Source organism: Cinclus cinclus, chromosome 10 (genome assembly GCF_963662255.1).
Source record: "Cinclus cinclus chromosome 10, bCinCin1.1, whole genome shotgun sequence".
Classification (NCBI taxonomy): Eukaryota; Metazoa; Chordata; class Aves; order Passeriformes; family Cinclidae; genus Cinclus; species Cinclus cinclus.
The window spans coordinates 24665320-24777533 of record NC_085055.1 but is presented as its reverse complement, the minus strand read 5'-3'; the positions used below and the strand labels follow the sequence as shown (position 1 = coordinate 24777533).

The window sequence follows — 112214 nt, the reverse complement described above, 5'->3', positions numbered from 1 at the left end:
TGACGTGAAACACTCTGGGGTAGTGACAACCCCTGTCAATCCAGCACTTTGTGTACTTTGTAAATGTATCAGAAAATTGTGCATAATGACTCTCCAAAGTCTGAGGTTTGAAGCAACTTTTGTTGTATCTCTAGCTCACTGAATGCTTTTTCTTTAGAATTCATTGGTACCAAATTACGGGTAGCATTACTCCAGAAAATTATTAATTTCAAGAAAAGAGCCTTTAAATCGATAATAGTCTGTCAAAAACATAGTGGTTTTTTATCATTTTAGGGTCTCAAATTTAAAACTCACATCTTGAGTAATCCACAGTAATTGTTTGCAACTGTTCCAGACTAAGTAATGCTTGAAGAATCATTTTCATTGGCAAGTAGCCTTGCAGTCATTTCATGAGCATCATTTTTGCTGCATTGTCCAAATTATTAGTAAAAAGACTGATAATACTCATCCTGAATGATACTGAACTGTACCAGAGACATATTTCCTATAGAACAGACACTGATTAGAATCTTACTAATCATATAGAGCTTTCATACTGCTCATGTTTCCTTTGCATACGAGAATTTCTTTAGAGGTAGTGTGTAAAGTCTCTTTCCCCCTCCTACACTCCCATCTCCCTCTGCTGACAGGGTCACAGAGGAAGTCAAATTACTTCTATTTCAGTCATTCTCAGATTAATCTGTGCAGGTTTTTAACTTACCGCTGACTTGAATTCAACATGCTTGCCAACAGATTCTTTGGTGGGTGATTTCAGTATTTCCTTCAAATACTAAAGCCAAGATTACAGATCCAGTTTTCCCAACTCCTCCTTTTCCACCTTCTTAAGAGATGTACCACGTTTGTTCTTTTCCAGTCTTCTGAGGAAAATTTCTCTCTCCTCAACAGGTTTTTTGAAGAAATGTCCTGTGACTTTAGGACTGTTTCAGACAACTCCTAGAAACCAAAATGAAATATAAGAACCTGTAATTAACAGTACTGAAGAAAGTGTGTCTTAGCTGGTCAGTCTCTGTGCCATCGCTGCTCCATTTGATCTGTTTCTCCTGCTGAAGGTTTTCCTCTTTCTCTAAACGCATTAAATGTTACTTAAATTACCCCATAGCATGAGCTTGTGGTTTAGTCAGCAGCAAAGGTGTTCTGACCTAAGAAATGAACATCAAGATTTTACAGTAATAGCTTCACTACGGTTTTTTGCAGTACAGCAGAATTCATGAACAGTCTCCTCTTTGCAGCTTGGTTCTGAGTTCATCTGGTCCTAGCCGGGATTCACACAAATCTGTGTGAGAGCACAGATTAGAGATGCTACACTGAGGGTGTTCTTATCCATGAAATCTTCACTGGCAACATCATCCTTTGTATATATCTATTTCCTAGAACATTATCATGTTAGATATAAGTTATTCTCTTGTGGATGTGCTGGAGAAGAGTAAGATAGTTCAGTGCAATGCTGAGCAGCAGGTCACATTCCTGCCATATATTTCACCTGTAGATGGGCAATTTCTAACAATTTTTTTCTAGAGTATTTTGATTCTAACAGAACAGATTTATATTTATCACTAAAGCAGAAATCTTTCTGCTCTAAACTAACGAACACTGTGTTGGATCTTATTGTTTGAACTTCTTATAAGTAACAATCATCTAACCAGCTTAAAAATAGCATCTACAATCAATGCTGCTATTAAATTGTTGGAAAAATAAAAAAATCAATAACTAAAATAGGAATTACTTTACCTGAACCCCAGCAAGTAGATCAGCAGTATTGCTTCAGTCCAGGCTGCTCTACAGAGCATGAACGCATTTTCTTACAGACAGCGCCTTACAAATTATATGAACGGCATAATCAACCACATCCTTCTCTTCTTCTCTTTTTTTTCTCTCTCTTTTGTTTTTTTACCCTGTCTCCATGTACAATCTATGCCTGCTTATATAGGCAAGTGAAGGTGGAAAAAAGTGTAAAGATTTGAATCCTCAGCTGTTTCCAGTCAGTAGTCAAAATAGGGTGGGGAACAATTCCTCTCTGAAGTCAAGGCTCTTGGCCTGGCCTTTTCCTAGTGTGATACAGGTGGGAGCTTTTGTGAGCTTGAGCATTCCTTGAGCTGGAGAGGAGCTGGGAAGTGGAAGGCTGTAGGGGAGGTTGTAATAAAAATAGGGTTTCTTCCCCCAGTTTCTGCTCCATTTGCATACTGGAGATCAGTAAGTAGTGAAGCACTCAGAGACTTCTGAGAGGTACAGCTTCTTCTACACACAGCTGCTGAACTATTTCAGGGGGATGTGCCAGTTTCAGCCAGTTCAGGTGTGTGATTCAGAACTGCAAGCTGGCAAACAAATGATTGCCTGTGAGAGGGCTGAGGTGCATGGAGCAGCTAATGAGTGAGAAAAATCACTTACTTGTGAGTCACACAGCAGCCAAAGTACACTTTGCTTGAGATGAGCTTCCAAGGAAGCTTCTGGAAGCTCTCTGGCTGAAGAGTGAAACTCACTCACTGGTGAGTGACTAGGGGCTGACAGCCCCTCTCCTAACTTGTGCATATGCTGCAACCCTTTGCAGAAAAATACAGGAAGAAACCCAGCTCTAAGTGACAGTTTTCAAATTGCAACCTTGCTTTGGAGGTAATTTCATCTTTCTGGAGGAAAGGTAACATCAGCATTCATCCCACAGGAATAGGAGGAAAAAAAAAACCTTCAATTTTTTTCCTCTCTCCTTTAAAAATGGGATTTGAAAGAAAGAAGCAGAACCCCCAAAAAAAGTTTAGGTAAACCTCCTCAGAAAATTGTGCGACAGAAGAAATTAAGGCAATATGATTCATATTCATAACATTTGGGAAACTCTTTCTGGAATTGGGAGGTTTCAAGGGCTTTGCAACTTCTGTCTTCTCAGAATTGTGGCCTGCCTCTAGCTCAGCAGCAGACTGAAATAAATGTGGAGTCACAGAACGAAACAAAAGGGTGCAACTAAATATTAGCAGAAAGCAAACATTCTACAATTCTGAGTGATTTTTGAACTAGTTATTCTGTGCCATGTTGCAGCTGAAATGGGGTTTCTTCTTTAATCTTCTTGCCACAGGAATCCTCCAGACTTAGCTTAAAAATGAAATTTAACACTTTGTGCTGCATTCTCTCCCAGCACTAGCTTCATTCCTTGTGGCTCCGTGAGCTTCCCACTTAGTATCACTTGATGCATCAGACCTAGACAAAAAAAAAATCAGCATTTCTGCATACATCAGCTGCATGTTTGCTAAGCTGACAAATTTTTTTGGGCTACATGTAGGTTCATAGGTGAGTAAGTCATTTGTTGGTATGCTCATAAATCATATTTTTGCAGGTTGGCCTTTTTGGCTTAAATGAGGACAACTTCCATCTAGAGCATATTTAATGAGGGCAAGTTCTGAATGACTCAGTCCCAGGCTGGCTGACACATTACTGGCTGAGAAATTAGGGTTTTTCCCCCCCTGTCCTTGGTGATTGCTTTTGAAGTTTCTCAGGTGCTATACATGAATATGCTCAGCAGGAATTATTTCAGTGGGTCCTTTGTGCTCCACTGCCTTTATCACCTGCCACTGCTGCTTGATAAATGCTGTATTTTGGGGATCCAGGTGGCGGCATGGCTCTGAGGTTTTCAAGGGGAAGGAAAAGTCCTTTAGTTCTGTTTTTTTTTTTTTAATTAACCACTGAAATGCTGAGAGTATAGTTTTTGTGCTACCTAGAGACAGGAATCTTAACAACTTTATCTGTTTCCCTGTATTGTGTTCAGTTAGCAAATGAATAGTGGCTGCAGGAACCATAATCCAACTGAAAGGAAGTGTATGACCAGAAATTTCATCATGTTTATGACAAGGATGAGTAGGGTTTTTTGGCTGGTTGTTTTCTTTTAAAGTTTGTTCAACTTTCTCTACTTTTTATCCTTTTGGTGCCCTAAGTGCTGCTCTTGCTAAGTCAGGCACCAGCATTTGCTGTTTTCAAGGAATCAAAATCTCTTTCAGAGGAAACATGTTCATACAGTGCAAAACCACATTTATTTGCATTACACCAGTATGAATTCTTCTGCTCTTTTTAAGTGGAAAAAAATTTGTAACAGCTTTGACCTCCAGCTTTCACAAGTATCTAAATTATGTGTTTGTTTGTACTTAATGTCCAGAATGGAGCAAGTTGGGTCTCAGATCTAGAATTAGGATCCTCAAATGCAAATTAATCAAAATTCAAAGGAAGGGTCCAATGTGTTTCTAGGCCATTCTGAATGAATGTGTGATTTATTCTCCCAGGCAGCTGTAAAATATAATCTCAGATAATTTAATCATCCAGAATAAAATGAGTCAAGAAAAGATGCTGCTCAGCAGAGAGCTAGGAGGTGAGTAACAAATTGTTCAGGTCCTTGTGAAGAGTGCTGCACGCAGTGGGGAATTAGCTGATGAAATTAGATACCTGAGGTTTCTTTTATGTTGTGCTGTGAACGGTTTCTGATACTTTGGTGTGTTTTTAAAGGTTTCAAAGACTGGATAGCCATAGTGAGTTAAACCAACAAGTCTTGTTCTGAACAGGGCAGCACAGCTTGCTAACCCTAAAGGGATTTGCTGCCTTTTTAAGAGGAGAGATCCTGGAGACTTTATCTAACTCCAGCTGAGCAGAAGAAAAACCCTGGAAAGGAAAATGCCAAGAGCTCGCGAGGCTCTCACCTACCTGAAAATGTACTGTGGTGCTCTTTCTGTATAAAGACAAGTAAGAGAATAACCTTGATTTTCATTGGTGGCTTAAAAACGGTTGTTTGCACTTGGGTTTGAGTACAGTGTTTTGTTTATCTGGAAACCTTCCACTTCAGACCTATGCTCTTTGGGTTACTCAGTACCTCTTCCTCATCTTCATAAGCAGTCAAAGCCTAGCAAGCAGTGAACTATCTTAACTGTGCAGCTGGGAGCTTTGAATAGCTCCGAGGTTGTGTTTTTTTCTCATGGAGATAGTTTTTTGGGTTCAGGAGACTGCAAAACTTGAAACTAGACAACCTGGGAACTGCTGTGTTTTATAGGAATGGCCACACCAGCATCTTCAAGATGAGGCAAAGGTTTGAAGACAGTCCAGATGCAGGAAAAAGTATAGGTTTTTTTGGAGCTGGGTAGCTATGAGGGAAGGTTTATTTCTACATTTGAGAAACTTTACAAAGGCTTGTCAGGGTTGTGTGATGAGAGGAAAGGAACTGGGCAGTGTGGTGAGCAGCCATCTCACACTAGTGAGATCAAGATATCACAAGCATGCATGGTGTCATCTCCTCAGTAACTTCAGATACCCACAGTCCACAGATGGTGATCTGATTTTCCACAGTTCACTTTGGTCTTGCAGAGGAAGAAGTGCCAGTTAGGCACGGCCAGTGCCAGTGGGGACATGTGCTTCATGGCCAGTCCACTGCTCCTCTAGGCAGAGACAGAGCAGCCTGTGCGTGGCCAAAGCAATTGTGGCTGGGGGACTTAGCAATAGGCTAGAAATTTTTCTTGGGTATTTGTAGGAAGGAACAGCCAGTCAAGCTGCAAGCTGAGCTTTAGTGAAACTGTGTTAAGACTAGACACAGAGCTTCCTGCACCCATGAGCTTTGCAGTCTGTCCCCAAGGTTCACCAGCTGGCAGGTCAGGGTGCTCTGTGGCTGCTCAGCAGAGCTGGGCTGGGCTGGTGAAGATGGTGAAGATGCCGTGCTCAGTGAGCCGTGGCACTGCCAGGGGCAACGGGAGGTGTGCACAAACCCAAGGCTTTGAATGAAACCACCAGCTAATTTCACAGTCCCCCAGTGGAAGGAATAATGGCCAGCAGTGGTAAGAATACAAATCCAGCAGAAGCCCTCAGGCTCCCAGCAGGCTCCTGAGCACTCAGGCCTCTGTGGGAGCAGTTAAATAGGACATTTATCTGCTCCCTTTACCACTCCAGTGCCAGTGTGTGGTTATTGCTATTACACTACTATTTTTCCTGATGCAGGCAGGTCAGACCAGAGTTGTGTAATGCTCGCCCATCTTCACCATAAAAACTCTGATAAATTATGTTATCTAGATTTTTTTCCCATAGAAAACATTTTCTTCTCAGCCTTTGTGGTGTACTAGGTAACAAAACACAAAGAGAAAATTATTTCCTTTGCATTTTCATTCCACCTGACCATCAGCACAAGTGACCAGCCACCACTGCAGGCTGGCACAGAGGGATGCCAGTGCAGGAAGGGAGCAGCAGCTGCAGAGCACACTTGTGCCTTGCACAGTCATTCCTGTACTTGCCACAGACAGCCTGGCACCAGGGGTGGGAGCTGCTTCCTCTGCAGGCTTTATGCACTCTCGATGCTACAACCTTCTGATAGACTCAGTTCTGTTGAATGACTTGCTTTGAAAAGGAGCTGACTTGTGTGGAAAATACATTTTTTTCCATTTCCTTCAGCTTTTCCTCATCCATTCCCCCTCGTGTAAGGATTGGCTTTTCTGGAAAGAAAGCCCTACTCACTCAATCCTATAATTGCAATGGATAAGTATCAAAAGAAGATCATGGATTGGCTTCAAAGGAACATTTTCCAGACCTGATATGTTCCCTGTTTCATTAATGGGTGTCGTTGTTGCAACTTGGGGCCTTTCCCATTTTAGCTCATGTGCTGCCAAGCACATTTAGTTCTTTTAAGAGCAGTGCACCTCTCAAAGCAGGTCTCAAAGGACTGCAGAGAAGCGGGACCAGCTCTGGTCCCTCACAGCATGGCCAAAATGGTTCCTGTCCCAGGGACGAGGTTGTTTGGCTGTCAGCTGAGGGTTGTTTCTCACACTGGCTTTGTCTCACCTGGGTGATGGCAGTCACCACACCCACAGCTCTCAGTTCACCTGGCTTGGTTCTCCTGGTGGTTTCTGCAGGCAGTGGCATTCCTCCATCACAGCCCAAGAGTAGTGCTGGTGTGTGCTTGTCCATGTCCCCAGCCTGCGTCCCCTGAGCTGGCACTGAGATCTGAGGGTACCAGAGCTGCTGTCAACATCGCTGCTGTCCCAAGTGTCCACACAGGTCCCACCAAAGTCCCAATTTGAACCATTCAGTGACTTACTATGGAGATGCAGTGAGTGTGGCTGAGAAAGAGGCAAAAATATTTCCAGAAAATGCTGAGAGGGATCTCCACATCTACTTGGGTGTCTCAGTTTTGAGTGGTGCTGGTGGGGAACCGCTGCTCGACAGTGCCATCTTTGGGTACCTCATCTCCATGTGGTGCCCTGATGGCTTTTTGCCTTTTCTTTCATACACCTTTTATGTATTCTCAGTGCCCTTAACATGCATATTTGTAACTCCTTAAATCTGATAATTTAGCATAGTCCTGGTGTTCTGTTTGGCCAGAAGACCAAACTTCCTAAAGGTCTCACAGTTGGAGGCTGGAAATGCTGTCTTGAGAAACCACAGCCCCCCCCTTAAAATACATCCTGTAAACCAGAATTAGGCCTATCCAGGGAAGAATATTTTGGGATGGAGGAATATCACTCTATTCATTCAAGCCTCTCATTAAGGTATCTTTGTTATATATGCTAATTTTTAAGGTCTTTGAAATCGCATATGTGATCTATCGAGTGTGTGCATTTCAGCATGCTCCACCTTGGCAAAGTGTTGCACCATAAAGATCCTTATTAAATACTGATATAAAAACCCTTTATCCCTTAACTGTGTCTGGCTGTCAATTTTAAGACCAAATAAAAAGCATCCCATGAGTTGGACAAGAGGCACCAGAGTGGAACTCGACTTTTCCTTGGTGTGGTGCCCTCTCTCCCCATGCTTATTTAGGAAAAAACACAAGTGTATGTACTTGTGTAAGCATTGCTACCATAATGACTTAGTAACAGTTCTTCTTTGTTATTGCATATGCATATTACTTTTTGAGCTTCATTTTTTTCTCATCTTTCCTAATCTGTCCTGGCTGAACACTTTTTATTTCAGTAAGATAGCCAGCCTTTGAGGGCTTTGAGAGAGAGAACTTTGTTTTATGCTTCGGATGAAAATGTCCCTTTTTAAAGACGTGGCTTTGTCTGCCCTGCTTTGGAAAGGGCAACTGAGCAAACTTCCTTATTTATTCCACTGCAGAAGTGGTCTCTGCCGTGAAGGGAATTGGCCATCCTTGAATCTGGCATCTGAAGAGAGCTGTAATGGGGGTAAGTTCAATCAGTTGTTTCCCTTTTGCATATAGGTTATCTGCCCTTGTTATCAGCATATGATTAATATTTTAAATATAACCAATTTATCCTGGTCTCAGGGTCTTGGATGCAGCAGAAGGTGGGGATGCTGCAATGTGCTGCCTGCCCAGCTTGCTCCCCAGTGTGAAAAACACTCTGACTTGTTTCTCTGAGAGTGGAATTCATCCTCTTTTGTGTGCAGAAGTTGTGGTGTTTGAGCCTAATGGTGGTGAGATATTTATTTCCTACTGCTATGTAATGTTAGTCTACCTGAGAAATTATGGTTGTCTTTGTTCTGGCTGTCTGGCATAGCCCAGTGCCTTCACACACAGGTTTGACAAGAGAGGCTTTGGAAATACAAACTGCACTTCATTTGCATATAATCATACCACTTACGTTGGTAATCTAGCTTTGTACTTCAAACCAAGTGCTAGACTTTTATTTGAAATGTTGGAAAGTTCTTTTCCCTTTAGCATAGGTGTATTCCTATAAATAGTCTGTAGAGAAAAGCCACAAAACATAAAAGGGCTCAAAAAAGTAATTTGCAGGAAAGTGAAAAACCTCAAAGAGATGAAAACCTCTCACATGAACTGCAGCTAGAGTGGCAGAAACTATCGCATAATCGGTGCAAACTTTTTTTTTTAACAAAGAAAAGATTTCCAAAAACAATCTTAAATGGCAGAAGTTTTGGTTACTGAAATACCAGCCTGAGATAACAAGTTTTGAATTTCAGTGGACACAGCCTGAATGTGTGCTGGCTAGCCAGATCTCTCCAGGATGGATTGCCTTAGTTCTTGTGCCACAAATCAGGATTGTCCTGAGAGAATGAATGCCTCACCTGTTTGGGGTAGGATGAAGGCATGTCAACAGCCTCTGCTTAAAAACTGTGCTGCTCCAAACAAACCCCATTTCTGCCTGTGTTGGGTGGTTGTTGAAATTAGGGTGGTTGTACAGGGATTGTACTGAGGTGGCCAAGAAATTTGTGAAGGTAGATTATCATGTAGGAATTAAACTGTATCATTGCCTTGAAATCTTGTTCTGTTGGACTCCTGCCTGGCCCCAGGAAGCACCTCACACACATGCACCAAACATGTTTTGCTCCTTGCTAACAGGGGTTTTGGCTGTGATGATGGCCTTGAAATTCCTGGGCCAGAGGAAAATCATTGCACTGAGCCTAAACCTCCACTCCGGATTGTTCTGGAGCACCCAGGCAAACAATGGCAACTGGCCAGGTGTGTGAATATTTCTCCAATTCCACCCTAAATCAGCAGTATTCCTCAATCAGCAAGGCTTCACCACACCAGATCACAGAGGGAGGGAATCTCCCAGGCTAAAAGAGCAAAGGTTCCCTGCAGGTGTGTAGTGTGTTACCCTGGATGGATTCTAGGCACCCACCAAAGCCTCTCTCTCACTCCCCTCTGCAAATGCACAGGGGAGAGAAAAAACAACAAAAGGTTCATGGGCTGAGATAAGGACTGGGAGAGAGATCCCTCACCAGATACCATCACGGGCAAAACGGGCTCTAATTAGAGATGTTAATTGAGTTTATTGCTAACAAAGCACCTTCCTCCCACTCCTCCCTCCTTCTCAGCTCTACCTCCTGTCCCCAGAGGTACAAGGGGACAGGGAATGGGGTTATGGCCAGTTCCTCAACCGTGGCTTCTCCTGCTGCTCAGGGAGAGGAATCCTTCCCCTGCTGAACGAGGGGTCTCTCCCACAGGAGACAGCTCTCCATGAACTTCTCCAACATGAGTCCATGCCATGGACTGCAGTGCTCCCAAAACTGCTCCAACACGAGTCCATGCCATGGACTGCAGTGCTCCCAAAACTGCTCCAACACGAGTCCATGCCATGGACTGCAGTGCTCCCAAAACTGCTCCAACACGAGTCCATGCCATGGACTGCAGTGCTCCCAAAACTGCTCCAACACGAGTCCATGCCATGGACTGCAGTGCTCCCAAAACTGCTCCAACACGAGTCCATGCCATGGACTGCAGTGCTCCCAAAACTGCTCCAACACGAGTCCATGCCATGGACTGCAGTGCTCCCAAAACTGCACCAACACGAGTCCATGCCATGGACTGCAGTGCTCCCAAAACTGCAGTGGTGTGGGTCACTCCTTCCATGGGGTGCAGTCCTCCAAGGACAGGCTGCTCCAGCCTGGGAGCAGGGCCCCTCTCACCACAGGCCTCCCATGGGCTCACAGCTCCTCCAGGATTCCCCTGCTCTGGTGTGGGCACCTCCAGCATGGGCTGGGGGTGGATCTCTGCATCCCCCATGGATCCCCATGGGCTGGGGGTGGATCTCTGCATCCCTGTGGATCCCCATGGGCTGGGGGTGGATCTCTGCATCCCTGTGGATCCCCATGGGCTGGGGGTGGATCTCTGCATCCCTGTGGATCCCCATGGGCTGGGGGTGGATCTCTGCATCCCCCATGGATCCCCATGGGCTGGGGGTGGATCTCTGCATCCCCGTGGATCCCCATGGGCTGGGGGTGGATCTCTGCATCCCTGTGGATCCCCATGGGCTGGGGGTGGATCTCTGCATCCCTGTGGATCTCCAAGGGCTGCAGGGGCACACTTGCCCCACCATGGGCTGCACCTTGGGCTGCAGAGGAATCCCAGCTCTGGTGCCTGGAGCATTCCTGCCCCTCTTCCTCCCTCCCTTGCGGGCTGCAGAGCTGCTCCTCTCACATGTTCTCACCCCACTCTTCTCTGGCCACAGCTGTGCAATAACTTTTTTCTCTCTCCTCAGATCTGCTCTCCCAGAGGTGCTCCCACCTTTTCTGACTGACCAGCCCTGGCCAGCAGCACGTCTGTCTTTGGAGCTGCCAGGACTGGCTCTGCTGGACATGGAGGAAGCTTCCAGCAGCTTCCAGAACTCCCACCCTGCCAAAGCCTGGCCATGCAAACCCAATAATTCAGCTGGTGAGAGACTCATAACCTGCCTGAGTCTCTTTTTCCAGGTGACAGCTGACAGAGTGGTAGGACACAGTCTTAAGCTGCACCAAGGGAAATATTGGTTGGATGTTAGGAAAAAGTTTTTTACAGAAAGAGTGATAAAGTACTGGAATGGTCTGCCTGGGGAGGTGGTAGAATGTGTGGGTGTGTTTAAATCCCTGGGTGTGTTTAAATAACAGAATGGGAGTGGGACTGGAGCGGTCCCAGGAGCAGCCCCGCTGCTCCCAGGGGATGGAGCTGCAGCCTGCACACCATGGCATGGAGCTCCAGAGCCTGCTCAGGGCGTGCTGGACAGGGCTCAGGGCCGCCTCTGGTGCTAAACAGCAGAGGGCAGCTGCAGCCTGGGGAATGTGTTCACCAGGCTCTTGTTCCACACAAAGGCACGGCGCGCTCACCTCAGCCTCCACAGAGCCATCCTGTCCTTCTCAGGTGTCCCTCTCACCACCTGCAGGGCTGGGTGAAAGTGCCAGCTTTGGCCTCAGGCTGCTCTTGTAGATCTCTGACAATTTACAGTCAAAAAATTGGTGAAAAATAATTTTTTTTGTATAGAAAGCAGTAATGCTTCTAGATATTTGTGTAGGCTGTTTACTAACAGGGACTAGTGTAATTCTTAAGGGTAAAAATAAAATGGCTGTAGTTTATGACTACAGGCTCTTTTAGAATTATATTTCCCTATATTATTATAAATATTATGAAAAGGGCTTCTCTGTTTGTGATCACCTACGACTTACCTCTATATGCTTTGTGATTAGTTATTTCATGAATGAGCAAGTCCACAAGACAGTGGAAGCAAAATTAATATTTCAAAGGGTGTTGACAAGTTAGGTAAACAATTTGGAAAAACAGGAATTAAATAAGGCAGAAAGACACATGCAAAGTTTTACACCTATACAGGAATAGTTGTAAGCACAAATGTGAGATATGGATAAGCTCAATATGCTGCAGATGTGAAAAAGGGGATCTGCAGCTTAAAACAGATTGTAAATGGAGCATGACTGGAAATGAAATAGAAGATGATGCTGTTGAAGGAAAAATGTCAATGTGATTATGGGATATCAATTTTTTGAGATTGTAAGAAGAACTATCGCAGTCTTGGGTCCAAAGGGGAGAGATAAAGAGAGAAAGAAAGGAAGAAAGAAAGGGAGAAAGAAAGGAAGGAAGAAAGAAAGAAAGAAAAAGAAAGAAAGAAAAAGAAAGAAAGAAAGAAAGAAAGAAAGAAAGAAAGAAAGAAAGAAAGAAAGAAAGAAAAGAAAGAAAGAAAGAAAGAAACCCAGCTCAGTCCAAGAGAGAGCCTAGGAAACAGAGGCAAACATAGCAAACAACATCTGAAGCACAGAAGTAGCTGAGAGTATTTACAGCACAGATATTGGGATGGGGAGGGCACAAATAGGTTTTCAAATACATAAATGGTAGCTGTGAAGGGAAGGAAATAAATAGTCTGCTATATCCACTGCAAATGGGAAGAGAAATAATGGACTCACACTGCAGTTGGAAATACTCTGCCTGGAAATGCAAATACACCTTTCCAATGCTAAAGATAGATGCAACTAGAAGTACCCCTTTCCTGGGAGGTGTTGTACAAAGCAGGTTGGACAAAATTCTGCTAGCTATATGGGAATGCTTGGGCTGACCTTTACTTAGATGGTCTCTTCAAGCCTTTTCCACAAGTCTGAGCTCTCACATGCAGAGATTGAGGTAATTACAAAGCACCTTGGATAATGTGCCAGCTCTGTGTGTTACTGCTGAGGGGAGCAGAGCAGTGTGCTGCCACACTTGGAGTACAAATCAGCAATCCCACCAACTTGCACCTTGTCATGAGTCCTTCCTTATTTTCTGCACTTGGACAGGAGCCCTTTACCAGGGGTGGAACCCCAGATTGCTTCGCTCCATACCCCCTTCAGCACAGGCTTGTTCCCTAATCTCACCACTGGCCACAGCTGACTGAGGTCAGGAGTTTTCCCACACATCACTGCACTCTATAAAAAGAAATCCAGCAAGAGAGAACAACAAAAAAATGGGGAAAAGAAAAAAGAGATGTGGTGGGCTCTGGCCCCTTTTGTGCCTGGTGTGATGCTGGAGGTGCAGGGACGTGCTGCAGAAGCCAGATGTGGACAGAGTGGTTGATTGTACATACTTCTGTTTGCTCATGGAAAGCAGAAATGTCCCTGGCGAGCCATTTCACATCAAGAAACAGTCTCTGCTTTGGGAGGTTCCTCAGCCACAGGCTGCAGTAGCCTGGGGAATCATCAGGTGGTTTTCCAGCCTGCCGTGGCAAGGAGGCTGCTCCAGCTTGCAGGGGAGCTCCGGGCCCTGCAAACCCAGTGTTCCCTGGCTCAGGTCCTGCAGACAGCCAGACTGCAGCACAGGGACTGGGACAGAGTGGGCACAGCTGGATTTCTGCTTCCTAGCAGCCTGAACTGGAAAAAACCTGGGTGGGGAGGTGAGCTGCAGGGTGAGAGGGTGATTTCTGTGCAATTGATTTCTCTTTCTGATTTCTGATTTCTCTTCCTCATGAGAAGGCAGTGAGTTCAGACACTTTTTCTCTGGCTGCCCACAGAGAGGAGCTCTGTGCTGAGAGTGTGGTCCAGGGGCTCACAGAAGTTGCTAATACAGTGTGGCAGAGTCAAATCTGAGCACTGGCTACCAGTGAGGTAAGATGGTTGAGTTCAAAAGACCCAGAGTGAAAATTCTTTGGGTACTTGAAAAGGCAGCTTAGCACAGACAGTCATCATCCCTGGGTGTGTTTAAATAAAGACTGGATATGGCACTCAGTGCCATGGTTTAGTTGAGGTGTTAGGGCATGGGCTGGACTCAATGGTCTTAAAGGTCTCTTCTAACCTGGTAATTCTCTGATTCTGTAATCACTATATTAGAAAAAAAAACACAAAAACCTACTTTTAGTCTTTCAGTCCCATGTGGAGAACATCATTAAACCTTCAAGTTCATGCAGAACATCTTAGAATTTTGAGTTCAAGAAAAGGCAGTTAATAAAAGAAAAGTATCTGTAGTCAGCTACCCATGCTATCTGCTCAGAAGTGTTAGTCATGGGGAATTCCTTACTTCTCTGGTTTTACAGGCTTCATGCTTCAGGAAGGAAATGTATGTCATTTTTCCTGACTGCATGCTACAGCCACTGCCATATCTGCTGTGTCTCTCCTGGATGTGTACATACTTTCTCTTCCTCTTATGTCACACCACTACTTTTTGTCACCAGCACAAGGGAAAAGGCAGAAAAAGGAGTTTTCTTCTTTTTATTCTGACTGGTCCATTATTTACTTCTCCACTGGAGACTGAGGTTTGTGTTCAAAGTATTTCTCCTCAAACCAGGATTTTAGAAATTGTAGAGGATCACTCACGGAGGCTTGTTCTTTAACCGTTATCTAAAAAGGAAACCTCAGATATTTTTTTTGGTTTTTGTGCCAACTTTCTGGTTGATTGAGCTTCCTTAATTTACTGACGTGTGTGTTTATTTGCTCTTATATATGTCCTTTATTGAGTCAGATATGCTGGAAACAGTCCATTTGGTGGCTTAGGCTTTGTTGATCAGAGGCAGGCTATTCTAGCACAAGGTAGAGGAACAGAAGGTCAGATGAAGATGTGTTGGGAAATATAAGGACTTGACAGGAAGGTTAACAGATATGTATGGATAACAGAAAGATTTTTGAATGTAGAATTTGAAGAAGGAGCAGAAATGATAGCAAATTTTCATAAAGAAGAAAAGAATTGCTGAGCTAGCCTTACTGGATAACTAAGAAGCTAAAAAGTAAAATAAGTTGGAAGACCTTTTTATGACTCAACAAAAAATAAATCCACCTCAAAAGATGGTTTGACTAAGCAAAAAAAATGTTCACAGACAAACAAGAAAGGCAATGTTTCAAGTAAAAAAAGATCCCAAAATCTTTCTGAAAAAAAAATGAAAAACAACTTCTAGTTTAACTGTAACATACTAACTTTTTGTGATTGGAAAATAATAACATGAATATGGTAATGTTAGTAGTTATGATAGGCTATAGGTAAAAGTATTGATCGGTCATCTTGTATTAAAATATTCAACAAAAAAAAATACATCATGCATTGTAACCAAAATTAAAGTAACTTCAAAAGAACCTACAACTGTAACTAAAAAAGCTGTGACCTTGGCTCTTGTTACCCATAACCCATAAATTACTGTATCATCTATATAGAATAAACAGCATTTTAAAAAACTACCTAAAGCCCCACATCCCTCGTTTCATCTCTTACAAAGGTGAAAGGTGGTTCCTCCTGCTTTTTGCAGGTTGGTAACTTGTCTGTGGAGGTTGGCAATGAAATGGGTTAGTGGGGAATGCTGGTGCAGGAGGGACCTGGCACTTGGGGACTCTTGGGGACTCACTCACGCTGCTGGGTGAAGGACGGGTTGTAGGGACAGACTTTGAACAATCACTGCTCCGCGTGGGGAGGGGGAGGATTGCTGCTTGGGCTTTATCAGTCACTCACCTTCCTGTCTCTCTGCTTTCCAGCTGAGAGCTCTTTCAGCACGCTGTGATGGTGGAGGGACTTCGCTGAGCCCCAGGACACTGAATTAATCCCCGGTGCCTGCTTGAGCAGAGGGTGATTAATGTTCTTGTGAAACCCCACTGGTTTAGAGGTTAGAATGGATTTGCTGTCATTGGGAAGGTGGGTGAGGCTGCACCAGAATTAGCTGTAAATGCTTCAGAGAAAACAGTGGATTTTCATCAAGCCCAGGCACCAACCACCCATACCAGCATTGCTTAGAACCATCTTTAATGACCAGAAGGTGAACACAGGCCTGAAGAAGAGCTCTGGCACCTCCTGCCCTTATCTGTGAATTCACCCCGTTGGGAAGAGAAAGCATGTTTTTACCTTGCATGCCACAATGCTGCTGTTTGCCAGGTGTTTGTGCTGTTTGCTGCTGCTCATTCTCCCCTGTGCCCCTGACTCAGAGCAGTTCCACAGTCTGCAGCATCAGGGAGCATCTGGTGCACGGGCAGCAAATCCTGCTGCAGGAAGAAAGGGGCTTGCTCAGCTCAAGCTCACTGGAGAAAAGAAATGTCCTCCTGTTGTGGTTTCAACTTCTGCCTCAGCAGATTCAGCATGTCACTCTTCCAGTGTGACAGCTGGGGCTGTAGGTACACAGAGCAGCCTGGAAAGATCCCTGAACTTTTTGGTCCTGTTTGTAATAAAATAAATACATTCTGACCATTTCATCTTGGCTTTAGGTTAGGAATGCTTATTCTTAAAAAAGAAAAGGGAAAGGAGTGTGAGACAGTGCCAAAGAGACAGATAAAAGTTGTGTGCTTCTCGCAGAAAAGTTTTTTTTTTAGTTTTTGTTTGTTTGCTAGCTAGCCTTGAAGTGTTTTTTTTTTGGCCTTCTACCAGATAAATTTTGCTGTAGTAAATAACACACCAAAAAATGTGGGCTGGGATGACTGATTCATGCTGGGGCAGGATACTTAGCATTGGTCAGGATAACTCAGTAGCAGCAGGCAATTCTGACCACCAAAATCTGCCTCTGAGTGCTGCAAAGGCTGAGCTGCTCCTGGGATCATTGGAGGGGAGGGGGGGAGGAGGAGGAGTAGAAGAAGAAGAAGAAGAAGCAGAAGAAGAAGAAGATAATGATGATGACGATGATGATGATGATAGAAGGGAAAAAGATCCTCCAGACTTGGAAAGGGCAAGTCCAAATGGCTGATGGAAATGGTAATAGTTTTCTAAGGACCCTCTTATTTCCCTGTTTAGTGGTCAGATCTGTGCACACTCAACAATTTGTCCTGAGTGCCCTTTTCTATAGACAGTAGATAGATTCATTTTCTTCTTGTTGAGATTCTTTTGGCTTTGTGTGTTGTTTTGGCTTTCGTTTCTTAGGTGAGGGGTTTTTTTGGATTATTTTTTTGTTTTCTTCCTCTTTCTTTTGCTTGCATTAATGGGAATTCTTGTGGTGCACGTGCTGCCTCACTGGGAGCTGCACTGGGTACCTTTAATCCGGGTTGGGAATATCACAGCACTTAAATACTGAATTAAACTCACCCTATAGGTATGGGAACCCCCTCCCTCCTCCAAGGTCCTCTTTCATTACCTCATCCTGGTCACTCCAGCTTTTCCCAGGGGAGGGGAGCTGCTGTTTCTGCAGCTGGGGGCAGAGGAGGAAGGGTGGTTTTGCTGAACAGCTGGATCCTGTGGGATTGTCAGCTGGCAACGTTGTGGTGACGTTGGGTGACCCTGGCAAGCACCAGATTCTGATGAAACAGAACAACTTGAGGAAGGAAAGGCTTTGAAAGATAAAACTGCTGCTCAGTTCACACTCTAGGAAATGTCATCACTGAAACAGCAACTTCTACAGTTTGTTTTTTCTCTGCACCTTGTACCCCCAATTTCTCTCCTCTGCCACAGCAAGAAGAGGCAAAAGGACAGTTGCCAGTTGCAGCAGGATCCTGGGACTGGCTGGGCATGAAAAGTGGCGCTGGGTTGGGTTCCCATGACACAGTCTGGAGGAGGAAGGGGAGGTAAATGCCCCAGGGGAGCCAAGGGAGGCCATTGATTGCATCAGGGATGAGCCTGGGATGAGCCTGAAAGTCTACCAGAGCTTCCCTGTGCATCCTTCCACAGAGGAGAGGTTTGTGGGTGGCTCCAGTGCAGATCCAGGGATGAACCATGTGGGGGAGAGGCCAGGGCTGTGCTGGAGACAGCCCATGTGGAGCAGGACCATTAGAGCCAAGAGCAAGGGACAAAGTGTGGGCTGCACCAGGGAACTGCCTGTCCCCTGTGGTAACAGCAGTGGGTGTTCTGCACCACTTAATTTGTGGTTTGTCTGGAGTCTCTTCTGCCTTCTCTCAGAGCCAGGAATAAAAAATACACGAAGGAAATGAATTCTCTTGTGTTTGGGCTTGGTTGTCTATTAAATCTTATCAAAAAGTACAGAGAGTTCAACAACACTTGTAGCTACCAGCTAAAAGTGAGCAAAATGGAGAGAGATCAGCTGCTACAAGGTCTCTTAAAGCTTAATAATCCAGTACAGAATTAAAGCCTATATTATTTATACTTTTAACCCAACAACTAAATTCCCATGACCCTCAGTGCAGCACTGTCCGACCAGAAACCACTACCTGAAATAATGAAGAAGAAGGAAGATGAACACTGAAAGAGACACCACCCAAAATCCTCCATCTTGTCCCATACCTATTACTATATTATAAAACCCTCAAATTTAAAACCCTTCACTGTGTGAAATCACACACTTCTATTTAACTACACACTCGTGACTCTAACTCTATCACTTAAATTTGGAAGCCTTCCCCAAGGCCCCAGGTCAAGAGCAGTGTTCTCCAGGGGGTCAGTGTCAGAAAGCACAGAAAGCTCAAAAATCCCAGGTTTGTGGGATCCAACACCCTGTGTCCCTCCTCTGATATCAGCTGAAAAAAAAGTTGAATTTTTTGCACTTGCAGGGCCCTTGCCAGCACTGGTGGGGGGAGTTTGAACGGCACAAAAATCAGCTTTTGTGATTTCTTCCTTCTGTGCCATCTGACGTGCTGTGCCTTTGTGCAGCTGGAACTGAAGAACCTTGGCCAGAAGTGACTCACACTCTTTAACCTCTGGCTAACACAGCCCCAAGTGAAAGCAGAAGGCCAAGCCCTCCTTGCATCATGTTTACCAGGAAAATGAAGATATTAAGATGTTAAACAGGGAAATGTTTCAAGGGAAGGTAAAGGGAGAAGTGAGGTTGTGTGTTTATGAGGCAAAGTGTTGAAATACACCAGTGAAAGTAAGTCAGCCTAGCATTTATTGGCAAATAAAAGCCCAAGTGAATTGTTTAAAAAAAACCCCAAAATAACCAGAGATGGGTTGGATATCATAACTGGTTTCCGTGTTTTCACTTGAAATCTGCTTCACAAAGATCATGCAGATAAATTGTCACCAGCAACACAGTCCAAACCTGGGGTGATTCTTTAAATGCAAACTCTGGGAAACCTTTACCTTTTTGAAATCGAGTGCTTTTACTGCTGTGCCCACATCTTTGTGGGAGGCCTTATTTTATTTTTTTTATTTTATTTTATTTTATTTTATTTTATTTTATTTTATTTTATTTTATTTTAATTTTTAATTTATTTTTTTAATCTTTATTTTTTTAAAACCAATGGGGAATGCTGCCAGGTTTGGATCCCTGTCCCAGGCAGGCATGTGGTGGGACTCACTTCCCTTTCACTGGGGGAAGGCACCAGGTGTCCAGCTGGTTTTGTCTTGGGCAGCCCAGCAGGAGCTGAGCATCTGAAAACAGGGGAGCTCATTGCAGGGCTTCCATGTCCTACACTGTGCTTTGCCTAGCAAGGGAGTTGGTAAAGGCTCTGCGTCTTCTGAAAATTTCCTGCTGTGACTGAGATAGATCTGAAGACAATGATGTGAGAGGTGAGAACAGAAGAATCTTAAAAAGCAAACAAAAATCCCCACCAAAACCCAAATATGTGTATCTGGAGCAGTTTTGCTGTATTTTTTGTTGCATTTGAGCTGCAGAGCATCCATCCCCACAGAAGTCAGGAGGTGAGATCATCCCTTGCTGCTCTCTGCCTACCAGAAATATCATCTGCTCTTCCCAAAAGGGGCAAAACTCACCGTTTGAGTCCAGCCAAATGGCAAAAGAAAGAATTACAGCTATGTTATTAGAGGCACTTATCTCCTATTCACCTTTAACCGGTTTCAAAGTTCTGTTTCTTTCAAAACAAAACCGAAGTCAAACCCACTCCATGTCTAAAATCCCAAAAGCACCGTGCACATAACGACGATGTGAGATGAAGCCCTGGACCTGCAGTGGCAGGGAGCAGAGGGGCAGCAGTGGGTGTGCTCCTCCCAGCCCTGAGCCTGCTCTGGCCCCTGCGCCTGGCACAGGGCACAGGGAGCAGCCCCCAGGGCACTCCAGCCTGCCACGGTCAGTGTCTGGAACGTGACACGAGGCAGTCTCAGAGTGGTAAAAGAAAGGACTTAGTTCTCCATGGTTGCTCAGATGTCAGTGGGGGAGTAGAAAGGTGTTGGGGTGTCAGCTGCGTTCTTCCACTTAGCAGAATAATTATCAAAGAAAGGAAGTGAGCAGCAGTAAAAGACATTACTGTTAAATTTCAGCTTGAACAAGAATCTCTTCCTTCCTGCCCCAAGATCACTCCTGTCTTTCTGCCCGCACTGGCTGGTGAGAAAACGCTGCCTCTGCCATGGAACCAGATCAGATCAAGCAGCTCCTTTCCTTCTGCCACCAAGGGCTCTTCTCAGCAAAAACTGGTAATAAATAAGCTTTGTGACAGGCAGAAGTGTAAATGCAAGGAAATCATGAAATCAATGAAATCAAATCATGAAAACCATGAAATCAATGCAGCAAGGCAGAGGAGCTGTGTGAGCTTTGTGGGGTGTGCAGGATGGTGTGGGCCACTGAGAACAGCTGGTCTTTTGGTCCCCAGGCAGTGCAGTGTAACTTTTGGGGAAAATGTGGTGCTTTTGGAGCCTACTTTTATACAGCAACATAGACTAAGGGTTTAACAGTGGGCTGTGGTATGCACCGAAGACTTACACTCTTGCAATTTTCAAGCTGATGGAAGTCAGGCTTGAAATATCTGTGCCAGATTTTTACTGAACCAAAGCAGGGAGCCTGGCTGGAGAGCCAAGGGTCAGAAAGGTAGAATTTAGAGAGTGCTCACCTTGGTAGAAAAATGTTAGCTGGCAAAAATGGAATTTTGAAGTAAGTAAAGCAAAGCTGCTGCCAGACTGCTGCCAGGGTTTCTGATGGGCAGGGTTTCAGATGCTGCAGCCTTTAGCATGTTGAGGAATGAGGAGTGCATGGTCAAACACTGTTCCTGGCTGGTGCAGGCACTGCCCACACAGGACAGGTCATCCCCTTAGAGAGACCCAGTGATATCTCTGAGCCTTCATTCAGAAACTGAGAGATTGCTTCTACTTCAAGCTAACAATCATGAGTCACCTCAATTTTCACTTCCCCAGCAGTGTCCTCTTTTTCTGTCTTCAATAGAAATGTTTTTGAAGTATGTCACAGCTTTTTGTTAGCAGCTTTCACACTTTCCCCCCACACCTGACATTCAGCTGAACTCTCATTTTTCAGTCAGCCGCCCTGGCTGGCAGCATGGTTCATTGTTAACATGTGACAACGAAAGCAAATGGAAAGCCCCAAGCAAGAAATCTGGTGTGAAACGTTACCAGACCTCTGTGAGCACCAACATGAAAGTCAGAGGCAGGTTTGGATGTGTACCTGCACCGTGTGTGTGTGTGTCCTGCCTGTGCAGAGCCACCTCCAGTGCTGCAGCTGCTCTACTTCCCTCTGGTTTTGTAGCACATCCATTCGGTGCTTTTGACAGGTGTGACATTGGCTGCATCCAGCTTTGTCACCAATTCATAGAACTGTAGAATTACGATCACGTAGGAGCTGCCAGTGCCAGATGTTTGTGCTGCCTGGGTCCTGCAGTGCTTGGGAGGGCAGGATGAAGTTCATGCAGGCTGGGAGTCTGAGAGGTGCAGCTTCCAGCTCTTCTCACACCTGTGCCCTTCTCACCTGGCAAGCACAATGTTGGTGTTGTCCAGACTTGGCTCCAGAGAAATCTGGGAAATCTGGAAGTGCATCCTATGTTATGAAGGTTAACTCAAAAGCTGGCAGATGTGGTGAGAAGTTTCTGCATCAAGACAAAAGCAAGCCAGGCAAGGCCTGCACTACCTGGACAGCCATTTTCTGCCTTCCAGGCAGTGGTGGAAGAATCAGTATCTTGTTGGCAAGTGCTTGGATCCCCCTTGTCACCCAGAGATTGCTGAGCTCACCAGGAATACCTGTGTATCACTGCTGCCTCCTCACTGCTTAATTCTTCTCTTATCTCTTCCCTGTATGGGTGGGAGAGCTTGGCCAGGTAGGTCTTGAATTTAGAGGACACTCCTCCTAGTAAATCAGCCTGAAAGCTCCAGATGGGAAAAGCGAAAGACAGTGAATAAACAGAACAGTAAAACCCAGTTTTCTAGCTGGGGAACTTGAGGGAGTTTCTTGGTCTTTGTGCTGTGTATTTCAGCCTCAGCACTCTTGAATCCCTGGCTGTCCTGCCTGAATGGTGAAGAACAGAAATTTTGGAGGCTCTGTTGTGAGGTTTCTGTGGGGAGGAAGCTTGGCCAGGCATTCATGGTGTCTCTGGGCTAATGCTGCCAGAGGAAGAGGTGTTACTAGAAGTTAGGTGGGTTAGCAGAGCGTGCTCGGAAATGCTTTGTTTACTGGCTGCTTTGTATCTCCCCCACCCTTTTTACTAGCAGTTAGTGGAGTAGAAGTGGGTTTTGTTTTTTTTTTTTCTTGCCCATCTCGAACAGCAGTTTGGTTTGTGCAGAGCTTTTGCCTCTGGTGAGACTGGAGGTGTAGAAAAAACACACTGGTGATCTCTCAAATCACCATGCTCTCAAATCCTATACTGGGAGAGAATGTTAAAGATGTGTTGAGCTTTACTGGGGAGCAATCCATGGGATCACAGAGGTGCATCTGTTACTCAGTGATGCAGGAGAGGCAGCAGCAGGGCTGGGGAAGCAGCAGGGCTGGGGAAGCAGCAGGGCTGGGGAAGCAGCAGGGTGTGACCCTTGGGCCGAGCCAGCAGCAGATAATCCATCTCTGCATGCACAGCACCCTGCCTCACTGCTCTGATCATTTCAAAGGAAATGCAGGTGTAGAAAAGGGGAGATAAACCAACCTCCTGAAAAGGTATTTGCAGCCAGAGCATCTCCTCCTTTCCCTCCCCTTTGTGTAGTGAGCAAAGGAAAGATTCTGCTTTCAGGTTTGGGTGATTACAGAGCAGATATCCCGGTTTCTACCTGAATCTCTGGCAAGCATGCTGAGATACCTGCATCCCCTCGGGATTTCGCTGCTGTCCTGTGCAGCAGAACAGCCACTGCCCAGGTGGATGGACGTGCTCAACCCCGCTCTGCAGCAGGGGGTTCCTCCTTTTGGCATTGCCTGGGATAGGAGGAGACACCACGGCAGGGCTGGGTGTGGGAACTGCCAGGATGTTTTTGTGGCAGCAGGGCTGGGCTCGGCACGGGCAGGTGGATGGCAGCTGTGCTAGGGTGGCTGTATATATGAGAGCAGTATCCCCAGTCTGTTCTGTTCAAGCTGGATATTGAGTTCTGCACCTTTCAAACTGGATCTGAAAGCGAAGGGGAAGAAAAAAGTGTGCAGTTTGTTTTCAGAAACTGCCCTTGCTCCTCCACATTCCTTCTCACGGCACAGAGAGCAAGAAAGAACTTTCTTTTGCTTTTCAGCTAGGTGGCTTTTTGGGTTTTTTTTGTTTTTTTTTTGCTGACTGAAGCAGAGAAGTTCCCCAGGCTGTGACTTTTCTTCTTGAAACTGATCTGCCCTGCTCTGGACATAAAACCCAGAAAAACACTGGGACCCACCAGGGCCCAGGACACAGCATTTTCCAGCTCAGGAGGGACTGATAAAAGACTAAGCAAGCTGAGCTGCACCCCATGAAAAGGAATTTCTGAATTTGCCATATCTTCAAAACAGCTAGAAATTTTGTTGCTTAATATTATTTTCCTTATATATATATATATATATATATATATATATATATATATATACACTTGTGAATACTTTCCTTGTTAAATAAACAGGTTTTTTCCACTTTTCTCCAAAGAAATCTTTTCCCAAACCAACTAGGGAACGTGCCGCTTAAATCTGTTTTCTAGGAAAATCCCTTTGGAATTTTCCTCCCAAATTTGCCCCAAACCAAAACAAATACAGCAGCCCAGCCTGGGGGTGGAAGGTGTGAGTGGAGGTGTGGGTGGTCTGAAGCTGCTGAGTGGTTTCACCTGCCCAGGTATTTGTGGTAAAATGATCTGCTCTGCCTTAGAAAATCTCAGTCCCTGCTGGGGCTCGTACCCAGTGCCCCCGGCTTGGACAACAGGGAGCTGTCCTGGACAGACAGCACAGCAGGTCCTCTACCACCCCATCTCCCACCTTTTCCATTTAACTCCTTAAGAAACTGAATTCCATGTTAGTGACACAACTTTATTTTGGTTGATTTCTTTGGAACAGCTTTGCTACCACTTTCTTTAGACAATCCTTTACATTATAAGGTTGAATAGAGTCATAATACAGAGTCCTTGCTCCCACTGCCCTGCACCAAGTCTTTTATTTAATTTTAATGCCATTTGACTCAAACATTTTTGATGTAAAGGTTTGGTTTTTTTCTCCCAGTACAAGCAATTGCAATTTCTTCTGACCCTGTATTGTAATGATGACCACTTTGTAGCTGCTACATTGCCATAAAGTTCTTTAAAGCAAGTTAGATATGGCTGTTATTGGATTGTGCATTATTAGCAATTGAAAACCAGTCTGCTTGTGAAATGCCATCCTTTCTTTGTCTGCATGGTTTCATTCTGACTTTTTTAAAAATTTCTTGATATTTGGAAAAACCTATTTCTTTGTCACAGCTGCACAAACACTGATCCAAGGTGGGAATGAGGGACAAAATCCAATCCTTTACCACTGCCTGAGCTTCTTTTGGGTTTAATGGGAAAACGAAAGACAGGGGAATTTTGGCAGGTGAAATCTATAATTTTATACAAATTTGCATTAAGGCACAGAATTGTCAGCAACAATCTAGATCATCAAATCAGGATCTGGACTGCTGTGGCTGTCTGATTCAGAGCTGAATCATGTATCTGAATGTTTCCCATTAGTAGAATGTCCCTCCATCCCACTCTTATAAAAAGCAAGTGCAAAATCCTCTTAGGGAGTCCCAATTGAACACAGCAAATATAAAATGTGTGCTGTATGTGTTACATGTGGGAGCTAAACTTCAGCTTCTTTGCTGGCCTCAGATTTGGACTTTGCTAGCTTGGAAGATGCTTCCTTAAACTCCTTGTTGACAAAGTAGTAGCAAATGGCATCCAGGCAGCAGTTTGTGTTGGCCAGGATGGAGGCAAAGTGAACAAAGTTGTTGATGCTCTGTATGGCCGAGCAGTCAGAGCTGGTGGAGTCCATCACAAAACGGAGGAGGTGCCCGAGGTAAAGAGGCAAAAAGCAGATGATGAACACAGCCATGTTTGCAGACACAATGTGGACAGCTTTCCTGGTGAGCTTTTCATTGTGGCAGTTTTCATCCTTCTTTCTCCTGAGCTCTGCAATGATTTGTATGGAGCAGAAACTCAAGATGAGCAGTGGTATGAAAAACCCTGCAATAATGGCACACAATGTGATCACCGAGGGTGTCACAGAAGATTTTTCAAAGCAAAAATCATCTTCTCTTCGGTCCTCAAAGCTTTTTATGAGGGAGATCTCACAGGTGATGACTATCCAAAGGAAACCAGAGACAAAAGCTGCTTTCAGCGGCGACCTCAGTGCTTTGGATCTCAAAGGGTACCTGATTGCAAGGTACCTGTCAGCAGCGATGATGGTGATGATACCAATGCTCATTAAGCGGTTTAGGAAATAGCCACCCTCCAGAACCAGGCACCACCCATCTGCCTTCAGGTGCTGGAACTGGGACAGGGTTTTAAATGGCAAGGTGAAGAGCAGCAAGCAGTCAGCCACAGCCAAGTTGACCATGTACACTCTGGTTTCTGTCCACTTGCCGAGTTTGCAACAGAACACCCACAGCGCCAACACGTTCAGCACAATGCCCAAAACCAAAACTGGGATGTAAACACACAGCTGGACAAGTGAAAATACTTCATAGGCTGTGATACTGCAGCTGCTATGGTTCATTTTGAGTGTATCAAAACGTACAGTTCCTGCAAAGGCAAATTAAACCTTTTACAAGGGAGGTTCTGGACTGAGTCAGTGATTGATTCCAACTGAGAGAGTCTGGGGCTTTACCAGCCATGAAAACCTGATGTAGGGTACTGAGTGGGGAGAAGAGGGACAAGGACACAAGCCTGATCCATTGTCAAGGAGAGAAAAACTCAGATTTCCCTGAGTCCTGTGCAGGGCAGACTGCTCCTGGAGGATGGCAGGGAAAAGGGCTCGGGCCCCTATTCTGGCTCAGACCTGGATCAGGCAGCAGCAGATATCCTGCAGCAGGGAGTTATGTGAGCCAGTGCAAACATTTGATATTGGGAAGGGGATGCCTAAACCCAGCTCTCCTCCCATCCCTTATAGCAGAGCTTAGTGGAAGCCAGCCAGCATCCTCACAGCTTAAAATGTTCCAGATGTGCAGTGGAAGGACAGCTGTGCTTTCCCTCAGTCCTGAGATGTCTCTGCATCACTTCTCATTAGTGATATGAGCAATTATTAATATATCTCTTATTAGTATATCTCTCACTAGTTTCAGCTGCCATAAAATTCTGTTCTCAGAGAGCTGCACTAAGAACTTGAGTGCTGGGTCTGCTCGCTGCCTTTCAAGGACTGTCAAAGCTGGTCTTTATCTCAGACGTATTACAGCAAACTGCCACAATTCCAAGACAGAAGAAAGTCACCAATGCCATGGCAGGAATGGGATCAGCAGCCACATGGAAGAGGTGAGCTATGTTTGGTCTAGCAGGTGGTTTTATCACCCTGAATCTAAGGGCAATGTTGGTGTTTGCCCTCCAGCTTTGGAGGAGTTAATGCAGGAGCACGTTCCAGGTGCCAGTGTTCATGGACAGGAAAGACCCAGCATGTCTGACATGTCTTTGGGTTTTCCCTGCAAGAGGAACGTGGCTCCATGGGGGAAAATTCATGGGTCTCAAAAGCATCCCCAGCAAGCAAACGATAAGGCAGTGCTGCAGCCTTTATATGCATCTGTGGGTCTTGCTTAGCTTTGAAAATCATGCAGCAGAAGAATCATGCCAGGAGACCTCTGAAGAGGGGAGGGAATGTGGTACAGCGATACCTGTAGCAGCTCTGTCCTCTGGACATGAGAATTGTGTTACAAGCCCATTAGAAATAAGGGAAGACCATCATAGGGAGACCTAGTAAAGTTCTAGCAAATGCTGAGACAGCCCTTAAGCTTTACAAAACGTGTCAGATGTGGTCAGTATCAAAATGAACCTTTGAAAATACATTAGCCCCAGCTCTCTCTTTCTCCATTCCTATTCTGGTGTCCCACCACAGCTGGGGAAAGGTGATGCATTGCAGAATTCAAATAATGGTGTCAGTAAACAGCCAGGAGAAATTACCTGTTCTCTTGCTGTCCTTGCAGAGAGCGAGTTCCTCCAGCCCAGCCGTGGAGCGCTGTGCAGGCACGAGGAGCAGTGCTCCTTGCACATGACCAGTGAGGTGTCCTCTGATAACCAGTTTATCAGAGGGACTGGTGGCTGTGAGAACAGCAACGCTGGCCGAGACAGCACCCGCACTCCTGAGCACAGGGCAGAGCTTCCTCTGTCATCACCATTGGTGTGGCTTGTACCACCTCCTGTTGACTGAGGAGCCTGCAATAGTCCTGCAGGGAGGTGGAAGGTTTGTCTGCTGTGCATCCCTCCAGCATCCCTCTGGCTGTGGAAGAGCTTTGGATTTTTCCTTTGCTTCACCTTCCATTGCCTGGTGTCTCACTGGGCAATGCCTGTTGACCATCCTCGCCCAACAGACTGTGCTTGGAGGGGACGCATTGCCCTGGAAGGTCCTGAGGTCTCCTCTCTGCCTTCCACAGTGCCATCCCTGCTGGGATTGGAGCAAGAGCAACTTCTGCTGTCACACTGCCTGAGCCCTGGGACAAAGCAGCCCTAACAGTCCTGCAGCTGTCAGAGAGGTGAGGGCAGTGGTTTGCAGGCAGTTTTGTGATTCTTACAAAGCGTTTCACTCTGAATCATGGTAGCTCTCTTGTCTTCCATAGTTCTTCTCAGCCAGCACTTCTGAGAAAATGTGTCACTGTGACCCCGTGACCTGCTGGCTTTGTGACTGCTCTGTGGCTGCAGGTGCTGTGTCCCAGGGGCTGCTCTTGGGCTTCCCATAAGAGCCTATTTACCAGAAAAGCACAGACAAGTTGAGCTTAAAGGTCCTGATTTTAGTACCTTGAATTGCCATCTTGGGAAAATGTTATTTCTCCTTTCCACTTTCCAGGTCATCTTAGAGCAGCTTCTGGAGTATTTCTTCACTGTCTGTCTGCACATCGCAAGGCAGCCCTTGAAAGAATTCTGTGCCAGTGTACAATCAGAATATATTACATACTTCTGACTTTCCAGGGACTGCTTTTGCCTTTCTTGGGGCTTCTCCTCGGTGGATGCTTACAAATGTGTCCGACTCATTGATCCCCAATCAACAGCATTTTTATGTCATGGTCCTTGTTGGTACTTTAGTTTCCAAAGTCATCCAGCTTCTGGGTTGTGATAGTTTCACCACTGTATAGAAAACTTTGCATCATCCTCAAGTGTTGTTCACACCCTCCTCTTGTCTGTGTCCAGGCAATCAATAGTGGTACAAACTAGGAACTGTCAAGATCCTGCCTGGAGGGCCTCAACTCATAGCACCTCTCCAGTCTGACGCTTTCCGTCCACAGCTTTGTGCTCTGGCTGCCAGATGAGGGTCTCACCAGCCCAGTGAGGTCTCAAGAGAGGGACAAGTCATGTCACCAGTCACAAAGCAGCTGGCTGTGAGCAGCAGCTTCACCAGGACGTGTCAAAGCAAACTGAACACCAGCTACCAGCAGGCAAAGCTAGGATAAAGTGTGCTGTCTGTGGAGAACGTACCTGTATCCTCTGGGGCTCTTGGGTCTGTGCCTGACTCCTGGCCACCACAGCATCAGGATCCCCATCCTTCTCTCCACATCGTCTCCCCATCAGACACCCTCATGTGCAGCTGCCCAGGGTCCCCTCCTTCCATGCAGTCACAGGTTTTATCACCCCTGCCATGGACCAATGACACTCGGTATTTCCCCTGCCTCTGCAGTTCTCAGCCTGTCTCAGTCCTGCGAGTGCTGTCACCGTGTGGCACAGTGGAGGTGACACTTGTGCTGCTGGCAGCTCTCGGGCAGGGTATTCCAGCAGCACTGCAGAGCACTGGTGCCTGTGCAGGCTGTAGTGGTGGCTGTACAGGCTGCAGTGGTGGCTGTGCAGGTTGCAGTGGTGGCTGTGCAGGCTGCATTGGTGCCTGCAGCGAGCTCCAAAGGACGTTGCACTGACACCAGCATCCACCACATGGTGCCTGGAAAAGTACTTTTCTTAATGGAAGTAGCCAGTGGGAGAAAATATTCCTGTAAGGTAAAGAACCATTGGTATGGGCTGCTGACAGACAGATTGATGGGCTCCTGCCTCCTTTCCCTGCCAAGGAAAATCTCCATCTCCCATGGATCCCTGTGTCCTGCTGGCTGCAGCTGCTGGACTGTCAGAGTGGGGCAGAGCCTCTGGCAAGATGGGAGGGGTATTGGTGCCATCTCCACACACCACACGGGAGAGGGACACAGGACCCTGGGCTGCCCTGCAGCACCCAGCCCTGCAGTGCCTCTGCCCCGTGTGGTTTGTTTCTTAAACAAGGAAGGGTGGTGCAACGGCAGATCTTGACCAAAAGAGAACTGCAGGTTTGAGAGCAAAACATGTCACTGTTATTTTTAGCATGTCAAATGTCAATCTGAGGCTAAGTGCAGCAATCCCACACAGTGACCAGCCCTGGATGTTGGGGCTGTTTCCCCTTTCCCATTCCCTGCACTGCACAGAATTTCCTGCACAAAACCCTGTCAGGTCTCTCTGTGCTGCAACCCTCCCCGTGCTTCTGCAGTGATGCCTTTTGAGGCTCCCTAAAAACAGAGGCCAGACAAAATTAAGGGAATAAAAAGTGTTTGCATTTATTGAAGGGCCTTCAGGTACATTTATGGCAGATGAAGCCCCCCAGGAGCTACAACCAAAAATGGATGACAGGTCACAGGTTTTCACACTTTTATAAGTTTGGTTCATTTGCACATTGGGGGTTAATTTTCCAATTACAGCTTCAGGTAATGAAGTCACTTACCCCAAGTTTGTTTCCCCCAACTCACTTTTGTTTGCATTTCTCAGGGCCTGAGACAGTGAGGTGTCCTTGATTCCCAGGCCTGGAGAGGAATTGTTGTGTCTGACCAAAATGGGAAAGCAGCAGCTCACACTGCATATGGAGTTTAGAGTTACACACTAAAGAATTACAGGATTACAAATAGATGAAAAACATAAAAGCTAAAATCCTAAGGCAGCAGCAGCAGCAGTACCAGGGACCAGCACACACACTGTGCACACACACGGGGTAGGGCATGGAAAATCCTGTGCTTCCCAAATACCTGATGCTGCTTCAGTGCTTGTGGAGGTCCCTGGAGGCTGCTGGGCAGTGCTCACCACTGGAACAGCTGTGCTGCACCAAGGAAGCAAAATCAGAGATGCCTCCAATACCTGGAAGCAGCACCCAGTCCACAGCTCCCCAGGATGTGTCCTTCAGCCCCCTGGAGCTCAAACTTCTGGTAAGAACTCTGGTTTCAGGCCTGCCCAAATGCCACCAAACAGCAAAATACTGTCTTATGCCAGCTTATTCCATGCATAGGAGAGCCAAAAATGCCATATCCGATGGCCTCACTCACGCACTCAACACATAAAAGCAAGATGCTGAATTACTTTGTATGCTTTTCCTTGTGGTTTTTTTTTTCCCTCTCTCAAGCCTGAAGTGGAAATGATTATTAGCATTTTTTTTCTTTTAAGGGACAGGAAACTTGTTTCCTGCAGAAATGTTGGTAAAATGCAATGGTTCAGCCTTGCTGTTCAGGGCAGCTGATGGACTTTGGCAGCTGTGGCTGGTCCCCACTACCATTTCCCAGACTTTTGTGCTAGGAAATGGAAAAGATTTGGTGTTCGGTGTGTTGCCATCCTCCTGGATTGCTATTGCAGTGATGGATAGTGGCCAGTAGTTTGTTGTGGCCCAGGGTCTGATAACCCATTTCTGTTCCATTTCCTCGGAGCACTCAGCGAGCTGAGGCTTTGTTCAGACTGAAGGTAGATGCCAGAAACCCATCCTAAACTTGACATATAAACCAGATAATAATTTTTGTCCAAGGTAGAACACATATCTTCAGATAATCAGAAAGTTCCATGCTCATCTTTGGGTTTCACTGTTAAATATCCTGCTGTAAGGCAGATCTTATATCTCAGTAGCAAAGTCTTTTCTCCCAAACTCCAGTATAGGTTTAGCATAAAGAGTAGAGGATTCAGATGTATTATGATAATAAATGAATATTTATTTATAGAGATATTACTATGATACACCTTTATTTTCACTTGCAAAAGTATGAAATATTTTGTTTGTTTTCATAGCATGCAGTGGAAACAGCAAAAAAAATCTTAATGATGGTAAGTGTTGTGAAGTCAACTATTTTCCCTTTTACAATAAGAAAAAGGAACAATCATGAGATCTATATGTGAGGCCACATATATAAAAGCATTCCTGCTCTGTATTTCAGAGTAGATCAACTATTTGGAGCCCATTGGAAGTTGAACAAGTTCCCCGTGTCAGCTGGGAGAAAACACGAGCATGACTGAATCTGCAAAAACAAGCAAGTTGTTTGCTTTCTAGACTAACAGTAGGTTTACAGGTAGATATGAATCTTCATCTCTTTTTTCAAAATAATAAAAGAAATCATAGTCATCTTCTTGGAACAGGCATTCAATATAAGCAATGATATGCAAGGTCTCAGAAGGGAATCCTAGGTCCAAAAGTGTTTTTGAAGGCTCTCTGTGCTGTTCCTGAAGTAGAAGTGTTTTTCCTTGCTGAATACCACTTCCCTGGTTTGTAAGAGGTGTCTGTCAAGAAACCTCTTGCTTTCTGAGGGTAGTTAATTGCAGCATATTTGTTGACGGCTATAGGGGTGACAACACTCACACATCTTCTTAAGCAATAGATGGTTGTTGAGATCAGGCACTATTTGTCTACCATATCTTTTCCTGTCTTTGAAGAGATAATTTAGAAGGCACAACAAGGGCTAAACCATGTGCAATGGTTAAACTGGTCACATATACACACAGGCTATTTGATCTGCTTGCAGTGAAATATCAGTAATGCCAGAGCATTAGAAAATACACCAGGCAGCAAAATTGGGATATGAATTATCAGCTGAATTATCCGAGTAGTTTCATTAGTTTTTATGGCACAGTTGCTCACTGCAGCTTCCACCGTGTTGTTTGCCAAAGAATTGACACAAAGCAGGTGGATCTAATGTTTGGATAGGGACATTTTCCATGCTGGCAACAGTCCTTTGAGTGCTTGTTTGACCAAGGTCTAGTCTGTGGTTTCAGACTGTGGTCTGAACAGTGTCACTGTGTGGTGACAGACTTGAAGGGGAACTGTATGTCAGCTGCCACTAAGGAAGTTAATTGCCTCTAAGTTTGCATGAGCAGAATATGAGCTTGCAGTCCCAGAACGAAATTTTTTAGATGCTTACAAGTCAAAAGACACTGAAAGTGAAGGACCATGAGGCCAAACAAGACAAGCTGTCACCAGGAGATGCCTGGAGCTGCAATGCAACGACACAAGACGGAGCCAGAGTCAAGTCACTGAGGACAGCAGGACAAAATTCAAGTTAACATCAGACCCTTTGGAGGGGTTTGCCCCTTTTTGTACGTATGCCTACATCTATAATGATTGCAAACACTGTAGGTAGTTCCATTCCCTGTGCCTCAAACTCAAGCAGCACTGTGGCACTCAATACCTGCTGTGCACTACACTTTGTCTATGTCATCACTTCATCCATGGATGGCTGTGACTCCTCGCTTTGGTTCATCTTGGGCCTCATAAATATACACTTGGGGAACATAGAAGAAAACTCTGGAAATTCCTTGGCTGCAAAATAATAGCAAAATGCATCCAGACAGCAGTTGCAACTTGCTAAGCTTGCAGAGATCTTAATAAAGGTTATAACTCCTGGGATCAGAGAATGAGCTCCAGCAGCTTCCACTGCAAACCGCAAGAGCACTGAGATGTGAAAAGGTGAGAAACAGACAACAAACACACACAAATTCACAGAAACAATGTGAATGGCCTTCTGGAGTAATTTTGTCTCATGAGGGCTTGTGGCCATCTTCTCTCTTAGACATCTGATGACTTGCACTGAGCAAAAAGTCACAATCCCTAAAGGAATAAAATACCCACAGATACTGTAGAATAAAGAAGAATACCTAGGTTGAAAAGATTCTTTCTGAAAGCAGCAACCTTCCCGCTTTCTGTGAAGTGTGCGATACAAATTGGAAAAAATTACCAGTGTTATCCAAAGAATGCCACAGATAGAAGCTGATTTCAGTGGAGATCGAAGAACCTTTGCTTTTAGAGGGAACTTGATTGCAATGTATCGATCAATCGCAATCAGGGTGATGATAAGGACGCTCATAGGCATGTTTGTGAAATAGATGTTTTGTATGGCTAAGCACAGCCCGTCTACAGGATGTTTGTACATGGTAAAATATAGCATGAAAGGCAGGGTGAAGAGCAGGAAACTGTCTGCCACGATGAGGTTGACCATGTACACCTTGGTCTCGGTCCACCTCTTGAGTTTGCAGCAGAAGACCCAGAAGGCAATTGAGTTCAGTGGGATCCCCAGAGTGAACACTGGGATGTAGAGAGCCATCTGAAACAGCACAATGCCACCATGTGCATTTCTGTCAGTGCAGTTGTCCATGCTGGGCTGTCCCTGCAAGGAAAGAGTGCAGTCATGAGGCTGAGCTCAGTGACAGTGTCCTGCAGCTGTGCCCCCCTCTCATGTCCTCATGTGGGCAGCCTCTGGAGGGCTTCAGTGGCTCACCAGCACCATCAGTCCCTCAGCCACCAAAGCCCTTGCTTTGCGTGGGTTTACTCTGCATCTTGCCAGACCTGGGAACATCCTCAGGGCTTGAGCCCCTCCAGCCCAGTGGCTTTGCTCCCAGGGGCAGTGGGAATGCTGCTGCAGGCTTCTGGGTGGGTGAGTGGGTGCCCCCAAACATAAATCTATTCCTCTGCTGGGGAGGAACAGCTCAGCAGGGGTACCAGCAACCCTGGCAGAGAAAGAAGGGAAAGTGAGTACATGTGTCTGACCTCTGCCTTCAAAGGTAGGAAGCCAAAATTTTGCTAGGGCAGAAAACATGAATCTGAGAACTTGCTCTTCCTTTAAATATTTCGGGGCATTTGCCATCAGCAAGGAGGATGAATCAGACTTTGTCTGCAGCTGATGAAGGAAGTGTTTACAATGAGCCAGGTATGGAAATTGCCCAGATTCCTACAATCTCTTTCCAATACATTGCCTTATAAGTTAGCAGCTCCTAAACATCAACATGTAAATTTTAGTGAAAATACATGAATGCATGAAGGAAGTGAACTGTTTTAGTGTCCAAGATTGGGAGACAGATCTGGCAACCCCAGAAGAAAGCCCAGCACCTGCCCCAGCACAAGAACTGGTATGGCAATACTGAACCACAGGTGTACAGCCATTTTTAGGGTGGAATTCATGGAGGAACTAACATACAGCTGGTGTTCTAGCGCTCTTGGATTTTCAGCCTCCTAGGTTGTGACCACTCTGTGGTTTCAGCCTGTGCTGCAGTTGTTCCCTGGCAGCCTGTTTTGGTCACCTTGCAGTGAAAAGCCACTCTGCCTGCACATCACTGCCCTGAGGAACAGCTGGACATCCCAGCCACACCAAAACCCCCACGCAAGCACAGAGCTGGTGGCAGCTCCCAGGGCCAGGTGTCCCCACACTTGAGGCAGCACTGACGGGAAACTGCAGCGAGGGGCAAAGACCCCTCTGAATGGAATGTAGCTGCAGAACAGAGAGGCAGCACAGATGTGGAAGCAGGAGGAGAGCAGGCACTGACTGACCCATATGCTGGCAAGCAGGAGGTGAGAAAGCACACCCTGAGAGGCTGAGCAGAGCACTTTGCTACTGTGGGACACTGAAAAGCCTTTACCTGCTCCATGTGAGGCCGACAGGTGGGCTGGTCCTCGGGAAGGCTGCAGGGTCCTGGCAGGGAAGGAGACCCGTGGTGGCCACAGGTGTCAGCGCAGGGCACGGCTGTCCCGGGCCGGCACGGAGAGCGCTGCTGAACCCAGCAATGAACTCGTGCGCTCCTCCAGCGCCTCCTTTATCCCCCGGCTCTCCCGGGCTGGAGTCTCTGGTGCCCTCTGTTGTCCCGCTCCCAGAAGCTCAAGGCTTCACCGTCACTTTTTCCACCCAGAGTGCGCTCCCCTCCCCGCCTCACACAACCCGGCAATTAAAATTTAATCTTTTCGTGGGAAAACAATTTCTGAAATAAAGCCCGTAATGGTTGCAAATTGCCCTTCTGGCGGCAGAAGGATCCTCAGGGAGCCCGGCGGGCTGTGCAGCCTCTGGGGCGGTGGCAGAGGGTGCCCGGGAGGGGACAGGGACCTTTCCGAGTCTCGTCTGCTTGAGCACCCGGTGACAGTGACCCAGAGCGCTGCTGTCATCTGCAAGGTGACAGATGCTGGGCTGGCTCACGCTCTGCACAGCAGCCACGAGCGTTAACTCTGCTCATCAGGAAGCCAGGTAATGACAGTCACTGCCCAGCAGTGTGGCAGTGAGGTGCTGGAACATTTAGGAACATGGTTAGGACCGTGCCCCAGCGGAATTCCACAGACATTTGGATGCTTTTTGCTGTCCACTGGCTACAGCAGTTGCAATACCATCTCTATGTACCAGCTGACAGGAGCCATGCTGACTCCCTCAGGATTTGTCCCACTAATTCTTGTCTTTGGAGCTGTCACGGTTTGACACTGGCCAAATGCCAGGCACCCACGAGAGCTGCTCACTCACCCTGCCCTGCCACAGCTGGGCAGAGGAGAAGAAAATTTTATGAAGGGTTCCTAAGTTGAGATAAGGATTGGGACAAAACACTCCAAGAGTAGTTTATTACCAACAAATTCGGGGGAGTATAATAAGAAGTAAAGTAAGCCCTTAAAACACCTTTTCTTCTCCCAACCCCTCCCTCCTTCCCACCGACAGTGCACGGAGGTTTTGTTCAATGCATTCATCACCCAAGCTTTTCTTCTGCTGCTCAGGGAGAGAAACCCTTCCCTGTGAGACACTGGGGTCCCTCCTACAGGAGACAGATCTCCATGAACTTCTCCAGCATGGTTTCCATCTCATGAGCAGCAGTTCTCCCAAAGCAATATGAGTCCCTCCCACAGGCTCCCAAAACTGCAGTGGTGTGGGTCACTCCTTCCATGGGGTGCAGTCCTCCAAGGACAGGCTGCTCCAGCCTGGGAGCAGGGCCCCTCTCACCACAGGCCTCCCATGGGCTCACAGCTCCTCCAGGATTCCCCTGCTCTGGTGTGGGCACCTCCAGCATGGGCTGGGGGTGGATCTCTGCATCCCTATGGATCCCCATGGGCTGTGGGTGGATCTCTGCATCCCTGTGGATCCCCATGGGCTGGGGGTGGATCTCTGCATCCCCCATGGATCCCCATGGGCTGGGGGTGGATCTCTGCATCCCTGTGGATCCCCATGGGCTGTGAGTGGATCTCTGCATCCCCGTGGATCCCCATGGGCTGGGGGTGGATCTCTGCATCCCCCATGGATCCCCATGGGCTGGGGGTGGATCTCTGCATCCCCCGTGGATCCCCATGGGCTGGGGGTGGATCTCTGCATCCCCCATGGATCCCCATGGGCTGGGGGTGGATCTCTGCATCCCCTGTGGATCCCCATGGGCTGGGGGTGGATCTCTGCATCCCCCATGGATCCCCATGGGCTGGGGGTGGATCTCTGCATCCCTGTGGATCCCCATGGGCTGTGGGTGGATCTCTGCATCCCCGTGGATCCCCATGGGCTGGGGGTGGATCTCTGCATCCCCCATGGATCCCCATGGGCTGGGGGTGGATCTCTGCATCCCCCGTGGATCCCCATGGGCTGGGGGTGGATCTCTGCATCCCTATGGATCCCCATGGGCTGGGGGTGGATCTCTGCATCCCCCGTGGATCCCCATGGGCTGGGGGTGGATCTCTGCATCCCTGTGGATCCCCATGGGCTGGGGATGGATCTCTGCATCCCCCATGGATCCCCATGGGCTGGGGGTGGATCTCTGCATCCCTGTGGATCCCCATGGGCTGGGGGTGGATCTCTGCATCCCTGTGGATCCCCATGGGCTGGGGGTGGATCTCTGCATCCCCCATGGATCCCCATGGGCTGTGGGTGGATCTCTGCATCCCTGTGGATCCCCATGGGCTGTGGGTGGATCTCTGCATCCCTATGGATCCCCATGGGTTGTGGGTGGATCTCTGCATCCCCGTGGATCCCCATGGGCTGCAGGGGCACAGCTGCCTCACCGTGGTCTCACCACAGCCTGCAGAGGAATCTCAGCTCTGGTACCCGGAGCACCTCCTGCCCCTCCTTCCCCACTGACCCTGCTGTCTCCACATTGTTTCCCTCACATGTTGTCCTGGTTTGAAGGACAGGTGTTTGCCAAGGAAAGCAGAAGCTTCCCCTTGGACTGAAAGAAAATGTGATTCTTCCGATTATTATAATTTTGTAATTAAGAGAGCTCTCAGGCAAAGATATGGGGGTAGGAATAACAGTTCTTTACTAGTATATCTAACAAGACAAACAAGAACAACAACAACTATGAAATTACCCACAAACAGAACAGTAACTCAGTCCCAGTCCCTTTCTGGCTGCAGGCACCTTTTCCCTGAGCTGCAGTTCCCGGTGCTGGGGGCGGGCAGGTCCCGCAGAGCTGCAGGAGGGCTGGGGGTGATGGCAGCGCTGTCCCAGGGGGAGAGAGAGATGGAGAGAGAGCCCTCTGCTCACAGTGTGGGTCCCAATGCTCAGCAGAGTGCTGGATGGTGGTAGTTCACATCGAGAAGACAGCCGGGCAGGGTCCGATGGTGGTTTCCCGACGCTGGGATGGCAGGGATGGGACACAGACGGCGATCGTCCTTCTCGTCCGAACTCCGCGGGGGAAATGGGCCGAGGCCCAGCCTTCCGCTTCCTCTTCTGGCTGTTTGAATCTCGCGGGGTTTCACTCTTCCCTCCCGTCCCCTCCCCCTTGTCACCAGGGCCCAGTCAACAGGTATCTTAGCATGACAATGGGGAAAATTCCACAGAGGGAACAAAAAAGAAAGAACTAAGCCTCAACACATGTTCTCACCTTCTCCTCTTCTTTAGCTGGAATTAACAGTGCATCCCCCTTTGGTTTGCTTTTATTTTTAAATCTGTTATCACAGAGGTGTTACCAACCTCTCTCACTGGCCCAAGTTTGGCCACCAGCAAATGCATCCTCAGAGCCATCAGGGATTGGATCTACCAGACATGGTGGAAGCTTCTGGCAGCTGATCAGAGAAGCCACCTCTGTGCTCCCCCTCCCACTACCCAAAACCAGGCTGTGCAAAACCAGCACAGGAGCTCCTGTTCTCAAAGGTGACAACAGCAGATTGGGTGTTGGCTGTGGGTCACTGAGGGCACTTGTAGGTCACAGGGGAAGATGTGTTTGTGGGCAGGAAAGGCTCTCCCACACCGTCTGGTGGAACACACTGAGCATCACTGGGGCAGAGCTCAGTGCCATTTTGGGGTTTTTTTAGCATTCAGAGAGAAAAAAAGCCCAGTTCTAGGCAGCAGTTTTTGACTTCCACTCTCCCCTGACTTTTCTAGGCTGCTGAGTCATGGAAAAACACACTTCCCTGATGGAAATGTTAGGGGTGTCAATGTGGGCAGGCTGTGGAAACCCAGCCTCAGCTGGGTTCAGCTGGGGGTGATACTCTGAGCCCAAGCTGTGGTGACCCTGGGGTTCAGCCTGGTGCCACAACACAAACGAGGGCAGAACGATGCAAGGGTGGCAAATGCTGAGGCAGCTCAGCATGGCTTTGCTGTGTGTGAGAGGAACAGCTCTGTGAGGATGGCTGCTCTGGGGAGGTGTCTCTAGGACAGCGCTCTGCAGGGCAGCTTGAGGGGAGCTAGCAGGAGGACTCAGCTCTGAAACCTGGACTGAAAAGGGTTGCTTTCATCCCAAAAGTGTTCCTTCACACTGGACTGACCTGTTGAGTTGAAGGTCAAGGAGGTCAGGACAACCTAGGCTGTTTTGGAGGGACATGTACTTAATAATATACCAGAACCACCTGGACAGCCACGCAAACCAGCCTGCCAAAGGAATGGGATAAATATAAACTGGATTAGTTTAATAATGCAAGCAACCTGAAATACACAGTGAGGTAAAATATAATATATACATATCATATATATCTGTACATGTTGGCAAGAAGGATCAATAGATTTTAGCTGCAGAAGGAACTAAAAGAGGTACATGGCTCACCTGTCCTCCTGTAAGAGTAACAGGTAGGTGCTGGAGGGTGGAATGGAGGCACACTAACAACAAACAGTTACATATACACTTCTACACATCTCTGTGACCTATTTGCTTAATAAAAATATAAAGTATAAATTTGTAGACTTAACAAAGAACTTGGTACAAAAAAAGAGCAATACTTATCCCAATAGCCCTGAAGCTGTATTTCTTCTCTATGTTGCAGATGTTGTGGGTGGGTTTTGTTCCCCTTTTTCCTTTAGTAAGTCTCTATCTGCAAGGGGTAGGTTGCCTCTGGTTTCTGAGTGCTGGTTTTGGGCCATAGAAAGGCTTCATGGAACTCCTTGGTGACAAAGTAGTAGGAGACACTATTGAGGCAGCAGTTGGATGTGGCAATGCACCTCGTCACGGAGGAGAAGTTCTTCACGACACAGAGCAGGAAACAGGTAGCTCCAACACCCTCCATGATGAACCTGGCAAGCAGCCCAAGGTAGGCTGGCAGAAAACAGATCAGAAATACAATCAGATTTGCATAAATAATGTGTACGGCTTTCTGGATTGATTTCTCCTCCGGTGAATTCGTGTTCAGATGCTTCTTGAGGTTCCTGATGACTCCTGTGGAGCAGAAGGTCAAGATTGCTAATGGGAGAGTGAAAACGAAGCAAATGGCCAGCAGGCTGAGAGCAGCAGGCGTGAGGGCATGGGTCTGGAAGCAGAGAGCTGCGTGTCTGTGCCACAGCTGGACGGTGGCACTGGTGATCACCAAGACCCACAGAATCCCACAGAGGAGCGCAGCCTTTGACGGGGACCTGAAGTTCCTGGCTTTCAAAGGGTGTTTTATGGCAATGTATCGATCAGTGGAGATGAATGAAATGATGTAGATGCTCACTAACATGTTGATAAAATACATCGTCTCTGTAAACTGGCAGAGCTCCCCTCGGGCTGACTAATTCCAGAGCAAAGAAACCATGGAAGGCAAGGTGCAGATGACAGAGAAATCGGCAAACACTAAATTCATGACGTACACCCTGGTTTCTGTCCACTTCTTCATCTTGCAGGAGAACACCCAGAAGGCAAGGACATTAAATAATGCTCCAAAAAAGAAAATGAGGCTATAGAGAGCAAGTTCAATGAGGCGAACATGCTGATGCTGCTCTAGATTTGTGGTGCTGCAGTTGCTGGACACATTCATTTTCCTGAGTTACAGATGTTGGATGATGTTCTGAGACCTGAAATAGGAAAAGACATGGTAAAACCTCTTAGTAGCTGTAAAAAAAGCACAAATAAGTACATATGTCCTTCGTTAAAAATGTGAATTTGAGCTTTACAAAGCTGTCTTTGTCAGTCAGCCTGTGTCATCCTTTGGCATCCTTTGTCAAGCTTTGTTTATGTTCACTCAGTTTATGAGTGTCTCAGGGTACACTTCCAATAGGACATGGAAGACAGCCTTTACTACATAGGGAGATCTTGAAGTGTGTGAACATGGCACTTAGGAGAGCCCACATAGGTTGTGGGCACATCCCGTGACAATGTGAACACTAATTCCTTAATCCAGGCTGTGCAGATGAGGTAAAATTACCCTTAGCTTGGTGTTGAGCTAGGCAGGGATTTCAGCAACCAAAATTAAAGCCCAGCACAACCCATGAGAAAAAGCTGTTCTGTCAATTCTACTGATTTTGGATTCAGACTGGGGGTGAAGGGCTGTGAGTGCATAGCAGATGTCACTTGGTACAAACCCTCATGCTCTGGCTCTAACTAGGAAGGTTTCTGAGACTTTGCACCACCTTGTGAACCTGGAGTTCCTTCTCCAAGCTGAGGAAAACAGCTGAATCTGCATTTGTTCTCTCCCAAAAGCATGCTTGAAACCTTAAGAGGGGGGTATGCTGCTTTCCACCTCCCCAGGAGGGGAATGGGGCATGGAAGGATTAACCTGATTTTAAGTCCATTTGTTCCAGGAGAGAGTATGAGTCTGCAGATGCTAAGCAGAAAGCTGTATGTGGAAGAGGGAACTCCACTGAAGAACAAGGAACTTGCTTTTAAGGGCTGAATTAGATGGCTCCTGCTCCAGGCAGGCATCCAGCCACCCTCAGAAATCCAGGTTACAAGTAGTAGTAGTTGTTGAGCCTCTATTACACTGGCTGCAAGATGTTTTGCAAGAGTATTAGCTGTGTGGAGAGTGTGAATTCATGGGCTGATAAAAATCATCTTTCATCAGAGCCCATCCTGTGTAAAGTGGCTTCATGTGAGATGCACCTGGAACAATTCTCTGAACTGGTGATTCTGAGTATCTGTCACTTCTGCTTGCATCTAAATGCACTTCAGGAAAAAAAAACAACAACAAAACAACAACCCAGCCTTTCAATTTAAAATCAGTGTTTTACCACGCTACAAGAGAGAGAAGTGGGTAGGGATCTGGTGAAACCCTGTAGCTTGCAGAGATGTGGGAAGGGACACCCTGTGTGCCTGCTTATGCACTTACTTGCCTCCACCAGCAATGCAGACTTTGTGGCCAGTTGGTGAGGGTGCCTGCAAATCAGAATTCACTTCTGAAGTGACTGAAAAATGCACAAATAACTCAGTTGCTGGGGGGATGTGTAAGTGCCTTGGGCAATTGCAGACACTAATGTTACTGCTGCACAGTTCTTGCATGCTCAGGTCTGGGTTTCCCAACAGAGACTTGCTGCTCACTGCCTGTACCCTGCGAGCCAGGGGATGCTTGTCCCCTGAGGAAAACCTCTCTGAACTATGGAAAGTAGCAGCAGGGCACCGTCACTGCTTGTGGTCACTGGTTATGGCACGAGGCAGAAGTCTGACAGCTGCACTGGTGCCCAGGTTTCTTTTCACTGCCCTGGGATGCAATGCCAGCAGCAATTCTGGGAATGCAATGCTGGTCTGCAGTGCCAGCAGCAATGCTGGGATGCGGTGCCAGCAGCAGCCTCTGCAGAGGTGCAGCACAGGCAAACCACACTGCTGGGCCCTGCAGCATCACAGGGCTCTGGCCAGCGCTGCCTTTGGAGCTGGAGACCTGGCCCAATGCAGTTCCCAGCAGCAGGGCTCCAGGCCACAAGGCAGACCAGAGGCTGGGAGGAGGATGGAGGAAATGAGTAGAGGGTTTAAAGCAGGCCAAAAAGCATTGATAAGGAGCGACTGAGAAAAAAAAATTCTTTAAAGAGATGCAGGTTGACTAGCTAGCATATCCTGTGGCTGCTGGAAATGCTTCATGTGGGGTAAATGAAATGCAGCATCAGAGGGGCAAGGCTGCAACTTACAGCTGGGACAAAAGAATGGAGACAGCTGTGAAATAGCATCTTACTGCTGCTGGAAGACCAGGAATAGGCTGGGGCTCAGCAGACAAGCTCACCAGTACTGTGCAGTGTGTCCTGCTATCCCCACCATAGGCTGGGGAGAGATGGTCAGCAGCTGTCCCCCAGCACAGAAGCTGGTAACCATTTGGGGAGCAAGGCCTGGGCTGGGCTTGTTTCCTCCAGCAGCTCAAGAAGCAGGAGGCTTCTGCCAGACCCTGAACAGAGAGCATGGAGGAACAGATGCCAGGCAGAAGCTGAAGGCACAGGGGATGTTGCAGCAGCACTGTGGTGGCTGCATCCAGTGTTTTTCCAGTGGGAAAGCATGCAAAACTCCCAGTCTTTCATTGAAAGTCTTCCTGCTTCCTTCTGGGGAGAGCTCAAAAGTGAGCAGGCACCAAGGGCTGAAGGGTGAATACAGTGGGTGAAATGGCTGAGGACAGCATGGGAGCCCTGGTGGGCAACGGAAGGAACCTGGAACTGAGCAGAGGGAGAGCAAGAAGGAAAATGGGGGTGAAGTTGGGTACGGCACAGCATCTTCTGCACCAGCTGCCCTCAAACCTGCCACCTCCATGACAGCAGCCCTGACTGTCACCACCATTCCTATGAATGGATTGGGAGGCTCTCAGCAAATACTCAGTGATGATGCAGCACAGGTATAAGAACAGACCTGGGCAGGGCAGAAGCATGGCCAGAAAGAGTGAGCAGGCAAACTGTCCCCATGGCAGAGGAGACCCAGGTGAGGGCCCTGTCATGGTACTGAAGTGAGGAGCTTTTCCTCTCTGTTTCCAAATGGCATAAAGAAATCTGCAAACCTCCTGCTCCAATCTGGCTGCTGTTGTTCACGCCTCTCTCAAACGCAGGGATCTGTGGCACAGCAGTTTTTTCTCTTTTTTGAAACTTGTGTTCTTTCAGGCTCATCTACCACTGCATCCCTTGAAAACTGTAATGTGGTCTAACAATCACTCTAACAGTGATCTGTTTTGATAGACACTGGAAAGGGTTGTCTTAGACAAAAAGCAAAAAATGTTAGAATCACTCATTTCCCATGTTGGGATGAAGTAACTTCCAGTTCTCAGCTGCTGTGATATTCCAGGTAAAGTACTGAGAGGATACCTTGGAGTAAGAAGAGAAACTGAAAGGCTCAGAGATCCCAACCTACCCCAAGGACTCCTGCTCTCACTGCCCTGCAGAAACCATGTTTAAAGCCCCCTCTGCCTCCCCCCAGGCACAGCAGGACCCTGCTCAGCAGCTCATAACCAGCAAGAGAGGAGGAGACAAAGTGCTGTTACCTGCAGATTTGAGGTGACAAAGCCAGCAGCAGGTGCCACCCGAGGCAGGGCACGCAGGGGCTGCAGGGTGGGCACGGGCTCTGTGCAGGGCCTGCCTGGCACCAACAGCTCCCTGATACTTGAGGGTTTCCATAGCACCTCCTCCTCCTGTGTAAGAGCGAATTTCACATCAGGCAGGTTTTGAATGCCAACCTTCTGGCCAAATCAATGGTGGCACCAGTTCACAGTGAGCTCTGGTGCCTCACCGCTCTGCACTTTCTGAGAGGGTGTGTCCTACGGCTAGCAGAGATGTTCAGCAAGTGGGGATCTGAAATGCCATGCTGAAGTCTAAGCTAAGTAAAGCCAGGAAAGTGCAATATCTGGTCTGGAGTGCCCCATGCAGCTAGAGGTACACCTGAGTGCTGAGTTGTGCTTGCAAGCTCTGGGCATGGACGTGGGCACACGGAGCAGCTTGGCAAGTGGTGTAGGAAAGCCTCCCCAACCCTCCTCAAGTGCTGCACTCAAATGGTGCCTTGGGTTGGGTTTGGTGCCTAGGGCATGGATGGAGCAGGAAAGGGTGATGGGGCTCTGGCCTGCACCCCTGTTTGAGCACAGGTACAGCCAAACCCTCGAGAGCCTCAGCTGGCAACTAAACCAAGGTCTTGGCATCCCACGTGGGTGGCAGGGAGCGCCACTGTTAAATTCTGCTAAATTGACAGAAGTGGAGAGGGTAGGCAGAGCTGCAAAGCCCAAAGGGCTCAGCAGTGGGCTGTTAATTGGTGTCAGTAATCAGCTGCTAGGGGGGACTTCTTCGCTGCACACTCAGCTCCGCACCTGGCCAGCTGCTGCACTGCTGTGTTGCAGTGATGCACTGGTGCTTGGCTTCTCCAGTGATGCACTGGTGCTTGGCTGCTCTTCAACCAGCACGATGGGTGCTGTCCTGGCTGTGGGAGATGAGAAGAGAAGAGAAGAGAAGAGAAGAGAAGAGAAGAGAAGAGAAGAGAAGAGAAGAGAAGAGAAGAGAAGAGAAGAGAAGAGAAGAGAAGAGAAGAGAAGAGAAGAGAAGAGAAGAGAAGAGAAGAGAAGAGAAGAGAAGAGAAGAGAAGAGAAGAGAAGAGAAGAGAAGAGAAGAGAAGAGAAGAGAAGAGAAGAGAAGAGAAGAGAAGAGAAGAGAAGAAGCTGCTGGAGCTCGTGCTCTCAGGCACTTGCCGTGGTGAGTGAAGGATGCAGGATGCCCACACGGCCCTGGCTCAAGGGGCACTGGGTGGCACCAGGCAAAGGAAGCGCTGCAGCACAGCCCTCAGAGGAGGCTGTGCAGGGGAGGGCACCTGGCACAGGATCCTGGAGATAAGGCCCACTCTGCTCCACCACAAGGCATCTGCAGCTTGCAGCCATCCCATAGCCACAGAGATGTGCGTGCTGATCACAGCTCTCAGGAGGCAAACAGGCATCCAAAGCCCCGGGTGTGCCTGTCACAGGAGGAACAAGGAGTGTGTGAGGCAGGAGCTCCGTCAGATATCTCTGAACCACAGGCTGATAAAACCCTCGGATAGCATCTGGCATTTGTGAGGTGCTGTGCAGGCAGGGGGCAGGGAAGCACGGTGACATGAAATGCTACAGTGGCTCTTTGGGTCACTGCAGGTGCTCAGGGACAGGACAGACCTGCGTGAAGAGAGCCACAAAGCAAAAGTGGTGGGAGCTGTTTGTTTGTGGTAGCTGCAGCTGTATGTGCCAGAGAGGCTGATGCTGTGAGTTATCTTTGAGTTAGAGCCCATGGTGGTGGCCTTGTTCGCAATCCCCGAGGCTGGAAGGAACCTCCTGAGGTTTCCACCAACCCTTTGCTCAGAGCCATTGTCTGAGGCCGTGTCCAGCTTGGTTTTAAATAGTTTGAAGGACATCTCCACACAGTCTCTGGGCAACCTGTTCTAGTGCTTGATCGCTCTGAAACTAAACTTTTTCTTATGTTTTAACAGACTTTGCTATACTTCAGTCTGTGCCTTTTGCCTCTTGACCTCTCAACAATGTCAGGGTGAGGGCAGGAGGCAAAAGGTACAAAATGAAATATAGAAAACTCTGTTTAAACATAAAAAAGTTTACTCCCTGCCACTGGGTGTTTATACACAGGATCAGATACCTGAGAGTGTAGTTAACCCCAGTATTAGAGACTTCTCTTCTCCAGGCTGAATAGTCCCAGCTCATTTAGCCTCTCTTCATACAAGACATATTCCAGTCCCTTAATCATCTTTGTGGCTTTTCCCTAGACCTGCTCCAGTAAGTCCAGGTCTGTCTTGCACTGGGGATCTAGCACTGGACCCAGTGATGGGCTGACACACTCCCACCAGTGCTGGGCAGAGGGGCAGGATTCACCTTCCTCGAGCTGCTGGCAGTGCTCATTCTCCAGCAGCCCCAGCTGCTGCCACCTCTCTCTGCTGCCATGGCACACTGCTGGCTCACCATCAGCTTCATTTCCTCCTGGAGCCCAGGTTCTCCTCTTCAAGCTGCTTTCCATCAGGTCAGCCCCAGCCCTAGGTGTATGGAGTTATTCTTCCTCAGCTGAAAGCATTGTAGGGACTGACTGTCCTGCAGTTCTCTGGATGCTCTTTCCTAAAGGGTGACATTTGAGGGAGACAGCAGTGTTGAAGGGAAGAGCACACTATGAGTGTCAGGTCATGTGTGGGCCTGGCTGTAAAAGGTGAGGAGGTGAGAAACAGTGGAAAATTACTTTGTGCTACCACGATCTGCAGGGGCTGCAGCAGAAAAACGCCAGTGTCAGAAGGAAATGAAGCTCAGCCTGTGGAGTTCCAGCTGGTTTGGAGGTGGTGGCCTAGGAAAGAGCCCCAAAGAGGGTGAGGTGGCTGGGGAGAAAAGACCACGGATGTGGGACAGGGATGGACAGAGGCTGGCCAGACTGTCGCAACTGAAGAGTTCCACCACTGGAAGGGGTCAGGGGACACAAAAGCATGGCAGCAGAGCACCTCTGGGATGGTGACAGGCAAGCAGCACTGGGGGTAGGTCAGGCTGTGACAGTGGCACCTGCCTGCAGCCGTGTCTAGCCCGGACAGAAAGATTCATTCCCCCATGGAAGACAGGACAAGGCTGCTCATGCTGGGTCTGCCTGAGCACCTTTTTACCTGTCTTCTACCAAAGCTCAATGCTGGAAGATGCTAAACTGGTACAGATTACATCTGTTTGTGTACTGCCAAAATACAGTACACTAAGCAGGACTAAACAAAGTGGGTTTGGCTGTGGTGTGAAACGGGGGCAACACCTACACAGGATGCTGCAAACTGTCATGAGCCAGCCTTTGAAGGTAGCACCTTTTCCATGACAGCAAGGTAAAAACACTCTTAAACTTGGTTTGGGCTTTTTTTCCCCTTCCCCTTCCTCAATCATGAACATCTCTTTCCCACATAATCAGTTTGAAAGGTCACTTTGTTCTCCAATCCTTTGTGTTTAGAAGGTCTTCACCTTCTTTAATATTCCAAGTTCAAAGCTTAATTTATTTACAGTTTATGTTCATATGTCCAAGAAGGAAAAAAACAAAGATGGGCTAAGGATGGCAGTGTTTGCACAGGCAGCTGTGCTTTATTCAGGGTGGGCTGTAGAAATCCCCACCTGTACAATGCTGTACAAATACATCCCACGGGTGCCTTTGTTTTGAATTCTTTTATGTATGACCACACCATACTGGACCAAATCCTCAGTGCTCTTCAGGCTGCACTCCAGTCTATCCAGCCTTGTTGTGTTGATGCTATAGACTCACATAATTGATTTCCTGAGATTAAAAACTCCCTTTTGCTCTTTCTCTTTCTCTAAGAATCATTTTGTTTCTGAGTGCCCTGTGTTTGAGTGGAGATATCTAATGCTTCAAGAGCTCCATGAGATCTTTTTCACCACCACTCTACTTCAACCACAAGACACTCAAAAAAAAAAAATTTAAAAAAGGGGTTTGTTAATGGGAAGCAACAGAGGAGAGTAGGTCTGGTAATTGTAACCCGTGCTCTGACCTTGTTTAGTCTCAGGAGAGTAAATCAATTTATCCTTGGCTTTTCCCAGAAGTCTGTAATTTGCCTGCAGTTATCCTTCCCATTTCTGCATTTGGACAGAGGCACTTCCAGCCTGGGAGAAGCACCGCTCCTGCAATGTTGTACATAAGAGTGTTGGGGGCTTTTGCTTATGCTTTTGGACTTTGCCTATAGAACTGCTTTGCTCTCAGTCCTCTAGGCATTACTAGCATAGACTAGGCTGAAATGTATGTATGCTGGTTTCCTGAAATAAAAGTGTGCCTAAAACCCACTGGATTCATCACCCTTCTTCCTCCTGCTTATTTTTCCACTTGCCTTCTAAGCCCCATTCCATTTTGTTTCTCATAAATGTGGATGAGAATGAGCAGTTTAGCTCAGGGGTTTTTAAACTGGGCAACTTTTGCTGCAGGAGGCAGAGGTATAGGGAGGGTCAGTGCTCCATAAACATCCGCTTTTCAGAAAGAAAATTACCCCATCATAAATGATGAACTAGAAATAACCTGGCAAAGGAGAGGTGATAAATTAGATTCAAGTTGGTCTTACCTCATTTGGAAAGGTGATGATGAGTCTGTTACATCAGACCTGTTTCTGTTTCCTGAAACTGAATGCAATTTTAGAAATATAATTTAATAATAATTTCAATAAATGGAAATTTAGGAATAGTGATTTAGAATCACCCTTCGATTCAGTATTTTCTGAAGGCAAATGGACTAACCAACTAGAAAGGGAGGTTTGGCAGAGAATAACCATGCCAAAGAGTTACATTTTGATTCCTTCTTCATTACTGCATGTCATAAACCCACCCTTTTTCACTGATGGAAAGATGAGCCATGCAAAGAAAGGCCACAGAATAACATAAAAAAGCAACATTCAGTGTGGCAGCCTGGCTAGTGACAGGGTGGTGATGGCTGATAAAATATCTGTATCACAGAATGGCACAGGGCACCGCCTGCACACAGCCCCTGCTCCCTGGCAGGGCTGGGGTTGGACTCCTCAGCAGCAAGGGGAGGTGGAAACCTGGAACAGAGTGTTTAGGGGAGGGTCCCTGAAGGACCTGGGCACGGGGTTTGCCTCTCCTGCATGAACGACACACCACACCAGCACTGTAAGCACCTGGCCCTGCCCCAGTGAAAATAAATGTCTCATCAAGGATTAAGCGGCAAAAAACCTGTTCCCTACCAGAGATACACAAGATGTCAATAGCTCCTGAGCACTGGGGACAGAGGGCAACCAGCTAATGATGACAAGTGAGTTTTGCCTTCCTGTGCATGCTACAGAGCACCAGGAAAATGACATTGTGCCATTGGAGTAACAGGTCTGAAAGCAGTGACACCACCCTGATCCTTCTGGAGGGTGCGAGCCGCAGATCTGCCTGTGCACTTGTAGGAAATGTGGTCTGTCAGTGGTGGGGTGGGGTGGTAACCATTGCAGGGCTGCCTTGTGGAGTAAAACAGTAAGTAGGTCATGTTTGCTTTGCTTTTCAGGCCAGGGAGGCATATAAGCATATCCATAAGTATCTATTAAAATATATATATATCTTAACTGTTCCCCGTTGCAGGGCTGTGCTGACACACTGTGCTCCAAGAATAAAACAGAAGAGCAAAGAACATGAGCTTGGCCAAAAAACATGTTTGTGAGATGTGCACTTTTCTCACTTGCATGGATAGGAAGCAGGGAAAATGTGGTTTGGTAAGGTCAGCTCCAGCCTCTGACAGTGGAACTTAATTTGAGTTTGGAAATCTTTGTTTTCAGCATCTCACAGTTAAAACACGTGTGAAGTTGTGTACCCATGGAGAGCCATTGATTTACGCCAAGGCATTTTCACTCTTATTTAATCACTCTGTTATCCAACCACTCATCAAAGGCAAGACTTCGACATAGCACGGCACTTCCGATGCCCTGGCTTCGTGCACCCCTTTGCTCAGAACCCTGACAGCACTGACAGCTCTGCCAGCAAACACACACAGGCTTTCTATGGGCCTCCTACTTCCAGATCTCACTGTTGTCAAGGAAAATAAAAAAAAAAAAAACAAAATTTGGTTGGGAAAATTGGCCAAAAAAGACCCCAGGTGGTAGCGATGGCTGCTCCCCTTCACAGCATTGAACACTGAGGGGTTGTGCAGAGCAATAAGCTCAGGGCATCAGGGAGCACATGAAGAGGGAAAAACAAGGATCCCATAAAGATGTGCTGGGTCCCATTTAATTGCCAATTTCATTTAGTGGCTGGGTCTGTGTGTCTGCTCTGCTTCAGTACTTTCCTCCTGTGTGACAGCCTTTATCACCCCAGCTTGTGACTTAGCAAAGCAGCAGATTTCCCCACAGCTCCTTTGTGCAAATATCTGACCGCAATGCAGATTCCAGATGTCACTGATATGGCCCCTGAGCCTGCACATAAACAACCCTGCATCTTCTCCTGCCTATTTAGGGCCGGGCTTCCCTTGGTGCTAGTCACTGACACCTAAACCTGCCCCAGTTTGGTGGCTGCAATAGCAACAGTAGCCCCTGTTTTGGGTCCCTGCCCTTTACCTCTCCCTAGTTTCAATGGTTGAAATACTTTCAATGCTTTAAAATACTAATTTATCACAGTACTGGTTGTTTTGGAGAAGAGAAGACCTCCTGTGGGAGGTTGGTCCTTAAGAAGCAGCACAGGTATGTCCTGGCCTGCTTGCCCAGCAGAACACTGAAGCACAGTGATGTGACCAACTGGTCCAGATGCTTCCAGAGCCCTGGGATGGGTTAAAGCACTTAGCCCCTCTCCCAGCACACCAGTGCTCCCAATGGGAGAGGAAACATTTTGGGGGTTCTTGCTGGAAGTCTCCATCTGCTGTAAATGTCACCACTGCTGCACACAGAGCAGGTCCTGAAAAAGCCCCACCTGAATCCTGGGGCTCCTGAGCAAACCTGCTGCTGGTGCTGCCTGAAATGCCTTGCCCAAAGCCACCCTCTGATGCATTACCTTACAGAGAGCAGGCTGTGACCCCTTGGGTCATGCTGAGCAGGAACCTCTGGGGACACGTGTGCTGCTCTCAGGCTATTGCTTCCTCCCAGCAGCCCCTAAAATGAGCATTATTTCTTCCACCGCATCACTATCTTCCTGGCATTTCAGCTGAGATGGACTGATTCAATCCACTCACCATGGCCCTGAGCACAGTACGGGGTGTGCCACACACAGATGAAATCTCTCATCCGGTACTTCTTTCCTCCCTGAAGTAAAAGGTCAGGGAAAAATCAGCCTTCTCTGCTGCTGTTACGGGAAGGTGTATGACACAAATGAGATGTGATGTTTCTTTTTTGCCTCCTAGACCCTTAGGTTTAAAAACTTGCAGGCACAGGAAGTAACTTTCTATGGTTTACTTCCATTAAATTTGAAAGCAATTTCCCAGTTTGCTACAAGGTGACAGAGTTGTCTATTGGTTTATTGAAGTCCTGGGGTGCCTAAACACCGGTCCTGCTAATGTCCCCTAGCCCTTCATTACCGCAGGAAGGAGGATGCTGATCCTGCCTGGCTGTGAGCACACACCTGCCCACCTCAGCCCTGTCTCCTGTGTATGTTCAGGGACATCCCCACCAGCCACAGAAGGAATTTCCTTCCTGTCCCCTGTGCTGCGGGGCTGGAGCAGTGAATAAACCGGGGTGAGGACAGAGAGGGGCTCTGGGCACGGCAGGATGGGGAGCTCCGTGGGCACCTCCAGCACCACGCTGCCCTCGCAGCCACAGCTCTGTAGCTGCTGCCCCACTGCTGTGCTCTGTCCCTCTCGCACTAACAGCAATCCACAGTGACAATTTATCACCCACACAGATAGAGATCCTCAAACACAAATACCCAGGACCAGTAAATCCAAGCAAAACCATGTCCTCTCAGGGAAAGAAACAGGGAGCAAGGAAGAAAACTTGCTCAACTTGCTTATGTGTTTAATAAAACCAGTCATGGTTCCTCCTTTCTCTTCCATCCAGTTACAGTAATTTCACTGTAAGCCTTTTATCTCAGGAAATCTCTGCTTGATTTGCTTTCCTGATTGCAGATCACTGTGATGTTTTTCCTCTAGACAGTGTTCAATCTCCATTTTGCTCACAGACGGTTTGCAGTGGCTCTGCCAGGACTTAATGCTATTTTTCTTATCACCCTGCTGGTCGCTGTAACACCTCAGGTGACCAGAAGATTATAGTCAGAGGAAAATGGTGTCTGAACTAGGTGTCTAAAGATAATTTTTAAGCTTTACATCATAATTTCCAGAAAAGGCAGTTTGTAAGTGCAAGAGTTTGCACAGCAAAATTCAGATTAGCCACACATTGTGTGGGCAGTTCTTCATGAGGGTGATATTTCCTCTTGACGTTTGAGCACTTGCAGCTCTCATGGCCTCAAGCCTCTCTCTCCAGGGAAAGAACCCATCCCTGGGAGGGAGGCAGGACCCCGTTCCAGTGCAGGAGCACCTGAAGCCCTAAATATGGTCCAGACTGCTTTTAGGTGCTCCACCTAAAAGTAATACTAAAGTATTACTAAATACTAAAGTAATACTAAAAGTAATTCCATACTAAAAGTAATTCCTGCCTGAAACAGGTCGGGGTTCGAAAGTAGCAGTTCTGAAGACTCTGGCATCACCATGGTAAGTCCAAACACAGCCCAAGCAGTGAGCCTCCCTGGGAGCAGTGCTGTGTCTGCTGGGCTGTGTCCCTGCTGAACCTCAGCCTTGGTACCTTCACTTACAGTGCTTTGTAGACACCTGTGTTAAATTTGGCTGTGAAAACTGATGCTCAAATTACTTTTAATGCAACCAAAGAGAGGAAATGGGCTTGTTTGTGGTGTTAAGGTCTCTTTGGCAGATGGCCCCTCAACACCACAAGAATCAGGTGTGAATACCACCAAGGTGTGGTGCACTTTGGGTTTCTATTTTGACCAGTTGAGCTGGTTATTTATGAGAGCAGTGAGGGTGACATCTCAAATCCAGGCTGCTCTGGTGACGACAGCAGGACCCTCAGCACAGCAGGGACCTGGGACTGGGATATCATTGACACAGAGATGCTGGAGAACATTTTAAATACTTGCAGCTGGTAAAGCTAAACAATAGGTCCAGAATTGTTCTCGGGGTCTGGCTGTGTGCAGCTGAGTGCCCCAGGACACCCTGGTGGTCCATCACTGACACCACAGCACATTTGTGCACCCTTCAAAGGGGACACCAGGCTCAGCTTGCTCACCTGGGTTTTGTGGTCTGGTAACCTAGCAGGTGGCCTTTGTGCAGCTGGCAGCTGGGAGGTTTTTTAGGGAGTCACTCCACGGGCAGTGCCCCCTGAGCTCCAAGCATTATCCTGCCAGGAGCCAGCGTTGTGCTGCTCTCAGGGCACCAGGGCACCCACAGCTGCAGCAGCAGGGCAGCTTCTGATGGCTGAGAGACTCCCCCTCTACTTGCCCTTGCCCAGCTCTGTGAAAAAAATAATAATTAAAAAAAATTCCTGGAAATGTCTGTAATGCGCAGAGCACAGGGACCTCTCTGGCTTTTAGCACATCCCAGGAGCCTTAACAGGACTTGAAAAAAGAGACGAGAAAAAGACATTAAGATTTTTGCTTGTTCCCACAGCTTATTAGCTACCTTCTTCTTTGACAGCCTCTTTTGTGATTCACCATAAGGCAAACAGTGCTTTTATGCTTATGCCTCACAGCTCCTCTGTCTTGCTGTGGTATGAAAGTGATCCTAAGGATGCCCTGCTGGGAGAAATGCATCCCAGGAAATTGGTCACTAACACACCTGTTCAGAAATGCTGTCTCAAAAGTTAAGAGTTAAATCTTATTTTCTTCTGGGGGTTTTGTTTTTTGTTTGTTTTTTTTTCCCCTTGTTTTTCTTCTCTGCTGGGAGCAGTGGCTCTGCTTCATGACACCTCTGCAGCCTTTGAGCTCTGCTCCAGGAGCTTTACCTGCCATGCACCCACCTGCCTGGGTTATATGGAGAGGGAAGAGGCCAGTGACTCCAACTAGGCAAAGCCCTTATTGCCTTATTCCCCTATTGCTCTTCAAACTTTTGCACAGGGAACACCCTGTGTTTCTGTACTAGGCTGCTTTCACACAGACATTACTGACTTTAACATCCCAAGTGATAAATTTATTTTGCTTTTACTTTGCCTTTTTGGTGTCTATTTGCCCCCAGTGCTAAAATTAAAATCTTTTTAACAGTTTGGTGTCCATTAGATTTAATTTCCAGGTTCCCTGAGACAAACATTCCTCCCCAGACCCATTCCCTGACATGGAGGACCATTCTACCACTCAAGTCTCCTGGCTCCACAAGGACCACAGTGCTGTGCTCACCTATTCCACCACACCCCATCTTTTAGGGAAGCTGAAAGGCTGGAAAGAAGCACAGACCACAGGTCTGCACTAATGAACACCACAAGAACAACGTTTTGCAGAGAGATCTGAAACCCTGTGTCAGCAGTGTGATCCAGCCTGGGAGATCCAAGCTTGCAGCTCAGGGTCAGTACATCTCTGAGACACTCTGGGGCTCACAGCCCTACAGGGACACGATGATTTATAAAGACCTTTATTATTAAAAAAATAAATAAATTTAGAAATGGAAAACACAACCCCAAAACTTGAAACTGTAATTATACTGATTTCTGAGAGCAGCAAGAGGAGCTGGCAGATGGAAGCAGAGCTGTCACATCTTTTGTGACAGATAACCCAAGTTTAAGTCAAAAACAACCAGAGTTTTGCTTCTACTGTATTTTCCAGTCTTTGTCCTGCAACATTTAATCTTTTGTGATTAATTACACCTTGATTTACTGAGATCAGAATAGATGGGACCAGAGAGAGCCATATAAAAATAATAATCATTATTCACATAAGCCTCTTAGTTCATGTAAACTAACTTTTTGAATGCTGGCAAAGGGAGTTCTTTTCATTACCACAATTTCTCTGGCTGTAATTAGTCCTGTAGGTGGAGTATTACTTCTCTTATCATTAGTAAGAGAGAAAAAATAATCTGCCACAACACCCTTGGCTTCATTGGCACTGGTGGCTGTGGCTGGTGGGATTTCCACATTAGGACAAGGGATTTACAGGGCAGTAGGCAGCTCCCAGCCTGGAAGGGGATTTTCCCAGCCCGGCTTGGGGCTGCGTCTCATGAGCATCCTGTTATTCCAAGCACTCAGTCAGCCCATTGCTCCAGCCAACTTGGAAAACCCTTTTCCCCAGGGATCCGATTCCCATGCTCCTCGGAGCGGCTCTGTGCCATCTGGTGGCCGTTGCTAAAATTGAGGGAAACGCAACTAAAACGCTTCATATTCCTCACCTGGGTTCAGGTAATTCCTATCCTTTATTCAGAGGGAAAAACAGTTTCACCAGCAGCTGTGCAATTCCAGCCAAGCTCCCAGATGATCAAGGAGACACACGTGCTGCTCTGTAGCAACTTTCCTGCAAATGAGTTGGCGAGTCTTTTTGCCACAACAAAGAGTATGTGATATGATTTTCCAGGTGAAATGAAACAGTGAGATCAAACCCATTTTGCACTATCAAAACGACTTTTTGACACATTTTTTCGGTAAATGTTCTGAAACACCCTATAGCAATCTCCTGGAAAAACTGGCAGCCCACAGCTAGGACAGGCACATTCTTTGCTGCATTAAAAACTACCTACACCTCAAACCCTGTGTTCAGTTCTGGGCTCATCACTAAATCCTGTGTCCAGTTCTGGGCCCCTCACTCCATGAACAACACTGAAGGGCATGTCCAGAGGAGGGCAACAAACGGTGAAGGGTCTGCTTCCCATCCTTATTTTTTTATCTAAAAGTAGATTTTCAGGTGACTGACCTCTTGTGCTACCTGTCCAGTTGCGTTCGTGGTCTTCGGAAATGCTGATAAATAACAGCATCGTGCTGGACCCTGCCCATCCCTAACCCACCATCCCCTGAGCAGCCCAGAGGGAAGGCGAGAAGCAGCCAGCTTCCCCAAAGTGCAGGGATTTGTTTGTTTGTTTGTTTAAAGAAACAAAACAAAACAAAACCTTGAAGGTAATTACAAGCAGAAGTACTCTGAACTGTATATAAACAACTCCCCGTAATAAACAACTGATAAAAAGAGAACAGAAAGAGGGAGGGCATCAGGTTTCATGCTCTGCTTTTCAGTACTAATTGCTCATAGCGACCAAGCTGCAGGAGATTGGACAAATTCAATTTTTAGATGCAAAACACAGAGGAAAATTCCCTTGTGAGTAGAACAGTGGGGGTGGTTTTTTTTCTCTCTAGGTCAGCGCATCAAAACATTAAAATGTCTGAGTGCTGTCCTTACTGAAGGGTGGGATATGACAGGAACTTAGATTTTAAGGAACTTCAGCTGATAAGGAATACTTTACTCTGCAGCTGGTCGGCAGCTCAGGTTTCACCTTTCCTGCACTCTAGGACCGCCTGGGTCAGCCCGTGCTCTTCACAGCTTCCCGGTGAAAGCTCTGCCGGCCGAGCCGGGACTCACACACCACCCGGGCGGTGCCGGCACACAGCCAGCGCCCGGTCCCGGCCTGGATTTACCGATACCCTCGGCTGCACTGCGAGCTGTCCCCAGGTCCCCAGGACCCAGCGGGAGGTGCCGGGCTTGGCGCTGCCGCTCCCCTGCCCGGGCGGGGGGAGCGGAGCCCGTGCCGCTGATCCCGCTGATCCCGCTGCTTCCCCCCCCCCGTTCCCGCTGCTTCCCCCCCCCCGTTCCCGCTGCTTCCCCCCCCCCCGTTCCCGCTGCTTCCCCCCCCCCCGTTCCCGCTGCTTCCCCCCCCCCCGTTCCCGCTGCTTCCCCCCCCCCCGTTCCCGCTGCTTCCCCCCCCCCCCGTTCCCGCTGCTTCCCCCCCCCCCGTTCCCGCTGCTTCCCCCCCCCCGTTCCCGCTGCTTCCCCCCCCCCGTTCCCGCTGCTTTCCCCCCCCCGTTCCCGCTGCTTTCCCCCCCCCGTTCCCCCCGTTCCCGCTGCTTCCCCCCCCCCGTTCCCCCCGTTCCCGCTGCTTCCCCCCCCCCGTTCCCGCTGATCCCGCTGCTACCCCCCCCCCTTTCCCGCTGCTACCCCCCCCCCTTTCCCGCTGCTTCCCCCCCCCCGTTCCCGCTGCTTCCCCCCCCCCGTTCCCGCTGCTTCCCCCCCCCCGTTCCCGCTGCTTCCCCCCCCCCGTTCCCGCTGCTTCCCCCCCCCCGTTCCCGCTGCTTCCCCCCCCCCCGTTCCCGCTGCTCCCCCGGAGCAGTGCGGGAATGCGGGCACCCGGCGCCGCTGCCGCCTGCGGGCACGGCCGGGACGAGGCGGAGCGGTGCCTGAGCCCCGCGGGGAGGCTGGCGGCCGCCGTGTGCCTGGGCGCCCTGGGCAGCCTGGGCTTCTGCAGCAACCTGCTGGTGCTGCTGCTCTTCTGGCGCTTCCCGGCGCTGCGCTCCCCCATCAACCTCCTGCTGCTCAACATCGCGCTCAGCGACCTGCTGGGATGCGCCCTGGGCACCCCGCTCGGGCTGGCCGCGGGGACCGGCGCCGCTCCGGGGGCCGCCTGCGCCTGGCACGGCTTCGCCACCGCCCTCTGCGGTGAGTGGGACCGCCCGGGACGGGAGGGAACACGGGGTGTGCGGGGCTGCACCCGCGGAGCGCAGAGCACGGCTGTGACCCTGGCAGGGGACGGGACGGGACAGCCCCGGGGGAGAGAACGGGACGGGACAGCCCCGGGGGAGAGAACGGGACAGCCCCGGCAGCTCCGGGAGGGGATGGGACAGGGCACGGGCTGCCCCACAGCCCCAGCGCATCCCCAGTACATCCCCAGTACATCCCCACAGCCGCCGCTGCGCTGGGTGCGTGTCCGGGGCAGGAGCGGTGGAGCTCGGGCTGTGCGTGGGGAGGGGACACCCCGCACGCCAGGAGCACAGGGCTGCGGTGAAAATCTCCCAGCTCCGGTGGTTGTTTTGCTGGGAAAAGCCCAGAAGCCCCCAGGCAGCGTTAAGTGTGACTCCTCATTCACGCTCCACAGCGTGTTTCCAGCGGCCGCCGAAGAGCTCTGCAAAGTTTAAAGGATGAAAACGGAGCAGAGAATCAGCGTCGTTTAGGTTAGAAAGGACCTTTAATCTCATGGAGTTCAGTTCCTATCGCAGCACTGCCAGTCCCAGGAACAAACCCCGTCCCTGAGTGCCTCAGCTCAGCAGCTCTGAGCCCGCACAGCCGCGATCTCTCGGAAGTCTGGTGGCTTCCAGCCCCGAGCCCTGATCCCACTGCGGCAATGGGCAGCACTGGGCAGGACAGGCTGTCAGGAAAGAGCAGCCCTGTGTTCCTCTGCCTTTCCCAGGCCTGTCCTCGCCTGCCAGCCCGGCACACGGAGGGAGAGCCCCGGGGCAGAGAGCAGAGCTGGTGAGGGGGCTGTGGGACAGCAGCTACAATGTACATCATGTTACACATAACTACAGTCGTCTACTACAAGCTTCCCGCTGCTGACAATGTCTCCCAGCCTGCTGTACCACTGCAGACACACGTCCGTGGGGCTCTTCCCCAGTCAGCATTCACACGGAGCGAGGCTTTGCCAGCAGAGCATCCCTCTGCCCATCAGTACAGACATGAACAACCCCAGGAACACAGCTTAGCCTGGCATCCAGGCTTCACACAGCCCCTTGGGAGGCACTGACACTGCTTATGCACACTCTAAAGAGATACCTTGAGCGGCTGCAGTTTGGATGTTTGTTGCCATCTCTTTCCCTCATGAAAGAGACATGCAGGGTAACAAGCCAAATTTGTGCATGCAAAACCTTTACTTGGCAAGGAAAGTTTAGCAAGAGTGTGTCAGCATCCAGCAATATCCCCTTGCACCTGCCACAATGCAGTCTGGAAGGGAAATGCCATGTGTGGAGGGAAATTGCAAACTCTTATATCAGCATTTCTGCATGCAAAAGAAGCCTTTGATTTGCTGCTGGTGGTTTTATTGTCCCTTTGGTGTCTGCTGACAGCACCCCAATTGCAGGAGACCCATAGCTGTCTCTGCAAAGGCTCTTTGCTGCCTGTCCCCTGAGGGGGGCACTTGCTGGCACGGGGGGCTTCGGGACATGGGTTTAATCTACAGCCCTTCATTATGCAGAGCACAGAATCTATCTGAAAAACCTGTGGGGCTGCACTTCCCCAAGAAGGGTTCAGAAGGCTTCACTTCAGAGGTGGCAGAGGAGCAACCGATCAGCTCTACACTTTGGGAAAATCGGGATATTAATCTTGAGTTTTACAGGTGCAACAAGAGCCAAATCTGGTGGAGAAGCCAGGATTTTGCTGTAGGTCACACACACACACACACCCACACATATCCATTCAGACAGATGTGCTTAATTATTGACCAGCATTTATAACTGGCTGGCTTTGGCTGGACACACGTTTCAACATCCCTAGCTTTTGGTGAGTGGAGTCAGGCTCTCAGCACCTCTCACTCTTAGAGGGACACCTCCAGTCCCAGTCCTTGCCCACCTTGTTTGCAAAAACAGTGCCATCAGTCCCATCCATAGCTTGATTTTTTTTTTATTTTTTTTTTTTCTTTGCGAGATGGAGAAAAGCCTTCATTCATTCATTTTTTGCTGATAGAAGTTTCTGGTTTGATGCAGGCATCATCTCTCTCATCTCCCTGGCTGTGCTTTCGTACGAGCGTTACTGCACCATGACAAGAACAGCAGAGCCTGACACCACCAACTACAGGAAAACATGGGCAGGCATCATCCTGTCCTGGACATACTCCTTGCTCTGGACCATTCCCCCACTTTTTGGCTGGAGCAGCTATGGACCAGAAGGACCAGGGATAACCTGCTCTGTGAACTGGCATTCCAAGGATGCCAACAACGCATCCTACATCATCTGTCTTTTCATCTTTTGCCTTGTAATCCCTTTTGCCATCATTGTCTATTCCTATGGGAAGCTGCTCTGTGCTGTCAGACAGGTGAGTTGATTCCTCATCTGCCATTTGTCTGTGACCCCAAACCAGGCAGAAGCCCACGATTATAATTTTCCACCTTTAGGACTCCTCTGCTCTCAGATGTCTGCCACCCTTAGAAACTGCCTCTCCTGTGACTGTCCTGGGGACAGGCTCCAATCTACCAGGGCTTTAAACGTCATACTCAGGTGTGTACAGCTGCTGGTGATGCCTTGGGGTGGCTCCCTAGAGCAGAGGCTGGACAAGGTTAAGAGAATAAAGTGGGCATTTATTAAAGGCCTTCAACAGATACACCTTGGGCAGTCAGAAGCCTCAGAGGCTGCACCCAAAATGGACAATGGTCACGAGTTTTTCAGACAGATACAAGTTTGGTTTATTTACATAGCAGGAGTTAATTGTCCAATGACAGCTTCAGGTAATGAAGTAATTTACCCTCAGTTTGCTCTCCCCCAACTCACTTTTGTTTATACTTTTTGGGGCCTGAGACAGTGAGGTGTCCTTGAGTTTCAGACCTAGAGAGATTGTTTTGTCTGAATATAATGGGAGAACAGTAGCTGACAGGTTATGGAGTTTTAGAGTTATACCCTGAAGCAGTACAGGACTTGAAAAATATAAAAGCTAAAATCCTAAGGCATCAGAGGTTCCTATGACAGCATCACAGATGAGGGAAGTTGGCTAGAGCACTTTAGATACCTAATTAAAACTAGGAAAGATTTACCTACCTTGATGAGATTGGTTCTAGCATTTAAATCTGCAGGCATGCCATGGAGAGTTGAGCATTATCAGCAGGTACAGCAGCTGCACGGTCAGTAGAGAGTGTGCTAGCTGTGATTTCTGAAGATCAGTGCTTCTCTTCTGAAAGCAGAAAAATGAACCCTACAAAAAAAGGCTGCCAAGAAAATAGTCACATATAAGCAAGCTGCTGGTGGGATCAGGCAAAGCAGGAAGATGTGACTTAACAAATGCAAACTGTAAGACAGACCCAAAGCAGATAACCCTGGACACAAAGCAAAGCCAGTCCATAAATGACCATGAGCTTTTTTTTTTTGCCAAGGTAAGGAATGTTACCTGTAAATATTGCTACCCCAGTGGAACCTTTGGTGCCAAACACCATCAGGGCAGCACTGTCAGGCATCTGGAAATGCCAGTGCAGAGGTTTCTCCTCCTTTGTGAAGAATGTCTGCCTTCAGCCATGAGTCCCAGGGAGTGCTGGACCAGCACTGGCTGCTCGTGGCACGGAGATGCTGGGAGAGACTGGTGAGCATGGCAGCCCCTCCTTGGGGACTGGTCTGTGGACAGGCAAGGACTCTCTCAGCACAGAGAGGTCATTCACACCCTAAACACCTCCACACTGGTCCCTGCACCCTGGGAGTTCACCCCAGGCTGAACTCCAGCTCCATCAGTGTTACCAGACCAGGCTTGGGCTCACCTCATGCAGCAAGCACCTGAATGAAAAGTGGGAATTAGATAAAGATCACTCTGTGAGCCATATTTGCAGATGTAAACATTTAATTTAAGCTTATTATTGCTTGGGGACTTTGGGCAAAAGCAGATTAGATCAGTGGAGATTTTTAAATTAATCCTCATACACCACTCCCCCCATACACACACCTCATTGTCTTGTTACAAACAACTTTCATTCTCCACAAAAGCCAGCTCAGGCCTCCCTGGTCACCCTCTGCTGGGAACACCTGCTTGTCCTGCACCACCATGCACCCGAGTGCAGGCAAGGGCTGGATTTCTTAGGGCTTCAGTGTTTTTCCATCTTTTAAAGCTAAAAATACTGTTTTAGAGGTGCTGTTTGTTGCAAAGTATTCACAGCAGCTGGGGCTGGAGCAGGTCCTTCCTCTCCAAAGTTCCTCCAAGGGTAAGAAACAGCACGCAAACCTGCTTTGCTGTCAAAGGTTGTGCTGTGTGATGTGTCAGAGTGATTCCCACAGCTTGGACAAGCTCTCCTGGCTCTGCCCTCTCCAGTGCCAACAGAACTTTTATTTCTGCTGGAGCTGACCTGTGCAGCAGCACTCAAGGGTGCAAGTTTTCACATTAAATACTCTTCCCACTGATGCAGCCATCACATAAAACGTTACATTTGGGCTCAGGAGAGTTATCTGTCTTCAGGACAGCTGTGGACATTAACCAGGGTGAGCTATAGCAGCAGCTCAGGCAGCAGCACAGCTCAGAAGCTTTAGCAGAGCCCTCTGTGAATGCAGTGAGCAATGGGATCTCTTCAGTGAACTGATCCACAGGGACCACAGTGGCATGGAAGAGGGACAGTGTTGGCAGGGGCTGTTACCCTCCCTCTCAGATGGGTGACAACTCTAAAGGTCAGGAGCTGTCTTTCCTGTGCTCTCTGGTCCTGCAGAAACCCCAAAATACAGGAAAATAATATGAAAATTCTTCTGTCTGGATGTAAATTATCCTTTCAGGAAGGGGAATTTTCCGTGAAGAGGTAAAGTCAGAGCTGGATGGTCCTGTGGATGTACCTGGCTCATTTGGGAAGCCAGGAGGTAGGGCAGGTGCAGGGGCAGAAGCCTCAGAGCATCTCTCCTGCCTCCCATCCTCAGTGCCTGGCCCCTTCCTGACCCAGGCTGCTCCCAGCTGCTTGTGCTGCTGCCCAGGATCCCCCAGGGCAGCAAGGTGCAGAAGCAGCAAAATCCTTGGTGTGTGAAAGAGAGAAAGAAAAAAAGATGGACAAAAAAAACTTCACATGCTAGCTTAATATTTAAGGAATTGAACAGCAGACGTTTGTCCTTTTAGTGGATCCTGAATTATAGGCAACACTCTGTAAGCCTTTAATGGTGCTTTCAGCTCCTGCCAAGAGTATCTGCCTGTAACTGAGATTATCTGCACCACTTACAGGAGTAAAACCATACTGGGAGATCAGGGTTCTTGGTTTCAGCCAGGCATGGAAAATTGTTTCCTTTCGCTTGACATTTGTATTTTCATGTTCTGATTTCTGACTTGATTGTCAGCACGGGAGATATGCAGGGATGCTTCAACTCTTGGAAATCAGTCCAGGCTCCCATTCCCACTGTATTGTTTCAAGGTCACAGTTTCCTTAAACTTGAAGAAAATTTTCACCACTAAGAGCAGATCTGTTTTTCCTCCCATGTTTTGTTTGAGGCTGGCAGGGAATGGCCTGAGGGAAGGGTTTGCTCTGAGCCATTTAAAATGAATACCACAGGAGCTGGGATGTATTACAACACACTGTCAAAAGTAAATCTGAATTATGTAAACAGCCATTAGAAAATCAGGGCTATCTAGGTTTCCAATCACACAGAGCTTTAGTCTTAATTATCTAATTTCTGAGAAGCCTTTCTGCTTTGATACAGGTTTCACAGCTCTGCTGTGCAGGACTTTGCAGGGCCCAGGCAGAAGCAAAAAGAAGGCTGCTGCTTTCCTAGGGAAGCAAGAGCATGGTGCAGGTGTGCTCTGGCAGACAGCTGGGTCTGGGGGTTCCTCTCTGCTTCCTTGGCTTCACCACGGTGCCCCAGGGGATGGCAGGAGCTGTGCCCCCCATGTCCAGTCCCATTCTTGAAAGGCAGAAATCTGCCAGCTGGGGTTTGCTGCAGAGAGCAGGGATGCTTTGGGATGGCCTTGGTTTTGTTAGCAGAGCCTGGAGAGCGTGGTACTGCCCCTACAGCTGAGTGTGCAGCTCCAGAGGAGTTCACAGCATCCGTGCTCCATGCCACAGCATGTAATCCCTCAGCTCAGATCACGTTGGGAGGATGACAGAATTTATGAAAGTTTGGAAACGACAGGAGTGAAGCAGAGACTGTGGGAGGCAGCCAGTCTGAGCAAGCTGTGAGAAGCAGAACAGCAAATCTGCCTCTTCCTCTGCAGAGCCCCTGCCCCTGGAGGGCCTGGCAGCCACAGAGGGGCAGAGGCTGTCAGGGCAACTTGTTCAGTGCTGCTTGCAGCAGGGCAAACCCTCTGGGATGTGCAGCTGGGCTGTGCAGGGAGGCTGGACTCATCCTCCTCCGAAGCCTTTCAAGGTTGGTTTGAAGAGCTTGGTTGTGTCCAGAACTTCTCAAAACCCCTCCAGCCAGCAGAAACTGTGCAGGTGGACCCTCAAAGACAGCTTTGGCAAAGCAAACAATCAATGGGCTGCCAAGAAATAGTAGTTTAGAATTCCTTCTGGTACCAGTACTTGTTGGCCAGCTTTGGGTTCACCCCAGGCTTGGGGATGTCCTGAAGAATGAAGAATCTCCCTGGCCCTTCCTGTGTTTCAGCACTTTGCACAGCCCCAGGTGTGGTGTGTAAAGGTGCCCAGTAAAGGCCTGCCTGGGAAAACCACCTGGGCAAACATGATCTGCATCCCAGATTCCAGCTGGAAATAGTCAGCTCACTGAAAGCAGCACACAGGCAAAATTCATGAATCCTGCAGGAGACTATCAGGTTTTGGAGCAGCAGTAGTCAGCACATGCAACCTTGTAAATGCTTGCTGGAAACAGATAAATCATTTTGTGAACACAGGGGTTAGAAAGTCATTAGTTAGAGTCATTGACAAGCTTGGCTGAATCCTCTCATAACTTGTTACAATGCAAATATAATCGATTCCAGCTTTTCTGTCACTGCATTACAGTGTGGTTGGATTTTTATCCACCTTTAATTCACAGACAACTTACTCTATTATCTCCTTGACAAATAAATCTGAGGTCCTGCCTTCAGATTATTGTCCAGTGTTCATCCAAGCAGATCAAGGCTCAATATTCTGCTTTTCTGCACAGACTCCTGCCCTGCACAGACTCCTGTGTTGAGTCATATCAGGGTAAATCTACCTCAAGCAGTAATCACAGACAAGGCAGGAAAAACCAACAGCTTGACATGGTTTCAACCAGCCTTCTGGTCCCTTGGTCCCTCAAGTGTTATGAAAAAGAAAAAAGTGCAGCAAGGAGATATTTGAGGTGTTACATGTTAATTTTATTATGTCAATTAGCAAGTCCAGTTGTTTCTAATGCTGGGGTAATAACTTTGTACAGCATGGGCAGGAGAAACTGGGGGAGAACAGCTCTGTTTTCCAGCAATTCCCTTGCACTGGCAGGAAGGGGAAAGGGTGATTACACTGGTCCTTCAGCATTAATCTGGACAGTATGAATAGCCACCATAAACTGAGGCAGAACTGGGCATGTGAGACAGACACATTCCCAAAGGTAGCAATCATGACAGCTTCAGCACTGGAACACCTCAGACACCAGAGAGGGGAAAATCAGTCTTGGGACAGCTGAGCCCAGAAGAGCTGCAGAAACCATGCAGATCAGTGATCAAAGAGGGATAACCAAGGAATTGGCTTTCTTGGCTTCAGTTGAGTTCAGTCCCAGTGAAAATGCAGGGGATGTTTCTGTATTTCCCCACTCAGACAGCAGCAGGAGCTCTGCCCATTCCAGATGCTCAGTGTGGTTCATCATTCAAGCTGCTCCTGGTTCCTTGGTCTCTGCTGCAGGCTCTTCTCCTCAGAGCTGCAGGAAGGTTTTTCTTTCTTCTCTGGGCAGTGGAAGATCTGATACCTACATGTGATGCCTTTTTGGGACTGCCTAAAAACACAGGCCAGACAGAACTAAGAGAATATAAAGAAGTTACATTTATTGAAGAGCCTTCAGGTACATTTAAGGCAGATGAAGCCCCTCAGGGGCTACACTCAAAATGGACAATGGGTCACAGGTTTTCATATTTTTATAAGTTTGGTCCATTTGCTTATTAGGGTTAATTTTCCAATTACAGCTTCAGGTAATGAAGTCATTTACCCCAAGTTTGTTTCCCCAACTCACTTTTGTTTACATTTCTCAGGTCCTGAGGCAGTGAGGTGTCCTTGATTGCCAGGCCTGGAGAGGAATTGTTGTGTCTGACCAGAATGGGAAAGCAGCAGCTCACACTGCGTATGGAGTTTAGAGTTCTACACTAAAGAACTGTAGGATTACAAATATATGAAAAAATAGAAAAGCTAAAATCCTAAGGCATCATGTGAATACAAAGCACGTGTGCCAGGAAGGCCAGAGCCCAGGTGCTGGCTCTGGAACAACGGGCAACACTTCCTCCCTTTGGGATCCTGTGATTCCCTGGGGGATTTGCCTAAAAAGGGGCACTGCCTATCCTCAGCTTCTCTAGAGAGCTGGAGGGGAGGCACCTCGTGCTGGGTGTGCCACAGCATTATTTGTCCAACAGCAGTCACCAACCTGATGAACACATTAAGGATTTTTCTAGTTGAAAACAAAGCAGCTGTGATTTATAATTTTTTTTTTTCCTGTAGCGCAAATATTTCTCCACAGGTACTTCCAAACCTCGGAAGTGTCCTCACAGGCAGCAAGGGAAGTAGAGCCTTGCAGAGCTCTGTCCCTTAGGACAGCAGGGAGCAGCCATGCCCCTGAGGCTGAGCTCCACTGCCCTCCCTCCCTGGCTCTTCCTGGCACTCTGCTGTGTACCACAGGTAACTCCTGAGAACACCCCCACTCCTCCCTGGCACTCTGCTGTGTACCACAGGTGACTCCTGAGAACACCTCCACTCCTCCCTGGCACTCTGCTGTGTACCACAGGTGACTCCTGAGAACACCCCCACTCCTCCCTGGCACTCTGCTGTGTACCACAGGTGACTCCTGAGAACACCTCCACTCCTCCCTGGCACTCTGCTGTGTACCACAGGTAACTCCTGAGAACACCCCCACTCCTCCCTGGCACTCTGCTGTGTACCACAGGTAACTCCTGAGAACACCCCCACTCCTCCCTGGCACTCTGCTGTGTACCACAGGTAACTCCTGAGAACACCCCCACTCCTCCCTGGCACTCTGCTGTGTACCACAGGTAACTCCTGAGAACACCCCCACTCCTCCCTGGCACTCTGCTGTGTACCACAGGTAACTCCTGAGAACACCCTCACTGTCAGTGAGAACTAAAGTCGTTGCTGACTGAAGAATCAGTGCAAGGTGCAAAAGGAGGGGAACCAAAGCAGTGTGAGCACCAGTGGGGCTGAGATGTTCTAATAGCCACCCTCACTGTCAGATGGGCTGTGCAGATTCAGAGCTCCAAAGGACATCCCTGCTCAGGAAGCCCCCGAGGCTGGAAGCAGCCTGGCTGTGTTACAGAGGACTCAGGGACTGAGAAGAATTTGAACCCAGTGTCCTGGTTTGAAAGACAGGTGTTTGCTGAGGAAATGATCCTTCCTTCCTACAGATTATTATGATTCTGAAATTAAGGGAGCTCACAGGCAAAGATCTGGGGATAGGAATAACAGTTCTTTACTAGTATATCTAACAAGACAAACAAGAACAACAACAGCTATGGAATTACCCACAAACAGAACAGTAACTCAGTCCCAGTCCCTTTCTGGCTGCAGGCACCTTTTCCCTGAGCTGCAGTTCCCGGTGCTGGGGGCGGGCAGGTCCCGCAGAGCTGCAGGAGGGCTGGGGGTGATGGCAGAGCTGTCCCAGGGGGAGAGAGAGATGGAGAGAGAGCTCTCCGCTCACAGTGTGGGTCCAGGTGCTCAGCAGAGTGCTGGATGGTGGCAGGTTACAGTGAGAGGCAGCAGGGCAGGGTCTGACAGCAGTGAGGATGATTCCTGGTGCTGGGATGCAGGGATGGGGCTGAGGTGGCGATCGTCCTTCTCGTCCAAACTCTACGGGGGAAATGGGCCGAGGCCCAGCCTTCTGCTTCCTCTTCTGGCTGTTTGAATCTCGCGGGGTTTCCCTCCTCTCTCCCCTCCCCCTTGTCACCAGGGCCCAGTCAACAGGTATCTTAGCATGACAATGGGGAAAATTCCACAGAGGGAAAAGGGAATGAACCAACCCCCAACACCCAGCCAAACTTCAAACCCAGCACCCCCCAGCAGTGCTGCATCGTGCCCACACTTGGTGCTCCAAACAATGACCATGATGAATTATTTTAATATTCTGGCTTTTGAAATAAACAATTAACCCCTTTAGTGATCACAAGGCCTCTCCTTACAGCCCTCTATGTTTGTAATAGCAAGTGAGGGACTGAATTGAGATTCAAATTTGTGATCTTAAATCATGTGGTTCACCCTTGAGAGGACAGAGGTGGGTGTGAGGCGATGCTGTGAGCACTTCAAAGGATATCTGCACCACAGAGTTCCTCCCTTGCGCACCACAAGGCACTCACTGACTCCTCTAGCACCTTCCACGCCCTCTCAGAAATGAGAAAAATTACTGCTGCAGAGGTGAAGACACCAGTACAGCAGAGGTGAAGACATCAGCACGGCAGATGGAAATGGATTTCTCCTCTCTCCCTTCTCCCTGCATAAGCTTTGGCAGAGGTCTGTGTTAATGCTGGAAACAGCAGCTGCCAGAGAGCCATCAGTAGCTGATGCTCCCTGCATGGGCTGTGTGATCCCCTGCCAGCCTGAGACCACCTTCCTTTGCTTATAGCCACCTTTAAGTGCTCCTGGCCAAATTTCCACTGTACCATCCTTGTAAATTCACTAACTGCAGGAGGTTTTCTCCACAGCCTTCATTTACAGGAAAAGAAAAGATGATTTGCAGAGGCAAATCTTCACCCAGCTCTTAGTGCTGGGCAGCCTGAGGGGCAGAAGTTTTGTTTGGATCCACCAAACTAGTGGGTGTCCTCTTTGTAGGAGCAGGCAAACTTGGGATATTTTGGTGCAAACCCAACTCATTAAGGTACACAAAGCTACCCTGTGTTTAGGTTTGAAGCTGAGGCATTAGCATCAGTGGGATCTGGAGCACGTTTTGTACATCATGAGTGGTCACATTTGTCATCTGGTTCCCTTTCTCTAGCACAGCCAAGTGAGGTGAGGTCTCCACAGCATTTCAAAATCAAGGAGATGCTCAGAGCAACCCAAACTGTGTGTCAATAGCTGAGGGAGAAAAAGGTAAAACAGCATGGGATAAAGGCAGGGGGAAAGGAAATGTTTGACTAGAAAAATCAGTAATTTATGTGGACTGTTGTCAAGCTTGGGTGATAGACATGTATTGATGTGGCTGAGGACTTCTCTGCCTTTTCACATGCACTCAGAAGAGAAGGGGGAATCTCTCAGCTGTGCAGGTCACAAGACATCTGCTCTTAAATCTCTGCTTGGCCAAGGAATGGGCACGGGGCAGTGCAGGGCACCCCAGAAACCTCAGAGCACCTCCTGAGGGAAGCCAAACTGGGACTCAGCTCCCTCAGCCCAACACCTTCTGCAAAAGAAGGAGGGAATTCTGCTTGAAATTATTCAGAAGCTGGAGGCAAAAGCAATTTCTTACAGATGTTTTTTCCTACCCATGTATAAGGTGTTCCATTATCCATAAAAACGCACTTAGTCCCAGGCAAGAAACCAAGAATCAAGAATGCTGTGGTTGTGGAAGGAAGGTGCAAGACTCTTCACAGCCCACAGACAGGCTTGCTTCTGTCCTGGAAATCCTGGGGAAAGATTCCCAGCCTTGAGAATAATTGTGGGGTTTGCCCTTGAAACTAATACCCAGTATTTAAAATCAGTTTCCCTCTCCACTCTTCCCCTCCAGCTCAGCTTTGCTGGGTGTGCAGCTGGGGCTGGCAGAGCCCCCAGTTTCAGAGCAGGAAGTTCTGCTGGCCTGCAGAAAAAAGGTCCTACGTTTTCTGTGACTTTCAGAGGACTCATATGCCCTTTTCATTTCACATCTTTTACAAAACATCACTTCCACCTCATATTCCCCCATTTCCCCCAAAGCATACAGAAAAAAAATTAAAATATACATATATATATATATATCAGAGGGGCTTCTAAGTGTCCTCTTTCATATAGGAAAGACCTGGGCCCCAACCAGTAGGGACAGGGCTTAGTTGGTGTTGCACAAAGGCTACTACAAAAGGCTTGTTTTTCACTCAGACAAAGGAATTCAGGGTTTTGTGATCAGTGATAAAGCTAAGCCTCATGATATGTCAATTTTCCACATGTGGTGCAGGTAAGCAGCATACTGGGAATCTGGGAGGCAGAAGTTTCCAAGTGTCAATCCAGCAGTGAGGCTGCTTTTTGCCTCATGTCATTTTGAGTCTCCAGCTTTGCTCTCCCCCATCTGTCCCTGTGCTGTCCTGCAGACTGATCTGCTGGGCTCAGATCTGTTCCCTCACTGATTTGTGAGGTCCCAGGTCTGTCAGGAACAGAGCTCTCCTCTCACAGACAAGAATTAAAACGTGGAACAGAGCTTGCTTTCCCCACTCTCATTTTCATGGCAAGGCATTGAATGGATGGGACTTTTAAGAAAAGCAGCACTTCACTGTGAATGCAGGTAACTAGTTTCTAGCTTTTATGATTGTACTTAGAGGCTTTTAAGCATAATTCAAATGTTTGAATGTTAGGGGCAATAGAAAAAAGAACTTCAGCTAAAATAAAATCTAACTTGTTTTTGCAACATTTCTCTATGGGAGTGTCAGCCATTTATTTCCTCTCCAAGCAAAACTTTTTTTTTTTAATTTTAATTAGTATTAGGACAAATAATGAAATACTGTTAAACCAGCACTGAATGACTGCCCACTGTTCTGTTTCAGAACTTCAAGGAAATTCTCAATAATCACAGAATCATAGAATGGGTTGTGTTGGGTTTGAAGGGGCCTTAAAGGCCATCTAACCCCAACCTCAAAGGGTTTCCCCTGAAGCATCCAATTTAGCTCCCTACATTTATCAATTCTTAGAAGCAGGGCATATGCTGATGGACAGGAACCACCAGGAATTCTCACATCCTCTTCAGAGTAAATCAAATTCATTCAGTGCACAGGCAATGCAGTTTAATTGCATCTTCATTAGGTTATAGTCTGCTTCCTCAGTGCATATTCAAACAACCCCAGCCATGAATTCTCCAGGGCAGGGCATAACGGAGTATATCTGATTTCACAGCTCTTGGGCTCCTTCTGATGAACAGGCCAGTGATGCCTGAAGGTGCTCAGCTGCTGCCACAGCCCAGGAGTGCCTGTGCTGCCCCTCTTGTCTCTGCTTTGCTCACAGAGCTCAGCTGGCATGTTCAGGCCAGCACATGCACACTCTGGTTGAGTTATTTTTCCCTTTATCTCCCTTATTCCAGCATTTCTCAGGGACCATCCTCTTAGTGCCATGAGTGTTGCTGTCAATTCTCCAGGCTCTAAACAGCATGGTGGTTTCACAAAAAGACAAGAGAAATCAGAGTCACTGAGCTGGGGTTCTCAGAAAACCCTGGAGAGTCGGTTCTTCACAGGGCTGAACCTCCCAGGTAGCTCAGCTGTGCTCTCCAGGCCTGGATGTGACTGAGCCCTTTCCATACCCAGTGCTGAAAACACGTTTTACTTTCCTAGTGAGGTGATGACTCTGTTCTTTCTGCACAGTATCAGCAATATCAGCCAGGGATTTGCTGTGTCCACAGTGACCTCTATTTAAACCTATCCTTATTGTTTGTTGCATTAGTCACTCATGTCCTTCTGTCTGTGACATCCTGTGCCTCACCACACAAACACCATTTGTGAGCATTTCTGCTGCTACACTGGGAAGTTGGTTGTGTACAATCCCCATTATGGTCAGTGAAATATTAAAAAAAAAGCCAAATTAATCACTTCTGCAGGTTGAATCACCACCTTGAAGTGCTTCCCTGCAGGAGAAAGCACGATGAAACTTAGCCAGTAAAAATTCAACACCCATGGGAAGCAGGAGAAGAAAATAATGGAAGAGCAAGATGGGGCTAAGGCTTCCAGCTCCCCAGTCCTGCTAACTCAGTACGTTGGGTCAGACATTCTACATATAGAAGGCATGATACAGAGGCAAAATAAATTTTAGGAAACTGAAAACTTCATTTCAGAAGAAACAGTGAAGAAAATACAAAGGCTATAAAAGCACATTTTTCATGGCTGTTTTCTATACCAAAAGTTACAGAAATAGTGAGATTTTTAAAACAAATTTCTTGCACAGCAGATTGAAGTTTAGATTTTTGATCAAAGCAAAAGCAAAGGACAGTGTACAGCAGGTCAGGGCTAAAATCCTGCTGTGGCATTGCTGCTGTCAACCCTGAGCCAGGAACAGCCTGAACTGACTTTCCAATCTCCATGGGCCAGCAACCAGAGGCAAGCGTGGGCCAGGCTTGTGCTCTTCACTTTCCTGGAAGTTATGACAGCAAAATTAAACTTAGAGGCCACAGCACCATTCTTCAGCATCATTTTCATGCAGCTCTTTGCTTTGTCCACCTCCAGAGGGGGATCTGATGCCAGGCACAGCCCACAGTTACAAGGTACAGCCAAGTCACCATCTGCTGATGGCTGCAGCAACGTTTCAAGGTTGCTGGCTTTGATTTAGTTTTGCAGAAGTTTTCTGCATGTGTGCCAAATATGAATATCTCAGGTTTCTTTGACTGACCAGGGAAGCCTTGTAGTTGAAAGCAAAAATGCTTCAAGGAGAGTTACAGAAGTGGGAGGATATTCAAACACACTTTCCTCATAGGATGAAAATAATGATTTCCTGCTGCTGGCAAGGAAATTGAAACCTTTCCTTGCTTATCCATGAAGCCATTCCCTGGCATCAGCAGTCTGAAAACTGCAAGCTTTTATCTTTTTATTTTATTTTATTATTATTTTTTTTTTTTTAGGAAAAGATAGAACACTTCAAAAGTCAAGAGAGTGATACCTGGTAGAGTTTACCTGAGAAGGGAGCATTGCCCAGGTGGAACATGCAGCAGCAGAAGTCCCCACTGGCTTTAAGGTGAAGCCAGTGGCCAAAAGCAGCTGCTCCTCCCTGTGCAGCTCCGTGCCAGCCTGCAGCAGGATTTGCAGAGATGTGGAGAGCCAGCATTACACAGCTCCCTGTGCCCCCAGCCCTGCTCAAGGTTATTCAGTGGGAAATCCCTCCAGAGCTCTGCTCCCATGCCCAGCCTCACACCAGCCTGAATTCCATCTAGAAGACATCAGTTAAACATTTGTCCTCTCTGACCTTTCCTGAAGGAAGTGGTTGTTTGGTTTCCTTTTTCTGAAATTGATAGAAATCCATAGAAGCAAGAGGAGATTTTGGTCTTCTTGAGGTGCTCCACATACAACCCATTGCCCACCACCCATCCCAGATGTCTCCTGGCATGGGGAGAGGACAGGAGGGTCTCAGGAAGGCACAAAGGAACCAGGATTTCTGTGGGGATACAGAGCCCTGGCAGCTGGTGCTGATGCCTTTCAGTGCCTCTCATCAGGAGCCTCAAAAACCACGAGCACACACGATGCAAAATGCAGCCCCTCTCTTGTCTCCATCCTTGCTTCCACCCCAATCCAGCTGTTTGGCCTTCATTACACAGTCTGAGTGAAGTTTTATACCAAGGCATGGCAAGCTCTCAATCCACACACAGGGAATGTGCAGTACAAAATTCTTACCAGCTCCATGAGATACAATCTAAGAAGATAAATGTGAGCTTTCTGTCTGAGATGTATGTGAATAAATCTGAGCTACTGATGCCTGTGGGTGGCTCTGAGTGAAATATTCACTTCTCACTAATGGAAATATTTTGATTAACAGCTTTATTTGCCTAGTGGCAAATATCACTTTTTTTCCCTTTTAAATCACAGACAAGTGTCATAAAAGATTTCATTTGCACATTAACAAGATATTAATAAAGTACTTGGTATTTGAGTTCCCTTGGCAGGCAATTATAGATATGTTCTATTTTTTGAACAGCTTTGGTTAGGTTTTTTTAATTAGTCTCAAGGTGACTTCCAACACTCAAATACATCCCAACAGATTCCCCACAAAACTGCTTGTAATAATTAGTTCCTTGTGCTTACTGCAGCACTTCCCAGGGCAGGCATTACACAGCAGTCTCTGAAAGGTCTGGTTTTCAAAACGCACTGCGAGCTAGGAAACGAGGGTGAGGCACAGGCCAGCAGTGTTCATGTGCAGCATGATTTATGTGCAAGTACAGTGGGCCCGGAGTTCAGAGGAGGAGCCTGTTGTAAATCACCTGAATTCAAGCGCTGTCTTTTGCCATGGATTCAGGGAAGGAAGTTCTCTCAGCCCCCTGTTTGTTATCCATTGTCCCTGTGCCCTGGGGATACAGGGCATTCCATCCTTGCTGGGGATTTCTCCTGGCAGGGCTCAGGCAGCGGTTCTGGGAGCACCGGGAGCTGCTGTCACACCAGGGCACATTCCTCCCCCTTGTCTCCTGCCCAGGAGAGTCCTGTTAAAAGCTAGGGTTTGCAGCAAGCTGGAGGAGGCTGCTGTAGATGAAGAGCACTTTTGTTAGTCCAGCCCATGGCTTAGGATTTTAGCTTTTATGTTTTCCATGTATTTGTAATCCTGCAATTCTTTAGTGTATAACTCTAAACTCCATATGCAGTGTGAGCTGCTGCTTTCCCATTTTGGTCAGACACAACAATTCCTCTCCAGGCCTGGCGATCAAGGACACCTCACTGCCTCAGGACCTGAGAAATGTAAACAAAAGTGAGTTGGGGGGAACAAATTTGGGGTAAATGACTTCATTACCTGAAGCTGTAATTGGAATATTAACCCCCAATGTGCAAATGGACCAAATGTATAAAAGTGTGAAAACCCATGGGTCGTTGTTCATTTCTGGGTGTAGTCCCTGCGTGGGCTTCACCTGCCCTAAATGAAGGCACATGAAGGTACCTGAAGGCCCTTCAATAAATGCAACTGCTTTTTATTGCCTTAATTCTGCTTGACCTCTGTTTTTAGGGAGTCCCAAAAAGGCATCACTGTCAGGGACACACTGAGTACACACCACACCAACCCTGCCCACGGGGCAGCTCCTTCCAGCCAGAACAGTTCAGGTGACACTGCCAGCCCTGCCCTGAGTGCAGCCACCCCAGGAGCTCCCAGGCACTCATCCCCATCACTGTCCCCAGCACAAGCAGTGCTGCTGCCTTACCTGTGCCTCTGTCCCACCCAGGTGAGCAGCATCCACAGGGGGCCAGCCCGGAGCCGGGAGCAGCGCGTCCTGGTCATGGTGGTGGTGATGGTGGTGAGCTTCCTCCTCTGCTGGCTGCCCTATGCAGCTGTGGCACTCATTGCCACCTTTGGGCAGCCTGGGCTCATCACCCCTGCAGCCAGCATCATCCCAGCCATCCTTGCCAAGAGCAGCACTGTCTACAACCCCATCATCTACATATTTCTGAACAAACAGGTCAGTGAAATGGTCTCCTTCATTCATTTGGATTCAGTGTATGCAAGGAGTGAAAACATGCCAAGGGGAGACAGAGAGAGCATCAGTGACAGCACTCAAATCCTTGAGAGGGAAGCTCTGAAACAGGGCTCCGAGGAACAAACTAATTGGAAAAATCTGCCCTTTTGGAAGTTGGTTGACCAATTCCCCACATGTGCACATAGCAAATGACAGGTCCTTCCTTTCCATTGCAGAATTTGACAAAAAGAGAAGAAATCTGTGCTCTGGCAAGAGTGAAAGCACCAGGAATTGTCTGAGGTGACTCAGATACGAGCAGTCCTGTGAGGATGTGAGCTCTTGCCGCCCCACGCTGAGCCCCAGCACAGCACATTGCCCACAGTAACTCCTCCTCTTCACAACACCAGCTGTCCCCTCCCTGATTTACTCTTTTAACCTCCCTCCAATCCCTCAGTCACTCTTTGGAACTGCTCTCCCCTCCTAAGAGCTGGTGGGAGCCGTGAGCAGTGAGGATCAGCCTGAAAGCGCTGCCAGAGGAGCTGGAGCAGGGGACAGCACACAACAGGCAGGAGCTGGGCAAGCCCCTTGCACAGGGACAGAGAATAAAAGTGAAGATGAGCAGAGATCTACAGAAGAAAACAGAGAGCATCAGAGCTCTTCCAACCCCCCAGCCAGGTCCAACTCCATCAGCCTGTGTGCTCAGGCGCATTCCATTGATCTTTGCACTGCTCAGATTATAGCAGGTGGATCATTTGTTTCTCTGAGTCCAGCAAAATCCTCCACTCGAAATGATTTTTGGGAGCTGCTAGGAAGCACAGACAATAAATTGCTCAGTCCGTCTTGAGAACAAATGATGATGGTAAAAGATGGTAAAAGTCTGGCTTAAATTAGCTGTGGGTGTTTTTACTGGGACATGAGAAATTCCCTGGGAGTGGAAGTTTCCATGACACCATCCATCATCTCCAGAGCATCCATCAGCTCCGCTCACTGCCACAAACAGCTCAGGGGGTGCAGTTCCTTCTCTGCAGAATTCCCTGACCTTCTTTCCCTTCTCCTTTACTATAAACTTTTGAATAAACTCTCTCATGAAACTGCCTGGAACATTGGAGAGCTGTTCCCATCCCCTGCCAGAGGAAAAGCCCCAAGCACACCAACACACAAAGGGTAACTCTGGCTCACCTCAAACATCCAGCCCTGCTTAAATCCTGAGAGGCAATTCCGAAATCACAGCCTGATCATGTGTGCATGGGCTGGAAAGAGCACTCCAAAACAACACAGATTGTGCACAAGAGTGTTCTACAGACTATTCTAAATTAATCTTTTTTACTAAATAGCTTGCTGACACAAATAGCAGCTAGACACAAATTAAACTGGGTTTATCCATGTCAGACTCCTGAAGTTCACCAAAATCTTTTACTACTAGTGCTCCATACATGCTTCATTTTGTTTGTTGAGGGTTTTTTGTGGTGTTTTGGTTTGGGATTTTTTTTTGAAATTCCACTTGGTTTCCATTGCTCTGTTAGTATTTCAGCAGCAAACGGTGCTCAGGGTTCCATACTCGGTGCAGAGTAAGAAGTCAGTGGTCTGGGATTCTCTGCACTCAGGGAACAACCTCAGACCAGAAGATGCTGCAGCCACCCACTAGTGCCAGGCAGGTGAAAGCCGGAGGTGTTGGTCATCCAGAAAACCACATTTAACACCAACAGCATTCCTGAGGCTGTGGAAATCCATAGGAAATGCCTTGACAGCTCACACAGCTGGCATTGCCCTCTAAGTCTGTGCTATTTCTAAAACAATTCTATGTCCAGACTCCCCCCTGCACACACACACACAAACACACACACACACTTTGGCAAATGCTCAGAAGTGTCTAATCAGGCTGGATAAAATCTGAGAACAGGCCAGATAAAATAACATTTACACGGAGGAAATGTCTCCAGGCAGGGACTAGGTGAAGGTTAAACAGATTGAAGAGACTCTCAAGCTGTAACACTAATTTGCTGGGGATTAAACAGCTGCAGAAATGTACCTGGGAAGAGCCACAGAAGCTTGACCTGAGAGGAGGGGGCAAAGCAAAAACTAGAAAATAGACAATACTCCCCACAAGTTTTGAAGCTGCTTAATATTTCAATGCTCAGTGGTGAGAGGCTGATGAAAAAATATATGATTATTACAAGGTAAGCTTTTAATCAGAGAAAATGCAGCTTCTCACTGAAAAAAAGGAACCTCAGCTGATGAAAAAAATGTGTAAAACTTTTTAAAAAGCCTTTTCCACAGCAAGGCTGCTGATAAAAAACCAGCATCATTTTTCTTTGGGCTCTTGATAACAAGAGTTGTCAGAGCTTGTTGGTGGCAGCTGTGCTGTACAAAGATTTTTGTTGTTTTGGACTCTTGAGTGTAGAGAGATCACTCATCAGCGTTTGACCCTACAGTTTTAGGGAGGCCATGCACACAATCCACACCACCTAAAATACCTATTTTTTCAGCTACAGGCAGCTTCCTTGCCTTCATGCTTAGCACATTCCCTCTGCCCTCAGACACACAGATAGTTTTGCCATCCAACTGAGAAAGTCACTCCAGTGATGGATATTGAGCCAAGCCCTTCTGAGAGCTTAAAGCAAGTTCTCATCTTTTCCCTGGCCGAACACAAATCAGACCAGCCAGCACCAGTTTCACTGATAATTCAATTAGTTCAATCCATACCACATTTTTAGCAATGGGATGTGTCCATAACCTGACTGCAGGCCAGCATGAGTGACTGTCAGCTCCCCAAAATCTCTGTGCCACAGCAGGCTTCTCATCAGCTCAGTCAGGTGACAGGACCCTACAGACCTGAAGGCAGGCTGGAGAGCATTTAGTCCCTGCTGTTCTCTGCATTGCCACAAAGTCAGTCACATTTGCAATCAATAAGAACACAGGACACCTGTAACCTGGCCCAAAATTTTGTTCATGGCTCTCTCCCCTCTGTACTACTTGTGCTGAGGTCAAGGTCTCTTGGCACAGTGAAATATTTATTTTCTACAAAACATTTCAACCTCCAATACTAAATATTATCACACCCATGTTGTTCCAGAGCTATCCCAGGAACTTAATTAATACAGGTATGATGAGATCAAGTCTGCCTTATAAAACCCGAGATGAATTAAATTCCTGCTGACTTGCTGTTCTCTTTGTGTGACAGTTTTACAGGTGCTTTGTGGCACTCCTGGGATGCAACAAATCCCCCATGGGTTCCGTGCCCAGGTTAAAAAAGGGACAACAAAATCCAGGTCCTGAAGAGCTTCTGCCAAAGCCCAGCCAAGCCCAGCCACCCCAAAACAGAGATGCAGAGTGTGGTGCTGTAGGACTGCCCCAAGAAACATCCTGCCTGTGAAGAGAGGAGGCAAGCAGGCTCTCCAGGAGGGAATGATCAGCTTCCAGATGGTCACTCTGTCCCTCCTTTGGATTATGCTCCTCCAAAAAGTCTCACATTGCTTTTCAGCACAAACCTGAATGGATTATGAAGAACTATGTAGTTACAAACTAAAGCTCTACTAAAATTTCAAGTCCGTGTATTGGTTATGTTTAAAACTTTAGAAATTGCAGCTGAAGCTTAAGAAAATAAGTGTTTTAGGGACTTTTCTTTTTAATTAGCAGCTTACAAAGTAACGGCACCTAAAGCTAACTTCCTGCCAACACTCAGTGAGGAAGCAGCTCTGAAGGCACAGGACTGAGCTGGGTAAAGCCCTTGTCCCTGGAAATCTGCCACTTTGTGAGCATTAGGAAAAAAACAGGAGTGATTCCAGCCCTTTCTACAAGCGTGGCTATGAGGGCATGTGTGGAGCAGAAGGGGCCAGGCAGCCAAGGAAGGCTGTGAGCAGTGAGGTGCATCAGGGAGACCCTGCAGCACTGGGACAGAGAGGATTCACCCAGAACAGTCCCCATGACCCCATCAGGAAAACCGGGTGGAGACCTTCTGTGGGATCTTCCTCCTGGACCATCTTTGGGAAGGAAGGGACAGGTGCTGTCTCCTACAAACAGAAAAGTATTGGGAAGCCTCAGAAGTGCAGCTGGAGGAAGAATTATAAACAAAAAAACAGGGAACAACCTTCTCCCTCATTAACTCTGAGCACAATTTCAATATTTTGACAATATTTTCATCCCAAATTGGAAGGAAAATGTGAAATAACACCATTCTGTGGAGTATTACTTTTCAAATCCCGAACTACATGGAAATGCCTTCTTTCAGAGGAGTTTCACACAGAAGCAAATCCACAGCCCTGCCAGCACAGCTGTCAAAAACTTGTACCAGAGTGCTTTAATTACCATGTATTAGCCAACACAGGGGGTTGGGTGAGTGAACACTTTGTGAATATCATTACCAGTGTACCTGGTCCAAAAGGATATTTTGATTTTTCAGATGATCAAAGCTGTCTTTCTCTTCCAGGGATGTGGGCTTATTTTTTCCTTTGCAATATTAACTAAAGCTCCCTTGTAGTCACAACATTATTTCACAACCTATTTCTTTTTCTATCCCTACTAATAACCTAAATAACACCAAATGTTTTAAAATACAGAAGCAGAAGCCATGAATTGAGGCTTTTACTGAGGGTGTATTAGTGGATGAAGTCAAAGCAATAGATGCACTTACTGCTAAGCAATACTAATCAATTATTTATTCCCAAGCACATAATTTTAAAGAGTAGTTTGTTATTTTCACTCCAGGATATTTTCAGTTCATCTTTTTCCCTTGATATTGTCTCTAGGTGGATTGTTAAATTCCAATATGATTTTCTTCATTAATAATAATATTGCAGCTCTGTGACTGGTGGTTTTTGTGTATGCAAGGATCTGTTCTGTCTTAAAGCATCCAAATCTGGCCTTGGTGGAGGTCTTTGAGGTGTTAAATAGCTCATGGTTTGTGATACAAATATCTGTTTTCAATACAAATTGTTGGTTTCTGTTCCATTAACCCTGTAACCTGCTGCAAACATCACCTGAGAACAGCTTGTAACTGCCCTACTTGGAAACATGCAGGATGTTGTGGCTGTAAATAAAAATATCTTCCCATGGTACCTCACCAGCCTTATCTCCTGAACAACTCACTACCACAGCCCTCACACAATTCTCAAATTTGGCACCAAAGAGACAGCAACTGCACTTGACTCATGCTGCCCAACAGCTCCTTTGGGATTTGCTGAATTATATGATTTTTGTGATACCAATTTTGTGAAAAACATACAGAAAAAGCCATAAACAAATACCAGTACAAACAAAACAACAAAAAAACCCCCAGATTTCAATTTACACTTCCAAAGTAAGAGCAAAATTCTCCTCCTTGAAAAGGAGGTACAGCTTCCATTTTTTTAAAATGAGTACAGCTCTGTACCTTCTGAGATTTATGAGCAGCTTGTAATTTCATTTCAGCAGGTAGATTTACTGTCTGCAATGGCTGTCATTAAAAGAGATGATAATTTCATAACCATTTACCTGGATTTTTTTATTTAAAACAAAGCACTGTTGCTGTGTAACCAGCAGTATCATGGGGTGTTCAGCAAGCAGCCAAGCCTTCCCTTACCTATTTTTCAGCACTTCCAATATATGAAAAATTAGCCAAATGACTGAAATTCACCCCTAGCAGTACTTTGCATCCGTTTTTATTTGTGGTAAGGAAAAGCTATTTGGCTTTGAACGTGGGCATTTCACTGCATGCAGACCCAATCCCCAGTGAACCTCTAGGACATCCCAAGAGAGACTTTGCAGAATTTTCAGATACAGATCCAAGAACTAGGTTTAGAGTCAAGCCAAACTGACGCCAGAAAGGAAATGAACATTAAACAGTCCCAAGCAGCCTCATTTGCTTTAGAGCTCTCCCTTCCTAGCACCGGGCAGGAGTACCAAAGGATGATCACAGCACACTCACAGGGAGGAGGGAGCCTTGCAGTGCCCCTTGGCACACACCAGATGTCACCTCCCAGAGGCACAGACCCCCTTGCACTGATTTAGAGAAAAAGCTTTCAAGAACTCTTTCCTTTTATAGCTCGATTGTGTTGGCCCCGTTCCAGGAAGAAACAGGAAAATTTCCCAAAGTTTTCCAAATCAGTTCTCAGTCACCCTCTGCCTCAGCTTGAATGGAATACAAGTGCCAGCTTAGCTTTAAAAGGTCCAGGTCCCAGATTAGAAGCAGAACAAGCACAGGTCCTACAGGAGAAGGAGGACCATCTGCTGGAGCTGCAGGGAGCTAAACCCCAAGGAAATTTGGGGTTACTGACCATGGGCAAGAGGGGACGGCCAGCACTAATTCTGGAGTTGCCCTGCAGAGCTTCTGTCAGGTTTGTGGCCAGGATAACACCCAGAAAGGCAGGGACCTGACACACATATTATTTTTACATAGCACAGTACCAGGGGAGAATTAAACTTAGTGTTAACATTCACTGCAGTTGCTATAGTGACTGATTTTATTTTTCTTCTGCATGGGCTAGATGGCTTTTTTCTCCCTCAAGCCTTAGAGAATATTGCCCAAAAAAGTGATGCTTTTGGGTCATACCACTGACAACTGAAATAACCTCCACCCCCAGAAAATGTTTTTATGTTTACTGGGCTTTCCCATCAAACTATAAGGAAGTTCAATAACAGATGAGCAAATTCAGCAGGGTGACACCAGTACTTTAAGCAGCCCATAAAGGATTGTGCAGCACTTTCATGATGTTTTGGCAGCACAGGTAGAGAGAATATAGCAGGGAGCCCTTTTCCTTTTCCTGATTCCTTGATTTCCTTGTTTTCACTGAACACAGCAAGTCCTGCAGGTAGGGCCAGTTGAACTTGCAGTCCATGACCAACTTTTTGCAGGGTACCTTTCATTTCCCCCGGTAGGTTTTCCTTCAGAAGGCCTTTCAGCACCTTTTCGTAGCAGGACAGAGGAGGCACTATCCAATTCTCCAGCTCTAGATCATCACACATGTGCTTGCATGCAATTTACTTTAGAATATGCTACTAGTTTTCCTTTGCCAGAAGGCTGGAAAGGCAGCACTCAGCTAAGAGTGAATCCTGTTCCTTGCAAAAAGTTCAAGTTATCAGTTGTGGTTTAAACATAAAAGGACTGTTTTAAACATGAAACAAAAGGACAGGTTTAAAAGGACTGATTTAAACATAAAAGGACTGTTTTAGCAGCAGTGCTGGGACTGCCAGGGAAATCTCTCACTGAGATGGTAGAGACTGAGAGCTCTTCCAGGTGTTTCCAGGAGATTTTCCAATTAGAAGTGGAGCAGAGACTGACCTCCAGGCGGCTCTTAATTACAATGGTGGCATTAATTGCAACGTTACAATGTTTGCTCCTCAGAGAGAAGAGAGGCTGTTTCCAACAAAGGAAAAAGGAATGATGAGGCAATTTTAGGCCATCAAATTCCTTTACTTAAAAGCTGCTTCTGGTTGGGAGAGAAGAACCACTCTGGAGAGCACAGGGACACAGGGGGAAATCGATTGGAGTTAACTTTGGGGTGTGGATTTAAAGTTAATTGGTTCATCTGCATTAAGTTGCTTTGATTCTGACTTAGTGGTCCTTACTCTATTTTTCAGATTAATTATATCTGAAGTACCTGATAGTAAAGCAACACTATCTGAAATCCAAGTCCACAGGAAAGTTTAACCAATTTAAACGATCTGGTTTTTTTTTGAAATGTGAATTCAGGATAACTTTCCACATCTTCACACGGCCAAAAGTCCTCCAAACACGGGGCTGTCAGCAGACTCAGTCCCTGCTGGTGCCACCATCCAGCCCTGACCTTCCACTCCTTAATCTGCAAGATGCACCACAGCTCCAGACCTGTGGAAGGCTGTCCAAAGGCACAGAAAGCCCCTGCCATGCCTTGGCCCCCTCCCCAGGAGGTGAGCACCACTGCAGTGCTTTGGCTCAGTCCCTCGGCAGAGGCAGGGCTGGATTGCTGCGAGCAGAGAGCTCCTTCCCTCAGCTCTGCCCTGGCCAGGGCACAGCACATCCCACCCCAAAACCATCCCAGGGTGGGAAGGAGCCTCCTGCCACACGGCTGCCCCAGACACTGGAGATACCCCAGCCCACAAGGATTTCTATGAGGCACTGACACCTTAGGATTTTAGCTTTTATAGTTTTCAAATCCTGCGCTGCATTAGTGCGTAACTCCAAGCTCCACATAAAGTGTGAGTTACTGTCTTCACACTTTGGTCAGACAAAACAATCCCTCTGGGCCTGAGAGCCAAGGACACCCCACAGCCTCAGTCCCCAGAAAGTACAAACAAAAGTGAATTGGGGGGAGCAAACTGGGGGTAAATGACTTCATTACCTGAAGCTGTCATTGGAGTAAATTAACCCCTGATGTGTAAATAAACCAAACTTGTATCTGTCTGAAAAACTCGTGACCATTGTCCATTTTGGGTGCAGCCTCTGAGGCTTCTGACTGCCCAAGGCGTATCTATTGAAGGCCTTTAATAAATGCCCACTTTATTCTCTTAACCTTGTCCAGCCTCTGCTCTAGGGAGCCACCCCAAGGCATCAGCACCACCACTAATTTGCTGATGGCCACAAGACAGCCTGACCTGGCTGCACACCTGCAGCACTCTCAGCCACAGCTACAAAGGTGGAAATGAAGCCAAAGACCTTTGACAAAATCACAGGAGTCCTCTTGCTAAGTCCCAGTGGCAGCACATTTTCCTTGCCACACCTGGTGCTGCTAACAGAACGCATTTCTCATTGCCTGCAGTCCCACAGCAGCCAGCCTCAGACACCACAGACATGTTTTCATCAAATAAATCAAAGCCTGCTGCTCACACCTAATGAACCTTTGCTCAGTACCTCCCACAGATGAGATTTAAAAGACTGGAGTGCTTTTTGAAGGCAAAGATGCTGAAAAAAGCTTCACTGATGAGGGTTCATGCAAGTGTCACCCTTATGATCTAAATGTAATAAAAATGCACTAAGTGCCAGCCACAAATACTTCCAGTAGAAGTTGCTGTGATCCAAGAAGAAAAACATCCTTTCAAAGGAGACATGGGAGGAATGGATAGAGAGGATCCTATTCCACTTGCTCTAAATTAGCAACTAACACAGTTACACAGCCCAAGCTGACGAAAAATGGAGAAGGAATTTCAGCATCTATTTAAGGAAAGATGGAAAATAAAAGAAGACTATTAAAGTCAAAGTGCACACAATCCTGTTCCATCACAGGAACTGGAAACACATTTATACAGGCATTGTATGACCAATTACCTACCTTTGCTTTGTTGAAGTGCCTGGGTTTAACGATTCATTCCCATCAAACTGTAATTTGAGGAAACACAGGAAAAAGATCCTAGCTTGTCCATCTACATAACCCAAATACAGACAATAATTTGAGGTATTATTGCACAGTGTCTTCTATAACAACCTCAGAGAGGACTGTTTGTTTCTTTGTCTTTATTTCTGTCCACTGATGCTTAATCCTCACTACAGAGGGGTTTGCTTCCAGAAAGAAACCTCTACATGTGCACTACTGAGCAGAAGAGGGATTTAATTCTCCCCTTACACTCCAAAACAGTGAATCCAGCCAGGCTGCAATTTTTTTCAGCATAACAGAAACCAGGTAGGAAACTACTGCATACCAAATGGGTCAGGTGTAAACACTGCCTTTTCCAAAATAAGTTGTCCTTGGTGAGGGTGTGTGTGGTCTTACTCCTAACTTTTCAGCAGCAGGGCAGCTGGAGAGACCTTCACTCAGCAGCCTGATTTTCACAAGGTACAGATTTTGAGGTCTCTTCGACCCCAGCCCCACATATATCCAGGCAGATACAAGCCTTTATTTGCAGTCTTTTGAGCAGTTCCCTCAGCATCAGTGTGGTCAGTCCAAGCTGAGAAGCTGCATTAAGTCTGCAGGATTTATCCTCTTTAGTGAGCTGTGCATTTGAGGATAATAAATGAAAGACATGGGCTCCTGGCAAGTCTCCCTAAGTGAAGTTCTCAGGCTTGCTCTACAGAAAATGTCCCTCTGGGCCTTTCAAGAGCCAACCAGTCCATAAACAGTCCATGAGAAACATCTTACAAGATTAAAATTAGCATGAAAATCACTGAGGTCTCAAGTGTCTCGGCAGAAATAAAAAAATCTCTTTGTGTGGAAGCCCAAGGGTGACCTCTGTCCGTGCAGAGCCCTTCCCCAGCAGGGCTCTGCTCTCCCAGCACACCCTGCCAGGGCACCACTGGCACCAGCACACCATGCCCAGCTCAGCTGGGCACAGGACCAGTGAGCCCTCGGATGCAGGGAACAGTGGGCACTCCCCAGTCCCAGCAGGGCTTTCCACTGCTAAACCCCAACATCAGTTATGGTTTTCATCTTGAAAGAGGAAACCACCTCTTACAACTGAGATACAAATAAGGGAGAGGAAAACAAAAGAAAATGCCCAAGATGGCTGACTTATAAATACGGTATATAACAAAAATGCTCCCTTCAATCCAAAATAGTGATGAAAGGATAAAAATATGTTTGTGGAATAAAGGAAGACTGATTAGCAACGCAAAAAGCTTCATTCAGTCGTAATTCTACATGTTGGGGTTTTAAATATAATTTGCCTAAAAAGCCCCCAGCACTTTGCATTAAAAACCAGACAATGACACAGCAGTAAATCAATGAAAATAAGATTAATCAGACAGGCTTTCCAGTGCTAAAACATCCTCAGCTGAGTCTGAAAGTGCTGATGGAACCAGGAGCCCTGGCTCCTGATTTGGTCTGATTTGAGCCATCAGAAACCAGCTCAGTGACATCAACCATGCCCTGCTCCTGGAGAGGGACACTTGTTTCACACAGCTGCCCTATGCTCAGCACTGCACATTTCCAAGGCCCACTCTGCAGGAAATGCCTCCCCCTCCTGAATTTTCCATCGGACACCAAACCACAGGAGAGGTTCACCCCCACACCACATTGGAAAGTTGCTCAATTAACCTGGGAGGTCATAGCATTGTCCAACAAACAGGGATCTGCATTTCCAAGAAGAGAGAGGGCATGTTTAGTTTAGTTGCACTTCTCTGAATTTGCTTTCAGATAAGAATAAAATAATTAAGACGGGGGGGGGACAGAGGAAATCCATCTAGACCTGCTGGAAATGAGCAGGCAAGTGAGGGGGTTACAGGAATGAAAGTGCTTGGCCAGGCTGTGCTTCTCTTGAGTGGGTGCGACCTGAGGCAGGAACCTAAAAGCCCCAACTCGGGATTCTGCCCTGCCCCATCTGCGATGGCAGAGGTTTATTTACAGAGCAGCACTCAGACCCAGACAGGTGACACTGCAGCTTCCCAAACAGCTGGCTTTGAACGAGCAGCTCCCCAGGTCGGGGGTAGTTCTGCCTTTGGGTGATGTGCAGCCATGCAGTGGGATGCCCCCGATGAAGTTCAGCTGACCCCAAAGGGATTTTAGCTTATGCCTTTTCACTGATGACCCAAATGCACAGCAAGTTCTCATGCTGAGGCCCTCCAGGTATCCACTGACTGATCATGACAGTTCTCTGTCTTGGCAGACAATCCCAAAGCAAATGCCATTTCCCACACTTCAGGCAGAGGATTTCCCTGCAGGCTTCCTCAGGATGACTGGCTCTGGCTCCCCTCTACTGCAACTGGGATTCTCACCAGTCAGCCCTAAGTCTGGGCCACATACACTGCAGATTTCATTGTGGTGGAAATGAAAAAAAACCCCTAAAAATATAAAAGCTTGTTAGTAATTTTCCACCACCTATATATTTTAGAAATCCTTTAAACAGCTTTTTCTATTTTGAATAACAAACAGCCAAACATCTGCATTTTTTCCTTTTCACCAGGAAAGAGTGATCTTAAGCAACCCAGTTAAACAAACACTTCTTTTGCAAGTTGCTGTTGGTCTTCAAATTGGAGCACTAAGATTCCTTCAGCACTCCCCATCATGTCCTGAGCAGTACAGCAGGGAGAAAAAGGCAAGGCTAATTCAAAAGGGTCAGGGAGGGAGGGTGAGGGGGAGAAGCCCTGGGGAACTCTCCTGCACTGGGGGCTTTTCCCACTTGCACTCTGTAAAATTCCTTGGAGTAAATCCGTCCTCACGCTGCTCCTATTGCCTTCCCAAATATCCAGCCCGTTTTAATGCTGAAACAAACAAACAAACAAACAAACAAATAAATAAATAAATAGCTCACAAAGCTGAGCCCCATAGAGACACCTCAGCCATGTTACTTCTTCCCTTCAGCAAATTTCAGTCTAAGACTGGTACATTGCTCATTGCTGCTCTTCCCAGCAAAGAGCAATACTGGATAAATTAATTTGTAATTGGAAGGGTGACTCAGAGCCAAACAGAGGCATTCAGTCCTGGGAGGATAAATATTACTAAATCTGGCTTCCAGGAAGTATGTCAGAAAATTACAATTAGGAAAAAACATGCAAGTGGGGAAAAGCCACATGGACATACTTGAATAGTTGAGAGAGAGGGGTATAAATTTTTCCCCAACTTATTGAAAATAGGGACATGACTCTCCTGACCCTGTACAGCAGAGCATCTCCCATGGAAGAGGGAACTGTCCTGCCCTGAGAGCCCGCTGGCAGCTGGAACCACTGCCCCACAGCTGCCCTGTGCCCTGCCCAGAGGCAGCAGAGAAGGGCTGGGGGGATGCAGGAGGCAGCACCTTCCCAGCTGGGCTCCCTTCTCCTTTGCCAGTCCCCAGGAGGACATGGAAGGATCCATCACGTGTTATTTTTCCTCACTTTCCATGGTCCAGCTCACCCACCAGTGCAATCCCACCCCTGACTGACCCTATGTACCTCAAGGTATTCAGGCACAGAAGCATTTCAGAATTTGAGCAGAAACTAATGAACTGGGGGTAGCAAAATCCCCAAATGTGGACAATTGCTGCTCTGAGGTGATGCTAAATTGCTTCACGTGAGAAAACTGTCAGGCTCCAGGTATTTTTCCTCAAACAATTCAAATTTAAATACTCATTTTAAATACTCAATTCCTTAGCTTTGTAATGAGATGGGTGCAAGTTTTTGTAACACATACCAAAGGCTGTTTTAATTTAAGTGTGTATTCTACTGTGGAAATCTACTGCAGTTGGAGGGAGGAGGTGACTTTATCCTATTTGATATATTCAGGCCTTTTTTTTTTTCCTGAGTTCTTTTCTTCCAGCCAGATATCTAAAAGAATCAGTTCACCAGTCTTCAGAGAGACAGACTGAGGAATAGCTGATGCAGCAGAGATTGGAAAGCTGGGTTTAGACTACACTAGTGGCTTTAACAACCTCAAATATTACAAAACCAAACAGCCAAAGAGTGGCAGTGAAGGCACTGACCAACCTATGACAACCTGAATGGACTGGAAGCAGCAACCTTGGGAACTCAATTAAGGCAGGCAAAATTAAAATTCATTAACAGCAGTTGAATGAAAGAAACTCATGTCTTTTACATGTGGCCTCTAGCTGAAGTGTGAAGATCCCCACTGGTTACACCTGCTCACATTCTGAAGTGGGTGTAAATGTCTCCAATACCCAAATTCCAACCTGTGTCCGATCCTCAAAACTATTGGGAATCCTGAATACTGGGTTCAACAGAAAATGAATGCCCCTCGCTGCCATTCTTGCTCAAAACACCCCTGCTTCAGTCTGCAGTTGTGTGCTTCTTCCCCTGATGCCTGTACACACACAGACACATCTCACCAGGCAACAAAAGCCAGCAGAGTCCCCAGAGTGCACAAACAACTGAAAATCCCACTGGATAACACAGCTCTGGCAAAGTGAGGAGGAGCCCAGCATTCCTGCACAAAGCCCTCCCTGCAGGCTCCTCAGGGAGCTCTGGCTGCTCACATCAGTCACCCAAGGGGAGATGCTCCAGGTTCTGCACCAGGCAAGGACTTGTTCAGTTTGCAAATGTAAAATTGCTGTAGCTGCAGGATTTCTTACAGGTGCCTGTGAATTTGCTTCAGTAAAGGAGCTTAGAACGTTAATAATGCAGCAAAATCACATTAACTCAGGACACTCCAAGTGTGAAGGTGCCTGTCAAGTACTTTGCCCATTAGGTATGTTGCTGCTAAGATGGGTTTGGGGCTTTTGTTTTATTAAATAGAATTTCCTGAAACTGATTGCACAGCTCTTCCCATTTTCACTCAACATGCCATTTCCTGCTTACTTTCCCTGATGATTACTGAGTTTTTGTAATTGTTTGGTCATGAACAAGTGCCAAGTGCTGCTCTTGGTAGACCAATCACCTTCTGACTTCAAAAGAGCTGTTTTTAAGAGCTGTGTTCTTGGAAATACCGCACTCAGTTCTGCCAGATCACTGTCTTTATGAATCAAAGCAAGAGGTAGTTAGCAAATAAACAGAGAGAAAATTTTTAACTTGACCAGGTCAGACAGATGTCACTGACTCTAGGTGTTTCCATAAACACTGCAATTCTCAGGCTTGCACTGATTACTCACTGGAGGCTCAGCCCTGCTTGAAAGGAAAATATAAAGTGTTTCTGGCACTTGCTGATCCATAGAAGAGCTTTGAAGTGCAACTTCATCACAACTGAAAACCTCAAGCAAGATAGCCAGGTGTTCCCAAGGGCTCTGGGGAGTTTGGAGGGATTAAGCTAAGCTTTGCAGTACAGGGATTTTGTAACAAAACTCTTGGCACAAAAACAGCTGTATCCACCTCCATATGGTTTGTACCAGAGATGCAAAAAATCTGCCCTTTGAGTGTCCTTGTGCTGAAAGCAGCATGCTGCTCAGCTCCCACCTACACTTGCTGTACAATACTGGTATCTCCCCCTTAGTTCTGTAAAATTCCTTTATGGTTGCATCGCTCTCCTCACGTTCAGTGAGCTTCTTGCTGCATTACACCCTCAGCTTCAGCTGCTTCAGCAAACCACGAGGCTGAATTTTCTGTATGTATTGTTTTACTGTTTTTCCTAAGCAGCTCCCCTGTAAGAACCCCCTCCTCACACACCCCCCATACAATGACAGCTGGACGCAGTGGGGAATTTAAGTGCGCTGACAAATTTCACTTTGCAAAAAACAGAGCATGACTTCAGGTGATGGGATAGCTCAGCTGCTTTTAATTTGTGTATCAGCTTTTCCAAAGACTCTTTACTGCTTAGACTGGCAGATTAGTGAATAAAAGCATCCATGTAATGCTGAGGCTATGGAAATATCAAGTACAGCTCTACAGGAACCATCTGCTCCCAAGAATGGATGGATAGAGAACAGGGATGGGATTAGAGCACAGGTATACACATGGCTTTCAGAAAGAAGAAACCTACACCCATCACTGTCCCTTCCCAGCCCCCTGGAGACTTTCTGGGGCAGGGGGAAGTGCAGTGGGGGGACACAGCTCCTCCATGGAGCAGGAATCCCTGGGGGCCAGCATGGTCATTGACACGCCTGGGTGGCAGGGTTGGACAGAAAGGGGGGGAGCAACACAAGCTTTGTTTTAATATTAATAGTTACTCTAGAGAACTGAAAATTAACTGAGCTTTAAAACTATTTCCAGTGCTGCTCATTTTATTTCAAACAGTGATAAAAATAGCTGATTTCTTGACACACCATTTCCTAGTTCACACATACCACCAAGGCTACTCATTTGTTATTTTTTCCATTCTCTGCCACATATGACAGTGCTGCATTATAGCACCAACATTCTATTTCTTTATTAACTAAAATGTAAAGTTAAACCAGAGTAAATCAGAATTCCTTCAGGGCACAGGTTTGGGTGTCTACAGGCAGGAAGGTGTCAGGAGGCCAGGGACAGGCATGCAGAACTGGATGAAATTTCACCATGAAACCTGGAGCAGCACAGCCTCACCAAAGCCCAGCTTCCAGCCCCAGGTGTCCCTACACAGCCCAGACCCACTCACATTCACTTATTCTGCCCTTGTTTGCTTTACATGTATCAAGAACTGAGATCCAGAGAGACCTCCTTCCTTCCTTCCCTGTAGGACACAGCCAGGGAGGAGATGGTTTTATTGTTCTGTCACCCAAGGGATGCTTTTGAGTTCCATAGGAGTGAGAAACACAGAGGTTGGCACTGCTGCAGTACAGGTTTGCCCAGAGCACTCTCCACCTGACCCCAGTGTCCCAGCAGTGAAAAATCCAACAGTGATTGTGTGGGATCCATTTATGAAAACACGCACATTTTATGGCTCTTTTTTGCATCCCTCACCAATACAGGCAGTCAGATGGTAGAATGCAAAGCAGCCACTGCCAGCTACAGCTGTGTCACCTCCATCTGGTCACAGAATGACCCAGAGCAGGAGGCACCGTGTCCACCCTGGGGCACAGGGACACCTCAGATCTCCACAGGAGCTCTGCAGAGAAGCTCAGAGGCAACAGCTCAGCTGAGATGTGAGCTCAGACAGCTCAAACTCTCTCAGAGAGCTTAGCCTTCAAAGCTGATTGAGCAAGGCTGCAGTGGTTTTGAAAAGATGGGGCATTTACACACCTGACACCTATGGAGCCCATCTGGACACAGGGAGCTGCCAGGATACACAATTTACCCACACAATTACCTTGTGCCAAACCCAAATCTCCATCTCATCATCCCAGTCACTCACCAATCTCCCTACACAAACAAGGTCTAGGACTGGAAGCAGGAAAGAAAAACAAATAAGAGACTGCATATCTTATTTATGCAAATTAGAATTCTTATTAAAAACAAGAAAATAGTTTATCTAACCTATGGGCCACAATTAGCCTGGTCAAATTATCTGCCATGACAGTTCAACAAGATTAAGTTGCTTCTTGTCAAAACTGCTTTGAGCATCTCAGTTCTAACAAAACAATTTTTCTTTGTTGTTTCCCTTAAATTCTTTGGCTTCAGTCCTGGTTCACACATCCCATACAAACAGACTTAAACTGGCACTTGGGACAAGACAGCACCTTCCAAATTCCATATAAAACTCTGTTCCCCTAGCAAGAAACTGCCTTTTGTCCTAGGCACGGGAGTTCCAGACTTAACAATTTGCTCAGCCTTCTTCCTAAATTCCAGTGTAAATGCCCCCTCCCACACATTTACTTGAGAAATATTTGTCTTTAATGTATCTTTGGTAAACCAAGAAAGAATCAAGTAGGATAATGTCTGTTATGAAGATACCCAAGTTAAAAAACAGGCAACTGAGAGGGGAGACAGATTCTGAAATCATGAAAATGATTTATTGCTTCCTTGATGGTAGGATACTTCAGTGACTTATCCCAGTTAAAGATCAGCTTTCATTTTTTGGAATTATTTTATGTGGAAGTGCAGCTATTTGGTATTTCTGAATGGGTGTGGAACACTCAGCTGAGCAGGAGAAAACTAAGGAATCTCCCCCTCTGTACACTTGTTAAAATTAGTGTTTATGTAACACTTGAGGCACCACAAATAACAGTGATATTATAATATATAAACCACACACTGAGCATGCAACTCAGTTTTCCTATTTTTAAGCTGCTGAATGTACCTGAAACAGGCTTTTAATGAAATGCAGCCTACTTTCACACATATTTGTGATTTTTATTTTCTTTTGGGAAATCAAATGAGTGCTATGAATGCTGGTACCACTTCCACCATCCAGGGCCCTGAATTTCATTTGTCTTTAACTATTAGAGAAAGACTCAGGTAATCCCCATTTTGACAAGTTATGTTTATAACTGGGCCCAGGACATTTCAGCATCACCAGAGTGGTACGAGGTAAGCACCCATGGAAGGCTCTGTGTGAACTACAAGGGGCTGGAACAGGGGATAACACAGAGCAGAGCTGTCCTGGAGCAGGATTAGCAAAGGCTCGGATGATTTAATCCCCTTGTTACAAGGACCCTTTTGTTTGTCACAGGTTAGAACCAGTGCTGGCCCATGGAAACACCTGGCTGTTGTTTTTGTAAAGCATGCCAGGGCCAAGCAGGAAAAACACTGCAAGGTATTTGCAGGAATGGAAATAAGGACATTCCAAGTTGGTTTTGCTCCCATAAGCACTGCTTTCCATGCACACTGACACCCAAAACCAGCAGCACACTCAGACCTGGATGGAAACAGCAAGCCAAGCTCACTGGGGTTTGAGAAGTGTCTATTTCTGCTCCAAGAAATCCAACTTCTGCCAGAAGTCACTCACTCCAAACCAAACCACCTTCAGTCCACTCCCTCTGTTCGTGCCCTTCTCTGGCTTTAAGAGACTTACTTGGAACAAACTGCACTAAAAAAACACTTTTTCAAACCATTTCTGATGCCTGATTTTCCATGTTCATCTTCCAGTCTGCTTTCGCAAACATCCGCGTATCTTCCCAAAACATATCTTGAACCGAGGAGTTCTTTATTTTTCAAATACTCATTGCTTAAATTTTCTCCCTGAGTTAGTCTTCTTCATTGTACACTGAACACAAGCTAGTGGTGGAGCACTAAACTTCAAGTCCACCTGGCTGTCAAAAGATCAATTTAAATTAACTGCTCCCTTTAACACACATGAAGCTACAAGCTAACTGTAACCAAATGAACACACAGATGCAAACTCTTGCAAAATTTGGAGACCCAAACTTCTATGGAGGTGACATCCTGGAGGGTAAGGAGCAGTGGGAGCCTACAGAGGGAAGTATTTCACAGGAAATACTTGGGTGAAGGATGAGAAGTGCCAAGGCTGGCCCCTAGAAGGGCTCCTTCCCCTCTCAGTGGAGGCACTGAGAGGGCGCTGTGTTTGCAGCCCTCCAGAACAATCCTGGAAAGAAGCCAAAACAGCACAGAAGTTGTGCATGACGTAATTTGAGCATTATCAGTCTCAAGAGACACCAGGTCCCCCTCCAATGTCCCTGTGTATTGAAGCCATTTTCCACACCCTTCACAAGAAAAAGCCTGTTAAGCAGCTCACCGAGCTTAGGTCAAGAAGAGAAACAGCTATTTGCTTAGAGCTGAGAGAGACACAATTTCACCTTCATCTGCACTTTCAAATCCAAGCTAGAAATAAGCACATTTTCTTCCTTGCAAGTTCTGTCTTCAAACAGGAGTCCTGATCTGTAGCTCCTTCTGGAGTGAGGCACAAAGCCAGCTAGGTCTCAGCTTGCTCCCAGCAAACTCATGAGCTGCAAGCAATGCCTTGCTAGACACAGTGACACCAGGTAACCCCACAAACTACAACTCTGACCTCTCTTATAAATGCATAGGGACAGGAACTAAGGCATGGACAGCCATGCACACCAGTTACCTGCTCCAAAATGAAGTCTGATGCTTCCATGCTGTTCCTTGTATCGTCACCTGATGCAAGTGCTGCAACTTCCCTGCCAGGTTGATACAATTCACAAGTGAAATCAAACACTCACAGCTCTGGGCAAGAGTGTCAGACTTCACAGAGCAGAGGAGGATGAGCCATCCTCCCTGTGCCCACACCTTCAGCTACCTGCGTGCACAGAAACAAAGGCTAGGGCAGCTTGTGTTTCTTTTCAGGGAGTGCCAGCATGCATCTTTTAACCATCACTGCTGATTTACTGGTATGCTGTCAGATCTAGTTCCCACTCACCCACTCCATTCTTCTTAGGGCACCTAGGACAGGTGTGTTGACTCAGGTGCTTACAGTTCGAATTTCTGGGACTTCTTCCCCCTTTTCTTTAGTGAAAGCAAACCACAAAAAACCCACAGGCAGCTTAGTCACCCCAGACAATGAAAAATCTTTAATGACAACGGTGTCCAGTGCTTCTCTACCAGTAACATACTGTCGTCCCTTCTACAGCACCCAAATTCTTCCTTGTCCCACCATGAACTGCTGACACTTCCCTCCTTAGTGGCACTTGCCTCCTCCGGGCTCTGGTCTGACCAGATAACCTCTTCCTACCCATGTCCATGTCTCTCTAAAAATGCAAAGCCAAAAAGGGCTAAGAGCAGGTTCCAGATTGAAATATTTTCCAGCTTTCCCATGTAAACACAGAGCATCCTTCCCAGTACTTAGTCCTTCGGTGGCTGACTGGAAAGGTTAGTGTCGCCCTTTTCCCCTTTCTACACGAACAAAAGCTGTTCACTCTGAAGTGCTAAGGACCACAGGAGGACAAGACTTTTGTTACAATCTAGTTATTACCGCCCACTAACTTACACCTAGCTCTTCTAAATACCAGATTTGTCATCACTTGCACTTCATAATGGATTTTGATCTAGGCAGAGAAAAAAGAGGCTTACCACTGGCTTATTTTAAGCTTTTTCATAATTCCTGTAAAACTCTGTTTAGACTGTAAATGAATCACATGTTGGATGTAGCTAAAACTGTTAGCATAACATTTGAAATTGCATGCTCAGTGCAAGACTATTGCCCCTAAGTAACCGAGGGTTCTGAGAGATCTGGGGAACCTGTTTGACATTTTGTCTCCTTGTAGGAGCCCTGCAGGGAAGCAGGGGGGTTTGGGACCCCAGGTGAGCAGCAGGCAGACTGCGCTGGCTTCCCAGAAGCTATATCCCATCTATCCATTACACAGCCTGAGCCAGGGAGGGTGGCTGGGCTGGTTTCCACAGTGGGAGAGTTGGTGCAAAATAATGTTGTGAGAATGAACAGATGAAACAGCTCAGGAAGAAAGTCAGAAGTTATATGAATCTCAACTAAACACATAGTAAGAAGGCAAATTGCTGTGAAGATACCTCCTTGATGCAAGGAACAGGAGGGTAGGGCTGTCAAAAACCAAGAGTGGAGATGAGGAGAGGATTACTGTGGCTCTCCCAAGCAACCCCCCATGGCTTTTCCTCTGTAAGCTCCTTCCTCCCCAGCAGTGAAAAGGAATGCTTTCCAAGCTGCCTTCATTGCAGTCTTGTCCTAGTGGAATGTGGCGCTCCTGAGCACCAGTGCAAGGAGACCTGGACCTTTTTATCTGTATGTAATTTGTAAACACTGACAGCTCCAATCCATCCCAAGAGATGGGAGTGCAGAAAGGCAGCCCCCGAGCTGGAGGAGCAGCAGGGCAAAGAATGAGCAGGGAGCAGCTGGGCCTGAAGTTGTGCAAGGCTGGTACAAACCCCCAGGGCCATGGAGACATTTACCATTCACCAAAACCAGGCCAATGATTTCACAGGATTTATTCAAAACAGGAGAAAGCTTTCTTTACAGATCTGATGAAACACCCAAGTACAGAAGACAGGAAAGGTGTTCTCACCAACACACCGAGATTGCAGAGCTACCACTTCCACCATGCTGCCACAGGAATCCCTGGAGCAGGAAGAAGCTGCCCTTCTCAGCTCTGCCTGTTTTTCAGCATGAGAAGCAGAGCACACTTTCCCTCCCCACCACTCATGAAGCATGGAAGTGGCAACCCTCTCCCACCTCTGCAGAAAAGCACACAGCAGTCAAGAGATCCCCTCTGTCGGCTTGCAGAGGGCTGGAACTCATCTAGCAGCAGCTCTGTGGTGCTTGTGTTAATGGGTACAGAAAGTGATTCATCACCAACTGCAAAGGTAGAGCAGCAGAGAGCTGGAAAAAGGCACCAACTTCCAGTGAGTTCTCCCATTTCTGTCTTGGAGCATCTTCCCAAAACCTTTCTGATAATAAGGGTCCTTCTGTACCAAGCCCTGCACTTTACTGGAAAAGTAAATGATTACTAAAATTTATTTTAAATTATTTTTTTTAAAAAGCAAAAATATTAAAAAGTCTTAAAAGATTCACTGAACTGAATTATTAATTGCTTTCCTCTTCCTTTGCCAAAAATGTCACCTGAGTGGTTTCAGAAGTCCTACAATTTGGAAGTTCACAGAGTGTTTAAAAAATCAAATATTTTGGACTAGAAGTTTAGCTTATCATTACACAGCTTGAAAGCATTTCCATAAATCAGCCCTACTCAGAAGAGCTCCTGACTACGGGAACAAATTTTAAACAATTTTTCACGTTTTCCAATGGCCCAGGTTTTTGGTTGTCACAACCCCTTGGAAGCAAAATGATCTCTGTTCACTGAATGATCCTGACTTGTGCAATCTCTGCTTAGGGAGCCTCTCCTGTGCCTCCCCTACACTGTCATGGGCTGAGATGAAGCCAGAGGCATCCACATGCTGCAAGAACCTGGCTCCACTGGGAGTCCATTTATTGCAGTGACTCATGCAGGTCAGTGGCTGTACCACAGTGAGCCTTGCAGCTCAGAGCTGGGGAACAAAGTCCTAAGAACAAGCCTTGCTACATGGAAGATCTGTCAAATCACACCAGTGCTTAGACCTAACAAATCTGACAACCCTGATTAAAAAAGTGCTTTGAAAATCAAGGGAAATCAAACACAGTAAAATCAAACTGTTAGCAATGCACTTTTCGGAAGCCAGGCAGGGTGACTTTCCCATGAGTGTAGATGTCCTCATCCGTGCCCTGGTTCATGTGCTTCACCAAGTTCTTCTCAAACAGGAGTGGGTGGTAAGCTCCCATGGTGCAGGCGTGGTCGTGGAACTTCTGGTAATAATGGCAAACGTCCGTCTGCCTCTTGGAAGGGAGAAATTCATACACATCCACAGTGTCACACAGTGTCATCATGAGCACGATGCCTGTGGAGGGACAGAGCAGACACCCCCATGTCACACCCAGAGACAGGACTAAACATTCCAGAGGGACAGGCAGCCAGCAAGGAGCAGGCAGCTCCAAGGGGAAGGATTTCCTTTACTAACATTCAGAGCAGAGGGGAAGAACACAAGCCAGGCCAGACGGGGCTCTTTTCTGAAGCCCTCCCTTGCACAGTTTATGATCAACATGATTTCAGTTACACTGGCAGCCATGCCAAAAGGACAATTTTTATGAGTGCTACCATTACCCTTCATGGTGACCTTCATGGAAACTTGGGTGTCTGCCAAGCGTGCACTGCATTAGCTGATCTGAACACCCCATCTTGAACTTGCCTGCATAAGCAGAGATGAGACCTTTGCATTTGTCCCAGCTGCCCCTTGCGAGTGCAGGGGACATGAAAGGGACTGTCCTGGGAGATGCTCAGGGAGACTGAGCAGCCTCTGCTCTTCAGGGCTTCCCAGAGCAGAGTAGTGCTGCCCTCCTGTGTCTTCTCACCCGAGGACATCACACCAGCCAGTGCTGGGCATAGCCAGGTCAGATGGAAGCCATAGTCACTGGCTACTTTTCTTCTAAATGCAAGAAATAGCAAGAATATACCAGTGAAACTGAATCAATGTGTAACATCACAGAAAATTCATGCAGGATCTGAGACATCAGGGACCATGCACAACCTGAGGAACCGTAAGACATTAAAAGAACCTAAAGTATATTTTTAACATGTTTTCATCCACCTTTTCAAATGAAAATTTTTTGATCACACTCAGGCATTCCAGGGAACACAGAGCTGGAAACTGGAACTCATCTGTGCCCTTGAATTTGGCAAGGTGACTTGTTTTACAAAGCAAAAAGCAAGGTGACTTGGCCCGAAGTTAATCCCTGGAGGAACTGCTGTCTGATGCATGTGTCTTCAAGCCCATAACATCAGTTAACAATTTTGCTGCTGAAGTCATTGACAGTGCTGTTACACAGCTGCTCTACACATATCTAAGCAATGTTTTAATAGGTGCTGGGCCTGGCAAAAAGCAGTTCTGTTTACACAGAGACAGAAAGTGCCTCTGCCCCAGCAGTGATAGAACAGAGGTGGGAGCAGACAAAGGGCAGAAGCACAGACGTTGGACAGTCCATGGCAAACAAGATTCTACATCTATGCCATTATATGGCAGCTCCCCAGAGGGAGCTCCTTTTTATTCAGCTGGTCATGAGAGCTGCTCTCCACTAAGCAGGAAAACTTTTGCAACAGCAGAATGTAAAAAGGAATTCCTTTGCTGAGGAGGGCATATCACTGACCTTGTCAGGGCAACTATTCAGTCTGACCCTTCCACAGGCCCCCAGTAAGTCTTTATATACACACACGCATATATTTATATATAAATAATATATGGAAAAGAAACAGGCATGCCCTTAGAATTCACTTACAGTAATTCATGTACAATTAACTACATTCTGTAATAAATACAGATTTCTTTGCCTGACCAGATCTGAGCCTGCAGGAGACACATCCTTCCTCTCGCACCCTGTGGGAACTGCTCTGGCATTAGAAGCTACAAATCCTAGAGACTGCCTCAGTGTTGCAGTCTGCTCTTCTGTTTCCACCTGGAACTGGGCCATGTTTGTGACTGCTTTTTCAGAGGGGTGCTGCAAACCACTTAGTTTAATACAACTGAACTGCTGCTCTGAAGACAGGAAGCTTAAATTTTGGCACAAGACAAACACTGTAAAAACAACTCAGATTAGCACCATAAATTTGTAGCCGTCTTTGAAAAAAGGCATCTTGGAGAGTTCCTGCCTGCAAACTGAACCCAAAGTTTAGAGAGCAATCATCTTACCAAGCATTCCTGATGATGGTGGATTAGGCTGAATATGCTCCAGGGAATTCTCTTGCAGAATATCCCAGAGTTGCCACTGCATTTTGGGATTCAGGATATAGAAGGGCTGCTCTGGATGTGTTCTACGATACGCCTTATAGCTTTCAAAAAAGTTGTAATCTGGTTTTCTGTACCACTGCAAAACAGAAACAGAAGGTCAGATTCTTTATTTCTGGCCCACTTTACTGTGAGCAATGGGAAACAAGGATGAGTGAACATGCTGCTGCTGGGGAAGAAGACCCTACTACACACCCTCACTCACATTGTCCCCTTGGGTCACTGTGGTGAGCTGACTCAGTAAACAGAGCAGGGAAACCCCAAATCTCAATGAAGGACCCTTGAATGGGATCAGCACCTTTTGTAATTTCATTCTGCACTCCCCAACAGAAATGTTGAGAACTCTGCCTTAAATGTTCCAGACCCAGATTCTTCTCCACATTGCAATACCAAGAACCCTGTCCTGCAGGCAAGTGTTCCCAGCTCAGCCTCCTGAACCAAGCTGAGCTGATTTGCATCCTTAAATTTCCCCTTTCACTAAAAACGTAGAGATGGTTTACATTTTTGTGAAGTAATTTTGAGATTTTTTTTCCCCCTACGCTATAAATATTCCATCCTGGTTTTACTGACTCCTAAACATGCTGTCCACATCCCCTTATGCCTCCTGGAGCCGTGGGACCAGGCACAGAAATAAACATCAGTGAGAAAATAGGAAATGCAGATCAAACAAAGGAATGCAAACACTTCTCTGTTTCAGCCAGAGCTTAAAATAAAAGTAAAGAATGGACTATTCACTCCTACCTGCTTTCACTGTGAGCCTCCAGAGCTCATCACATATCAAACAATACTCTTTGGTACTCAAAATCAAAAGTGAATTGCTAGAGGGATTGCACACCCACACATCAAAGCTGACAGATCTTCCGAGGGTTTCCCAATCCATTCGTAATGTATTAAGTATATCCTATGGCTGACTGGTGCTGGAAATATCCAAGCATCAGCCATCAGCAAATCTTAGATTAACTGTCAGAGAGAGGAAATCACCCTATAATGAGACAACTGCTGCAGCCAGCAGTGACCTCCTCCCTGTGCCATCAGCCCATGGGAAAGTAAAGGTGGTGACCTATTATCCTCAGCCTGAGGCCCTTCACAGGCATCAGAAGCAGGCAAGTGTTTTCTCAGGAGCACTCATCCATGGGATACTCCTAGAAGTACACACTAATATATCCATAATAACAAAAAAGGCAAAAAAAGAATGGCCTTAGAATGAGTGATTGCACACATTAGGAGGAAGTGATTTAACAGAAGCACTTCAAAGTATGTGAATCTGATTTTATTTCCAAAAATCTCAGTCTTACCTCATGAATTTCTGCATGATATGGTGCTGGATCCCAGACAATTAAGATTCCAGTGTTATATAGTGATTCTCTCAGGAACTGCTGCTCTTCAACAGTTACAAGCTTGGAAAACAACAACAGATACAATGACATGCAGTATGCTATCAGAATGAGCAGGCAGCCAAGCAATAAAACACATCTGAAAAGAGCCAGAGCCACCCCACTGCTGGTTACTGAGCATGGTGTGCAGCAAGGACACAGCCCCAGCAGCGCCCTTCCAAAGCCCAAGCCAGCCCTACCATGCAGCAAAGGACTTTGTGGAGAGTCACAGGAAAAGCTGCCATAATGCTTTACAATGCTTTCCACCCATCTCCAGTAACACTGTAAGGACAGGATGTGCAGAGGGACCCAGCCTGTGTGAGGACCCCATCACTACAATACCAGAAGCAGGAGGGAACACCAGCTGATGCCAACAGTCACCAGGACAGTCCAGGCAGAGCCTAATGCAAACACACTGTTGGCTTTATCAAGAACATTCATTTAACCCCCAAAAAAGTGCAGGTGGGTGGTTTCTCCTCAGCAACAGGAACCCTGGCAGCCATTGCTCAGCCTGCTATAGGACCATCAGTGCAATAGATGAGAGACTCCAGCATCCCCAGGCAATCCCGCCTCATGCCAAGCCCCCCATAGCCTCTGCAGAGCAGGGAAAGGACAGCTCAGGCAGGGGAGGTTTGAATCTCCTGAGAGCAGCAATGAGAGGGAAAGCTTCAAACAGAATTCCCTCTATACTCTGGACATAACCAGCACTGCTTGGAACACCCAAAGGTAACCCAGGACTGCAGCAGAAAGAAAACAATCCTAATCAAACAATCTTCTGTCCTCCCCACCCAAAGCCATAACTTGTACAGGCACAGTTCATAAACACTGTAATCATAAAACATAATCAAAAAACCCAGCTTCCATTTGTCCCAATTTTCTCCACAGATCTAATTATGAGCTGGCCAATTAGTCCTTGAGCATCCTGGCTGCCTCTGCAGCTGGCTGCCTGCATGGCTGTCCCCACCACCAGAGCACGAGTACCCTGCAGCCAGCCCAGATGGGAATTATTCCAAAAGCAAAAAGAGTTTCCTCATATCTGTTCTTAACTCTATGGGATTAGCCCTTGGCTTGGTTTCATTTCCTTATAGCAGCTGAAATATCATATGAAATATCACTGATAGCTGAAGTGTGCAATGTTGCAGATGTGAGTATCTGCCTGCAGCCTGTGAGCACCAGAGACACAGAGGGGCACAGCAGCTGGCACCAGCCGTCCCCTCAGCTGGGCACAAGTGGGATGGAGGCCTGCAAAGGGCAGGGATATGGCAAGGAGTACATGCACTTTATTTTCATGTCATTGTTTCTATAGCCGTGCAAGTTGGCAGAGGCACACAAACCCCAAGAGAGCTGTGACAGGTACAAAAAGCAAAGGGACAAGAAACCAGGTGGGGAGCACCTCCACAGCCACTGTTGCCTGTGTCCTCCCACACACTGGAGCTGGCTCTTGGCATGCTGGCTATCAGTCACTTAACATGCCTGCTGAAGGAATCTGGCTCCCCATTTACCTTTAGTGTCCATTTGCTGTTTAATAGTGACTGATTCTAAGTAGCAAAATGCATTTAAATTACTACATGACTGACTTGTCTTGCCTATATTTTTGATCCGAATTAGTTAACTGATCTATTGGTTGTCTGATTTCTTCTTTAGCCAGTTCACTGTGTTAACAATATCTTGTTAATACAGCCCCTACCCTCTTAGTATATTTATTGGCCATATCACAATGATTTCCTTCTTTCCTGCTACCAGCAGTTAACATCCTGTAATCCAAACATGCTCTTTTTCCCACCACAGCCTTCCTCCATTCCACTGATGTGCTATCTCCTTTCTCTTCCTCCCTGCTGACTGTTAGTGCCAATAACAGCAAAGGCAGCCAAAGCAAAGAATGCTCTCTGTGACAGCAAGAAGCCAGCCCAGGAGAACTGGAAACAAGGGCTGGGAGGAACGAGGTACTCTGGTGCTTGGCCAGCTCTGCAGAAAGGAGCTGTGTCCTTCAGCATGACACTGGCACTCCCCTCACACGTATTTCAGCCCTTGCTTTTGCAAGTTGTGACTGCTTTCCCAGGGCAAATCAATGCCTTGTGTCAGACTACAGGAAAACATGCCATTAAAAAAGCAGCAGTACTGATGAACCAGTCAAGGCCTGATAAAATAAATGAGGCAACATTAAATAGATTCTTTATTTAGAACAATGACCAAGCTTGTGGACCTACACGCATATCCTCAGATCTGGAGGTCCCAAATTTCTTGCCTTCCTGTCAGCACCAACCCATTAATCTTTCTCTAGGCACACAGATGCACAAGATACCCCACTCTACTGTTAAAACTATCCACCCCCATGTACATCCTAGAGACTGGCCAGCAAATTACAGAAAAGTATCTTAAAGCAATTATTAAGAAACTTTGGGCCACTGGCCATGTGTGCCAAAGGGATATTACTCAATACAGATCAGCTTTTGACAGATTAGATTCAGGAGATCCCATTTCCTTCACTTTGGCAGTGGACTGAGGATTGATCAGCATTAAGAGCCAAAATAAAAGCAGCCAAGCCCCAAACCCATTCCCTTTCCCAGTTATAATGTAAGAAAAGCCAGCCCAGAACAAGAAAAAATTACAGCTTGTCCAGTACCTGATGCCTGTAAGAGCTCTGGGCAAGGCAAGAGATAAGGCACAGCTCCTGCAGTGAGCTAAAAAGAGAATGTGATCAGGCCACCCCACTAACAAGAAGGTTTAAATGATGTCACCAAGACTAGAAGAGCACTGAGCCATTCAAAGTGCAAATAAAAACATGTAAGAAAACCAGGCTTCCAATCCAATGGTCTCTGAAGTTAACAGGGACTGCAGTCAGAGCTGCTCAGTTTAGAAATCCCAGATGAGAGACTCCTGCACTACCCACATGGAAAGCATCATTTTCCCTGGTCAGCAGCCAGATCAACACTGCCTTTTGAGTTAACTTTAGCCTCTATAAACCGCAGCAAGATTGTTCTCCCTGCAACTGAAGTTTTCCAAGCTGGTGTCTGCATTGAGAGGGAAGATCACCCATGACTGCAGGCTCATCTGCATGGAGAACAGCAGCACTATAATGACATGGCTGTAACTACACTTGGTCCAAAGTAGGAGAGTCATATCACAGCTGTACAAGCACACAGTTGCCCTCCTCCCTGTGCAGATAACACTGATAGCACACAGGTCATGCACGTATTTTCTCTTCATATCACTGTAAGCTTGGCCATGAGCACATCCTCCAGAGAAAGTTTGCTTAAGTGTTAACACCTATCTGACATCAGAAAAATACACAGAGATGAGAAAGATTAAAAAAAAAAAAAAAAAAAGTCAAACAAAGCACAGAAGTCAGCAGCCAGATCTGCCTGCTCAAACCAGACTGGCTCAGAAAGGACAAACTTCTGACTGGGGGTTTAATGCATGGGAATTGAGATGCAGCAAGCAACATCAAGGAGCACGGCAGCAAATGAAGAGTGACCCAAGAGCAGAAAGAGGCAGCAACGGCACTCACCTAAGAAGCAAGAATATCTTCTAAAAGACACAGAAAATGAACTAGGCAAACTTTTCATACATTAGCTCTATGTCCTCTTGCTCTCGAAGAGGATGGTCAAGCTCCTGTTGCTGTTTTGAGAAACTTCAAACCTCATTACACAGCAGCATCCATGCACTCCTCACACAGGGGCAGGTGAGAAAACTCCAGGCCTACAAATCTGAGCTTTGGGTAAGGAAAAGAAACTACCTTTTTGGTTCAGGATTACAGAAGCTACACTTCAGCTACTCATCTCTCCCTATCTCAGTTCCTCAGCTTTCATGTGCCTACAACTTCCTCCTCTTCTTGTGGGGTGAGGAGATTCTTGTACTTAGTGCTGCAGTGCTGCACCAGATCTTTTAACCAAATGGCTCCTGGCCTCCTCCATTCTCTCACCAGCACATTTTACTGTGATTTTCTCTTTTCTCTGCATGTCTACACTTGAAGATTTCTCCCCCCGAAAAGGACAACCATGAAGGGTAACAGGTCTATGGAGAAAAGGTGCAAACACTCTGAGATGTGCTTACAATAGCAAGGGTCTAACTATTGCTGCACAAGTGGCAGACTGACTCTGCTAATGCACTGTGACATGTGGTTCTAACCCTAGAGAGTTGGCTTCACAGTCTACTACTGGCCAAAGGGAATCAGCAAAGGGACACCCTGATACCTACAAAGAGCTCTCAGGAGCAGGGAAGGTTTAACTCTGTAAGCAAGGCCTTGCATTAAAGGCACATTCTGCCATGCCCTGCAATGAGGTCCTGGACCCACCAGAGCCCATCCCTCTCCAGGCTGTGCACAGGCTACAGCTTTAAAGGTGGGTCTTTTGTCAAGTGTCTTCAGCCATGTAGCAGCCCTGGTTAATGTGTTATCTACAGAGTCAGCAGCATTTCTGGGCAAAGTAAAGAAACACTGTTCTTTTACTAAAAGCCAAACAAATGTCCCCCATTCTTCACATCCATTGCTGGGGCAGGCACAGCTCATCTCTTGGCACACCCCTCTTCGCAGACCTGCACTGGCTGAGCTGTGGTGCTGTTCTTGCCTCTCACTCCAAAGGCACAGCAGCAGCATGGAGCTGCCCTTCCTGTGCCTACACAGAGCCTTTGAGTAAAGACAAAACACAAATTACCTTGTGCCTGCTGTAAATCACAAGCAGGCTACTGCAAGTTTGCAAATGCATGCCAGTGTCACTCCAGGCACCTCAGATTTACCAACTGTCCCCATTCCAAGGAGAGACATCCCCCATCCTACAGCTATGTGCTAGGAACAGAAGAAATCAGACGGACAGCCCTGTTCCCCCCAGCTCCCAGACACTGCAGCTACACAGCTCAGCCATGCTTGGCCAGCTTGGTGCACATTCCTCAGACCTACCTGGGAATTCACAAGACGAATTGTTGTCTTTTGCCCCACATCATCCTGAAAGCCCCTGACAGGAGCTCCATTGAATCGCAAGACGGCATCATGGCTGTCTGAAAGCCAAACAGAGGGAAAACCTGTAAGCCAATAACTGGGTTTGAGTGGTACCAGAAACAAGTGACATTATTCACCTGCCCTTCTAATACAGCCTGACTAATCCCTGGCTTTCAACCTAACATCTAGAAGTAGCAAGCCAGATTCTTTGGAGGAAGGTGTGGCTCAAACTTCATGATCAATACACCTCTTAAAGTCTACTCTTTAAAGCTACAACCCACAGCCAGGTTGAGAGCACAACCCTAGCATTCGCTCTCCCTCTTCCTCCTTCCAAACATTTTACCAGGAAATAGACCAATACACAATTAATTTACCACATGGCTGGCTGCAAACTAAGAAACTAGGAAGTAGCAGAAAGCCAGCATCCTCTCTTCCAGCCTGGCAGTTGACCAGCCCCAAACATGTACACCAACCACACTGGAAAGCCAAGCTGACCTCAGCCTGCCAGCATGCCTCCCACAGAAACAAACCCACTGCTATGCCTTCAACAGATAAAGCTTCTTACATGCCTTGGGATTCAGTGCATTTTCCTCTGCTAGCATCATCTCTTAAGATAGCACAGCACTCCTCCAGCACCCTCCTCTGCCTTGGCACAGCCAGCCAGGCCACTGTAACATCCTGGAGTCAGGCTGCTGCTGTGACACGCAGGGCAGTTGTGCTTGTCACCCTGGATTCTCCCTGTCTTGTGGCTGCACTTGGATAAGAAACCTTCCCTGTGATCAAAGGGGCTGAGTTAGAGAAGCAGGGTCATCTTTCCTGCATTCCCACTGAGGCTACATGACTGCAACACACAGCACCTGCAGTCAGGGTCTGTGGGAATTGCCAAGTTCCAGGGCAGAAGGACCCACCTGGTCCAGAATGGGTTTTTATGAGATCATTTTCTTGAAAATGGGAGTGTTCTAACAGTCAATGCTGGTGGATCAGTAATGCCTGGCAGCAAAGACTGATTTCTCAGCTATTTTATTCTCCTAGACAAGTGGGGCTTCTTAAAAGCCCTTCCTAAGCCCCATCCAAAACTAAGAAAGGTGATGTTTCTGGAAAAAAGTGTCTCCATGCTGAGAAGTGGCTCTGCAGTTAGCACTACAGACCCTTAGCTCCACATCCTATCTTGTACTAATGCATTACAAGGTTATGGTTTCCCCATCTATAACTTCAGCCAGACAGCAAACATTTTGCCTAAAAAATATGCCCTAAGTCTGCACATCAAAAGGGTGTTCAGTGACTGCTCAGGCAGAGTAGCTGGCTCTCTGTCTCCAGGTGGTTGTGCTACACTCGGTATCTCTCACATCAGATTTTTCAGTGGCAATTTATAACCATCAGTAATACCACGAGCCCAGTAAAAGGTGGTTGTTTACAACCCTGTGCTGCTCTGCCAGCCTCCCTTACTTTACCTAATTGTTCATTTGATATATTAACATGATTACCTAGAACAAATATTTAATGGAATAATAGCTCAGCAATCCATCATGCTCATTTACACAAATACTTCATTTTAAGCTTTTAAGGTTTAGTGCCTTTTCAGCAACTTCCTCCAACAACACCATGACATTTCCTACATGGAGAAAGTGAGAAGAAGCATACAGAAATACACTCCTGAATCCTTAATACTCACCCTGCCCTACTCAAGGCTGCAAGTGCTCAAACTTAGCAGAAGCAGTAGCAGAGTAAACTGCTTGAGCAGAAAGGTGTAAGTTTGTGACCCAGGCAGGAGCAACACAGGGCAGGGACACCAGCAGGGGTTAATGGCATTTGCCTCGGGCACACTACACAGTGACCTCCCTAGCATCCATCCCTTGTGATCTGGAACAAAGCACTGCTTCAGTGTGGGGAGGGCTCAGAGAGTGGCTGTGGGAACAAGGAACGGGCCTTGCCTGTCTGATGTCTGTGCCAGAGCCAAAGCACAGTCCATCTCTCTTGGCTGCTCCCATACCAACCCAGAGGGGCAGAGACTGCCCAACACACCACAACATCACCTCCCATTCCTGTGAGGGTCTCCTTCCAGAGCAACAAGCACTGGCAGTAATGCTGGAGCCTAACACAGACAGCCCTGGGCACAAGCCAGCTGAGCTGGGGAAGCTGTTCAACAGGTGGTCACTTGTGTGCAAACATTTAGCTCTGAACTCCAAGAGGCACCCAAACAAGCTGATACAGATACTTGAAAGAAAAGTAAGAACTGGCTTCCCAAGTCTTGACCCGTATCGCTTCAAACACTCCTAAGAGGCAGCAACAATTGCATCAACCACATCCCACTGCAATTTGTAACAGGAGGCAATTCTGCTCCTCACTGCATATTTCACAGCATTTTAACACACTTCCAACTGCTTGGCCTCACTCTAGCTCCTGCTCACCTGCCGTGCGGACACAGAGGAGTCTGGGGGAGAACTTCTGAGCAAGTACCAGAACTAAACACTGTCTCCCACGAGGAACTATGATTCTGAAGGCTTTACCAAAGTTGTCCATGACTGATGCATTAAAATCTATTCATCTACCTGGTTTCAGAAGATGAAGGCTGCTTGCAGCTTAGTGCATGCCAAAGGGAATCTGATCCAACAGAACTTATGAATACACTTATGAACTTATGAAAGCCTGAAAACAACTTCCACTTCAGAGAAAACTCTTGAGACTTTACTTCTCCTTCAGTGAAGCTACAGTTCAGCAAAGCATAGACCTTAGCTGAGATCCAAACACCAAATAATGAAGCAAGCTGAGGGAGCTGCAGGCTCTAGAGAATTTTCTGCCTGGTGCAAAATCCGGAGTTAAAGACTGGAGAGCTGATTTCCCCAGCATTCTGCTTTTGTAAAGACACAGAACACTTTGGCACCAAAACATGCTTCTTTATAATCCACAGCAAAAGAGCAAAGCTTCATCAGTTAATTAATGCATTTATCTCAGGTAAATATGGTCAGATGAGACTGCAAAGCATCACCAAACTTTGTCCAAAGAGATAAATCCCTGTTTAGTCTTTTGATGGTCTTCTGGGCCATTCAAATTCAGCCAGCTGCCTTACAGCTCAGAATGAAGCAGTGCCACTTTTGGAAAGTCTTGAGCAAGAATTACAGAATCACTGAGGCTGGAAGGGACCTCTGAAGATTGTCTGTGCCCAGCCCTCTTCTCAACACAGACTGCTCAAGCTATGCCCAAGGAGATTTTTTCCCCTTTAGCATTTTCTTTAAGTTCTTCCCTGAAAATGTCTTCCTGTGCAAAATTTTTTCTGACTGTGCAATAAGCATTATACAACCCACCCCAAGCCCTCTCAAGAAACAAACACTTGAGGAACGAAAATCACTCTCTGGTATCCAGTATTCATGTGACCCTCTAGTGATGCAAACAGGATCATGAAAATCAAAAGGACTTGCTAGAACACAGCTACCTATTAATCCCATCTCCAGCTAGGCTGAAATATTCAATGTTAGAAGGCTAACATTTCAGCTTGTTTTAAATACCTTTTGACCACAAGAGACTTATCAGTAAGAGCACGACAGCAGGTTACTTCTACTCAGCCCAAGTTCTAAAACAATGACATTTGACTTCATGCCAACAGAAAGATACCTACCTATCTCTTGTCCCAAGCGAGATGATTTCAGAGAGCCTGCTGAGGACACGACAGCACAGCGACCCAGGTGTCCCACTGTCTCACTGAGGCCTTTCCCTGGCAGGTACTGCTGCCATTCAAAGGTACCAAAAGGACCATCTGACCTCTGGATCATGGTCACATTGACCCTGTCCCGCAGCTGGCACAGCAACTTCTCTGGGCTGAGCTTAGCACTCCTCTTCCCGTTGTAAGTCACGTTGTACTTGTTCATGGCCAGGTAGTTTTTCCTGACCTTCTGCAGCCTGGGTATGAGATTTCTGGATGAGCTGTCCTTATCCCATACCTTCCCAAAGGCTGCTTTCTTGGACTTTTCAGCTGTTCCTGAGGGGCTGCCTTTGCTTTGCGTAGCAAGCCACATTTTGGATACCTGCCCCAGTTCACTGGCTGCTTCATGGAAAAGGCCTTGTGATTTAACCAGCTTCCATTTCTCCAAACTCCTGTGCCCCTGCAGATCATCACTCCTGGTCTTCAAAGGATCATAATAGCTTCTTCTCGTTTCTCTCCACAGGCAAACTGTCAGTGCTACCAGTATCACCACAAGAACACACACGAACTTTTTCAACACATTGATGTGAACCATAGTGTACGGTGCATCCAGATGGGACATGGGAAGCTGGTCCTGGGGAAAGGAAACAGCTCAGTCAGGGCTGCAGGCACAGGCACAGGCAAAGTCATGGAGATGTGTGTGCAGTGAGAAGGGAGAGACAACATTGGGGTAATTCTAAAATTTCAGGCTATTTAAAGATCTCATTTCAGAGGGTACCCTTCAAACTCCAAACAGAAAGACCAGAGCTGGCTATCAGCCATCATGTGCTATGTAATGGTGACCTGAGACCACTGCCACTCAAACCTCTTTTCTACTCTCTCCCACAGTGACAGCCAAATGTAACACTTCCAGTATCACACCAGCAAGCTGGGTAAGTCTCTAAATTGCTTTGCTTCATCTCCTATTCCTGACAGTCATCATCCAAATGCCAACAAATGCACTTCCAGAAATGAGTTTTCACTTGACCACAGGCCTTAAGACTAACGAAGAACATTATAAAGCACAGAACTGGAAAGAAAAAAAAAAAAAGAGCTCTGAGTTCATGAGTACCAGGAGCTTCACCAGCCTGGTACTTTGGTGATTTTCCAGAGAACTGCTGCACGTCTGCAGTGGGCTGAGTGCATGCTCAACATCAAACCTCACTGAACATCTGCTGGAAGCCGATTAGGACCCAGTAAGGTCTGGGGCATGTTTGGGCTCATAAATGCACTTGGATAAACATTACTACAGGTAAGTTACCTCTGCAGAAAGCAAAGCCAGACACTGTTGTACAGCACTGCCTGTCCTCATTTGAACTGCCTCACAGTAGCAGATACCTCCAGCTCCTACCATGTCATAAAAGGGGAATCCAGGAGGAGGACTGGCCAAAAAGCAGCTCAAATTAGGCTGATTTGCACGGGGCTGGTGTATAAACATACATGGATGCATAAACACTTCACAAGCAGCACATAGGTCCACAGAAGACAGGACAGCAGCTGCTCATTTCCCTACATGGCCACTCCAGGTGTGTACAAAAGCATGGGAACAGTATGGAGACTCCAGGTGTCCTCAGGAGACAAACACATGCAGATCACTGCCATTCCCAGAGAAGCACAAGTAGCAACTTCCTCACTGAAAGCAAACACTGCAGTGCTGGGCTGCTGGGTGGGTACTGAGCTACACTACCTGTGGATAAAGCAGCAGCTCTCCAACTCAAGTCATTTTTGGCTGTTGGCAGATTTTCCTCTGAGGGCTTAAGCAGGATATCCCAAAACACAGCAGTTCTGTGATGTGCTGAAGAGTTCAAGAAGTACCTGAAAGAAAAAAAAAAAAAGTTAAAAAAAAAGAGTGAAAAAGGAAAACCTATTAAGCAAAAACCTCAAAGTTCAAGGATGATCAAGTAATACCTCAGACAAGCCCAGTGGTCCCAAAGAAGCTGTTACCAGGCCTGGAAGGACTGCAAACACATTAGCATTCTGAATGCCTAAATGCCCACTCAAAATGATAATCTTCCTTCTTTGTCTGAAATCTGCTCTCAGATAGAGAAAACACCAGCCCACAGGCTGCCTGCTCTCTGGTCTCACCAGAGCAGCCAGATCCACCCTGGGCACCAGAGACACAAGTAATACAGTGGAGGAAATAACCTGATGCTGGTGCTTAACACAAAGAAGGGGGAAAAGAAAGAAAAAGCTAATCTTTCCTAGGGAAATATCTTATTGTCTATCCTTGAGTAGTTCAGGCACTCTTGCAGAGAAGACTCATTGCTCTTACGGACCAAGATGTGTGGAAAGCTGCTTTATAAAATATATCTTAATCCATAAGTCTTCATAAAATAAATAGATGTGTTTTAGACTTTACGGTTTCACTCTGCCAAGGAAATGCAGCAAGAGAAAGGGAGATTTGACAGTATTAGCTGAGAAATCAAGAAAGTAGCTTCCTTTTACAGGAAGTCTGAGTCAATACAATGCCACATGAACTAAATTACAAATGCTATCCTTTATAGGACTAAATCCTAAATTATTAATGCATCTTAATGCTGACAACTCACATTTTAACTTTATTAAGGAACAAAATTATTATTTATAGATAGCACTCCACAATGGAAAAGCAAATATATCTGTACCTCCAGTTCTTAAACAACAATAAAAAGATCCAAGAAATACAAGTAATTCCAGCCTTTATTGGGATTATTTGCCCTGCCTTGACAGACTCTATAAATTTTCATTTCCTTAAGTACAGGTGTACTAGGTGGACACACTGAAGTCTTTTTGGTCAGGAGAGGTACAGCAGTCTGGAAAGACGGGGTACCAGGAGGGGATGCAGGAGAGGTGGGGCATGAGGAAGGGATGCAGGACACCCTGTGCTCTGTTCTGTGAGGAGTAAGCCCACGGTTCTCCACTGTTCACAGTTCCTGCTGCGGTCTCTCAAGACTCTCCCTGCTCCTCCTGCCATCCCCTCTGCAGCTGGGACCCCACAGGGACAACTCAGTGCCACGGAGAACAGAAAAAGAAAGCACGAAGTGAAGGCAGCTGCCTGCAAAGTCATTTGCTGATGGGGAAAGCAGTGCTGAGTCAGCCTCCACACTGTCAGGGC

At 47.0% G+C, this 112214-nt stretch overlaps 5 protein-coding genes across 5 annotated transcripts; 1 reads left to right on the top strand and 4 right to left on the bottom strand.

Annotated features, from left to right (window-relative positions):
* Positions 1 to 24914: 24914 nt before the first annotated feature.
* On the bottom strand, positions 24915 to 27517 carry LOC134047551 (G-protein coupled receptor 35-like). Its single transcript, XM_062498797.1, is given in 3 exon segments — positions 24915 to 25855; positions 27221 to 27350; positions 27353 to 27517. Coding segments are annotated over 3 exon segments (1236 nt in total).
* Positions 27518 to 32712: 5195 nt separating this feature from the next.
* On the bottom strand, positions 32713 to 33654 carry LOC134047550 (G-protein coupled receptor 35-like). The gene has a single exon (XM_062498796.1). It carries the CDS (start codon positions 33652 to 33654, stop codon positions 32713 to 32715), a length of 942 nt encoding a protein of 313 aa, XP_062354780.1.
* Positions 33655 to 39512: 5858 nt separating this feature from the next.
* On the bottom strand, positions 39513 to 40445 carry LOC134047549 (G-protein coupled receptor 35-like). The gene is given in 1 exon segment (XM_062498795.1): positions 39513 to 40445. A coding segment is annotated over 1 exon segment (933 nt).
* A 16610-nt stretch (positions 40446 to 57055) lies between these two features.
* Positions 57056 to 82545, top strand: LOC134047548 (pinopsin-like). Its single transcript, XM_062498794.1, has 5 exons — positions 57056 to 57374; positions 59411 to 59739; positions 74556 to 74789; positions 77968 to 78021; positions 82453 to 82545. Exons 1-5 carry the CDS (start codon positions 57056 to 57058, stop codon positions 82543 to 82545), a joined length of 1029 nt encoding a protein of 342 aa, XP_062354778.1.
* A 14406-nt stretch (positions 82546 to 96951) lies between these two features.
* ST6GAL1 (ST6 beta-galactoside alpha-2,6-sialyltransferase 1) lies at positions 96952 to 110831 on the bottom strand. Its single transcript, XM_062499146.1, has 6 exons — positions 110808 to 110831; positions 109058 to 109715; positions 105406 to 105503; positions 100434 to 100535; positions 99043 to 99217; positions 96952 to 97200 (listed from the first exon to the last, which is right to left on the bottom strand). The coding sequence occupies exons 2-6, from the start codon at positions 109701 to 109703 to the stop codon at positions 96959 to 96961; spliced, it is 1263 nt and encodes a 420-aa protein (XP_062355130.1). The 5' UTR covers positions 109704 to 109715; positions 110808 to 110831; the 3' UTR covers positions 96952 to 96958.
* Positions 110832 to 112214: the final 1383 nt, after the last annotated feature.

Coding starts and splice junctions, on each gene's coding strand:
- LOC134047548 (XM_062498794.1), top strand. CDS start 57,056: ATGCGGGCACCCGGCGCCGCTGCCGCCTGCGGGCACGGCCGGGACGAG. Junction 57,375..59,410: donor CTTCGCCACCGCCCTCTGCG/GTGAGTGGGACC, acceptor GGTTTGATGCAG/GCATCATCTCTCTCATCTCC. Junction 74,790..77,967: donor ACATATTTCTGAACAAACAG/GTCAGTGAAATG, acceptor TTTGTGTGACAG/TTTTACAGGTGCTTTGTGGC.
- LOC134047550 (XM_062498796.1), bottom strand. CDS start 33,654: ATGGACAACTGCACTGACAGAAATGCACATGGTGGCATTGTGCTGTTT.
- ST6GAL1 (XM_062499146.1), bottom strand. CDS start 109,703: ATGTCCCATCTGGATGCACCGTACACTATGGTTCACATCAATGTGTTG. Junction 105,504..109,057: donor TCGCTTGGGACAAGAGATAG/GTAGGTATCTTT, acceptor TTTGGCTTTCAG/ACAGCCATGATGCCGTCTTG. Junction 97,201..99,042: donor ACCATCATCAGGAATGCTTG/GTAAGATGATTG, acceptor GTCCCTCCACAG/GCATCGTGCTCATGATGACA.